Source organism: Punica granatum, chromosome 7 (genome assembly GCF_007655135.1).
Source record: "Punica granatum isolate Tunisia-2019 chromosome 7, ASM765513v2, whole genome shotgun sequence".
Taxonomy (NCBI): Eukaryota; Viridiplantae; Streptophyta; class Magnoliopsida; order Myrtales; family Lythraceae; genus Punica; species Punica granatum.
The window spans coordinates 8,869,447-9,002,360 of NC_045133.1; the positions used below are offsets into that span (position 1 = coordinate 8,869,447).

Genomic DNA, 132,914 nt, shown 5'->3' on the forward strand with positions numbered 1-132,914 from the left:
TGAACTTCAAGGATTGGCCTGTGAAAAGAAAAAAAGTTAAACAAAACAATAAGAATAAGAGAAGAGAAGACAAGAGTGGCCCAACTTACGTTGGAACTCTTCTTTAGCTAGAAATAAATTAATTTACCCGTACCATGCACGTGTTTAAAGACTTAAGAGAATAACTTTTGGATTATTGTTTTTGTTAGTGTTACTTTTTCAAAAATTACATTAACTTGCAATCTTAAAATAATTGTAACAAAAATTTATTTAATAAGAATATAAATGCATATTAACACATCCACTTTAGTAAGTATATATGATAAAGTAAAAAATAATTCTATATAAAATATATTTCTAGAAATAGAAAAATTAACGTTAACGTCTATTTTTTATAAGCAATATTTGACCATTTTAAAAATCTAAATAAAAATAATATATCGTTCTTTGAAAAAGTTTTTTTTAGGAAAAAGTACAAAATTCTTGGAGTGTATTCAATTGTATTTATTGTTGATAGTATAATAAATATATTGATATAAGTATAAATATCAATATACACATCAATATATAAAAGAATAAAAACACGTAAAAATTCTACATTTTTATATTTTGATATCTGTAAATCTAATCTACAATTTTTATTTTATACACTCATCATTTAACCACTTGATTTTTTTTTGGTTTATACCCTAGAATTCAAAAGCCCAATAGGCTATGATTAATTCAGTTCGAGCCGAGTCGGCCTACTAAGAGATAAAACTCTCCCAATAAATGATTTTCTCAATTCACAAGATTCGAACCTGAGACCTTACTTAAGAGGAACAAATATCGAACCGCTGAACCAATCCTTATTAATAACTACTTGAATTTTTATATTGTGAAAAAAGAAGGCAGCACGGGTTGATAATATCTTATGTAAAAATCTTATTAGAGGACACGAGGCTAAATGAGAGTTTCCCATTGGAACTCACCTTTGGCTTAATGTATAGATAGATAGATAGATAGATAGATAGACATATGTCTATATATAATGGTATATATATAATTGCAAGACAAAGGAGAGGATTAATGTAGTCGATCGAAATTGTTAAATTAGCAAATCCTCGGCTCCTCATCGCTCGAATTTTCACGTACTCCTTATTATTAACTATATGAAAGGCCTCTGCATATGCGCGGGCTAGAGGTACTGAGATTAAGAAAACGATTGTTGACTGGTATTAGAAATGATCAATAGTCAACAATGAATATATACGGGCCAAAATAGAAAATAAAAGGGAAAGTACATGAAGTAATAAATCATTATCCTCATGAATTATTACTCTCAAATGAAACTTACACGACAATTATGTCCATAAGTAAATCAACATTTGTTCGACTAATATAAATCCTATGTATGTGTTCACAAGGCATTTCATAATATTTATATAACATATGAACTTCCATATTTTATTCGAGTTCTTTGCATTATTGGTGTAGGGTTTATCTTCAAAGAACAATAAAACTATTACGAGATTGTCAAATACGTAGAAACTTTATGGTGTTGTAATAACTTCCATATTATTAGTTTTGATACCCCTACAAGAAATGTGCGAAATAGGGACGGCAAAATCTATCTCCATTATGTCTCTATACTGCTCATAGAGACGAAATAAAGACGAATTTTGCATTGTTCGTAAATTTAGCGTTGCCAATGAATTGACACGAACAATTCCATCTCAATACATCGAGACAGAATTTTTAGTCTCTATTCCGTCTCTATTTCCATAGAGAGAGAATATGGATGAAATTTTCTGTCTCTTAAAGATGGAGAATTTTGTCTACATGTCCATCTCAAAACGGCTATAAAGACTCAATTTCCATCCATATTATCGTCTCTAAAATATAGACGGAAATCCCTCGGAACCTCCTTTTCTTTTTAAATTTTTTTAATATTTCCAATACTTGCATAATGAGAAGTACTGACACGACTCTAATGTCTGAATTTTATAGTTCTCCCTGTAATAATGATGAACTCTTTCTACTCAAAAGTTGGAATTCTAGTACATTTTCGTTGTGCATGCAGACATTGAAACCACTTCCTTACATGTACCTTCATCAACAACCACCAAATATGAAAGCTTGAAAGCATCCTCCACAACCTCGCTCTAGGCAAAGATAGCACCCCAACAATGAAGAAAATTGGTTCGCATCTTGTGCTCGCCCACACCAAAGCTTGACCCAACGTCCTACCCCTCTCTCACAATACTACATTACTTTCCTTTTATGAGAATTTTTTATTTTCTCATAATAATCACATTTAATTGAGTATGAATTTAAGTATTAATATGAGATTGATGGTCTTCCATCCTTTCGGTTTCTATAGCGATGTGTTAGTATGATATTGCACCATTTGTCCCATCCATATTGGCAATGACACGAAAAACCATGCAAAGAAAGCCCTCTCATGTGTTACATGGCATTTTCCTACGCGTTATTCATGCTTTTATGTATTATATATATAGATTAAACATCATTTTATTTACATTATTAACTTTAATTAACCAACACTATTTATTAATCCATGAAAAATCCTAAATATAAATTAATGTTAGTTAACCCATAATACTTATTTAATCTATGTGCAACTTAATATTAATATTACTAAGTACTCTATAGCTGAAGTATTCTCTAGAATATGCCAACTTGCTTAAGAATTAAATATCGACTTTTCACTAGGGGTGGACATGGGAAGGTTAGAGACGGTTTTTAGCGTAAACCATAACCGTCACAAATTTTTAGTTTAGGACTTTTAGTACCGTATTAGAATGAAAAACTGTCCCAAAATAAAACAGGTTTTTTTGTTTGATTAACCGAGTCGAACCGATATTGAGACAAAAAAATTACGAAATCAAGAACTTAACAGACTCCAATCCATTCATCAAAGATTCAGCACATTACAATGACAAAAATTGGGATTAGCCATTTAAGGGTTTAGATTATACTAGGTGATCGACCCGCGCGTAAGTGCGGACTAGAGATATGGTTTAAATCAATTTATTTTTATACCTTTTTATGCCATATTTTTCATATGGTTTAAATTTGTACATATAAAACATAACAATTAATATATAAATGGACATATATGGAAAATAATATGTTATGTCATAAGTAGACTTGTGTATGAAAATGGGGGTGTCCACAAGTAAAGGATAGACTTGGAATCGATGAGAACCTACCCGTTAAAAAAGATTAGGATCAAATAAACTACTTTAGCGAAACACTTGCCACAATTACTTGATACGCATTATATAAATTTCAAATATGAAAACATAATGACAAAATCAAAATTATCCCAATCTTCATATGCTAACGCGTAGATTAAAAAAAATTTCTAATTTGATAAATCAAATCAACGTAAATTTTTTGCAATTTCGATGCAAGGAACATCAAAAGGTTTTGAACTAATATTATAAGGGAATAATGTATCAATAATAACTCAAACTAAATCCGATAGTGTTTTATTATTATACAATTTATGATATTCATAACCACGTGAAAAGTATAGAACTAATAAAATCAAGAGATCAAACATTGTCAGCATATGTAATTATAGCAATTTTTATATACTCTAGGAATGGTTAGGAGCTTTAATCCATCATGTGTAAGTGTCAGCACCCAATTTCGGTCCATCGGCTCCAGGGGGTAAAATCGTCATTTTTCCAATTTATTACCTATTTTTTTAAAAAAAAATTTAATTTTTTTAAATTAAATTATATATATATATATTTTAAAAAAAGAAAAAGAAAAGATTCATGCAGGGCTGGGCAGGCCGGGCAGCGCTCGCCTGCTGCCCGCGACCCTGCCGGCCCAAGATCCCCCAAAATCGCAATTTTCGCGATTTCCGCCAAATCGGCCGAAATCTCAACGGAAAAGGGGAAGAGTTTGCAATTAATTAAACAGAAATACAATTCGAAGGCACATGAACACGACCCAGTGAGAGAAATCGAACAATTAGCTCTCGTTTCGGGGAATTCGGAGATCGGAGAACTCGGAGACTTCGCCAGAAAACCGCAAAAACTCCCGTGAGGCCCAGAACAACCACGGCGGAGTACCGGCGGCGTCCAGAGCCATCTCCCGCGTCCATTCCGGCCTTCATCGCGGCGTTCAGGGGCGAGAACCGCCGCCCGCAGTGCCGTCGCCGCCGCTGCCCCCCGATCCCGACCGCCTTCGGTTAACGGGCCTCGGCCCAGTTCGTTTTTTTTTCGCAGGTCCAACCCAGAAGTTCGGCCCATTTCGACCCAACATCCCCAGCCCGCCCCAACGCTCTTCCGGCAGTTTCTCCTTTGGGCGGACGATCCGATCCGACCCGATTCATCTAGCGATTTTTATTTTTATTTTTACAGAGAAGCCCCTCAACTTTCCGAAGTAGGTAAATTCTCGACTTAGTGGCATGATTAGGGTTCCTTTCCTGAATATTAATGCTTGCTTGATGGATATAATGTGAAATGAGTGTTTTTGGGTCGCGTGGGTGATCGGATTTGTCCCGAACTCGATTTTACGAACTTTTCGTTTTGTCACATTTCAGTCCAGAGGGCGCATTTTATTTTTTCCAGATCTGCCCCAAACTCTAAAAATTATTTTCAATCAAGTCCCGATCATTTTACTATTTTCCAATCAGCCCTGGAATTCCCAGAATTTTTAAAGCATCCCAAAGAACTTTCCAAGTTGTTTCAGTTTAGTCCTGGGGCCATTTTTTTGTTTCCAGATCAATCCAGATTTTCAAATTCGTTTCAAACAAGTCCTGGGATATTTTCAATAATTTTTACATAGTCCCCAATTTCTTCAGAATTTACAAATCGATCCCCGAGAGTTCATCCGAATTTTCAAATCAGTCCCTGCTCTTTTAAAATCGTTCAATTCAATCCCCTGGACATTTTCTAAAATATCCGACCCTTTTCTACTTGGATCACCCACCGACGATGTATGTGCCCCATTTAAATATTTTATTTTTGTAATTATAAGTATACAACGTGACCATGTCGGAAATTATAGTTTATCGGACGGTCAACTAATGGCTATCTCGACGACTCGAAATCTGTAGAACAAAGAATTCGGCAAATTTCTAATTAATCTAAAATTCTACATACGGGGTAATCGGGACGTTAAATTTGGCTAAATTAAATCATTGGACTCTTTTAAATAAATTGTATGAACTGATTAATAATCTGTAATCGTATCGACAATTCAAGAACTGTTAGTCATGCCCTTTTCAAAATTCACAATTTCAAAAGCACAGAGATACGTACAACGTAATCTTGATTTTCATGCACACACATATTTGCCGATTCAATGGCATGATTACCGGTTCTTGTCCTGCCGTCACTCTAGTGTAGGTTTGTGTTTAGAACGGGTTAAAACATGAGAAAACGGATTAATCACAAACTCGACATAATCAACATGGCAAATAGTCAAATAGAGGGTTAGGTTTTGGGTTTTAGGTGAAAACACTCTTAATCTGTAAAAGCCATATTGCCACGATACAAAATAATCTAAAAATAACCCACTCATTCGAGACTTGACTATGGACATCATGTCTGTCGGGTCCGTTAAATAATGTTGAATGCTACATACCCTATCCATCACCCCTTTTGTTTGTTTTAGGGTAGGACTTGTATGCCAAGATACCCCGGATAATAATTGATTAACTCACGTAAATTCGGCAATAACAAAATCTCACTGTTCGTTTATTTGCGCTTACTTGTTACATTTTTGCACTTATTTGTTATTCGGGTCGAGCCCGATCCTTTAGGATACGATTCACATGGGGTCCAACGCCCTAATTGTAGATTACGGGATCTAATCCCCTAAACACCAAGTGCGCACCTTAATTTCAATTTCAGTCTTTTCAAACCACACGGTGAGCACGAGTGGAATAATGACCGAACGCGAGCCGACCGGGATTCAGTTGTTGTAATTTGTATTTTATTTATTTGAGAGGACAATGTAAGGATTTATGTTGTACGTTTATTCATGTAAGAATCCCGGTCGGAGAGCGGACGGTCGGAGTGTTTCTTCGAATTTACGGTGTCAAAACGCGTAAGATGAGCGGAACTTAATTAAGCGGTAATTAAATAAAAAATGGCAAGCCTAGACAAGCTAGAGTACCGATAGGGCATGCGAGATATAGGCTCGCATGTAACAGAACCCCCGAATTTGGAACCTCGGGTTTCGCAGACCATATGCCTTAGCAATTAGGTGTACCCTGTACCCCTAGACCCGGGCGACTCACCGGCCCTCGACCTTCGGGTCGTAAACAGGTAGTGGCGACTCCTTCTCACGTGCGTCCGTCGCGCGTCCCCGGGAAGGTGGACACTCCCAAGCCGCGTTGCATTGAGGCGCGCGCATGCGGGCCTCGAGGAGACGAAATTCGGGTGTGCACAGCTTGGCGACTCCACTGAGGACACTTAGAGGGTTCAGGCTCGTTCTCGCTTGCTTTGTTTGCTTGTTTATTTATCGTTTTCAGGAAATTTTTTTCGCTTATCTACTTTACGCACTTTTATTTCTCGCACACGCATTGCATATTATACTAGCTTCTAGGTACCTATGGGTCGTGTCCCACGACCGGTAATAGGAGCATAGGTTAGATAGGGGTTCGAAGTAGGGGTACGGCGCGCAGTTCGACTGTCGCTTAGGCCTTGAAAAGAATCCCGCTCGATTTCAAGGAATTGACACTCTTGAGTCGGGGGCTCCCATCCCTAGGTAGCACAGTCATTGTAGTGCCGAAACCATGCATACTGCAGGAGCTCCATGCCATCTTCCAACCCGACTTCAGTAATAGTCCATCGAGTCGGCTTGCGCGCCATTTGAGTTCTTTTCTGTTTTTGAGAGAGATGTACGTTGTATACATTAAGCCGTGAGCATTTATTTTCTGTACCCATGCATCATCTAATTTCAAAATTAGGCGTCATTTGTATTAACTAGTCTTAAATCGGTTTTCCTTTCATCTTGGTATGAGATGGCGCGCTCGGTCTCCTTTTCACACCTCGACAGGGTCACGCCACCACTCGAGGAAATCAGTCATATCTGGGCTTATCTACGCCAAGTCGAACGCGATTACATCGAGACTTTTGTTGGGGATATACCAATGCTAGCCATCTGTCGAGTGGATTGGAACTTCTTGGGAGCAGCGGTGACATTTTGGGACCCAGTCCACGCCGTCTTCAACATCCAAGGTACCGAGCTCACGCCTACCATCGAGGAATATCGCACTCTCGTCGGAAGAATTGCAGCCACCCGCGGCATTGTGGAACCTAACTTCTACACCACCCGACTTGTTTTGGTATCGCGCCTACTTGGGGTGCATAGGTCTCAGCTATAAGCTGAACTTGCATATTCCGGTGGTACAGAGATAGTCACCGCGAAACTCCTCCGTTTTATTGAAATGCAAACGCGCGAGGTTCAAGGGGATCTTTTACAAAAGAATTTATGTCATGCAATCTTATTCTTAATTTTCGGGACTCTATTATTCCCTCGCTCGGTCGGTCACATTGACGCAGCCTTAGCTAGCGTTGTCCTCCAAGTGGTTGGAGGCCGCGAGTACGAGGTGGCCTTGTTGGCCGAGACCATACGGTCCCTTGATCGCGTTACGAGAAAGACCGATCGAAGGTTGAGAGGGACCCCAATCCTTTTGCAAATTTGGCTCCAAAGCCATGCAAACCCCTTCGGCCTTGTGCGTCCGGTTATGTTTTTTATACGTCCGGAGTCTATCATTTCGCGGTTACTACCTCTGTTGCGTGTGGAGGAACGCAAGGTCTCCGAGTGGATCAAAATTTTTTGTGAAATAGCGCTTAGGGGCTTCAAGTGGCGTGCCGCGTGGATGCCACCCGAACCCATGGCTTTTAGGTGTCCTGATTTTTATGGAGTCCCACTCATGAGTCATGCGGGGTCCACCACTTATTTTCCGGTGCAAGTAGTGAGGCAGCTCAGTGGCTTACAGATGGTCCCAGAGGATACGACGCGAACTAAATTTGAACATACTTGGCGGAAGGATCAAACACCCATATCGCCAAAGTAACGTCGAACAGGTCCTGGATGCGTGGCAAACTGTGATTACCGAGCGTCCATACTTCCTCGAGCACCCGATCCAAGATGAACGGGACTTTTAAGCCACGGAGGAATATATCATCCGCTTTTATCGATGGGGTCCATCAGAGAATGATGATTTCATAGACTCTCCTCCAGTCGATAGTAGCACATCATCCGGGGTACCGGTACCGGACATGACCATCCAAGCCGAGCTCGCCAATCTCAGGGCTGAAAGGGACCGCCTCCGCCGAGAGGTAGCCGAGAAGAATGAGCAGCTTTGCGATGAGCACCAACTACAGAAGGAGCTTGCCCAGGCCCGCTCCCAACTGCAGAGGCGTGATCAGGAGTTGGCACAAGCCAACGCTGCCTTGGAGAGGTCCAGGAAGAGGGCCCGTGGAGGTCCAAACACACCCTAGGATAGACACTTCCACCAGGCCCTCACCTGGAACCGGTGCTTTCCATGGCGACGGTCGTTTGCACCTCGGGCACGTTGGAAGACCGACTTAGGACTATCTTTTCAAAATTTGTATTGCACTTTGAACCATTCGGAGTTAATACGAATGACGGCATTAGTTTTGGAAAACTCACGCATCGCATGCATCCTACTCATTTACTGTTTTGCATACTAGCTAACATCTCACCATACAAGTGAGTGAATATCTCCTTTGTAGAGAGTATCATCGTGTGATCAGATGCACATCTCTCCGCAAAACCCTGCGCATCTACTAGCGACTAAGTGCGCCTCACACATGTCCAAGCATGTTCACACCAACTCATACACGCATGCTCAACGTATCAATGCATGTCTCTTGGTGTACTCGCATGACACCTACCAGGCCAGTTCGCTTCCCTACACTCTTGCATTGAAATCTTGAACAGTTTATGCTCTTTCATTCTTTTCTTTTCCCATTGAAGGAAATTCTCAACAAGAAAACAGCCTGAATACTGAGCGACCACAATTGAGATAACAAACGTATCTCATCCAGCTCCTTGGGATTTCAACACTAAGTCCCCATCCTTGCTCCACAAAGCAAGACCGCAAGAAAAATCAGTCACCGCTTTGCAGTGTCCTGCACTGTTCCTCAGCATTGACCTTTGCTTTTGCATCTCTTGCACTTTCTTATCGAGCACGCATTTACTGTATTAGGCTCCGGCCCCACATCGGGCTTTGGCCCTGCATTGGGCTCCGGTCCCACATCGGGCTTTGGCCCTGCATCGGGCTCCGACCCCACATTTACTGCATCGGGTTTCGGCCCCGCATCGGGCTCCGACCCCGCATTTACTGCATCGGGTTTCGGCCCCGCATCCGGCTCCGACCCCGCATTTACTGCATCGGGTTTCAGCCCCGCATCCGGCTCCGGCCCCGCATTTACTGCATCGGGCTTCAGGCCCGCTTTTGGGTTTTGGCCCCGTATCGGGCTTCGACCCCACTTTTAGGCTTCGACCCCACTTTTGAGATTCGGCCCCATATCGGGCCTCGGTCCTGCATTTACTGCTTTCGGGCCCCGGCCCAGCATTTACTGCTTTTGGGCTCCGGCCCAGCATTTACTACATCCAGATTTTTGACACATCTCATTTACTGCTTTCAGGCTCATTTGAAATCCAAAATCGACTTGGATTCAAATTCACCCAAGCGATACTCCGAGAAGCAAGTCTAATCCTTCCGCTGCAAAGACCGGAAGTGACAGCTCCATAAGCAGAGCATGACCTAACTCTCGATCGCAGGAGATACCAGCAAGATCATGCCTCTGATCAAAGAATGGATCTCATCCACCTCTGTTGTGGACGCCGATTGAACACGAAGGCAATATGCGCAGTCTTCTTTAAACTCTCTTTTGCTTTAATTTAAATGCATTCCCCCAAATGGGCTCTCGACATGAACAAATCCTTCAATGGAGCATTATGACAGTCTTTGTGACGCCCTATTAGTTCTGTTGGACCTGTTCGACTCGCCTATCCTCATGGGACCCGACTCCTCGAGCCTTCCCTAGGACGACCGCGCATGCTTACTTGCAACTAGGGAAAATATGCTTGTGTGACTTTAGTCACGGTCTAACCACTCCAGAGTAGTGATGACTAGATTCCCAAAAACAAATGCCACCTACACGTGGCACCCCATGGGTCGCGCGCGGGACAAAAAAGGATTTTCCTATGGGACCACCTCATATTTCTTACCACATATTCCCCGCATAATCGTCTAATGCATTGTCTTCTTTGTTTTCTTTCACAGGGGCACATTGACCACAGGCGAAGAGCGATGCACGAGTTCACGCGTCCTTGAGAACTTGTCTCGGACCCTTTCCTTATACTTTGACAAGGGAGGTGTCCGACGATGAGGTACCCCCCTATGAAGTCGAGAAAAAGGACAATCGAGTGAATCACTCAGCATTGATGCAACCGTCTTCCTCGAACATCCAGTGACTTCAACAGCGTGCACCCTTCAAGAGGCACGCGCTGTAAAGAGCAACAAGAGATGATCGGAGACATCACACCAGGCGCCTACCACGGGCCACTTCAACAAATGAAGACCGGGGCATCCCCGTTCAACACTCGCGCCGAAACAACCTCGGTTCCCTATTACACATGGGGCAATTTGACATTTTCTTTTCCTAGACAACAGGGGAAATTCACATGTAATGCTTGCAAGGGCAAATGACATGAAGTTCGACTTCCGAGTGCGCGAGAGTCAAACTTCCAATAAAGCCGGTCCTCACAAAATAGGGCTAGTAACACACAACTAGTCTCCACGAGGCGAAGCACACCAAAGCGGCCTCGGCGATGCAAAATTGTGGAGTTTCAAACAAAAACATAGGGCACAAAACAAACCCCAGCTGCAAGGAAAAAAAACAGAGCAAAAGAAGCGGGAAAAACCCGCCAATGAACAAAACAAGGCACCCCCGAGATTTAAAACTCCGGCACCGCCAATTCGAAGAAGAAATCAACAAAGCCCGACAAAAGGGGAGCAGCAGATGCAACTCCTCGATAGAGACAGAACGCAACGCATTCGGAGGTCGAATCCTTCGAACCCTTCGCCCTTGCAAACTCGAGAGACAAAAGAATCGAGCCCGCTAGGTCGAAAACCCATCGGGGCGACCTAGGCAAAAGTTAGGGCAAGAGAGAGGCACGACTGAAAATCCCGAGGCGAGACAGTCGTGGCAGAAGGAGAGCTAATCCCCTTTAGGTTGAGAGGTACGGCCTCGTGGTGGGTAGCCATAGCAAAAGGAGAGTAAAACGAGAGATAAACAAAACAGTCACCCTAGGCTCCCCACACTGCGCGGACCAGGGATCCCCAAAAAAAATGGCCAGATTAGCTATTCCAACATGATCCTTGATCAGCCCTCCAACACAGCTCAACCGTCCAGCGTGGATTCCTCCTCAAGCATAGTGGGTAAACCGAGCATGCTATCCAAGCAGTTTGATACAGCCTACACAACAGAAGGACATAGGAAAAAGGGTACATCTCGCTACAGGCGTGAACTCGTGTATCCTTTTAGTCTGGGGCAACGCGTTCCCCCAAGCTTTCTCTTTTCTATTTGTCTTTGTATAACTCCAGAATGGGTCAGAGCCACCCTTCAACAGGCTACCACAAAGCCGAAATCACAGACATTCCTTTCTGAGGTCTAGTCATAGTATTATGGAAATGGTCAGACCGAGTCTGATAAAATCTGGGCAAAAAAAAAAATCCCTTGCGGGTTACAAACGCAGTTGCCTTATGGCACCCTGACGAGAAGGGTCCTAAGCCGACGGGCGCGTCGAATAATCGACAGAGCCGCTATAGCATCATCGAAAATGTCTCGATATGCTCGTGCATGGCCAACAGGAGCCTTGGATCCCTCGCATTGAGGCCTTCGAAAATGGGATCTCATTCGCATCGCCAAAGCAAAAACTCTTCACGGGTCGCCTCGGTGACCTGAAACTGAAGAACATGCGTCACGAACACATCATTCTACCTATACTTATACATTGTTAGTAACCCCATGACTTACTGATAATGCCAGGATCACAGGTACAGCAAATGCAAGAACTACGGCAGACTCTGATCCTCGGTCCAAGAGGGTACGTAGGCGCTCTCAGAGCTCGAGTCCCGCATCGCAAGGCGCCGGTCCCTAGCAAATGAACAACCGCCCAATCGGCGAACGAGCAACTGCCCCAAGCGGGGCAACGAGCAACCACCTCATAAGCAAAAGTCCCAGTGGCGAGACCGGGGCATTCCTAGCAAGCAATCTCTTCAGCGGCGAGACTAGCTGCCAACAAGAGCAACAAATAATCAATCCAGCAGCAGGGTCAGCTCCTAACGGATCAAACACACAACCGCCACAGGGGCAAAGCATCGACGAAGCAACTTCATTGCGGCAACAACGCCAATCGACAGCAGATCAACACCTTTGGGACAGCATCAGCCCTGTACACTCAGTGCGCACCACTGTCCACATGACTAACGAAGAGTTATGCTCTTCTCTACAGTACCGCCTCTCGACGATAATATTCGCAAGCTACTGGGGCATCCTCGGTGAAAATAGCGACCGGACCATTCTAGCCAAGGACAAATTGCAATTTAGTGGTCTCACGCGACTGACATCTACTGTTAGCTATTGTTCTCTCCTACGTGCAGATGCGCATGGAACCCTAAGGGGCATCTCCTCCTTAACAGACTCACGATTGCCTCACACGGCCGGTCACAATCTCAAATCGAGTAGAGGGTCCTCTTGGGTCACCTGATGTCATTCCCCCGCGACTTTCCCACCACATAACAGTCGGCATCCCACGTCACCCACACATGACTCTAGTTCAACGTCAAGCGCTATCGTCTAACATGGACTCCTGCCTCAATATTCGCTATCCCCTTCCTACCAAATTTGCATTTATTTATCTGTTGCTTTTCGGACTCCGCGTCCAGGACTTCGTGTCCATCTTTACGCCTTTCCGAACTTCGCGTCCAGGACTTCGTGTCCATCTTTACTGCTTTTCGGACTTCGTGTCCATCTTTACTGCTTTTCGGACTTCGTGTCCATCTTTACTGCTTTTCGGACTTCGCGTCCCGGACTTCCTGTCCTGGACTTCGTGTCCATCTTTACTACTTTTCGGACTTTGTGTCCAGGACCCCATGTCCATCTTTATTGCATTTTGGACTTCGTGTCCACATTCATTGCATTTCGGACTTCGTGTCTTCATTTACTGCTTTCCGGACTTCGTGTCCGCATTCACTGCATTTTGGACTTCGCGTCCGCATCCATTGCATTTTGGACTTCGTGTCCACATTCATTGCATTCCGGACTTCGTGTTCGTGTCTACTGCATTCTGGACTTCGTGTCCTCATTTACTGCTTTTCGGACTTCGTGTCCGCATTCACTGCATTTTGGACTTCGCGTCCGCATTTATTGTATTTTGGACTTCGTGTCCACATTCATTGCAATCCGGACTTCGTGTCCTCATTTAGTGCTTTCCGGACTTCGTGTCCACATTCACTGCATTTTGGACTTCGCGTCCGCATCCATTGCATTTTGGACTTCGTGTCCACATTCATTGCATTCCGGACTTCGTGTTCGTGTCTATTGCATTCTGGATTTCGTGTCCTCATTTACTGTTTTTCGGACTTTGTGTCCGCATTCACTGCATTTTGGATTTCGTGTCCACATTCATTGCATTCCGGACATCGTGTCCTCATTTACTGCTTTCTGGACTTCGTGTCCGCATTCACTGCATTTTGGACTTCGCATCCGCATCCATTGTATTTTGGACTTCGCATCCGCATCCATTGCATTCCGGACTTCGTGTCTGTGTCTACTGCATTCTGGACTTCGTGTCCTCATTTACTGCTTTCCGGACTTCGTGTTCGCATTCACTGCATTTTGGACTTCACGTTCGCATCTATTGCATTTTGGACTTCGTGTCCACATTAATTGCATTCCGGACTACGTGTCATCATTTACTGCTTTCCGGACTTCGTGTCCGCATTCACTGCATTTTGGACTTCGCGTCCGCATCCATTGCATTTTGGACTTCATGTCCACATTCATTGCATTCCGGACTTCGTGTCCGTGTCTACTGCATTCTGGACTTCGTGTCCTCATTTACTGCTTTCCGGACTTCGTGTCCTCATTCACTGCATTTTGGACTTCACGTCCGCATCTATTGCATTTTGGACTTTGTGTCCACATTCATTGCATTCCGGACTCCGTGTCCTCATTTACTGCTTTCCGGACTTTGTGTCCGCATTCACTGCATTTTAGACTTCGCGTCCGCATCCATTGCATTTTGGACTTCGTGTCCACATTCATTGCATTCCGAACTTCGTGTTCGTGTCTACTGCATTCGGGACTTCGTGTCCTCATTTACTGTTTTCCGGATTTCGTGTCCGCATTCACTGAATTTTGGACTTCGCGTCCGCATCTATTGCATTTTGGACTTCGTGTCCACATTCATTGCATTCCGGACTTCGTGTCCGTGTCTACTGCATTCCGAACTTCGTGTCCTCATTTACTGCTTTCTGGACTTCCTGTCCGCATTCACTGCATTTTGGACTTCGCATCTGCATCTATTGCATTTTTGGACTTCGTATCCACATTCATTGCATTCCAGACTTCGTGTCCGTATCTACTGCATTCTGGACTTCGTGTCCTCATTTACTGCTTTTCGGACTTCGTGTCCGTATTCACTGCATTCCGGACTTCGTGTCCACATTCACTGCATTCCGGACTACGTGTCCGCATCTTCTGCATTCCGGACTACGTGTCCGCATCTTCTGCCTTTTGAACTTCGTGTCCGTACTTGCTGCATTTCGGACTTCGTGTCCGCATTCATTATTTTTCGGACTTTGTGTCCGCACTTACTGTTTTTCGGACTTCGTGTCCGTACTAATTGCATTCTGGACTTTGTGTCCGCATTTACTACTTTTTAGACTTCGTGTCCTCACTTAATATCTTTCAAATATGCGTCCACATTTACTAAATTATGGTTTTTACTATTTTGCAACAGGCTCACATATTAGCACAAACGAGGAGAATGGCCAGAAGATCGCCGGGACCAAACAATATGCTTCTCATAGTCTTTAGCTGCATCCTCTATCCGAACACGTAACCAAAGAGGGGCAAGCTGTCAGCACCCAATTTCGGTCCATCGGCTCCAGTGGGCAAAATCGTCATTTTTTCAATTTATTACCTATTTTTTTTAAAAAAAATAAATAAATAAAATTTTAATTTTTTTAAATTAAATTATTTATATATGTATTTTTAAAAAAAAGAAAAGAAAAGATTCGGGCAGGGCCGGGCAGCGCTCGCCAGCTGCCCGTGACCCCGCCGGCCCAGGATCCCCCAAAATCGCGATTTTCGCAATTTCCGCCAAATCGGCCGAAATCTCAACGGAAAAGGGGAAGAGTATGCAATTAATTAAACAGAAATACAATTCGGAGGCACACGAACACGACCCAGTGAGAGAAATCGAACAATTAGCTCTCGTTTTGGGGAATTTGGAGATCGGAGAACTAGGAGACTTTCGCCGGAAAACCGCAAAAACTCCCCCGATTCCGACCGCTTAAACTCCGGTGAGGCCCAGAACGACCACGGCGGAATGTCGGTGGCGTCCAGAGCCATCTCTCGCGTCCATTCCGGCCTTCATCGCAGCGTCCAGGGGCGAGAACCGCCGCCCGCAGCGCCGTCGCCGCCGCTGCCCCCCGATCCCGACCGCCTTCGATTAACGGGCCTCGGCCCAGTTCGTTTTTTTTTCGCAAGTCCAACCTAGAAGTTCGGCCCATTTCGGCCCAACATCCCCAGTCCGGCCCAGTGCTCTTCCGGGCGGTTTCTCCTTCGGGCGGGCGATCCGATCCTACCCGATTCATCCGGTGATTTTTATATTTATTTTTACAGAGAAGCCCCTCAACTTTCCGAACAAGGTAAATTCTCGCCTTAGTGGCATGATTATGGTTCCTTTCCTGAATATTAATGCTTGCTTGATTGATATAATGTGAAATGAGTGTTCTTGGGTCGCGGGGGTGATCGGATTTGTCCCGAACTCGATTTTACAAACTTTCCATTTTGTCACATTTAAGTCCAGAGGGTGCATTTTATTTTTTTCAGATCTGCCTCAAACTCTAAAAATTATTTTCAATAAAGTCCCGGTCATTTTACTATTTTCCAATCAGCCCTGAAATTCCCAGAATTTTTAAAGCATCCCAAATAACTTTCCAAGTTGTTTCAGTTTAGTCCTGGGGTCTTTTTCACCTCTTTCAGATCTGCCCCGAATTTCAAAATTTCTTTTCAATCAAGTCCCAGTCATTTTACTATTTTCCAATCAGTCCTGGAATTCCCAGAATTTTTCAAGCATCCCAAAGAACTTTCCAAGTTGTTTCAGTTTAGTCTTGGGGCCATTTTTTTGTTTCCAGATCAGTCCAGATTTTCAAATTCGTTTCAAACAAGTCCTGGGATATTTTTAGTAATTTTTACATAGTCCCCAATTTCTTCATAATTTACAAATCGGTCCCCGAGATTTCATCCGAATTTTCAAATCAGTCCCTGCTCTTTTAAAATCGTTCAATTCAATCCCCTGGACATTTTCTAAAATATCCGACCCTTTCCTACTTGGATCACCCACCGACGATGTATGTGCCCCATTTAAATATTTTATTTTTGTAATTATATGTATACAATATGACCATGTCGGAAATTAGAGTTTATCGGACGGTCAACTAATGGCTATCTCGACGACTCGAAATCTGTAGAACAAAGAATTCGGCAAATTTCTAATTAATCTAAAATTCTACATACGGGGTAATCGGGACGTTAAATTTGGCTAAATTAAATCACTGGACTCTTTTAAATAAATTATACGAACTGATTAATAATCTGTAATCGTATCGACAGTTCAAGAACTGTTAGTCATGCCCTTTTCAAAATTCACAATTTCAAAAGCACCGAGATACGTACAACGTAATCTTGATTTTCATGCACACACATATTTGCCGATTCAAGGGCATGATTACCGGTTCTTGTCCTACCGTCACTCTAGTGTAGGTTTGTGTTTAGAACGGGTTAAAACATGGGAAAACGGATTAATCACAAACTCGACATAATCAACATGGGCAAATAGTCAAATAGAGGGTTAGGTTTTGGGTTTTAGGTGAAAACACTCTTAATCTGTAAAAGCCATATTGCCACGATACAGAATAATCTAAAAATAACTATAGACATCATGTCTGTCGGGTCTGTTAAATAATGCCGAATGCTACATACTCTATCCATCACCCCTTTTGTTTGTTTTAGAGTAGGACTTGTATGCCAAGATACCCCGGATAATAATTGATTAACTCACGTAAATTCGGCAATAACAAAATCTCATTGTTCGTTTATTTGCGCTTGCTTGTTACATTTTTGCACATTTTTGTTATTCAGGTCGAGCCCGATCCTTTAGGATACGATTCACATGGGGTCCAACGCCCTAATCGTAGATTACGGGATCTAATCCCCTAAACACCGAGTGCGCACCTTAATTTCAATTTCAGTCTTTTCAAACCACACGGTGAGCACGAGTGGAATAATGACCGAACGCGAACCGACCGGGATTCAGTTGTTGTAATTTGTATTTTATTTATTTGAGAGGACAATGTAAGGATTTATGTTGTACGTTTATTCATGTAAGAATCCCGGTCGGAGTGTTTTTTCGAATTTACGGTGTCAAAACGCGTAAGATGAGAAGAACTTAATTAAGCGGTAATTAAATAAAAAATGGCAAGCCTAAAAAAGTTAGAGTACCGATAGGGCATGCGAGATATAGGCTCGCATGTAACAGAACCCCCGAATTCGGAACCTCGGGTTTCGCAGACCATATGTCTTAGCAATTAGGTGTACCCTGTACCCCTAGACCCGGGCGACTCACCGGCCCTCGACCTTTGGGTCGTAAACAGGTAGTGGCGACTCCTTCTCACGTGCGTCCGTCGCGCGTCCCCGGGAAGGTGGACACTCCTAAGCCGCGTTGCATTGAGGCGCGCGCATGCGTGCCCCGACGAGACGAAATTCAGGTGCGAACAGTAAGTATAGTAACTTTATATATTTTAAATATAGTATTCTTATAATTGTGGGGCCTAAAATTTTGGGGGCCTAAGGCGATAATTTTACCGATGTTACCCTAGGGTCGGCCCCGCGAGGACCTCCCGAAGAGTTTGATCATCACGCAACAGAATAACTTCGTTGATATGTTTGTTAGGGCACAAAAATTTATGGTCGTCAAGAAGTCTTGTTCGATGTGAAAGAAAGATGGAGCTTGTGGGTGAGGAAAGAAAGATTCCTCCAAATGACAAGCGAAACGAGTTGTGACTGCCTCCAAAATTCAAAAAATTCACTCTACTTAATGCACTAAAAGCATCTGTTCGCCATGAGATTGAGCGGCCTAGCCCAATGAGGCCCCCACCGGTAAAAAAGGATAAGGCAATTAGGTAAGAATTGGAATCAATATTGTAGATTTTACAAGGAGTGAGGTCATGACTCGCAACCTTATCATGCACTCACTTTTGAAATTGTGAAGCAGATCCAAAAGGGCATCTGATCCAAAATTGCGGAGCCCATTCATGACCGCAAATCGGGCGACTTGCACTAGGAAACTCTGGATGGGGGCAAAACTGACTTTTTCTTTTGAAATTTGTCATTAGAACTTAGAACATTGTTATGTTAATTATGGAAATACATATGAGAAATATGGAATGTGTTTGCGGATTTTAACAGACTAAAGAAGACAGTTTTCAATTTTTAGTTTTATCGAAAACTCATTTCCGGTCAGAATCCTATGGATTCTTTTAGATAATGCCTTGGTATAAGGATTTCGTAACAATAGAGAGAAATACGCAATTGCAAAGCAATAAAATGAGAATGAATTGTGATTTTCAATAACAATACGGGTATTACAATTGAAATATTAAAAGATAACAGACTCGAAACAAAGTTACAAAGGATGGCCTACTCCGCTTTTCATCAATAGAGGTAGTTTAGGCTCTGAAAACCCTTACTGGAGCTCGCCCAAGTTCAAAGATTTGGAATAATTGTGACCACGTTGAGATACTTGAAAGCAAATACCGTGGGATAGTGACAACCTTCTTGAACAAGGACTGATGGAGTTGTGATCATGTCATTGAGGAACACTCCTACCGCCACAGATTTTGAACCCGAATCTATAGTTGTGTGTTGAGTTGTTGTGATCCCAAGAAATTATTTTATATTTATAGGCCTTCAAGCTCCCCAGATTGTTATACTGGTTTCTCTGAGTTGGAGATCGTGGGCAAAGTGGCTGAGATGAACTTCCTCTTTGATTAAGGAACGTCTTTGTATGCTCCCTACTCCTAGTAAATTCGTTAGTAATCGTCTCGATCGTGTCTTCCACTCACATTTTCTATGTGATCTTATCCTTGAGGCTCATGCCTTCATTTTTATCCACGCGAAATTCTTGTCAAATCGTTCTTCTCCCACTCAAAACGATTCTTTCACCCTTAGATGGTTCGACCGAGCGTATCATTCGGTCTATCTTCAAAACGTAGCGTGTCATCTCCCTACGCTAGACGACACGGGGAATTCAAGTCATGAATTTATTGATTATTGCAAATAAGTCACTAATCTTTATCTATTTACGCTAATGACCTCGAATGTATTGACCTATTAGATTCATGCGACGTGGCATGAGTTGGAAAACTAATTTTGTGCTGGCAATAGAGTGGAAAAAATAGGAAAAAGTAAATAGTTAGAGATCGAAGAATGGTAGAAAATTACGTAGTTGTTGAATACTCTCTCTTCCACTGCAGTCTCACCTTAGCCTTTGTCGATTCTGGTAGCTTAACCTCAAGTTCATGGGTACGGTCATAGCTTACAGCTACATTTTTGTTTGGTGGGCACAAGTATCGGATCTAGGCGAAACATTATTTTTATTCTTAAGATTATTCTATAAATTCACGTGAAGCGATTATTTTTTATCACAAATTTTGGCTTAAAGACTAACATTTAAAGGAAAAATAATATTTTTTTTCTTGATTATAAATACTTAATTGAATGATGAAAAATCAAGGAAGAAGAAGATCAAAATCAAATTATTTTTCTATTTATGCTCAATAGAAAAAAAAGACGCAAAGGGCAGCACTCAACATGCCAAGAATACATGAATATGTGTACAGTCGTGTTCATGGATGATCTCATCCTTTCTTACGTCTATAAATGGCGATTATATTCCCAACTCGACACAACAATCAAATTAGTATGTTAATGTTAAGCATATCCTTCCAAATTTTAGTATCCAACGAAGAGATGAAAACTATAGCAAAGAAATTCTCTAATAAGAAGTACATGTTGGGCCGGTTTCTCTCCTATATGGAGAATGGTGAGTGCGGGTGTTGGAAGTAATCCCACATGGAAAAGTTGAGAGGAAATCCATAGGTTTATAAGAGATAATGGTCTAGTAACCCATTGGCTTAAGCTTTTGGGTTGCGGATGGGCCCAAGTCCAAAGTAGACCTGTGGATTTTTCCTAACAAGTGGTATCAAAGCCCAAGGTAATGATCCTGGGGAAGTGCACACGCTATGCGTGGAAACCCACACCACGCCAAGGCCCGAGTGTGGAACTCGTGGCTAGTGATGGGCCTAACAATTGGTATCCGAGTCCGGAAGTGGAAGCCCGGCTCGAAGTCCTCCATATAGTCGAGAAGGGGGGGAATTGTTGGGTCGGTTTCTCTCCTATATGGAGAATGGTGAGTGCGGGTGTTGGAAGTAATCCCACATGGAAAAGTTGAGAGGAAATCCATAGGTTTATAAGAGATAATGGTCTAGTAACCCATTGGCTTAAGTTTTTGGGTTGCGGATGTGCCCAAGTCCAAAGTAGACCTGTGGATTTTTCCTAACAGTACAAGCATCCAAATCGATGCAAAATCTCCCTCCACATTATACATATAGAACATTTAAAATTGGTTAGTCAGATAGGGGTAGCGAGTGGGTATCCCTCCTACAGCCACAACCTTCCTTTAAAAAAAAAATGGTAAATTACATTCCCTTCTCTTGAGGTATTGCTAAATGACACTTCACCCAATTTTTGACAACAAAAGAATGACACTCCACCTAATTCTTGACAAGAAATTTACACTCCACCATATTTGCTATATAGAATTAATATGAAAAAACATTCTTTTGGCCCACATACTTTAAGGCTTGTTTGGTTTATAAATGTGATTTTAAAATCACAACTTTAACCTAATTCTACTCACAACAAAATAAAATAACTCATACAAAGTAAAAAAGTGGACCGTATTTATATCACTTTTTTTCACAACAAAATAAAATAACTCATACAAAGTCAAAAAGTGGACCCTATTTATATCACTTTTTTTCACAACAAAATAAAATAACTCATACAAAATTCAATGATTGGCCACATTTATACCATTCTTTTTCAAAATCAAAATCTGATTTTAAAATCCTACTTTGAAATCAAACGTAACATTAATATTTTTTACAATTTTATCCTATTTCATTCTTTTGCTCAATATTGTCTTCAACATGTCACGGTTAGTCTACTTTAACTATACTGTTTGACTTTCCATTAAATCCATTGACTTGAAAATTATTCCCAAATGAAAAATAATTTTAAATTAAAGAAAATTAAAAATATGAAAACAACTTTAGGTGTTTTAATGAGGTCTATGATGACTATTAATCCCTTTAATTATTTGGGGTGAGGTATAATTTATAGAGGTCCCCTCCCTTAACATCGATATCCAAAAGTGGGACTTCTGAAATATTAAATCCTCTCAAGGTTATTATTGCTAAAGTATTGCATACAACTTTCACAAGGTGATGGTGGCTTCTTGGAACCACAAGTTTTCTATATAATTTGCTAATATGGATTTTTTTTTCCACAATAATATAAGTTTCAAAAATTAGTAAATAAAAAAAATGAATGACAACAAGGAGCAAAGGAGGAGATGGTGCGGGCCACCACTATGACAAAATAGCAGGAAAACATAGCTGGCAATGATCACTTGGAACGGAAGTGCCAAGGGGTACGAGCATTCGCCACTTATATAGCCTCCCATCTAAACCGTCGAGGGTCTCTGTGAATAGTTTTGTCGTCAACTTTGGACAAACTCTTTACATCTATTGTAGTTTTTCTTTGTTACAAAAGTATTCTATTCACAAAAATATTGCATGGTTATAAGCATTTCTCGAGATCAAGATATCAAAAGTAACAGTTTAAGATATCTTAGAAAGCATCAATTATTGTTGAGGGTTACCTTTTAAAATTTTTGAAAAAGATATTATTCTTAAAAATATTGTAAATCAATATATCAATTGAAATTTAAAAATAAATCAAAGTGGACAAACCATTTAATATCAAGAATAAGATCAAAAAAATAAAAATTAGGATGAAATTGAAAAGCACTCAAAAGTTGAGAGCGAAAACAAATCTTTTTATTGAGTAAAGATGGTCAATGGGGTGGAGAATTAATTTTTTCCAAGAATGGGGTTGAGTATCATTGAGTAAAACCTTAAGGAAGGAGAGTGCATTTTACCCTAAAAAAATTAATATGATTTTCTTAATTTCTTCATGTGGAAAGATTGTCGCTTTTCAAAATCAGATGTGGCATCTCTTATAAAAGATTTTCTCCGTAAATGCAATGTGTCTTTTCTTCTGCAAACGTTTGAAACAAAAAAACGACCCATGTCACGCAACAACCGAACCTATTTAAAGAAAAAAGCTCAATACATTCGATAAAATGTTTAGTAACCCAATTGCAAGCGATAAACCCTCTAACTATTTGCCATTGTTTCAGGACAATTTGGTCTTCCAGAAACAATGAGCGTGGCCATTCTCAGTGCAGAAACCATAACCGAATTCATCGGCGACGCCGAATCGTTCGATCACAGCGCAGACGAACGGTTCCGGTTGCTCGATACGGATGGAGATGGCATCCTCTCCAGCGTCGAGCTACATCGAGGGCTCGACGAGAGCCTGGGGTTGGAGTACGAGATACGAATGGAAGACAAGGTGAACGATCTCTACGACACGTTCTTTGCACGTTTTGACGAGGATAACGACCGGGCGATCAATCCCGAGGGGTTTAAGTTGCTCTTCAGGGAAATAATGGTTGCACTAGCCCGCGGAATCGGCGGCACGCCAGTCCTAATGGCTCTTCAGCCTGATAGTTTGTTCAACAAGGCCGTGGAACATGAATTGGCACGAAGGTAATCTCCCTATTTTATTTTTATTTTTAATTTTTATAATAAATGGTCAATAATTTAATTCGTAAGATTCTAAAAATTGAGATTGGATTCTCATTGTCGCCTACATTTTCTTGGTGGTATGAACATAAATTATTCATTTACATATGTGTGTTTGTATATCTGCTATTGATTAGCTATATATCTCCAATTCAATTGATAGGCTCTTGTTCTTCATCTTTTCTTTTTTCTCGGTTATATCTTGTTCATCTTATGTCGTAGGAAGAAGAACCAAATATCAAAAGTATCTGAATCAGCGACCCCTAAAAGCCTTATTAGTCCGAGGGCTAGAGTGCGGAAACCACGTTCGCCTGGGGGAGGCCTCCTCGTTTGCTTCTTCTGTGGTGCAGATTCGACCAAGAAGGACGATCCCTGATCGATTGTTGTACATACACTGCGAGAATCAAGTCTGCCATGGGGTTCTCTGTTAAACCGAAACCATCGGTTTCTAGTCCGAATCGAGATTGCGAACTCGTTTGCCCAGAGCGTGCAGTAAAATAAGATTTCGGCTGTTGGCAGTATATTATCGGTTCATGTATTATAGGCTTTATGTACTCTGAAACCCATCGGGCTGCCATTCTCTGTTCTCAATGGAAGGGTAAATTGGCATTTGCGTGTCTACTATCACTGAACAGGGATTGCTCATCTCGGATTAAAGGCGCTTACTGTTTCCCATCGATAGAATATCCTTCTGAGACTGACTTCGTCCGATATCTGTGATTGATGCGGTCAACAGATCGTTTTATGGATCGACCTGGGGAAGAATATGCGGTACAAGAATCCATCAGATTATATGAGTCATCTATGTAGCATCATTAACCAGATGTCAGGATGCCATTGAATTAAACAAGAGAAGAACAAAGGCATTTATAGAGGATGGCGATGTCCAGTGCCTGCCGATAAATCTATTACATGCTCGATGCTGATAATTCGGTTTCCAATATAGTGCAGACTCTGTTTTATACTGATTAAGGTGATCAGATAGAGAGAGGATACGAGCACTATTGAACAATAGGATTGGCAACACGAAGACCAGGAAGCAAAATATATGGTTGAACATTAGGAGTCGGGTAAATGGATGCAGGTGGCAAACCAGACGATAGTCATTCTACCAATTCGAGTGACTTGAAGATATCAAATGAATTCACGTGCATATACCAACAAATATATATGCACTTACAACTTCACCGGTAGGATCAGCCACCCTTTGCATGCAATCGCCCTGAAAGTAAGCATGCCAATCATAAGTAGAGAAACCAATCACAAGATGGTATCCTTCTAATCTATCAATGTGTCGAGTAGAAAATAACAAGTATCTGGTGAAATGCTATCCTATCGATAATTTTTGGATAGGGTGTACCTCTTCAAAACTCTCATTAGTGAGACGTTGCAATGATTGTTGATCGATGTTATCCATGAATAATGAAGCGTCGACTATTGCTTAATGGCGTTTAAATTGAGTTTTATGACTATAGGATTTTGTCTGAGAAATATGCTATAGAAAATACTTGGATTGACTACGTTGGGGTTTTATGATTTTGGCATATACTCATTTTCATGTAAAACATTGAAAACTACGAACAAACTTGCAAAATATATAGTTGCTTAAACATCAAGTGAATTATAGAAAATTCCTACCTTAGTAGATAGACAATCCCTAGAGTGAACATTTGTAAATATATAATATAAACATACAACTGGAAAAGACGGAGCAATCAATGAGAAATTATGTCTATATAGTCAAATAATTAAGGTAAATAAAGATTGCTCAAGTGCACATTGAGGAGAGGGGGTGACCAAATGAAAAGGCTCGGCATGGCTTCTCATGAGAAAATTGCAATTGCCGTGACCATTGCTCTCTTATGCATTCACTCCACAGCTGTTATTGCTCTCTTATACCCTGGCGGGCCTGATACGACTTTATTATCGAGGGAATGTAGTAACGAAAAATGTCGAGAAAATTGCGGAGATTTCTCAATTGCTCTGGGCAGTTTGTTCTTAGATTTGATCAACACTGCGATCAGAGGTTTCAATTATTACTCAACAGCCCAATGTTTTCGTACTATAGTATATGGACACGGAGTATGTAATGGAAAGCTTTCAGAACAAAGCTGCGTGGATTGCCTAAATTCAGCTGAAGACGCATTACCCTGTGGGGGGAGTATTGGAGGTCAAGTTCAGCTTCAAGATTGCAGCATTAGGTACGAGAATCATCCTTTCATAGAGTGAGACTTGGATCTTCTACACTCGTCTTTTGGAATCCTCACAAATTGCATCCCGAATAAGCTTACGCTAAAAGGTTGTACGCTGTTTGTTTTTTCTTCTTTCATGATATCACTAAAAGCTTGATCTCTTGGGATCAATTGTATCATTTTTTACAAGTAATAAATCATTTGATTGCTTTCCGGAGCTGACAGTGCTTTCGTATGGTTTCTCAATTGGACCATATAGATTACCACTGTATCTCATTCCTTAGTCCATTAGGCGCACGCGGCGTTGTCTTGTGAATAGGATAGTTTTCTAGCTTAGTTCTTATGTGGCAATTCGGGTTGAAGCAGTTTGATTCATTGTCCGCGAGAATCGGGAAGTTCGTGCCATGATAATTCTTCAATGACCACAGAGGCTATTGGTTTTTCTGTTTGTAACTTCATTTTGGTACAGGGATGGCTTTGCAATAACGTCATGCCAATTGCGATTGTTATGCTGCAAAGCTGGTCCTGTCTTTCGGTGGAGCTAGGCTTTTCGTTACACGGCACGGTGCAAGTATTCGTTAAATGGATACGTTTCATATCTTATTCTGCAATCCTTTAACGCAACTTGCTTCAATAGCTTTTACTATGAAAGGATCGTTATTACAACGAAAAATGATCATGATATATCCTAGGTTTCCTCTCCTATAGATATGATATTTGCTTTTGTTGCTTTTACACTGTTTTAACTAAAATAAATTACATATTAAATAACAATTATCAATCACTTCCTCAAAATAAACAATTGCCATTTGCAAAGACGTCCTAAGAAATAAAGAGTTGTCATTGCATATGTAAGCAATGTATTAATTACCATATCAAATGATACAAAATTAATGAAGAATATCGCTTTTTTCAAGAAGAAATAAAGTTGCGCACAATGTGCAGCACCTTCCCGAATGAAACTTCATTGGACCATACTGCGCGGTTCAACCCGAACCAAACTGTGCCTGGACCAAATTTTTGGAGTCTTATTTTATTTTTATTTTTATTTTTATTTTTATTTTTATTTTTATAAACTGAGCAAGCCAAACTCAAATAAGTATCAAACCAAATCAAACCAGAAACATTTCAATTTGGTTTGGGTGCCATTTGACGTACTCATGAACTAATTCCATCATCACTGAATTATTTAAAATTATCAAAACAATATTATTTTAAGCGATTCCAATATTAAAATATATATTAAAAAAAAGAGAGAATAAGGAACTAGGGGGCCCGAGTGGGAGGCTCCCCCACCAGCAGCCTCCCCGCCTGGCAAGGTCGCCGGAGTCCCTTGAAGCCTCTGGCAACCTCACCGGTGGGGAGGTCAGCGGGGGAGCCCACACCCCAGACCATCCCTTGTTCCCTCCCTACCCCTTTGGAACGGAGGGGGAGCTCCATCGTGGCTCCCCGGTTGTCGACCTTGCCCTGACAAGGTTGTCAAATCAGATTAGTAGGTTGTCTAAATAAGGAAATAATGTCGCTTTCCAAATCAGACGTGGTGTCTCTCGTACATACAAGATTTTCTCCTTAAATGCAATGAGTCTTTTCTCCTGCTAACGATCGAAACAAAAAACAACCAATGTCACGCAACAACCGGACCTATTTAAAGGAAAAAGGTCAATACATTTGAAAAAATGTTTGGTAACCCAATTGCAAGCGATAAACCCTACAACCATTTGCCATTTTTCAGGACAATTTGGTCTTCCAGAAACAATGAGCGTGGCCATTCTCAATGCAGAAACCATAACCGAATTCATCGACGATGCCGAATCGTTCCATCACAGCACAGACGAACGGTTTCGGTTGCTCGATACGGATGGAGATGGCATCCTCTCCAGCGTCGAGCTCCATCGAGGGCTTGACAAGAGCCTGGGGTTGGAGTATGAGATACGAATGGAAGACGAGGTGAACGATTTCTACGACATGTTCTTTGCGCAATTTGATGAGGATAACCACGGGGCGATCAATCCCGAGGGGTTTAAGTTGCTCTTCAGGAAAATAATGGTTGCACTAGCCCACGGAATCGGCGGCACGCCAGTCCTAATGGCTCTTCAGCCTGATAGTTTGTTCAACAAGGCCGTGGAACATGAATTGGCACGAAGGTAATCTCCCTATTTTATTTTTATTTTTTATTTTTTATAATAAATGGTCAATAATTTAATTCGTAAGATGCTAAAAATTGAGGTTGGATTCTCATTGTCGCCTACATTTTCTTGTTGGTATGAACTTATATGATTCATTTACATATGTGTGCATGTATATCTGTTTTTGATTAGCTATATATCTCCAAAGTAATTGATAGGCTCTTGTTCTTCATCTTTATGTCGTAGGAAGAAGAACCAAATATCGAAAGCATCTGAATCGGCGACCCCTAAAAGCCTTATTAGTCCGAGGGCTAGAGTGCGGAAACCACGTACACCTGGGGGAGGCCTCCTCGTTTGCTTCTTCTGTGGTGCAGATTCGACCAAGAAGGATGATCCCTGATCGATTGTTGTACATACACAGCGAGAATCAAGTCTGCCATGGGGTTTTTTTTGTTAAACTGAAACCATCGGTTTCTAATCCGTATCGAGATTGCGAACTCGTTTGCCCAGTGCGTGCAGTGTATTAAGATTGCTTCTCGGAGCTATCACGATGGGCCAACTAGAATTCTCGCACTTCGGCTGTTGGCAGTATATTCTCGGTTCATGTATTATAAGCGTTATGTACTCTGAAACCCATCGGGCTGGCATTCTCTGTTCTCAATGGTCCTTAATTGGAAGAGTAAATTGGCATTTGCGTGTCTACTATTACCGAACAGGGATTGCTAATATCGGATTTAAGGCGCTTACTGGTTCCCATCGATAGAATATCCTTCTGGAACTGACTTCGTCCGATATCTGTGATTAATGTGGTCAACAAATCGTTTTATGGATCAACCTGGGGAAGAATATGCGGTGCGAGAATCCATCAGATTATATGAGTCACGGGTGTAGCATCATTAACCAGATGTCAGGATGCCAGCGAATTAAACAAGAGAAGAACAAATGCATTTAAAGAGGATGGTGATGTCCAGTGCCTGCCGTTAAATCTATTACATGCATGATGCCTGATAATTCGGTTTCCAATATAGTGCAGACTCTGTTTTATACTGATTAAGGTGATCAGAGAGAGAGAGAATTGGCAACACGAAAACCAGGAAGCAAACTATACGGTTGACCATTAGGAGTCGGGTAAATGGATGCGGGTGGCAAACCAGATGACAGTCATTCTACCAATTCGAGTGACTTGAAGGTATCAAATGAATTCACGTGCATATAACGACAAATATATATACACTTACAATTTCACCGGTAGGATCAGCCACCCTTTGCATGCAATTGCCCTGAACGTAACCATACCAATCATAGGTAGAGAAACCAATCACAAGATGGTATCCTCCCAATCTATCAATGTTTCGAGTAGAATAATGGTAAAATGCTATCCTATCGATAAATTGTAAGATTCACGAATTACCTTCAATCATGATTAGACCTCCCAAAATTCGGAGTAAATATCTGCCCGATGGCTTGGAGTGATGATACGTTCCAGCTCTCCGCATGTCTAACAATCTGTGGACCAGATTAGAAGCCCACGTTCCCACTATCCAGATAAAAACAGAAGACGTTTTACCAAAAGAATATTGCATACTTCGAAGTTGTTATCGAGCTCATAGACTGTTCTCCCGTCAATGGAAATGAGAGGCCTCCAGGGAAGTCTTAAGTAACTCCTGCAAATTTTCAACCATTGGAGTAGTGTAAATAACTGGCAAATAAAACTGGTCTGGATACCAACACAGAAGTCGGTGATATAAAAACTGTATCCGAAGTAATTATATCCCATTGGTCCAAGAAATAAATGCTCATAACACTTGACAGCCCAACAGCAAAGAAAAAGAAGAAAACTGAAAAAATTGCAACATATACAGTTTCCAAAAACGGCTTATACGACTCTTTCCTTCAGTCTGCACATTGTTTTGTTACAAGAGACCAGTGATATAGAGATTAAGTGAAGCACCTTAACTTCCAAGTAGCGAGAATAAACTTCTCTTCAGCATCTTCACCCTGTGGATGAGGTTATGGAAACTAAGCATCAAAGACTCTGGCTTCTGATAGACCAAAACTTTAACAATGCAAGTGAGACTTCAAAAGATTGCTGCTGGTTTCACAAAATTAATGCCAGTCCACTAAGAACTGTTTTATTGGATCAAAGGTGTGGTCAGATTCAGTTTCCTGATGGACATCAAGACTCTAAAATTGAAAAATGTTCCCTCCATTGCTTCACAAGCAATTTGCAGTTTTCTTACCAGTACATGTACAACTACTGGTTAGACAAATTGAGCAAGGTTTGGGCCAAGTGATGTGCTTAGCCATCAGAAACTAGACACTCTAAAAGTAACAGGTTAGGAAGGCACACGGATAAAATTACTGATCGTACATTGCCCTAATGAATAGGTTTGCAGGTGCTTCCTAGCAAGATCTGGATATATTCCTTTCCAGAAACTGGGAAAGTGATGAATATTAGCTTTCATTCTTGGTCCATCTCCCTAGGTAGCCAGAAACGGAAGTAAGTTTCTTAGTTAAACCTTAGAATTCTGAATACCTATAATTTTATGTGTTCACGTAATTTTCTGTTTAATTTGGAAGTTAGAAAAAGAACGTTAACAAACTCCAGGCAGGTACATATAACTTGCAGTATGGTACAACTGCCAGGTTGGATTTAGTTGTTTCACTTGACAGGGCAAGCTCTAGCTAGAGGCCAAATCACTTTGCTGCTAAGCAAGTCATGTCGCCCCCTATCCATTTTACTATAACGACCACCTACAATATTCTCCTTATCAATTGGAGGCAATGATAACAATATCCCCCTTTAAAGCAATATTGCAACGAACATAACAAAACAGAACTGACAAAAAGGACCCCTGCCATAATTTTGCAGACACCTTAGAATCAATTAACTAAGACAGATATAGAGATGTACGACCTTCTCGATATTTTTCAGTTCAATTGATGGTTGGTCAAAGAAAGGAACGAGCAATTTCAAGTTGCGCTGGTACAGATCCCTACCTGAACAACAGAGGGCCAGTAGCATTAATCGCTGAAGAAATAGAGACAAAATGCGTTGAGTCATCAAACTTTAGATATCTGTCTGTTGTTCTTCAGGCTATATTGAGTTTAGAAGATGAAATTAAGGATATACAAACAAAATCCAAAAGCACATTGATCGCGTAATGATTGAGATGTAAAATTTTAAAGACTTCAAGATTTTCATCTCCATACCATGTCCTAAAATTTTAAATTATTTTCCCAGGTTAATATCAATATCGGAATCCTTACTGCAGGGGAGGGGCATTGATGAAAAAGCAGTCAAAGCACAAGACTGGAGGACTACGTGCAGGGAAAAGAATGAGAAGAATTGCAAGTACTCATCCCCATTTAAAGAGTTGTTGACATTTTTTTTTTTTGGGGATCACCAAAACTTCACCAGAACCTCCATATATAACTCCTAGAAGAAACTTCCGTATGAAGCAAAAGAAAAGCTGGGAAAAAGACTCAGAGGACCTTCTCTAAGACAATGTAATTACCATTACCTCGAAATCTAATAGTCGGATCTTCAAATACACAGTCTTCAGCATAAATTCCAGAAGAGAAGATCCCTGTTTCCAATTCAATGAATACAGTGTTAGTCCCACGTCTCTTCAAACTATCAGGAGCTTCAAGAAAGTACTCCTGTGACTCCTGTGACTTATTGGCCAACGTTGTGCCAGAACGTTAATTGTTCATGTTACCATGACGTTTTCTACAAGGCTCCAATGTGTAGGCTTGTGGGCTAGAAACATGCAATAGCTACTCCTAATCACATGTTGAGAAGCTTAAAATTCGAGATTAGAACAGTCGAATGACCAAACTATCAAATGAGCCAAAACGATATCAACATGAAAATAGGATCTAGTGATGAAAACTACTATCAAGCTCGATTCATGCCATGATGGTGATAAGCTACGAGCAACAAGTCGAATCGCCTGTCATTGAGAAGCAGTGACAGGGCATCAATTGTGTAATTACCAGTAACAAAATAAGCCTTTTCATAGTCCGATTCGAGGATCGACACGACGTCATCGATGCCAGAAACTGAGATTTCATCGATCTGCTCGAAGCTCTCTTGGCCCGACCTGCAAACACAATGGAATCAATCCCTAATAGAGACCAATTGACTAGACACTGCAGGCGCAATATCGACACACGAGATCATACAAACAGAAACCAGAGCACCTGCGCTTACTGAGGGGAGAGAGAATCCTGAGGAGCTCAGTGACTCCGCTGACTGCGATTTTAAGAAGCTGCGGCGTTTCTCCGCCGGCGGTGCCGTGCTTGTTAGCGCCGGCATGGTCTGGCGGGATTCTCGAGCAGCAGCATCGCATGCCATGGAAAATCTGTAGAGAAATGAACTGCTGAGACGAGTGCGGCAGATCATCAAAAACTGGGTTAGAGCTTAATTGAGCAGAGGAATGCGTTGCTACTCACCGACACCGTGGCGGGGCTGGAGGTTAGAGAGGAAGGCCGGATGCTGAAACTGAGTCCCGCCATTTTTGCTCACAGCAGGGAGAGATAGAAGCCGGCGGAATAACGAATCAATTATTAATAAATTTGTCCCAAGTTTTGTAATTAGACTAAAAATTTATTTATTTTTCCTTTTTCTATCAATGTGCATCATATATTTATGTTTTATCTTTTATTTTATTTATGAGCTTAATTTCAGAGCGCTTTTTCTTTGATAAGAACATCATTTTGTTCCTTTTTAGTGTAAGTTCTTCTTATGATCAATTAGATTTTTTTTAGCTTACATCTTTTGTATCGTATATGTTCATTTCAACATGTTTATATATTATTTCTTATAGCAACTATTATAATTTTTTGAGCACATATTTTCAATGATTTTATTTTAGGTGTTATACAATATAAATTATTAAAACTAAACTAATTTTAAGATTAGTCTAATTATAAAATTTTATAACGATCTCAATTAGTATGCATTATATATATTTATTTAATCGCTTGTATTGGACAGATTTATATTATATTCATATTTTAAGTATTTAATTTTTATTTTTATAATTATTATTAGTTTATACATTATAATAACAATCCCATAATATAAATTATATTAACGATCAATCGTTATTGTACTTTTTTTTTGTCACTTATTCTTTGAAATTGGGCTTTTCCTAATAAGTCGAGAATATATTAACTTTAATAAGCCTCTCCGGTCAGCTTCAGCTCTCGAGTCGGAGCTTACCATAACAAGCCTAGTCGTAGAAATGAAGTTCAACTCAATGTCTTACGGCATGATTTTGCTGGTTTTACACTTCTTCCTTCTGGTTATTGCAGGGGGAAGTTGACATTACATTTTTAGATCTCTAACAACTTTGGGAACTCTTAAGTGAGTGATGATGTCTCAGACTTTAAGTGTGATTGAGAAAGTGCCATGGTGTGTAAGCTGTAGCTGTAGGTACTTCAGGGACATGACAGCTCCAACCGTTTGATGAAATGCCTCAGTGGTGATTGGTTTCTGTTTGCTAGTTTGATCTGATAGGATTGTTCAATCTTTAAAATGGTTGCCGCCAATGAAGAGGAGTCTAGGGACGCCCAACATTCAGCTTGCAATGTTAGTATGTCCTCTTATCCTTTGAGTTTTACTTGCACTCCTTTCTATTGACTGGATTAACTCTTCACGGCTTTTACTGGCACTACCCCTTCCCAATGAGGGACCTTTTATTAATTTATGATGCTTTTGTCCATTCTAGTCTGCAGTCGTAAGATAGATAGCTTGACTGAGAGCAGAATGATGATTACTTGTCCACAAGGGCTTTTCTTTTCCATTTTCTTTTTTTTTTTAATCCATGTATGAGTCCATGAGTTTTTTAACCTCTTTTACGTTTTGTCTCCACACTTTTCTTTGCAGATGTATCTTACTGGTTCTTCAATGAAATGGACTCTGGTTTTTCTTTTTCATGTTTAATATGCTAATTTTGATTAAAATTCTATAACGAAGCTGACTCTTTTTTTTTCTTTTTTTCCTTTTTTCTGATACAGGATTTTGGGAAATGTGATGCCGAAGGGTGCACAGAACGCAAACTTTCAGGATTTGGCCTATTGAAAGAAAGTATCCTCTTTTCATTTCCGTTGAAATGATTGCATTTTTGCTCATTCTCCTTTTCTCGAACTAAAAAGGAAGAGATGTTTCTTCTTCCTTCTTGCCTATAAAAACTTTTAGTTATTCAAGAAGCAAGCCAAAAAACAAACTATGCATTTTCTTTTAGTGAAGTTTATAGTGATTCAATGTTGTTAGTATAGCTGTTGCATCCTCACAACTTATATTTGAAAACCCAGTGAGAATATTGACCAGATTCTCAACTTTGAGTTGCCCCCATAGTTCCTTACTCCCAGCATTAAATTTGACCAGTGCTTGTTATGATTCTGTGTTTTGCTTATCTGATTATTTGACATCTTATCTTGTAATGGATAGAGTTGTTAAATACTTGTCTCACGGCCATTAGTGGTTTATAATGATTAGCATCTCTCCTTGGCATTGGAGAAGAGGAAACTGCACTCCTGTTGTTGGGAAAGTTCAAGTGTGTTCATGCTTTTCTTTCACTAAGCGTGTATTCTATTTCCTATTTTTGCTGAGTTTCAAGCATGAAAATTTTCCTATGAAGCGAGTTTTAAGAGTTGAGCCAAAAGTTCGGGTCCTCTGACGACTTTCATCTGGAAGTTCCAGTGATAATCACATTCTTCAAGCCTCGTTGAGGAATTCTGACTCGGCCAATAGTGCTCTTCCAATGCAGGAAGCCTTATTACTATTGTTATCACATGTTGATGAATCTAAGGAAGGTGTCACTAGTAGACTCTTTAAATTGCTTTATATGTCTTGTACGAATTCGATCAGTGAGACATTGACTGGTACAGGGAACTTTTGAAGCCATATTCTGAATGTAACGATGGTGCTGATATTATAGCGGTTTAAAAGACTTTGCTCTCTCAGCAGGCTCAGCTTCCCAAGGCTCCATCGGACAATCAAGGTACTTTCCGGTACATGTTCAGGAAATAATCTCCTTAGATATGACGATTACTTCTCGTTGCTGACTAAGTAGTGTTTCTACTCCTATTTTGAAAATGATTGCCCGATTAGTCCAATCTTACTCCAGTTTTATGGGCCATGTTCAATCTCATTCTGCTGGTGATGTGGTGGTGTCTCTTAGCGACGAGGAAGGTTCTAATCCAATTCTGATTACAGGAATATGAATCGCTTGACTTTACAGGAAAGAGAGGAAGAGAGTTAATCGCTTGAATCTGTGGGTACTAGAAAGTGGAAAAGTTTTGCATTTGCGAAGTATAAATACAAGCTTCTTCTTTTCTCTTTTCTCTATCTCTCTTTTTTTTTTTTTTTTTTTTTGCATGATACGGTTCATGCTCCTTGCTAGAAAGAACACTTTCTGGAGAAGTATTATCTTTATAAAGATCGTGCAAATGTCTGTCGCATTAAATTGACAGAACATATCATGTAACAGACAACTCAGGGTCTTTGAATACAAGCCAATAGTCCAGGTGCTGACATAGCATACAACAGAACAGATGAACAGGATAGGAGCATCTCAAGCATATAGCAAATACAAGCCCATAAACCAGTTTCGAGCACATATGGTAGCTCATACAAGTTTTCTTAATAAGGCAGACATAGAACAGGTTACGAGAGTTTAAAATGATAAAAGAATCACGTACATATGGTGACGAAGCTACTACTTCCACTTTCGTCACCGACAATATGGAAGAGTATTATCACGAGCGAAACTGAGAACCAACGGATGTTGCTTGGAGGAGACTGTGAAATGAGCGAAATCCAAATCCTGAGATTATTCCAAGCAAGTTTTTTGAGTTAAAATACATGTAGAGAGAATTCATCTTCTTAGGAGGGAAAAAAAAAAAAAAAAGAACAACATTCATGTAATTGTCCTCGAGACTTGGTATATAATACACTTTTATCATCCCACGCGCAATCTAATAAGAAATTGTTAATTACCGCTTAAGAGGGTTGATATATGAGAAAGAGGATGCCGATATTGACGTACCTTCGAATGCGATTCAACTAATATCGAACGATCTTTTCATCATTAATTTCGATATCCGGAACGTGAGCTATCTTGTGCCAATCTGGCCCATCCGGTCGACATCTGCCACCCAGCTCACCACAAAAAGAAATCCTTAGACATTTGAGGGCAGTGAGATCTTGAACTTTTTCTGGTAGGGTTGATATGACATGACATCCACCAATTACAAGTGTTTCCAAGCACGAGAGCTCATGTAGCCACTCGGGCAGTTCCTCCAGCTGTCGACAGTTGCGGATTTCTAGGTACTGTAAGCTGTTAGCAGCTCCTTGGACCCATTTGGGAAACGTCAACATCATTGGTAAACCATCAAAAATCAATGTCCGTAGGCATAAGGAGAATATCTCCTCCTCCATGGACAAATCGAGCTTTTCACAATCCTCAAAAGCTAGAACCTCCAAAGAAGTGAGAAATTTTAAGCTGCTCATGGGAATGGATGTTAGATTATCGCACTCACCGATCATCAACACGCGAAGGGAAGCATAGCTTTCCATATTCATCCCTTCAAACAATGTTTTTAGATTCTCGCTCCCCACAATGAAGAAAGATTGTAGAGACTTCAAGTATTCCATGCCGCTGCTCTTTAAGCTTTCTTGTTTCGTGGTTACGGACAGTGCCTGGAGATTGATAAGCTTCCACATATCTCTTGGCAATTCTTCAAGGCTCTCACATTCAAGAAGATGTAAAAATTGCAAGCTCTGCAGGTTGCAAATAGATTTGGGAAGTCGCTTGATTTTGATATTTCCCGAAAGGTTTATGAGTCTGAGATGTCTCAAGGAATCAATATTATCTGGCAGCACCTCAAACGTGGAATTACTCAAGTCTAGTACTCGCAGATACTTACAGTTAGAGATGCATGCTTTCAAAACCTCCCCTGATATCCCCAAACCACTTGACGTGCAAAGGAGGGTTTGCAAATTTTTTGCTTGGCTCAAGAAGAATGGTGGGACGCATTCCGTTCCGTTGTCGGAGTTGTAAGAGAGCGCCACATGTCGCGCTCTATCCGAAATGCTTGCAGTGTCAAATTTTGCGACTGAATACTCCTTCGGGTCGATGGACGATGCAAGATCATGTACTAGATCATGCATTTTAAATTTGTACACTGCACCGATGCTCTCCACATCTTGGAAGAAGGATCTTGCCAAAAACTCTTTCACGAGATGATTATTATTTATGATAAGTCCACTTGCTATCCAATAATTGCTTAGCAGAAAGTCCAAAAACTCACAATCCTTGGGAAAAAGTGAGCAGAAGGCAAAACATCTCTTCATATCAACTGTCAAATTATCATAACTCAGTCTGAGAATTGCTAAGACATCACCCTCCTTTTGTAGCTCAGCCAAGATATCTTTATCTTGGATAGTTCTCCTGCGTGTTCTATCGGTGTTAGAACGGAGCAAGCCTCCAAGAGCTTTTACCACGAGCGGCACACCTCCACTTTTGTCGACAAGTTTCCTCGCACTCTCCAGGAACTCAGGATTCGTTACTCTGCCATGCTCAGATTCTGAAACCTTCTTGAGTATGGTGATACTGTCATCTTTCGAAAGCCCTTTTAACTTGTGCTCATAATGAGAACCCGCAGCAGATGCAACTTCCGAGCTGCGAGTTGTCACGATGACACTGCTACCTGTAGTGCCACATGTAAGAAGATGCGTCAAGTCATTCCATTGATCCCGATTATCGCTCCATACATCATCCAGTACAAGCAAAAATTTCTTGTATTTCAAGAGCTCTTGCAATTTTTGCTGCAGTTGCTCCAGGTCTGAAAGATGAATGGTCGTTGACTCCCCAGTTGCTGACTTGATAATCTTTTGCAGTGTAATCTTCAGATCGAACTCTTCAGATACACACACCCAGATTCTCGAATCAAAGTGTGGTTTTACCATGTCATCGTTGTACACCAACTTGGCCAGTGCCGTCTTCCCCATCCCTCCGTTTCCAACAATCGAGACAATGAAGGGATTATTGTCGGCAGGAGGGCTCAATAGTTTCTTGATGATCTCATCCCTATCAATGTCTCTTCCAATGATTTTCGACACATTCACATGTGAATGAGTTTCACGCCATCCGCTACGAGAACTGCTGCCGGAGCTAGTCTGCGTATTAAGATTGAAGGCATCCTTCTCTTTGTTAATCTCATCCAATCTTGTTCTTATCTCCTTGATCTTAAGGCCCATCTTAAGCCGGAAGACGAGTGGATTGGAGCAGGAAAAGAATGGACGTCTCTTCCCGAGCACTTTCCCTTGCTTAATGACTTGCTTTCGCTGTTCTTCACACTCAAATTCATCCAGAACATTTTCGGAGTCATACAGGACATCTTTAAGATCCTCTAGCCAGACTTGAATTCTCTGCTCGCTGGACTGCCGCTTCTCAGCATCTGCAATGACTGCTCTGATCTTGGCAAGAGTCCTTTCAAGTTTACGGAGCTCATCCTTGACGCCCCAAGCCAAGGAAGCTCTACTGACAACCAGGGAGATTACCTTTTCCAGTAAATCCTGTGCGACGCCTCCAAGTATTGCTTCTGCCATGCTCTCTATGAAGGAAGGATGAAGAAAATGCAGCTTACCAGAGTTGCACGTATGGTTGGAGAGTGTCAACGAGGACTGAATAATCTCGATCGGCAGGGGAGAACCCACTAGCTCTTGATCATCAGCTCAGTTGGGTTCAGATCAAATGAAGCACATTGCTGCAGTCGAAGTGAATGCCTACAAATACGTATCAAAGATTTATTTATATGAAAAAAAAAAACGAAAACAAAAAACGAAAAGGAAGAAAGGAGGAAGTCCATATGTACCTTGTCCTCTATATTGTCCCAGCGAAAGACGGGAGCGTGGATCGCAAAAGCGTATGCTGTTTATAATCCGGCGGGACGAAATTGAACTCTGAGAAATCAAAAGGAAAAAAAAAAATGGAACTGAGGATTAAGCAAAAATGCAGGCATCTTCCATTAGCAAGCGATACCTTTTCTTCTCTGGAAGTCTTGTACTACTCGAAGTCATTCTGTAACTCTTTCCGTTGCTTGCATTCCCCAAAAGTGGTGCTTGGAATTTTTACACTTTTTTTTTTAAAAAAAAAATTTAGTTACGATACGAGGAACTTGCTTCAAGCCAAGACAAGGAATAAATGGAATGAAAATATATGGACACGTAAAAATTCACCTACAAGAATCAAACTCGAAGACAGTAGCATGACACGAGCCATCATCTCGTCTCGTCGAAGACGCAGAGCCAATTAGTGGCACGCGGGATATATCTATCGGGAAAAACAGACGCAAACAAGCCGCACCGATCAGCTTTCACAGGCCGGGCCCAGTTCCTCCCATCCATATCCATTACCATTACTCATGGGCCGAGCGAGCCCAATACTCTCTCCAAGTTACCCATGTATGTCGGCTTCCTTTCCATCTCTCTCTCTCTCTCTCTCTCTCTCTCTACTTCTATATGTGTATATTTATACATACATCTCCACCGCCCTGGTGTCCCTTGGTCGACTCACTGCAATGCATGGACGATTTTAATCTGTCATGGGTCGCACCGCTGTTGTCATTCATTTGGACAACTGAGCCAAACTGTGGGGAGATCTAATGTATACTTCCCTCCGCTACCCCCCTTTCTTTTTAACAACACACTGAATCGGTATATTTATACACAACACAAGCATATATATATATATATATATATATATATATATAGTTATATGTATGTATGATACAAGATTAGTTCGGGTCCTTTCGAGGATTCCTGTGGAAAAGGGTTGGTGATGTCCCGACTCTTGCTTTTTGGTGATACCCGTGGACAGTGCCGATAGACGGTTGTCCCGAACAGAGCATGCATTTGATTGAATTTGGTGATACCCACGGGCAGTGTCGATGATAACCAGGACAAAGTATTTTTATAATTGATTTTGTTAATACTCGCAGTCAGTGTCGGAGATCAAGGGCTTCCACGTCTCGAAAGGAATATGAATCGCTCGACTCTATGGGAAAGTAAGGAAGAGAGTGAATAGGGATGCAGTCCGAGTTTGCTGTTTATTCTGAATTCAGAGTCTTTTCTTAGTCAGCTATAGATCCATGGGGATTATAAAGTGAAAACGTGTTATGAGTTTGCGGATATATGGAAACCAGTTGTATTTATTGCAAATACTGTTCGAACTTTCGGTTAGAAAGAACTCTTTTGAGTTCTTTCAGAGCGTATTTTACAGTAGATATGAGGAAAATGCGAGTTAATAATGATTAGTACGTTGGTTCCAATAATGACCTAAAGCATCCATGCTATGCAATATCTCGAGTTTGAAGCATTGCTGGGATACGTTAGACTATGAACCTGCGGATGCAACCCCCGAGACTTGTTATCTTAATGCAGATCATGCAAGGGCTTGTCACATTATATCTCAGGGTCTTTCGATACGAGCAAATAATTCAAGTACATACTGACATAGCAACGACACAATAGACATACAAACTAACTGCATTGCAGATATAAACTACTACAAGCTGATATCCAAGTAAAAGCACACATATAGTTCGCACCAGTTCTCTTAATAAGGCAAATTAAACTGGAGTAGGTAACGAGAGTTTCGATTGATAAAATCACATTCATATGATGACAATGAAACTGCTTCTGCGATCCAACGACAATATGGAAGAGCGTTATCGGAGCAAGATCAAAAACCATTGATGTAACTCACTTGAAGGAGAAGGGGTGATATGAACGGAACCATACCCTGATCAGATTCCAAGAAGGTTTCGAGTTACCAAAAAGAAAGCATGGACATGAGAAAACACATGGGGTCGATATCGGCTTACCTTCGATTCAATTGGCAATGATCCGTTTCCCATCAATTTCGATCTTCGGTGAGTAATCTAGGCCTAGTCTGGCCCATCCGGTTGACACCGTCCACTCAACTCACAACAATCATCAATTGTCAGATTTGAGGACAGTAAGGTCTTGGAATCCATCTGGTACGGTCAATACCTCACTACATTTAACAATTCTAAGGTCTTCCAGATGCGAGGGCTTAAACTGCCTACCGGAATGGATGTTAGGCTCTCACAGTCACTAATAACCAACGTGCCTAGGGAATGAAGGCCTTCCATGTTCATCCTTTAATCAGCCTAAAGTATTTAATTTTGTTGATTGATTCCCTAATGCTGCAGCATTTTCACGTCAAGAAGAACACCTCATTTTTCGGATCAAGCGCTCGTTTCTCTATTCATTTCGCGATCTCTCAAAAACTTTTCTGCTGCTATGTCAATTGTGTTTCATTTTGTCTGTCATTTGATGTTTTGAATTTGGATTCTTTGATGGTTTGTGAACCATAAATTCACTCGAACAAGTGCTTATGATAGATCTTGTTTTCTCTAAATAAATATACTATCTAATGATTCGTTTGGATAGTATGTAGGGTTTCCAATATAGTGCAGACTCTGTTTTATACTGATTAAGGTGATCACATACTAGCACTATTGAACAAGAGAATTGGCAACACGAAAACCAGGAAGCAAACTATATGGTCGAACATTAGGAGTCGGGTAAATGGATGCGGGTGGCAAACCGGATGACAGTCATTCTACCAAATCAAGTGACTTGAAGGTATCAAATGAATTCACGTGCATATAATGACAAATATATATACACTTACAACTTCACCGGTAGGATAAGCCACCCTTTGCATGCAATCACCCTGAAAGTAAGCATGCCAGTCATAAGTAGAGAAACCAATCACCAGATGGTATCCTTCTCATCTATCAATGTTTCGAGTAGAAAATAACACGTATAATGGTGAAATGCTATCCCGTTGATAAATTGCAAGATTCATGAATTACCTTCAATCATAATTAGACCTTCCAAAATTAGGAGTAAATATCTGCCCGATGGCTTGGAGTGACGATACGTTCCAGCTCTCCGCATGTCTAACAATCTGTGGACCAGATTAGAAGCCCACGTTCCCCCTATCCAGATAAAAACAGAAGATGTTTTACCAAAAGAATATTGCATACTTCGAAGTTGTTATCGAGCTCATAGACTGTTCTCCCATCAATTGAAATGAGAGGCCTCCAGGGAAGTCTTAAGTAACTCCTGCAAATTTTCAACCAATGGAGTAGTGTCAATACCTGGCAAACAAAAATGGTCTGGATACCGACACAGAAGTCTGTGATATAAAAACTGTATCCGAAGTAATTATATCCCATTGGTCCAAGAAATAAATGCTCATAACACTTGACAGCCCAACAGCAAAGAAAAAGAAGAGACTGGACAAATTATGACATATACACGTCTCAAAAACAGCTTATAAAACTCTTTCCCATGGTCTGCACATTTATTGTTACAAGAGACCAGCGATATAGAGACTAAGGGAAGCACCTTAATTTCCAAGTAGCAAGAATAAATTTCTCTTCAGCATCTTCTCCCTGTGGATCAGGTTATGGAAACTCAGCATCAAAGACTGTGGCTTCTGATAGACCAAAACTTTAACAATGCAAGTGAGACTTCAAAAGATTGCTGCTGGTTTCACAAAATTAATGCCGGTCCTCTAAGAAGTGTTTTATTGGATCAAAGGTGTGGTCAGATTAAAATTGAAAAATGATCCCTCCATTGCTTCACGAGCAATTTGCAGTTTTCGTACCAGTAAATGTACAAATATTGGTTAAACAAATTGAGCAAGGTTTGGGCCAAGTGATGTGCTTAGCCATCAGAAACCAGACACTCTAAAAGTAACAGGTTAACAAGGCAAACAGATAAAGTTACTGATCGTACACTGCCCTAATGAATAGGTTTGCAGATGCTTCTTAGCGAGACCTGGATATGTTCCTTTCCAAAAACTGGGGAAGTGATGAATATTAGCTTCCATTCATGGTCCATCTCCCAAGGTAGCCAGAAATGAAGTAAGTTTCCTAGTTAAGCCTCAGAATTCTAAATACCCATAACTTTGATGTGTCCACGTAATTTTGTGTCACTTCATTTTTTTATCTTAATTTGGAAGTTATATGAAGAAAGTTAACAAGTTCCAGACTGGTACATATAACTTGTGGTATGGTACAAATGCCAGGTAGGATTTTGTTGTTTCACTTGACAGGGCAAGCTCTAGCTGGAGGCCAAATCACGTTGCTGCTAAGCAGGTCGTGTCGCTCCCTATCCATTTAACTATAACGACCACCTACAATATTCTCCTTATGAATTGGAGGCCATGATAACAATATCCCCCTTTACAGCAATATTGCAACGAACATAACAAAACAGAACTGACAAAAAGGATCCCTGCCATAATTTTGCAGACACCTTAGAATCAATGAACTAATACAGATATAGAAATGTACAACCTTCTCAATATTTGTTAGTTCAATTGATGGTTGGTCAAAGAAAGGAACGAGCAATTTCAAGTTGCGCTGGTACAGATCCCTACCTGAACAGCAGAGGGCCAGTAGCATTAATCATTGAAGAAACAGAGACAAAAGTGCGTTGAGTCATCAACTTTAAGATATCTTTCTGTGGTTCTTCATGCTATATCGAGTTTAGAAGATGAAATTAAGGATATACAAACAAAATCCAAAAGCACATTGATCATGTAATGATTGAGATGTACCATGTCCTAAAATTTTAAATTATTTTCCCAGGTGTTAGTATTAATATCGGAATCCCTACTGCAGGGGAGGGACATTGATGAAAAAGCAGTCAAAGCACAAGGCTGGAGGACTAGGTGCAGGGAAAAGAATGTGCAGAATTGCAAGTATTCTTCCCCATTTAAACAGTTGTAGACATTTTTGTTTTTTTTTTTTTTGGGGATCAATGGTGAGGGAAATCAAAAGAATTTTTAGACAACTTTACCAGAACCTCCATATGTAACTCCTAGAAGAAACTTCCGAATGAAGCAAAAGAAAAGCTGGGAAAAAGATTCAGAGGACCTTCTCTAAGACAATGTAATTACCTCGGAATCTAATAGTCGGATCTTCAAATACACAGTCTTCAGCATAAATTCCAGAAGTGAAGATCCCTGTTTCCAATTCAATGAATACAGTGTTAGTCCCACGTCTCTTCAAACTATCAGGAGCTTCAAGAAAGTACCCCTGGGACTGCTGTGACTTGTTGGCCAATGTTGTACCAGAACGTTAATTGTTCATGTTACCATGTCGTTTTTTACGAGGCTCCAATGTGTAGGCATGTGGACTAGAAACATGCAATAGCTAGTACTAATTACATGTTGAGAAGCTTAAAATTCGAGATTAGAACAGTCGAATGACCAAACTATCAAATGAGCCAAGACGATATCAACATGAAAAGAGGATCTAGTGATCAGTTGCGAAAAACTACTATCAAACTCGATTCACGCCACCATGGTGATAAGCTACAAGCAACAAGTCGGATTCCCTGTCATTGAGAAGCAGTGACGAGGCATCAATTGCGTAATTACCGGTAACAAAATAAGCCTTTTCATAGTCCGATTCAAGGATCGACACGATGTCATCGATGCCAGAAACTGAGATTTCATCTATCTGCTCGAAGCTCTCTTGACCCAAACTGCAAACGCAATGGAATCAATCCCTAATAGAGACCAATTGACTAGACACTGCAGGCGCAATATCGACACGCGAGATCATACAAACAGAAACCAGAGCACCTGCGCTTACTGAAGGGAGAGAGAATCCTGAGGAGTTCAGTGACTCCGCTGACTGCGATTTTAAGAAGCTGCGGCGTTTCTCCGCCGGCGGTGCCGTGCTTGTTAGCGCCGGCATCGTCTGGCGGGATTCTTGAGCAGCAGCATCGCATGCCATGGAAAATCTGTAGAGAAATGAACTTCTAAGACGAGTGTGGCCGAGCATCAAAAACTGGGTTAGAGCTGAATTGAGCAGAGGAATGCGTTGGTACTCACCGACGCTGTCGTGGGGCTGGAGGTTAGAGAAAAAGGCCGGATGCTGAAACTGAGTCCCGCCATTTTTGCTCACAGCAGGAAGGGATAGAATCCTGCGGAATAACAAACAACAAGTCTTCGAACCATCAATCTCACTTTTCTTTTCCGCTTCTTCTTTTTTCTTTTTAAATTGACACATTTTATAGAATGACTTCCGACACTTAGGGGCGTTTCGTTTCAGAGTTAAATTAATTTTGATTTTGATTTTGATTTTGATTGTGAAAAAAGATAAATGAGATGGTATTATAAATTTAACTTGAAAAACGTGTATTTTTATTGCGTAGTGGGTAGAGTTAAAATCAAAATCATAATTTTAAAATCTGATCATGAAACCAAACAGATCCTTACTTTCTTAATAAGGTCTTGAATTCTTTGCCGATTAAAAAGGTCTGGGATTTAAGAAAAGCTGTGATTGTGAAAGTTTTTACCCAGTGAATCGACTACATTTATCGAGGCATGTTGTTTTTTTAAGAAACACTAGTCGTGTGTCCCAAGTTCTTTTCATAAATCTTTATATCATTTTTATTGTGATTAGTTACATTTTAAAAACACTAATTTTCTTACAGAAATAATAATATTTTCGAGTAATAATTTTAATTTTTAATTAACAATGGTCCGTTATTTATTACAAATTGGAGTAAGTTAATTATTATAATAATATTTTGAAACTAATTGTTTCAATTAATACGCATCATATATTTGAGTCAATTATTAATAAATTTGTCCCATATATTAAGTTTTGTAATTAGACTAAATATTTTTTTTCCTTTTTCTATCAATGTGCATCATATATTTATGTTTTATCTTTTATTTTATTTATGAGCTTAATTTCATAGTGCGTTTTCTTTGACAGGATCATCATTTTGTTCCTTTGTAGTGTAAGTTCTTCTTATGATCAATTAGATTTTTTAGTAGCTAATGTAATGTATAAGTTCATTTCAACATGTTTATATATTATTTCTTATAGCAACTATTATAATTTTTTGAGCACATATTTTCAATGATTTTATTTTAGGTGTTATACAATATAAATTATTAAAACTAGACTAATTTTAAGATTGGTCTAATTTTAAAATTACGGTAATTATAAAATTGTATAGCAATCTCAGTTAGTATGCATTATATTATATTCATATTTTAAGTATTTTAAGTATTTTATTTTTATAATTATTATTATTTTATACATTATAATAACAATCCCATAATATAACTTATATTGACGTTCAAATAAATAATTATCGTTATTGTACTTTTTTGTCACTTGTTCTTTGAAATTGGACTTTTTCTAATAAGTCGATAATATATTAACTTATAATAAAATGGTTTTAACAGGATTAAATCAATTACATTAACAATTTTAAATATTTTATTTCATGAATGATAGGTCGTTATTTCTACATGAATCAATTTTACTTGTATATATGAATGGCCATATTAACTAAAAAAGAAAAGGAAAATTTGTACTTTTGATCCTATAACTTTAGTTACTTTCTATTTTCATCCTTTATCTCAACTTTATTCTATTTTCGTCTATTACTTTCACTAATTTTCTATTTCAATCCTTTAGTAACTTTTTTTTTTAATTGTGCTGAGTTGTTAATATTAAATCAGGAAAAAATTCACACGAGGTGCACTCTTCCTTTTCTCTCCGGCCTCCCCCGGTGCAGCCTCTCCGGTCAGTTTCCGCTCTCGAGTCGGAGCTTATGGCATGGGCCATAACAAGCCTAGCCTAGGCGTTTTAAGACCCATCACAGCGGCCAATCTAGTAGAACCCATCACGCTCCCAGTCCCAGACCCCTTGTATTTCACTCTGTGTACGTAGAAATGAAGTTCAACTCAACGTCTTGCTCGTCGCCACGGTTTGTTTCTTCTTCAACTTTTTTCAGGGAGAACGACCCTCTCCCAGCTGACCCAGGTATTGATTTTGCTGGTTTTACGCTTCTTCGTTCGGGTTATTGCAGGGGGAAGTTGACATTACATTTTTAGAAAATCTCTAACAACTTTAGGAACTCTTTAGTGAGTGATGATGTCTTAGACTTTAAGTGTGATTGAGAAAGTGCCATAGTGTGTATGCTGTAGCTGTAGGTGCTTCAGGGACATGACGGCTCCAACTGTTTGATGAAATGCCTCAGTGGTGATTGGTTTCTGTTTGCTAGTTTGATCTGATATGATTTACTTTTCGTGATTAGATTTCATCATGGAAATGGCCCCTCTATTGAAAGCATGAAAAACAATATTATCATGGATCAATAAACTGTACTCTTGTTGTTGGGAAAGTTCAAGTGGGGTCATGCTTTTCTTTCGCTAAGCCTGTATTCTATTTCCCATTTTTGCTGAGTTTCAAGCGCGAAAATTTTCCTATGAAGCAAGTTTTAAGAGTTGAGCCAAAAGTTCGGGTCCTCTGACGAATTTAATCTGGAAGTGCCTGTGATAATCACATTGCTCAAGCCTCGTTGAGGAATTCTGACTCAGCCAATGGTGCTCTTCCAATACAGGAAGCCTTAGAACTATCGTTGTTGATGAATCTAAGGAACGTGTCGCTAGTAGACTCTGTAAATTGCTGTATATGTCTTGTACGAATTCGATCATTGAGACATCGACTGATACGGGGAACTTTTGAAGGCATATTCTGAATGTAGCAATGATACTGATATTATAGCAGTTTAAAAGACTTGGCTCTCTCAGCAGGCTCAGGTTCCCAAGGCTCCATCGGACAATCAAGGTACTATCCGGTACATGTTCGGGAAATATTCTCTTCTTAGTTATGAGAATTACTTCTCGTTGCTGACTAAGCAGTGTTTCTACTCCTATTGTGAAAATGATTGCCCCAGTTAGTCCAATCTTACTACAGTTTTAAGGACCATGTTCTGCAGGTGATGCTGTGGTGTCTCTTAGCGATGAGGAGGGTTCTAATTCAATTCTGATCGAGGGCTTCCATCTCTTGAGAGGAATATGAATTGCTTGACTTTACGGGAAAGCAAGGAAGAGAGTTAATAGAGATGCAGTCCAAGTTTGCCGCTTATTCGGTAGTCAGCCATGAATCTGTGGATACTAGAAAGTGAAAAAGTTTTGCATTTGCGAAGTATAAATACAGCATTTTTAATCATATGTGTTAGAAAGAACACTTTTTGGAGGGGTGAACACTCATTGCTCGAGTTTGAAGCATCATTAATCATATGTGTTAGACTATGAACCCCTCAATGCAACTTGGCGAAGTATTATCTTTATAAAGATCGTGCAAATGTCTGTCGCATTAAATTGACAGAACATATCATGTAACAAACAACTCAGGGTCTTTGAATACAAGCCAATAGTCTAGGTGCCAACATAGCATATAACAGAACAGATGGACAGGATAGGAGCATCTCAAGCATATAGCAAATACAAGCCGATAAACCAGTTCCCAGCACATATGGTAGTTCATGCAAGTTTTCTTAATAAGGCAGGCATAGAGTAGGATACGAGAGTTCACGTACATATGATGATGAAGCTACTACTTCCACGTTCGTCACCGACAATATGGAAGGGCGTTATCACGAGCGAGTCTAAGAACCATCAACGGAAGTTGCTTGGAGGAGACGGTGAAATGAGCGAAATACAAACCCTGAGATTATTCCGAGCAAGTTTTTGAGTTAAAATACATGTAGAGATAATTCATGTACGTAGGAGGGAAAAAAAGAACATTCATGTAATTCTCCTCAAGACGTAGTATATAATACACTTTTATCATCTCAGGCGCAATCTAATAAGAAATTGTAAATTGCCACTTAATAGGCTTGATATATGAGAAAGAGGATGTCGATATTGGCGTACCTGCGAATGCTATTCAACTAGGAACGAACAATCTTTTCACCATCAATTTCGATATCCGGAACGTGAGCAATCTTGTGCCAATCTGGCCCATCCGGTCGACATTTGTCACCCAACTCACCACAAAAAGAAATCCTTAGACATTTGAGGGCAGTAAGATCTTGAACTCCATCTGGTAGGGTTGATATGCCATTACATCCAGCAATTATAAGTGTTTCCAGGCACGAGAGCTTATGTAGCCATTCGGGCAGTTCCTCCAGCAGCAGACAGTTGCCGATATGGAGGCGCTGTAATGTGTTAGCAGCTCCTTGGACCCATTTGGGAAAGGTCAACATCATTGGTAACCCATAAAAAGTCAATGTCCGTAGGCATGAGGAGAATATCTCCTCCTCCATGGATAAAGCAAGCTTCCCACAATTCCAAAAAGATAGAACCTCCAGAGAAGTGAGAAATTTTATGCTGCTCATGGGAATGGATGTTAGATTATCGCAGTCCTTGATTAGAAACGTGCGAAGGGAAGCATGGCTTTCTATATTCATCCCTTCGAACAATGTTTCAAGATTCCTGCACACCTCAATCCGGAAAAATTGTAGAGACTTCAAGTACTCTATGTCGCTGCCCTTCAAGCTTTTTTGTTTCGTGGCTACGGACAATGCTTGAAGATTGATAAGCTTCCACATATCTCTTGGCAATTCTTCAAGGCTCTCACATCCATGAAGATATAAAAATTGCAAGCTCTGCAGGTTGCAAATAGATTTGGGAAGTCGCTTGATCTTGAGATTTTTAGATAGGTCGACAAGTCTGAGATGTCTCAAGGAATCAATATTATCGGGCAGCACCTCAAATGTGGAATTAGTCAAGTCTAGCACTCGCAGATACTTACAGTTAGAGATGCATGCTTTCAAAACCTCCCCTGATATCCCCAAATCACTTGACATGCAAAGGAGGGTTTGCAACTTTTTTGCTTGGCTCAAGAATGGTGGGACACATTCCGTTTCGTTGTTGGAGCTATAAGAGAGCTCCACATGTCGCACTCTATCCGAAATGCTTGCAGTGTCAAATTTTGCGACTGAATACTCATTCTGGGCGATGGATGATGCAAGATCATGTACCAGATCATGCATTTTAAAAAAGTACACTGCACCGCAGTCCTCCACGTCTTGGAAGAAGGATCTTGCCAAGAACTCTTTCATGCAATGATCACATGGCTCCTCTAGCCTCTGATTATTATTTAATATGACAAGTCCACTTGCTATCCAGTATTGGTTTAGCTCAATGTTGAGAAACCGATAATCCTTGGGAAAAAGTGAGCAGAAGGCAAAACATCTCTTCAAATCGGCCGTCAAATGATCGTAACTCAGTTTGATAATTGGTAAGATGTCATCCTCCTTTTGGAGCACAGCCAACATACCCTTATCTCGGATATATCTCCAGTATCTTATATCGGTGTTAGAGCGGAGCAAGCCTCCAAGAGCTTTTACCACGAGCGGCACACCTCCACTTTTGTCGACAAGTTGCCTCGCAATCTCCAGGAGCTCAGGATTCGTTACACTGCCTTGCCCATAGTCTGAAACCTTCTTGAGTATGGTGATACTGTCACCTTGTGAAAGCCCTTTTAACTTGTGCTCATAACGAGAGCCCGCAGCAGATGCAACTTCCGAGCTGCGAGTTGTCACGATTACACTGCTACCTGTAGTGCCACCCGTAAGAAGATCCCTCAACTCATTCCATTGACCCCGATTATTGCTCCATACATCATCCAGTACAAGCAAAAATTTATTGTCTTGCAAGAGCTCTTGCAATTTTGCCTGCAGTTGCTCCAGGTCTAAAAGATGAATGTTCTGAATGGTTGTTGACTCCTCTGTTGCTGACTTGATAATCTTTTGTAGTGTAATCTTCAGATCGAACTCTTCAGATACACACACCCAGATTCTCGAATCAAAGTGAAGTTTTACCCTATCATTGTTGTACAACAACTTGGTCAGAGCAGTCTTCCCCATCCCCCCAATTCCAACAATTGAAACAATAAAGGGATTCTTGTCAGCAGGAGGGCTCAGTAGTTTCTTGATGATCTCATCCCTATCACTGTCTCTTCCAATGATTTCCGACACATTCACATGTGAATGAGTTTCACGCCATCTGCTACGAGAACCGCCGTTGAAGCTGGTCTGCGGAATAAGATTGAAGGCATCCTTCTCTTTGTTAATCTCATCCAATCTCGTCCTTATCTCCTTGATCTTAAGGCCCATCTTAAGACGGAAGGCAAGTGGATTGGAGCAGGAAAAGAATCGACGTCTCTTTCCGAGCACTTTCCCTTGCTTAATGACTTGCTTTCGCTGTTCTTCACACTCAAATTCATCCAGAACATTTTCGGAGTCATACAAGATATCTTTAAGATCCTCTAGCCAGACTTGAATTCTCTGCTCGCGGGACTGCCGCTTCTCAGCATCTGCAATGACTGCTCTGATCTTGGTGAGAGTTCTTTCAAGTTTGCGGAGCTCATCCTTGACGCCCCAAGCCAAGGAGGCTCTACTGACAACCAGGGAGATTACCTTTTTCAGTAAATCTTGTGCGAAGCCTTCAAGTATTGATTCTGCCATGCCCTATGCAGGAAGGATGAAGAAAATGCAGCTACCAGAGTTGCACTTGTGGTTGGAGAGTGTCAACGAGGACTGAATAATCTCGATCGGCAGGGGAGAACCCGCTAGCTCTTGATGATCAGCTCAGTTGGGTTCAGATCAAATGAAGCATATTGCTGCAGTTGAAGTGAATGCCTACAAATACGTATCGAAGATCTTAACTCTAATTCAAACCACTTATTTATATGAAAAAAAACAAAAAAAGGAGGAAGTCCATATATACCTTGTCCACTATATTGTCCCAAAGAAAGAAGGGAGCGTGGATCGCAAAAGGGTATACTGTTTGTATGCCGGCAGGATGGAATTGAACTCTGAGAAATCAAAAGGAAAAAAAAATGGAACTGAGGATTAAGCAAAACTGCTGGCAACTTCCATTAGCAAGCGATACCTTTTCTTCTCTGGAAGTCTTTGTACTGTTCGAAGACATTCTGCAACTCTTTCCCCTGCTTGCATTCCCCAAAAGTGGTGCTTGGAATTTTTACACTTTTTTTTTTTAATGTTTTTCAGATACGAGGATGGTGTGCAAACCAAGACAAGGAATAAATGGAATGAAAATATATGGAAACGTAAAAGCCCACCCGCAAGAATTAAACTTGAAACCTATTCCGTGCAAAGGCCCGTGTCATGCATTACACCCCTTTCTCATTTGGAACAAGGACTATTTTAATCTGTCATGAGTCGCACCACTGTTGCTCTAGTTTTGGACAACTGATCCAATCTGTAGGGAGATCTAATGTATAATTCCCTCCGGTACCCCCCTTTCTTTTTAACAACACACTGACTCGGTAAATTCATACACAAGCATATTTATATCTGTGTGTGTATGTGTGATACAAGATTAGGTCGGGTCCTTTCGAGGATTCCTGTGGAAAGGGTTGGTGATGCCCCGACTCTTGCTTTTTAGTGATACCCGTGGACAGTACCGATAGAAGGTTGTCCGAGACAGAGCATGCATTTGATTGAATTTGGTGATACCCACGGACAGTGTCGATGATAACCAGGATAGAGTATTCTATAGTTGATTTTGTTACTACTCGCAGTCCGTGCCAGAGATTAAGGGCTTCCACCTCTCGAAAGGAATATGAATCGCTCGACTTCTGAATTCAGAGTCTTTTCTTAGTCAGCTATAAATCCATGGGGATTATGAAGTGAAAACGTGTTAGGAGTTTGCGGATATACGGAAACCAGTTGTATTTATTGCGAATACGATTCGAACTCTCTGTTAGAAAGAACTCTTTTGGTTCTTTCGAGCATATTTTACGGTAGATATGAGGAAAATGCGAGTTGATAATGATCAGTACGTTGGTTCCACTAATGACCTAAAACATCCATGCTATGCAGTATCTCGAGTTTGAAGCATTGCTGGGATATGTCAGACTATGAACCTGCGGACGCAACCCCGAGACTTGTTATCTTAATGCAGATCATGCTAATGCTTGTCACATTACATCGACAGAATGTATTAAGTAGCAAGAAACTCAGGGTCTTTCGATACAAGCAAATGATTCAAGTACATACAGACATAGCAACGACACAACTTACATACAAACTAATTGCTTATGATCGATCCTGCTTTTTGTAAATATATACTATTTAATGATTAATAAATATTATCAGCCATCCAAGGGTTCAATTTATTTTAGATATTCTCAGTTTTTGCTCTGTTTTTCAATTTGAGGCATTACGAAATTTAGGAGCTAAGAACAACGATGCTGGTGGTGTTCACATCAGAAATTTTTCATTTTGGTTCAAATAAGATGCAATAATTCATGTGACAAATTATATTATATATAAGTAAAATTGACTGCTAAAAGCAATTAATAGGGTTATATTTAATGGGGCTAGAATCGTAAATTTGCTTTATTGATAAATAATTATTGTTAAACTTTCTCATGTTATATAATTATCGAATAATTCAAAATAGTTTATATTTTTCTATTACTTTAAGCATTATATTCGATATAATAGACGTCCAAGATACGATATATATTTTTAAGTTACTTATATAACTACAAAATTATATTATTAATTATCGTATGCACATTTTCACACTCTATATATAGTAAAATAAACTATTTAATTTATGCAAGACCAAACTCTTTCGAACTAATATAATTTAAAAAATTATTACTAAGTGACAATAAATGTTGAAATCAATTCCAGATAGAATATTATATTTAGATATATATAGAGCTAAAAATTATTTTATATAAATGACAATGCATAATCTCATAAATATAACAAATTTTAATTAATATTGTTCAAATTATCAATAGATTAAGTAATTAAATAAATGACTTAAAAGAAAATTTATTTTTCAAAAATCTAAATAAATTATATAATTTTGTGATAACGATAGGGTTTTCAATAGATAGCACGCTAAAAGAAACAATTAATTCATTATTATTGTAGTCTTAAAGAAATATTATCATGGGCAAGCTAATTTACTGATACTGTGAGGGCCTCGAAAATTGGCCCGACTTGCCGGCCGAACTTATTATTCTAGGCCCATCTCGATGCACCAAATCGATTACAATATCCCAATACAGTCTTTATAAATACTCATCCAGGTACCTCTAAAGTCTAGATTCAATTCTTTTTACTCTTTCTGAGCAGTCTCTCATTTAAGTATCAGAGAGGAAAATCAGGATTCTTTCTCGTTCTTCCCTTTTTTGCAAGTTGCTCGTGGACACTTGAGACTCGTGGCCTATGATCATGATCGGATTTTTCCGACCTCAATAGATACTAAGGTCATTTGAAAATAAAATTATTAATTTCGTTTTATTCATAAATTTAAAATACACAACTAACATTTGGAAATTAAAAGTCTGCAAAATAATAATTTTAGAGCAAAAATAAAATTGAAAATTAGTAAATGCATGAACGAATCCATGATAAATCGTTGTAATATATTAATGATTAAATAGAAATATAATTCATATCGAATAAGACAATCAGTTTCTATATTATTATCGTATTATTTATATTTATTCTAAAATTATTGAAAGTTATTGTTTTAAATTCAAATTAATCATTGTTTTTATTAATAAGAAATATTTTGTTAAAAATGTGAGTAATTTCCATAAAAATGATATGAGGTATGCAATAATAAACCTATGCAACACACGGGATAGAAGACTAGTTAATTGTAATGTGGACCCATATTTTTTTGACAGCTCAGCCAAAATGAAGGAAGAAGTTTCGAAATGACGGAAACAAATAAATACTAAACCGTATAGGACTAAAATAGAAAAATTATTGAAGGAGTGGATGAAAACAAAAGAAAAAAAAGTAGCTAAAGGTACCGGATAAAAAGTAAAGTTTTCCAAAAGGGAAAAAAAAAAGTATTGGTTCAAACGATTCAGCGTTCGTTCTCTTTAGTATTAGAGAAAATCCCTAGTTGTAAGGGCTATATCCTTTAATAGGCTTACCCGGCTCGAGTTGGATTAGTCGGTATCCGTTAGACTTTTGGATATAAAGGTAGACATCGAAAAAAAGAACAGAAAAAGGGGGGCAAATGTTTGGCGCAAAGAGGAAAAGTACAAATATAATGACCTAATTTGGCAATTTATCATTCCATCGGCTTAGTCCCTCTAGAAGACTAGAAGTACGTACAACCACAGTGATTAACTGAGACTGTCTAATACAGCTATACAAGAAGGAAAAAGAAAATTAAAAAACCTGAAATAATACCCCAAAAAAAAAATGAATGCCCATAATGCAAAATGATTTAGAGGAGCTGCAGGAGGTTCTGCAGACGGGGATGGTGATGGATAAGGCTTTCGGCTAGAGATGGGGGAATAATGCAGCTACCCTCCTTATACAGCTTCTCTTGAACTGAGGCGACCACCCCGAGCACATTAGCCGGCCGTCCTAGCTTCTCCTTGTCCACTTCCTCAACAGGATCATTTTCCTGCACCTAGCAGTAATGAAAAGAGATCAAACAGATGAGAGAAGCCGATCAGATTGGAATTAGCTTCGGATCGGAAATGACACTGAATACGCGAATTGGTTGTGATAGCTACCTGGCAGGGGTCAAAAGAAGCCAAGAGTTGGAGAATGTGGACTTGAGACTGCAGGAATTTGACATAGTTGAAAGCAGACTGGAGCATCCCAGCGGTGTTCATCTTAGTCCCACCGGGAATGAGCTTCCCTAGCTCGTGCGTCTTGTCCGCTATTCTTTTCTGCCTCTCCCGGGCTGCCAGGCTCTGTGCCGACACCCTCCTCAGCCTAGGCTTGCTTCGCTCCACATCTGGCTCTACAATGGTAACTGGCTTACACGATACCCCATTAGAATGCAGCACAGGAGGTTGGACTGCTGGGTACATATTACCCTGGGGGAACAACAGATCAGGAAGATCAAAGCAGCACGGCTTATCGCGGTTTGGAGGCTGATCAGGTGGTACTCGACAATGGTAGAACTGATCGGCATTGACCGTATCATTGTCATAAAGGCTGAGACGTCCAGGTCCAGATAACAGTTGCTGCTGCTGAACCTGAATATGATGATAATTAACTTGAGAGTAGCTGCCTGATGTTGGACCGAGCAGATCACCGTGGCCGTGGGTGTTATAGTGATTGCAATTCTCGGGTAAGAGAGGCCACAGTGATCATCGGCCAGCTCAACCATATCATCATTAATATAATTATAACAGTAGCCCTTGTTGAAAAACAATGGATCAGCCTTCACAACCACCTCATTGCACCAGTTATTGTTAAGACCACAGTACGGACAGAAGGCTGTGGCCTTGTCGACATTGCCGTAACAGGGGAAGGCGGTGGACATAAGAAGCTGAGGAGGGGCTTCTACAACTGGCTGTGAACTCGTGACGATCCCATGGTACTGGTCGGGCACTGCTGGCCAGTTCAACATCGAGTACGAACTTATTGACATAAAATTAGCTAGTTATAGCTTTATGCTGACTGTACAAATGCACGGAAAGTATTTAAGCAACGTATAACATACTAAGAAGGAAAAGTAAATGAAGTTGTGGATGGCGCTTGCGTACGTCCAGTAATGGAGGCGGGTATCGCTTCGGTAGCAAGAGATGGAAGGAGCTACGAGCTGATCAGAAGTCAGCTTAGGGAAGGGCGGCAGCTGAAGCTGAGGGTGAGAGAGCAGACTGAGATAGAAGACAATTGACAGTAACTGTCTATGTATGTGTGTGTTTTCAGTTGGCAGGTAAGTGGGTGTTAATAAACGGAAGGAAACCGCCGCCCCCACCATTTCCGGCAACTGAATGACTGATATCATCAGTTAACTGCAGAGGAAAAAAATTTGGGGAAAATTGGCCGGTTTTCTAGTGGAGTGGACCCTCGTATTTGATCTCTCCCTCCTTTAGGATTTTCCCTTTTTTTTTTTTTGGAAAAGTTCGCTTTCGGTCCTCAACGTTTAGCCTTTCAATTATTTTCATCCTAAACTTTTTTTTTGGATTGTATCTCATTCTCAACCTTCTCGTATGGTGTTAATTTTTAATCATTCTGTTAATTTTCAATCAAAACCATTACTTTTTCCATCCAAAAATAATAATAATAACGCTGGTGCAAGCCTACAGAGAGCTGGACAAAGGCGAGAGGGCCTTGCTGCCAGCCGCCCCCATGTGGTGGGGTCGCCGACAACTAATGAGGTTGTAGGCGACCCCGACGAGAGGGGTGGTGGCCGCTAGCGGGGCCCCACCCCTTAATGGTTATTAACTAATTTTATTATTTTTTTGGGTATATAATTGGGAGAAAGAAAGTCAGATAAACCAACGTCCTTCTCACGTATAATAATAATAGATTCTTTTATTGAAATCATGGTGAATCATCACATTACACAGCCCCAAAATTTTCTTCTTACTTTTTTTATTTTTATTTTTATTTCATTTTTATATTATTTTTATTTTTTTAGTTTCTTAATTATTCAGTCAGTTACTTAACTATAATTATCAAAGTGGTTTAATAATTAATGGCGAACTAACGGAAATTAGTCAACAAAGGTCAAATGAGCTAAGTGTCAGTTTTTCACAAAAATAAGGGTGAGCGTCATTTAGACCAACCTCCAGATAAGTGTAATTCACCCAAAACATAAAAGTGTAAGTAACGAAAAATTTTACCAAATGGTGGCCGTGGCACCGGATAAATAAATTGGGCATCGAAATAAAATATCATGTTTTCTGAAGATACAAAGTGAAAAGTCGGAAATAATTGAAAACCTGCTTTTTCTTTTTATATACACAAGTAGTGTACCCGTGCTATGCATGATTTGTCATATCTTTTTGTGTCCTGTCCAGGCAATTCCTTAACTCATGTCAGCTCAGCCCCGCCCCATCCTAAGAAATATAATTTTTTTTTTAGAGATTTTAAAATGTGTATGAGTTATTTGTGATGATTAATAAATGAAATTAATTGAAAAGTAAAGAAATGGTGAGATGCGAGAGAAAAGGAAGAGTAGAGAATAACTGTGAGAGGAGATGAGAGAGAGGGGAGTATAGAAAGTGGGAGTGGTTAAAAGACAATCGAAATCACTTATTTACTCTCAACTTCCCCATGGTCATAATCAATAGTTGTTAATTAATATAGTTATTTCATTATGGACAATATTAGAAAGGGAGTATTACTCCATCTTCTTTCTTTTCTCTTTTTGGATTATAAGGAAAATGCATGGAATTAGTATAATGGCTGGTATATCCATGATGGTAATCGAACATGTAACCTACATCTTGTACTATATACTATGTACTATGTACTCTCTCTCATTCTTCTCTCATATAGACTAGAGCATGACCCGTGCAAGCTATTTGTGGAATCAGAAATAATTCTATATTGAAATCGTGTACACCTAGATGAGATGTTACATAAATTATTTTTGTTTCATGAGTAACTGAATTGCACATGCACTACGTGTGAATATTTATAACCATAATCATTGCAAATAATACCACAAATCTGGAAAAATAAGAAAAGTAATTTTACGGGTGTATTTAAGTTATGAGAGAGAGGGTACAGGGAAAAAAATTTACATGAGAGAGATGTGAAAGAGACATTGAATGAGAGAATTGTGGAAAGAATGAGTAAAATGTGGAGAAAATGAGAGAGTACTTTTTTAATGACTAACCCTTGTTAGAGATTCCGGATTCGATTCCCATCAGTGAAAATATCTGTGCCCCTTTATTTAAATTTTATTTCTATTTTCTTGTACTAAACTATGAGCATTCTATTGTAATAAAAAAAATGACTAACCCTTGTTGTGGTTTTAGGGGGGAAAGAACGTATTTTTTAAGGAAAATAGAAGTCGTAATGAATGGGTGGCAAATATTTATCCTTATTAATAAATAAATATTTTCTAAGGAAAAAACAAAGGTCCTAATTTAAAGTGAGATGGAAAATTACCAATGGAGAAATATATTATGCCCAAAGATAATCTGCCTCACTTCTCATGGGGAAAATCTTAAACGGTCCTTCGTATCAATCTTTCCATTATGAATAAGCAAATTTTAACAATTAATGGTTTACGACTGTTCTAATCATTAAATCTTTTTTGTTTTAACGGTGCATGATACTCTAATTTGGTCAATCTTTCGTTTGTGGGCGTGTCTTCTCGATGATTAAGTTGCAGCATAGTCCAGCCTATTGAGAGAGGAATAGGATCATTGTGGGAAATTTGATAACCATGGTACGCGTTATACATGACTAAAGCCAATCAAAATTATTTAACCTTTAGGAGATAGAAAACTAGGAAGAATTGGTTTATGGATGAAATACAAGGTATATTACTTATCTCATGATTTTGGGGAGAAAAAAAATAGAATAACCAAAAATCAGGCTTTGATTTGATGAGTAGTTTTGGTTAAATCAATACATTTTAATTGTAACATTTAATGTTCTATCACCCAGAGTTGCGAGAGTAATGTCTTTCACAATTTTCGACCGGACTCGACTGGATTCATCGTGGTCCATCGGAGTACCGAATATCATGGTTGACACAGAAAATACATTTTAATTGTAATCTTTATTTTGTACAATTTCCTGCACGGAGGGAAAATCCACCTCCATCGGGGGAGCTGCCGTGACGATGAACGATCCAAGCTAACCCCAGCCTAGCGCCTCCGTACAGGGATGAGATGAAATCTATTGAATCACGTGTGGCTGGGATCGTTTTTGGGCCTATCTCATTAAATATGATGGGTTGGGCTTTAAATGGGTCGGTGTATGATGTATGAGCTTCTTTGGTAAATAAAGCAAATTTATTTATTAAAAATAAATAAATAAATAAAAAAGAGCGGGAAGAGAAGCCTTTCTCTCTGATTATCAGAGCCAGGTTTCGATCCTGGGACCTGTGGGTTATGGGCCCACCACGCTTCCGCTGCGCCACTCTGATTTGGTGATTCCAGTTTGCAAATTATTATATTTATTAATTAAGTAAATCCGTTCGGCCCATTAGCTTGCTAATTGCTATGGATGAAATCTTATACCGAGTTCTTCGTTACTCGCCAGGAAAATTGTATAGAGAAGATAGAAGATCGTGCACCATACATCAATACAATGTTAGCCCTGTATGTCTTGATCGAGACATCCATCACTCTACTCGGTTAGCTTTCATTCCCATAAAGCGTAATGTAACAAATTGCGAAGGACATTGATTGCCTAATTATAGTGTTTTATAATCGTCACTTGAATGTAATTGTTGCATTTAGATCCGTAGGATACAATTTGATGTTCGTTTCTGTGCAAGATTTCGTTTATATTGCATTAGAAAATTATTGCCAAGATTAAGCTCGATACATGTATTACACTAACACTTGCAGCTTGTAGATGAACCAGGGCTCATCATCGACACAGCATTCAATCCGCAAGTACTTTTGGAAGAAACTTTTTGAAAAGAAAAAAAAAGTACTTAATTAAAAATTCAATAATATGAATATGATATGTTATGCATTAACGAGCTAGGCTTCGATTTGAGCAGAGGCCTCTAAATCCTCCGTCCACTCGGAGCTCGGCTCGTCCCAGGACCGCGGCTGCAGCCCGAACTTGAAGAATAGCACCATCTCCAATGCCTGGAATACCTTCATCTCGTCCAGGAACGTGTTCCAAACTCCGCTCACGATGCAGTAATTGTTATTATAGGGAGGCCGGTGATGTGCGGCATGTTGTGCCCGAGACACGAGGATCCCGGCGTCCTGCAATGCAACAACGAGCTGGGGGAGCCTGCTCTTGGTTCCATGGGCCCATGCGTGGAACTGTTGGCTAAACATAATGCAACCTGAGAAGAAGGCCACGAACCCGAGCATTGTGGGGTCGTTGCATAGAAGGTCAATGGGAAGGACCGAGAAGGCCACTGCCCGAGCCAAAGCGTGGAGGTTGTTGGCGAACTCCCGGCGAGTTATCGTCCACGGCCACTTATGATGGCCCTGGAAAGCCTCTATCTGGCTTCCGAAGAAAGGGGTCGAGGCATCCCCGTAGTTGTCGATCCCCCAGTGGTAGACCCCCGAACCGAGGTCCGCGAGCACATACCCGACCGATCCTGCCAAGATGGGCCCGGCCCAAGAATGGGACTCCGCAGCCAGTAACACTGACTTTGCCAGGGAGACAAACACCGTCGTACACCCGCATGCAACCCAAGCGCGGTGGGACCAGGTCGACTTGAGTGACGATGGGTCATCAGTCGCCAGCCGGACAGGAGATGGAGATGGAGATGTCACCACCCGTGGCGGGTCAGGAGGTGGTGTAGAAGTGGAAGTAGGGACGGGCACAATGACTAGCTTTCCCGACTCCAGCTTCTGCCCAGTGGGGCCTGTCGTGGTGGTGGCAGCAAGGCAACGAACACGGCCATTCCGGACGACTAGGCACGGGACGACGGGTCTCGGGTTGTTTACGGAGGAGAACAGCTTGTGCTGGGGCAGGACAGACATTGAGTCGAAGGGAATGGACCAAATGAGGTCTGATATTGGGAGATCAGAAGGTGATACCATATAATGTCGAAATAGTGGCTGTGGGTAGAGTTTCCCATTTGTTTTAGGTTTCTGTGGAGGCAAATTGAGGGAGGAATTGTGTGTGGACAGCTCTATAGAATGCTTACGTGGGGCTCTAATAATCTCTAGCTGGTGCTATAAAGTTATGCATGACTTTTTGGTGTCGTTGAGGTTGCTCATTCGTAAAGAACAATAACTCTGCAAATTGCATGTCGAAAGTGACTTCTATGCTGCTTAGGTTCAACGTGTTCAAGTTTACCACGAGTCGAATAATATGAAGCATTATGTGATACTGGTTGAAACTCATAAAATGATTATCGCTAAAATTAGTTAGATCCCACTCCTTTTTTCGGATTAATAACCAAAACAAAAAAAAAAACAAAACAAAAATTTCACATTTTAATAATTGTAGTACGAATTTTTTTCTTAACCTAAAATATATAAATTTTTTAATTTAATAACAATTCTAATATGGCATCAACTTCTGTTAATTTGGATGGAATCGAGGTTACAGAGGATACCGCAACTCCAATCGGGGGGTGATGGCCGAATTGAGGATCTCACCTTCTGGAATCGAGAGAACTCTCAAATTGGAAATTCTCTCGATTCCGGCGGGTGGCGTCACGACCCTAATCATTACTCCCATTTGGGGTTACCGGCGCCCTCTGTGATCTCGATTGATTTCATCCAATTAACGAAAATTTTGTACTAGAATTGCTATTAAATAAAAAATTTGTGCATTTTTAGGTTATAAAAAAAAGTTTCGTACCAAAATTATTAAAATTTTATATATTTTTTGTTATGTAACTTTTTTTTTTATCGTATAGATCCTACTCAATTGAGTATCGGGTTTTTTGTATTGTGTATGGTACTGAGGTCCAAAGTGAGAAACTTTGGCCCCATATATTTCTCATATCATAGGACAGATTAATCCCAAATACAGACATCGAACCGTAAGGAATAATGGAGACGTTGGAGGTTATGACTGCAAAGGGATATTCCCCAGTGTCTTGAAGCATCCTTAGATTCCCCTAAGAACGTACTCAGCAAAAGATCCTTACTAGCAAAAAAATGGCAAGACTCATAATCAGGACCGAGTCGACGTCCAAACGTGATTGGTTTCATTGATCTGTTGGCCTCACCCAATAAAAGATAGATGAACTAAGGAGGAGTTTATGTGCTTATTTAGCAAATAAGAACGGCATTTTTTTTTTCATATAATCCCAATTATTATTCAACAACAACAAAAAAAAAAGAATGGCATTTTTTTTCCATATAATACCAATTATTATTCAACAAAAAAGAATGGCATTTTTCTTTAAAACCTCTTATTAGGGGTCGGGTTGATCGGACTCCGGTCAACACAGAGGGAGACGGAGACAGACAGGTAAAGAAAGAGTTGTTTTCAGCACATTTTCCATTCTCTTCCTTCCTCTGCTGTCTCGAGGAGTTGTCCTCCGATTTTCATGGCGGTGTCCTCTCCCTTCCTCTTCTTCCTCTGCTTTACCGTCCTCTCTTTCTCCACCCCACCTGCCCACTCACAGTCCATACAACTACCATTCCACCCGGAGGACGTCCTTCCCCTGCTGCCGAGACAGCTCGCGTGGCCCATCCTCAACTCCCTTCGCAGCCCCGCGGATCTCCTCCCAACCTTCGTCGGCGCCGCCTCCGCCTCCTCCTCCTCCTCCAATGGGACCTTGCAGTGGAAAGGCGCGTGCTTCTACGAGAACGCCGCCTGGCTGGAGTTCCACAACAAGAGCGGCAGTGAATTCGGCGGAGGAACTCTCCACGTCAAGGTATATGATTCATACTTGCAACACACACACCCCCAAACCCCCCCCCCCCCCCCCCCCCCCCCCCCCCCCCCCCCCCCTCAATTCCTGGTTTGGTTGAGTTATGGAGCAATCTTTGATTCAGTATCGATGAAATTTTGGTCAAAATCTTTGAGTACCCAGTTGCTTTTCAATTGCAATCAAGATATGAATCAGTAGCTAGGGGAAGTTGGCTACATGAATTACGATTTCGGCCTCAGAAATCTATGTGTACTCGGAGTTGCAAATGATGGAAGTTCGTTCTGTTCACTTCCTTTCTTCAGTTATCCAGCTACTTTGACGAAAATAAAAGTTTTCTACTATCGCCAAGAATGGTTGAACTTAACTATAGATAGATAATATACATTGCCTAATGGTAAACTAGGTTCAGTCGTACTTTTACCCTCGAGCTTCATCCCTTGGTCGTTCCGTATTATAGGTGCACTATTCTGTTGAAAGTGTCTGTAAATATCATGCTTATAACTATCGAAATGGGTTCATTTGCTTATCCAGGTCAGCAAAGCCCATAGTTGGACATGTTTGGACCTCTATGTATTTGCAACGCCGTATCGTGTGACGTGGGATTACTATTTTAGATCCCGGGAGCACACATTCGAGTTCAAGGAGTGGGAAGGAAAAGCTGAATATGAATATGTAAGTTGCATCAATTTAGGATCTTGTCAGTGTAGCTTTATGATATCTATTGCTCCTTGCTTAAAATTGGTAGTCACATGATTTCAGGTTAAGAGCAGAGGAGTCTCAATATTTCTCATGCAAGCCGGAATGATTGGAACTCTTCAGGCCCTCTGGGATGTCTTCCCATTATTTACAAATACAGGGTGGGGAGAGAAATCTAACATCGCCTTCTTGAAGAAGCACATGGGAGCTTCCTTTGAGGTCCGCCCCCAGCCTTGGGTTACAAATATCAGCGTCGACGACATTCATTCGGGAGATTTTCTTGCAATATCGAAGATCCGAGGGAGGTGGGGTGGCTTTGAAACTCTAGAGAAATGGGTCAGCGGAACTTATGCTGGTCACTCAGCCATTTGCCTAAGGGATTCGGAAGGAAAGCTGTGGGTTGGCGAATCTGGACATGAGAATGAAGAGGTAAATCTGACTGAGTAGTAATATTGCATTAGAGCATGCGAACTAAAAGATAGTATTATGAAGCAAGTACATGTTCAATCATGATTCATGCCTTGAACATCTTTTCTGCAATGAAATATCCTCCTTGTTCGTGGAATGCTTGTTTCCTCAGCACCACATTTTAAGAACTTCATTCATTTCTTAATTTAGTGAAAACGATAGGGTGACTTTATCGTATGATAGATTTCCCTGTGATGTCAGCAACTGAAATGTGTGTGAAATATTTCAATCTTACCTGGAGAGATGCCTAACTATATCTCTCCAGTAATATCAGGATGCGATATAACTTGATACCTTTTAAGGGTATTGCTTATTGATAGATGTGACAGTCAATGCTTCTTCGTGCTGATATGCTCACGTAGATTCTCGAACTATATCTTCTGTTCCTTGCCCCATGAATTAGTATATAATAATTAAAAGATTCAGAGCAATGTAGTTGAAAATGTTAATTTTAACATCTACAGGGAGAGGATATTGTTGCCATGGTACCTTGGGACGAATGGTGGGAATTTGAGCTCACTAAAGATGATGCCAATCCCCACATTGCATTGCTTCCCCTGCATCCTGATATGCGGGCCAAGTTCAATGAGACTGCTGCATGGGAGTATGCACAAAGCATGGATGGACAGCCTTATGGTTACCATAACATGATATTCAGTTGGATTGACACTATCGATGGAAATTATCCACCTCCCTTGGATGCTCATCTGGTATTAATTCGATCCACACACTCATCTGTTTTCGGTCATTGCAATTTCCTCCCTTCTTGATTCAGTTCCACTTGTTGGCCTTCAGTTTTCTCATTCTCATTTGTGGCAAATTTCATGTATGTTAGTCACTTGTTTTGACTGAAGAGCTCTGTGGCAATTCAGGTCGCTTCAGTTATGACTGTGTGGAATCAAATTCAGCCTGCATATGCTGCTAACTTGTGGAATGAAGCCCTGAACAAACGACTTGGGACTCAGGTATTACAATGGCAGTTCCAATCAGTCCTCGACTCTATACAGATTTATTGTGCTAGCTTGTGAAAATACAATGCAGTTGTAAGAACTGATTTGCAGATATATGATGATAAGATGTTTAAGACAGCTAGTTGTAGTAGTTGATAGAGATCTTTGGACATCTTCATTTAGTGTTAGTTGAAATGATTACAGGGTCTAGATCTTCCCGATATCTTGGTTGAAGTCGAGAGGAAGGGATCGTCTTTTGCTGAGTTGCTTACAGTTCCGGAGCAGGATGATTGGCTCTACAGCGATGGGATGTCGACCTCATGCATTGCCTTCGTCCTCGAGATGTACAAAGCCGCCGGGCTTTTTGATCCTATTGCTAGCTCCGTTCAGGTCACGGAATTCACGGTAAGCTACAGAAAGGCAATCATAAGAAGGATGTCCATACATACTCAAAATATAACTAATCCATTCTGTTTGTCATGAAATATTCAGATCAAAGATGCATATTCTCTGAGGTTCTTCGAGAGCAACTCGAGCAGATTGCCTGGGTGGTGCAACAGAGAGGATGATGCGGAGCTTCCGTTTTGTCAGATTAAAGGGAAGTACCGGATGGAACTCCCAGGATACAATACCCTGGACCCATACCCACATATGGACGAGCGGTGTCCCTCCCTGCCACCCAAATACTCGAGGCCAGCAAATTGCTAGCATCTCGCCTCAGCCAGTTCGAAATTTTTACTACAGAAGCTGATGATACTGCCAGATTTTGGGTTGGGTAGTGTTTAGTGGTGCAACTGTGTTTGTAGATAAGGGATTGGGTTTATATTGGTATGAGAAAAAGTGGGTTGTCCTAACATATGCAGTTCTCCTGCCTTCTAAGTTCCCAAGTCCAATACAAATCTGTTGGGCTGCAATTGCTTTTCCATTTGGGATGGCTGGACGTGCCCAGATTCCTCCTGCCTTCATCCATCATGGCTGATATTTTGGGAGCTGTTTGCTTTGCTGTCTTACCTCGCCCCTCACGCATTGCTTTTTTTATCATACTATACTAGCTAGCTAGTCGAGATACACGTACGTTGCATGTGCACTTATTAATTCTAAAATTCATTATAAATTCATATATAGTTAGTAAAATCATATGTGAACAAAGAAATCTAAATAATTCATTTTATTTATGGATAATAAGAATTCATTGATGGATGAAGAATAAAATACACAGGGGTATACGAAGCCCCTCATCATAAATGATCTTAAAGAAAGAAAACGAAGAACAAAAGAAAAAGGGGACCTAATTAAGTACACAAATCGGATAAAGAAGAAGAAACTTCATGAATAACAAAAGTTCAACTGAGACCATGTTGAAATCTAAATAATGTAAACTCTATAATAAAGAAATAAAAATACATATATTCATATGTAAAAAATAATAATAATGAATTTGTAGATCTATTAAATGTTGTCTGCTCTTGAAAGATTTTGAAAGAATCGAACTTTAGAATTTCGAAACGTTTAGATATAAATTTAGGGAGAGCAAAAAATATGAGTGTCTAAAATTCCGGAACGGAAGAGTCAAAAATTACTTTCCCAAATCAAGAGAATAAATATCAATAGAGAATAAAAAGCAAAATACAAATTAATAACTAAAAATAAAAAGATGGTAATGAAACTCTATTTTCTTTCAATATGGATTATATCATTTTAAAAATCTTTTTTAAAGAAATTTTTATGAAGCATGTAAGAGACATTCTTCTATTTTTTTTTTCTAGTCTCTTAATATTCTCATAGTTCCCGTCGCTCGTCAAAAAGGAATGGTAATTGTGGATCAACCATACACTAAAACAACCAAAAAGAAGATTATCATATAAATATGAAGTAAAATGAAGGAAAATACTTATATAAAGATAATAAATAAAATGGATTTTTGCAAAAAAAAAAAGTATTTCTTGGAAAATATGTGCCAAGCAGCGATTAGATGAATCAATAAATATATATAAATGAAGATCAATAACTGAAATAGATCAATTAATAGTAGTAATAAAAAAATCGAGAAAACGAGAAAAAAAATGCCGATTCATCTCCCCCTTATATATAATTCCAGATGACACCTGCATATGCACGGAAGGCGTACATCAAAATTTAGAAAAAAAATATTAATGATAAAATTCAGACAAGAAAAAAAAATGGCGTAATAGCACATGAGATTGAGAGGTTAAGAGGAGAAAACAATATTATATGGACAATAAAAGGCTATGACTATTCCAACTAAGGGAATCTGATCGCCACGAAATGTTATTTTTGACTTTCAACCATCTTATACATGAGGAGATTGTTACAAAATCAAACTCTTGTTTAACTAATTAACTGACTGAAATTTTAGTAGATATGTCATAAACTAAAATTCGTTATTCGAGTTCATGGCATATTGTTTATAACATAAATTTCCATGTACTTGCACGAATTGACATATTTTACTTAATTTTATTAATATTACGTTATTTTTAAGTACATAAAATTTTTAAGATATGCATTCCCCCTCCCTCCCCTTTCCTCTCCTCTCCCTTCCTCTCTTCTCCCTCCCCTGTAAACTCCCAAACACGGCGTAAGAGATTGGGTTGTCCAAAAAGGGTGGAATACGGGCCATTGAATTATTATAGGATGTATGCATATATATTGATATGAGAAAATGTGGGTGGTCCTAACATATGCAGTTCTGACTTCTTAAGTTCCAAGTCCAATACAAATCCAAAGGGGGCCAGAGCAAAGAACATGGACGTGTAAAATCAATTTCTTTTAGACGGGATCTAACGCCTCGATGAGGAACCAAGAGAATGATAAATTCCCCATGGAGTAATAAATTTGATTCTACAAGGGAAAGGAAAAGGGACTGAATCGCATAATCACAGCACACAAAACTATATATATATTCATAGGAATGAACTGGAGTCGATGATCACAGTTGAAACAAGAAGACCACCTTTTCCATTCTAAAGAACTGATTAAGCACCTTCATGGCCAGAGAAAGCCAATGTGCGAGTGGCATGGTCTCACTGAAGAAAAAAACCATACCAAATTATGTAGACAAAGCCGAAGCTTGTAGAAGCTTTTCATTCTTTCTCATTTGCTCTTGTTTCTAATTAAGCGAATAATAGGCCAGCATAGGGCGATGGTCAGTACTAAGGAGCCATGAGAATTTTTCTGAATCCATGTTTCTTTTGGACAAGGCAACCTGAGCTGGCCAAGGAGGATATCCAAACCTCATCAGATTTAATGGGCTCGTCATCATCATTCCTATGCCAGCTCCAGAATGCATGAGATGCGTTCACAAATTTGAGCTCTCCATGACCAAAGCTCGCCTCGCGAAAGACTGACCACTCGGGTTGAGGATCCTTATACCTGTCCAGGAAAGATGAAGGAATTGATTCATGAATTTCTTTCCAGTGAGAAAGTTCCTTGAGGGAATATGCAAGAACAAAAGAGAGAAGCAATTGAAAAGAGTCCAGATTTCAGAGACGGGGGACACACTTCTGAGCCAACCCTTCCCTATTGCCACCATCTCCAATTGTGATGTGGACGGCGCCACAAGAATCAGGTCTTCCATTATAGACTCGTTTCTGTTCAATTGTCATCAACATCAGATACATCAGTTATAATACACAACCACATAAGAGAATAGCAAGAAGGGGTTCAAGAATGGAGATGTACCGAGCGCTCATATGCATGTACATGTCCGGCCAATACTATATCCACTCCGGCAGTATACAGCAAGGGCTCCATTGCCTCCATCATCCTTTGTCCTTCCCCTTGGTGAGCATGATTACTATTATACCATGGCACGTGAAACAGAACTATGAGCCACGGGGTTCTGCTCCGATCCACCTTCAATAAGTCCGCCTGTGCACGAAAAGGGTGAGGAAGAGATATGTGAAGTCATCAAGTCTAAGGCAAAAAAGATTCTGAAATTTACTCCTCCTCTTAACCGGGTCTTAAGAACCAAGTTTCCACCAGTCTTGAAACCTCACAGGCTACCAGTGTTTAGTTTTTCATTCTCGTGTTTTACTGCTAATCAGTTCTATTTCTTGAAAGAAGCAGAGAAAGGCAGATAATGCCAGTGGTAGCCTATGACATCGCCTGTTATTCTGAAATTACTAACAAATTACAAGGTTCAAGTATTAACTATTCTAATCAATGCTAAATAATTCAACATTTTTTCATTCAAAAATGTCAGAAAACAACTAACCTTCAGCCAATCATATTGCTCAGAGTACTCATCATAGTCCGCATACGATCCAAGCATGATCACGTGGACCCCTGCCACCTCAAATGAATAATAGAGATTTGAGCTCGATCCACTCTCCTCAAATGGCATCTTCCATCGAGCATTATAGGATTGAAACCCCTCTTCAAACAGCGGGATTCTCTCCTTTTCGTGGTTTCCTTCGGTCACCATCCAAGGCCTCGAGCTTGCAAGTGGCTCCACAAACTCACCAAAAGTGTCCCACCGATGCTGCAAGAAATCAGCATAGGACAGGTCCCCAGGAAGGAGATGAACATCGTACTGACACTGGGCAATGTGATCCAGGGTCGACTTAGTCCAACCAGTTTGGCCCAAGTCCCCAGCCACAGCAAAGTTAACCGGAAGCTGTGCCGGAGGAGTTTTAAGCTGGAATTCGGGACCGCCTCCTCCACATCGATAATAGTAAACCGTGCCATCTTCAAGAGGCCCAATAACCACATGGTGTATCTTGCCCGAGCTATAGAGTAGATAGCTGTAAGAAGTGCTCTCTCCTTGCGTCGTATGCTCGTATTTACCCGGCGACATCCCATATTCAACATAGGACGGAGAGTCCTTATCATCCGTGACCCACGAAACTCGCACGTGCTTGTCTCCAGCCAAAGATATGTGAACCTGCAATACGATAATTTACATTCATCAAAGAGTGAATTCGGTGGAGACGACCAGACAAAGAGTGTCATACTAAAAGCAAAATCAAATCCCAACAGAAAATTTAAGCAAAAAAATGAAACTTTAATCCATTGGAATCAAACTATGATCAGCTTCACCGCAAGAACTGTCACCTACCAGCCATCAACCCATTCACCGAATACTAGGACATCAGAACACCAAGCCAAATTACTGTTTTGCCCTAATTCCTTCAGAGAGGAACCTCGGAAGGCTGAAGAAGGGATAAATCAGACGACGAGGCTACCTGCTGGGGGAAAGAAGGGGAGAGTTTCGGCTTCCTTGAGAAGTCGAGAGTCTTCCGAGGCTGGGGCCTCACGTACTCGGCCGCTCCGGTCGAAGCCGAGAGGATCGAGAGAGCCACTGCCAGATTCACCAGCAGCTTCAGCTTCTTCTCCTGCTCCCGCTCCATCTTTGACTCCCGTCCGCTGTTCTGACGAACAGAAAGAAACAGCTCTGGTTCTTTCCGAAGCGACGCGGTAAAGTAAAGAAATGTCTGTGGCCAAATTATCGTTTTGCCCCCGACCGTCGTTTTTCTTTCACTTTTGGACCCAATCATTATTGCCTTGGGCTTTTTGCCACACAATAATAATTACTACTAAGATGAATTATTTTAATTTGGTTGTTTATGCTTTGATAATTGACCACCAATTGACATAAATAAGTTCGTGCATAGGCATTCATGAAGGAGTACACACGTCCGATCTACTAATCTTCGGTAACCCAATCATTATTGCCTTTGGCTTTTTTCCTCACAATAATAATTACTACTATGATGAATTATTTTAATTTATGCTTTGATAATTGACCACCAATTGACATAAATAAGTTCGTGCATTAGGCATTCGTGAAGGAGTACGCACGTCCGATCTACTATCATCATCGGTAACCTGATGGTTCGTACTGCCATGATTTTCCGATGCAAGCATTATTATGGATGTTGACTGACATTGATGTTCGATGGGTTCAACATGTTTTAAAACAAAACTACTATGTATCTCATATCATATGTATCCACCTGAGTAATAATTTTAGAAAAAAAAAATTCTGGATTACGACGGAAAGAGCTGATGATGACACACCAGCTTCTATGACTATGAGTGCAGTTCAGTAGCTTAAGAGACAGATCCTCCTCCTGCTTCTTGATTCGAGCAGCTCCCGGTGAAGACGATTGCCGTCCTTGTCGACTTTCTTCATCTCCTCCCTCATCCTTCTGTAGTATTCATCCTTTTTCTCTGCAACACAAAAGGGCAACGTACACATCAATATTGAAACCTTTGGTTGAAAGAAAGTATATGCAAAACACTGGTTGAAGTAGCGCGAGCTGAAAGTTGGATGCCTTGATGAAAGGAAAGTATTTACCTCGGTCCATTAGAATCGAACCATCAGAATCCGGCGGCTGTGCTACTCGAGCAAGCGGTCAACAGGAGATTCTTATCATCTTCAACAGATTCCCCGATCTCCAGCTTCTTCCTTGATACGTCCACAACTCCATCCTCGACTGAACTCTCAGGTTCAGGTGGAGCATATACCTCTGGTGTCTTTAGACTTCAACTGGTTCTTCAAGAACCGGACTTTGGCGGCATTGCTAGACCCGGCGATATGGAATACTCGTCGATTGATGGCTTTGTCACGTCAAAGATTTCTTTGTCTTTCTGAATATGGATGGACCGCAAATAGGTGATAAAAGGCCCTTTGAGCGAGTTGATTAATGTTTGGATGCTGGGCAAGCAACTCACCAGATATAGGTTGAATTCTCCTTGAGTTTGCCTGGAAGATCACAACACTAAGGTCGAAAACATCCCGACTCAACACGGGGAGAGCAGAGCTCTAAAAGATGGCTGCAAAGATAAATTCTGTGCCAAGGCACATATAAAGAAAAATGGGCATATTTCACGGGAACAGGTTACCTTGATAACATTTAAAGGTATTTTCGCAGCTTTTCATTTCTCGAGCATTTTCATTTCAGATGGCATGGAGGAACAAAACAGACCTCCCTCCAGAGTGATAACGAGCAGTACGACCGACTCTATGTATGTAAGTAAGATGCAACAGCTTATGGACAATCCACCTACAATAAGTATGAAAAGAAACAATATGAGGCTTCACAAAGGGAATAAAAACTCCCGCTTTTTTACTTTCCATTCTCTTGTAAAGAAGTGGCTGCTGCTCACAAAATTGTGAATAAATATTCCCATCCTCTTCTCTTGCTTCATCCTTCCATGAAGACATTTCAAGGGCATTCCAGGATGTAATTTTTTGAATGCTTCAAAGACGAACTTAACCTAAAGTTTGTGAGTCATCATCAATGTTACTATGGATTAGAAGTGAAAAGTTATAATAAGGAACGGGATCGAGCTTGAAATAGGTAGAAGGCAAAAGAATAATAGCCTAACATTGTAAGAGTAATGGCATAATCATCACATAGGCCAACAGAGAGCAATCAGGAAAACTATCTTCCTTAAACCATGACCACTTTAAAATTCAACATGTTGCCATACAAACAAGACAGAGAACTGGAAGTCATGATCTTCCTCAAATTTATAAAAAGCAGGAACCATTGCTTTATCAAGATCAGCTCCTGCTCAGGCAATTATATTGACTGGCACAGACTTAACTGCTTACAGCCGGAGAGAAACACGCGAATCCTCGAGCGAAGATGTGCCTCTATGAAGCTCCACAACATGTCCTTTTGTTCAAGAGGCACAATCATCGCAGTTTGCTGCAACCGATTGGGAGTAGCTGTCACGGACTACTCGTGAACGCTCAAATACTCTGGGTCCTTCAAACTGAGGCGTGCAAGGTCCTGCAACGACTTTGTTTGAGTCGCCGAAAGGAGCAAAGTTTGCCTCTGTTTAGGGGGCCGCGAAATGATTGCATTACCCGACATCGAGTATACGGTCAGCCTCAACAAGCACCAAAACCTGTTCTCAGGCGAGAAATCTTAAACCAAATCTACATCTAAATGGACGCAACATAAACCTGTGACCAAGAAGCATTATGTTGGCCTGAAGCTGTGAACAATCGAAATTCGGAGAGCTGCTAGAGTCCATCAATATCCGAAGTATCCCAGGCCAAAATGGTAGCAGCCCCATCAATATCTAACGTATCCAAGGCCAAAATGGTAATTTTCTTACTCTTGGTCACGGTTTGGGAGAGCACCTAACTGACGTCCATCAATATTCCTCCTCACCTAGTTTCCAGAAATTGAAAGATTGAGAAAATTCTCCAAGGCCAAAATGGTAAATGTACGATGATAACAGTAAAAGACTCGAGGCAGGAAGAGAAAATATCCAAAATCAATTTCTTCCTTATTATTTTTCTTATGGGTGATTGAATAATTTTATGATATACTTTTTGCATTTTCATAAGTTGCGGTTTACAAAGCACAATTCTCCCTTAAATAAATGGAAAATGCTGCTTCCCGTGAAATCAATCCTACGAAATATGCCGAAATAGGAGGTGCAGAATTATTGCCCATAAAGTTGCTAATAATTACATCACCTGCCACTGTTTCTATTCGGAGGATGAATTCGGTAGATTTTGTCGCATGATATAGCATATCTCTAAACAAACGCACATGAGCTATGCAAAAAAAAAAAAAAGAGAGAGAAATGATTAGAAGTTAAAAAAAATTATTAAATTGTTCAAAATATAGTTGTTGTAATTAATTAGAGAAAATATATCATGACATTTTGAGAAATAACAAGTGGTACTAAAATGGAAGGTTTTGAGTTTATTTATATAATAGTATAGAAGTATAGATATAGTATAATATATAGATATATATCGATAATTACCTGAAAGATAAGGCTGGGCTATTTTCACCTCATAATTGGCTAATACACTCAATTTGTTATTGGTTGTATCAAATTACCCTCAATTGCATCTTTTTGACTTTAATAAATAAACTCAAATCATTCTCCCAAATCCATCATTTCCTTTCCCAATTTGTTGCCATTAGTAATTTACTGTGCATGATCGTATGTATATAGACCTTAATACCCCGATTTATTTTAATTTCTTTACAATATGATCTGAAAATACAAAAAAATTATAAAATAACAAATTTTGTATATTAAGTTAAACTTATTTTAGATGCAATAATACAAAATTTGACTAATTTACTGTGCAGTCATTATACATCCATAAATTAAAAGATTATGAAACCAAATAAAAAATAAAAGTTTGAATTGGAAGCATGATCAAATGGCGCGAATATTTTAGTCTATTATTAGAATAAAGGCAACCCATATCTAATATAGAATTATTAAAAAGCTTCACCATAGAAATTTTTTATGAACATAGATATTAATCTTAAAATGAATAAAAAAATTATAAAAAGTAGAAAAAACTAAATAAATAAAAGTGCACGTCCTAAACTTCATATCCCGCCCCACGAGTTTTCGTAATCCTATCATAAGTTTCAAAATATTTCGTAATTCTATGACTAATAAATTTCATAAAAAACAAACCTATGCAAGGATTAGTTGTTTAATCTTAAAAAGACCTTATGATGAATGAGATTAGTTGATTGATAATACATATGATATTGTCTACTCCATGTACGTCTAAGATGTTTGGCTCCTTTTATTTTGGCGTCACTTAGGAGATTTGCACTTCATTTGGTTTCGCAATCGAATTGTAACATTTTAACTCTAACTTTAACTCTATTCACTACACAACAAAAATCAACTCTTCAAAATAAAAAAAGTGGGTTCCATACATAAACCCACATACAATTCTATTATACTAAATTCAATTTTTAATACTAAATTCTCTCAACTATTTATTACTTTTTCACACTTTTTTTCATAATTCAGCAATATAATCATTATAACCCAATTAAAATCAAAACTCAACTCCAAAATCAAACACACAACAATGAAATCTTTAAGATTTTTTTTATCTTTTATACAACGATTTAAGATACAATAATATTAGTAATTTAGCAATTTTGTATCAACAAAATATAGGAGTTTACAAATGGTAAAATCTGTGCCCAAATTAAGAAAGAAAAAGATGATTGAGAAAGTGATTAGGGGGTATAATCATATTTATTAGAGCCATAAATATGGTATTAGGGGTAATTTTGTACAAAAAATAGTGTACTAATCAAATAAGGGTGGAAATAGCCTCAGCCGAAAAGTAATCTCTCTCCCCATGTACTGGCAGCAGAGCTAAGCCGGCTGTTCCGGAACACTCCTCTCTTCTTCGCTGGCCCACTTCCGATCAACCACCTCGCCTCCGACAATGGCCGAGACCGCAGCCGCGTCTCCTCCGCTCCAGATCATCGCCGGGGCCGACCCCTTCGGTACACCCCTGAAGGATGCCCTCGTGGCCCACCTCCGCTCCCTCAACATCGAGGTCGAAGACCTTGGCACCGGCCCCTACTACTCCATCGCCGCCGAAGTCGGGCAGCGCGTCTCATCCGCCGCTGATACCACGCGCGGCCTCCTGGCGTGCGGCACCGGCTGTGGCGTCTCGATGTTCGCTAACAAGTTCCCCGGAGTCTTCGCCGCCACGTGCCTCACCACCGGAGACGCCGTCAACGCCCGGTCAATCAGCAACTGCAACGTCCTCTCCGTGTCGGGTAAGTGCACTCCGGCCGAGTCCGCCGTCGAGATCGTCGACGCGTGGCTGAAGACTCCGTACAAGTCCCCTTGCCCCGCCAACGACAACCAGCCCTGGTCGGAAGAGATCCAGAACTTTCTAGACACTTCCCTGACCGAAATGTCGAAAGTTGGAGTCGAATCCGGCGGCCAATTGGCTGCGGATACTTGCGCGGTCTGCTGCCTGGTGAAGAACAGGGAGCTGAATCCGATGGACATAATGCCGGGTGGCTCGATGAAGATCCTCCGGGAGAGCCTGACGTCGGCGATAGTGAGGTTTAAGGCTGGGAGCGTAGAGCCAGCGCACCACCACACGTTTGGGCACGATCTGGTGGTGATGGAAGGGAAGAAGAAGGTCTGGAATTTGACCAAGAATGAAGAGTATGACTTGGGGGTCGGAGACTATCTCTTCACTCCGGCCAGGGATGTTCACCGGGTTAGGTACTTCGAGGACACGGAGTTCTTCATCAAGTGGGATGGGCACTGGGACATGTTCTTTGACGAGGATCTCGAGACTGCAAAGAAGGCTATAGAGAAGGCATTGGCTTGAGCAATTAACTATCGGATAATTTTCGTCGAAATGTGGGATCGGTGAGCAGCCAGATTCTCGAATCTTGAATGATGAGAGAGTTAAGACAATGAACAACTGCGTGTTCTATTTGCTTGCTTGCTATTAAAGTCGAGTCGTCCTGTTCTCTGTGCTTGTTACTTGCTGTAATGTAACATGGTTTGATAAATCTTGAATGCTCGCTTCGAGTGAAGTCGAGTCGTCCTGTTCCCCTGTGCTTGTTAGTTGCTGTAATGTAACATGGTTTGATGTATTGAGAATCCAACTTGTGGCTAAATAATGTTTATCGAATTGGATCTGTTTCTGCTGTCTATTGATCTGCTAATGAAGGGGTTACGACTTACGATAAATGAAGATGGGATCGATGGCATTAGTGTTGATATGGTCGAACTCGTGTGTGTTCTATGATTGGTTTCTTGGGTCTGGAATACTAATGTCCGCCAAATCTGAAACCGGTGGTGGACGATTACTCGCGTGTTTGAGGTATGAATATCACTTCCAGCTTCCAACTATACCTTCCTGAAATTTATGATGCGAAGGAATGACCTAGGTAATGAGAAATCGCGTGTTTTGGGATTTTGGATGTCACCATATTATCGAAGAAGAGGATGGCTTGTGTATTGCTGGATTAACGGGTGAGTTAAGTTTTCTTACTCTATCGGTGGTATGACAGTCAATTTTTTTCCCAGCTTCTCATTCACAGTGACCTTATACCTATTCTGAGCATGCGTTGCTTTGTTTCCGTGACTTATTTGTGTGTTTGTGAATAATAGAATGAAAAGTCATATTCGAGTTTTAATGACGGAACATACTCCGGAGTAAAGTTCTATATACCAGTAGTACAGTTAAATCCGTATTTGCTTCCGGTAAAAGTAGTGCGGTTGCACTTGTGTCAATTGCAAGACAACTACAAGAGGGGCCCGAATACACAAGTTCTTCATGGCGGACAACCTAACCAAAGATTGCATCATCGACACACATCTCTAGTCACACTCATCTTTTCTCCCCATCCTTTTCGATCCCATTTTAATCATACTTCTTGAACTTCCTATAATTTACACTAAAGTCTCAATTCTACATGAATTGTATGTAAGAAAAAAGAATGGACATTTCCACTATAATAACCATCCCGATTCTTAGCATAACCGAGGAGGTTTCCTATTTTCTTGGGTGGTAAAAGGGCAGTGGAATAACTACACAAAACTTAGCTCATCAGCGACACTTGAAGTACTTGTAGCCGCTAGCAAATCACTGATACCGAGTTCCTTTCGCAGAGCCAGCAACTCCTCCCCAGCATCGCATATATAAGCAGCAGCCTGCCTGCCCGATAGAGTGGCCCCTTCCATACTGTCTATGTAATCCTGCACACAACGAAATTGTCGAAATCAGGGTGAATGTGTGTTGTTATCTATTTATTATTGTCAGTCCTAGTGATCGTTAATGGTAAGATGGTTACCTGCTTTGTGTAAGAGCCTGCAAGGAAAAAGTTCTTGATAGGTGTCTTCTGGTCAGGCCTGAAAGGATCTTTCCCAGGCCCTTCGCGATATAGAGATTGTCCAATTTTGACTACAGACGACCAGGTTACTTCTAAACCTTGTGATGATGGGAACAAAGTCAACACCTGATCACGAAAAACAATTGGTAAGGAAAATATATAAGTAATAGTTTCCTCAAAACAGATGCAAAGGAATCATACGATCATCATCGGTATCTGGACATCAGTAGATGCAACAGTTCTTTCTAATGGATCTGTAAATGACATTACTCATAGAAAATGCCTTCAGAGGCTTAACCTGCTTGGTTACTCGTTTTATAATCTCATCATTCGTCAAAGGCATGTAAGGATCGCCTGGTGTAAGCACACATCTGCAATGAACGTACCAAGATCAATCAATAAATACCTTAGTCAATGCTGCAGAATTACCATAGTACTCTAAAGCTCCAGCCATTATTTCTTTGACAATTTATCAAATACCAGATAATGAAACAGACTTGTATCGTCTCAAAAGTAGATGAAGTCGACAGGAGTTCTTACTGGAGCAAAGAACCTTGTCCTTCAATATAGTAATCTTCTGGTGAAGCGAGTGCTAAGTCAGCAAAGCAAGAGAAATCTGCATCCGGTGTGTAAAGCAGGTTGTCTAATCCAGCAGCTTGCCTCAGTTGCCTAACCATCACAAAGGATTGCATTTCTTCAGATAACAAGAATTTGCACCATTTGTTTCACCCTCAACAAGTAAATATAGTATATTAGTTCCATTCACAAAGAAGATAATACAACTTTAGGACACACCTAGAGCGTTCGAGATCCTGCAACTCGGTGACCCAACCGTTATACCGAAGCTGCACAGTGACGACAGGCACACCAACAAGCTTATAGATGTTATCAAAGAACTCCCAGTCCCTCCACTGTGCTGGAAGCAGTCTTTTGATACCGGGAACATCACATGCTGACATTTGAAAATCGATCATTTGCAAATAAAATGGAAGGACAATGGGAAAAGACTGAAAGATTTAATCACAAACCTGCCACATATGCATCCGCTTTCACCACTTTTTTGTCAGTAGCCTGAGAAAGAAAATAATGAAGAGTTCAAGCACAAGGAGTAATGCCAAATGCAATATATAGTTCCAGGCCAATCACATCAACAGTAAAATCCTTGTTCAAAGGTGCAGCCAAAAGCAAAAATGATTAATGAAGATCCTATTTCAAAATTTCTTAGCAATATCGAGCTCAAAAAATCTATTAATCTGACATCAAAGTACTATTCAAGACTATTAATATACTCATACAATCAAAATTTGGCATATTAACATTAATATATATATTTATAAGCTCAGTTAAAAAGCAAAGTATATATAACAAAAATATGATCCAGTCCTTACTGCATCTGTTGAGCAATTGAAGCTCCCATTTCCAATTCTTATTCGAATAATGATATCTGCTCATTTTAAGAGCTAGATATCCTTGAATAATTTGTCAACCAGATTTCATGTCTTTGAGCTGCTATATATAATTTTCTATAATGCAGAGAAACCTTGATATGTCTAAATCCCTTAAGGTGCAAGCAAACTGCCCTCTACATGCACTGGGCACGTGGGGCCAATGCGCCGCAAGTGTGACAGAAAGAAAGTTATGACATTACACGGGAGCCAAGCCTCAACCTATGAGCAAGCTGTATATAGGAAGGTAAATCAAAGGTGTGATAAAACTGGCTCAACAATATACACCAAGGAAAGCTTAAACTATATCAAAGCAAAGGACACTTGAAAGAAGAAGGATTGAAAGTGAATTACTTTAGACACAGCTAGTCCAGTGATATACGTGTCTCCACTAGCAGATTTAGCATAGAGTACCTCCCTGCATCCCCACCTCAGATGAAACCTGTCCCAGTTAAGACAAGACAGACTATGTTACCATGTTTCCTTCTTTGGTGAAAGATAACAGACAGATTTATCCGACAAAAGACGCAGAGTATATTTCTTTCAGAATCACCTTCCCCCTTTGTCCATGATATACTTTCTGATGGGACCACTCAAATAAACATCTGGAGAACCCTTGAGCATACGTAGCAGAGAAGCTTCAGTCTTTGTAGCAAACAATGCAAATATGGTCAACATGCAACGGGCACTAATGTTATCACAGTCAATGAAGCCAAGAGCATATGCAACAGGATCCCACATTCTCTGGATACTCATCCGTGTACCGCCCTTGGACATAAACCATTCCGAGAAACTTATCTGCAGGAAGGGGCAATGAAATTTAAGTGAAGTCAAGCTGTAGCCAAAAACAAAAAAAGTAAAGTCAAGCACATAAGGGGTAAAAGAAATTGAAGGCATATCTCAACGAGAACAAAGGTCCAGCGAGAATTCAAGACGATTGAATGGGAAAGATTTAGAGTAGCATTCTTACACTATCCAAGTTCCGTATGTCTTGCAGTGCTCCATCTGGATCAACAAGAGCCTTTACAACAGGACTTAGAGCAAGCGCCACAGCATTTCTGGCTTTATCATAAGTCTGTAATCAGACGGAGTTTTTATTAATAGCACATAAGACAAAAAACCCAGGTACCAATTTCATTTAAAGTGAAAAAGAAACTTTGCGCTTCTTTTTTTATTTTGGAATAATGAACTACCTGCAACTGACTTGTAGACAAAAATGCACGAATACCGTGCAATGGAGCTCCCATTGGAAAGCGAAAATCTAGCTCTGCAAAAGAAAAGAGTTGGCAGATTGTTAGATACATACCCCACTGTTTCTATCAAATTCGAGGAAGGAATCCCATGAGCTACGAGTAAGATATACATTGCAGTCTAGAATCAGAACATACCGCCAATTTGGCCTCCTTTATTTACGAAGGTGTGAGTATGTTCTTTCACAAGCAAATTCTTATCTGCACCAACCTAGATAACACAAAACATCAAGGAAAAGCATCATAACAATTTTTAGTATTGGCATATCCTTTCCCAAAGGAATGTTCTACTGAAATTTCATCTGTATCAGCAAATTAAAAAGAAAAAAAGAGGCAGGTCCTAATTGGACAAAAATTTTGCCATATATAAAGCAGGCTCCCTCACCTTTTTCATCAGGCGGAAGAGATTGCTGTAGCACCCAAAGAAAACATGAAGACCCATTTCAATGTGGTTTCCACGTTTATCTATGAAAGAACCCACTTTACCACCAATAAATTTTCTCGACTCGTATATATCAACCTGGAAAAACAGAAGGCATTCGATAGATTGCTTCAGGACGGAAGGTTAATAAAAGCACATCAAGGAGTAGCCATCACAGTGCACTTCTACTTAAAAGTTCAACATCGCTGCGGAGGACTGCTTGAAAATTGAAATATAAAGTAGATGACTGGAGAATGCACATAATTGCCATCGAGAACTTGAGGTAAGATGCCAAACCTCGTGGCCTTGATCCAAAAGCTCGACTGCAGTTGACATGCCCGCAAGCCCTGCTCCAACGATCGCCACTTTCAACTTTGGCCCCCGATAATGTTCAGGCTCCGGCGGAAACAAACCATTTGGCGCTGACAAGTTAATCATCAGAGAAGGTAGGGCGACGTTCAAGAACAAAACAATTCAATAATAATATCTCAGGTAAAGTCGTACTGCAATAACCAACTTCGATTAGAAATTGCAGAAACCACGGCTCTATCAACAGATTAAGACACAGTTCTGGATATGAATAATCAATCATTCGCTACCAAAGCATAGACTTAGCAACCAACTTCACTTTCAGTTCATAGACATTACAGTGATGCTTGAAAATGAGGAAATTGCAACTTCACATTGTTCGAACTGCCCACATACATAATTTCCGTTCATATCTTTCTGTAGCGCCGCCAATCATGAATTATCAAAATGAAAATCCATGACCGAGTCAAAGCAACCGCTCCAGTTGCGCTGAGCAAAAGTCAAAGCAAGTCCAAAGAAGACGAACCACTACGACATGAAAGAAATGGTGAGGCCCTTATCCAGAGAACTTGACAATTACATAGACAGCGAGCGAAATCCAATCAGAAGCGTCCCAGGAATCAATACAGTAGAACAAACGGTACTCGTACTACTACTTGGGAAGATGGCAAATCCAATGGAGAAAGGAAGTACCATTGACGCTCATGTCGGACACGTTAGCATCCAGCGAAGAGCGTACAAAAAGGCAACGGCGGGAAGCCCTCATGGCGGGGCATCGGCCTCCGGGGGAGAGCAGAACCGCCCTGCTGTCCTTAACGGTCGTCGCCGGAAAGAGGATGGAAGAAGCCATGGCGGCGACGAATCCTGGATACTAAGCTGTCAAGAGAGTTGAGCACAGCATGGACACTCTTCTCTCTAGGCGGAGAGCTAGAGGAAGAGAGAGAGAGAGAGACGGGGGTATCTGAAAGGGAGGAGATGCGATGAATGAGGATTTTGTCAGCTAATTGAAGCTCTTCTGGCAGAAGAAGTTCCTGAAGGATAACGAAGACGAACCCAAAAAAAAAAAACAAGAAGATTCAATAGAAAAATGGATAAATTTGGAGAAATTGGAGGTGGCACTAACGATAATGCGCCAACAACAACAACAACATCATCGGCGGAGGGGAGAGAGAGTGCTGAAAAAGGGACAGGGGAGGCTGAGAAAACTGTTATTCTATTTGGACTCGATATGTGCCAATTGGGTGAGTTGGTTTGGAGGTAATCTGGATTGGGCAATAGCCAAACCTATGTCTTGTTTCTATCAATCGTTCCTCACGCAGTTTACATGTGTATGTCGGCTAACAATTTACAGTCAGTCCGCTAACAAATTCACAAAAAGTGGTTCGTGGCAGGGATATTATATTATGAAGGCGCGAACGCCGGGTTCTCTCTCTCGCGATGAGCTTAAAAATGGTCAGAGCAAGTGTAGTGCTTTGCAATTTTGATTTTCTAGAGAACCGGATTGGACAAGGTGTCGGTTTTCGGTCGAATCGATCCGATCGATCGGTCCGGTCCGATTCTGATAACAGAGATGTATAGACACTGGCATCCCATTCACAAATTTGCTCCAATATTGGCACTCAAGACCCACACAACTATTTAATCTTTTAAAACTAATTAAAATTTAAAATACATGAAAAAAATTAATACAGTAAATTCATTACGTTGAATAAAAATTATTTAATTAATTAATTAAAACTTAGTAATAATAAATATTGCCACAATTACATAATTACCACGATTACATAATTAGCACGACTACATAATTAGCATGATTAGCTCTACTTAGCCATAAATTTTTTTAGTAATATTATCCATTGCAGCAAGTTCATTCATATTTGATGTGTTTGTAGTAAGCATGTCCCTCTCCCATTTTTTAATTTCCAACTCGAGCTCCTTGTCCTTGAGGGCCTTTAATTCATTTAAGAAATCTTTTCTAACTTGCTTGTTCAAATTTTAATGCTTCCACCTCTTCCTTGAAAGCAAGTCCAATGGCTGCCTATGCTTTTCCCTTATTCTTCCTCATCGCTGCTTTGTAGCCTTGAGGATGACACAACGAAGACTCCACAACTACTTCCTTGGTCGTTACTGTTTCGAGGTTTGACGAAGTCGAGTATGCCCCGAAGGCACTTGTCTTAGCTCGCTTTGAACTTCCACTATCGATGTCAGGAACTTTCCATTGTTCGTGGTGTTTGAGGATATTACAGTGCCTCTCAAAAGTGAAGTCCTTCATATGCTTTACTGACCAAAGCGTACGAGCCAAATCCATTACATTGTCTTCATTCCCGCTTTGACGTTGACTTTTTGCTTCTTAGTAGAATCCCACTAAACCTTTAACAGCCGAGCTGATGACGCCCCATCGTTTCTTCATCGCCATTATTTGTTTGGTCCACAGGATATTGTTGTTTTGCTTGTAATAGTTGTACGCTTGATCTCAGTACGCACCGATCTTTTGGTCGGTGCCCTTAATAGGATCTTGCGAAGTATTCAACCATGTGCTGATCATCATGTCATCCTCTTCCCATGACCATAGAAGATTCTGGTGACTAGGTTGTTGAACTTCTTGCACGCTATCGTCAAGGTCGATAGCATGACCGAATTGTCACAAAATTGATAGAAATCTTATGTGGTGGTGAAATTGGGAGATTGATCAAATGACTCCCTAACACTTGCCGATCCTGAAGCCGACCCCCCCCTTCCCAAAACAAATAAATTGTGAAGCTAGAGGGAAAAATTGAATTTAGGGTTGATAATAAGGGAATTGATAATTTGAATTCCGGAAGTTTGGATTTGGATTTTCATTGGGGTTCATTCTTTTCTAGCAGGCGTGCCGATGCCGCCAGTGCCCACCTATTTTTTGGCCCACTGGACATGCTCTTAATTTGTTTCTTTAATTTTTTGTACATTTTGTAAAATAAAAAATAGGGCAATTCTTTTTTAAAAAAATCATATGTTTTGCCTCATTTTCTATTTTCAATCAAAAATGAAAGTTCATTAAATTTAAGCACCTGTATTTTCAAATTTATATTGTTTAGGGTCAATTTTGTATTTTCCATTAAGTTTTTCAATATTTTTATTTGGTTTCCGTTAATTTTCTTACTTTATTAATTAACTGGAAACTTACTTGAGTGTAGCACGACGTAATTTGCGTACCATACTTCAGCTATAATGATTCTTTTTCAATATACTCATGGATGAATTAATTTTAAAGAGGAAGAAAAAAAATTAAGGGTAAGAAAAATAATGTGATAAAACGTTGGAATTTGGAATAGAAGGGTGCGAGGAGAGAGAAAATAAGAAGAGATTGACACGTGAAATGAAAGAGAGGAGGAATAATAATGTCAAGCGAATAATATTGTTTATAAGCTCCTTCCTTTTATTTTAGATGGCATTATCATATTAAATTAAGAATAAGCGGTATTTTCGACTTTTTAACCATATCATGTAAATAAAGTGGTAGTTACAAAAGCATTTGTTTAAAAGATAGTATAAGATAAAATAAGATAAGATATAAATTTCAAGAAAATAACGATAATTTATTAAAAAGAACAAAGAAATTTAAAGAGGGAATTAAGAGAGAGGGGAGGGAGCCAAGGGTGGAGAGTGGAGACCTACTGTTGTCGACAATCACCATCGACAATCACCCAACAGTAGTCAGGTTGTCAAGGCCCTAAGAGGCTGCAAACGACCTCGCCGACTGCCATGAGCGTTGGTGGCCAATGTTGAGCCCCAGTAGCCCATATGTTTCTCCCCCTCTCATCATGTAGTACATAGTCGACAACCATCTCATATTTATTTTTAGAGTCTTGATGACCTAGCCATAGGTGGTGGTGGCTTAGGTTGGCCCACCATGCTCCTCTATCTCCTCCTCTCTCTTTTACACAAAGAGGGGGGAGATAAACGAGGGCGATCGGAGCACACCTCTGGCATCAAGTGCCCTCAGTGATATCACTGGGGATTTCAAGGGACACTGACGACCTTGTATGGAGGCAATGATTGTCAAAGTTGGCCATGCCGCCCCTCTTCTTCTCCATTGATATGGCATTTTTTTTAAAAAAAATCAATTCTTTTTAGTTTCTAAAATTTATAAATATATTTTAAGAAAAGGTATATATAATTATCTAAGAGGTTAACAACAAGTACTTTGGACATAAATAATAATACAAGTAAATAAAAGCACATGCCTAAATTTGAAATAACTTCAGCTTTTGGCCATAAACCAAAAAAGGGCAAGTTACATGCTCTTTTTTGTCAAAGACTTACTGCAAAATGGGCTCATAAATTTTCCTAGGAGGGCAGTGTCCGGCGAAAGAGCCCAACCGCCGAGACTGCCCCCTTTCTCCTTCTAATAAGATTGGATTACTAGAGAGTTTCCTTATATTATGAGATATTAATGCATTTCAGTGAAAAACTCTTTATGTATATTTATTTAATAAAAATAAACCATAAAGTTACATCAAGTTGTTGCCGATATTTATGATACAATGAGAATATCTTTAACATCGGTTCACGTTTTATGCTATTTGTATAAGTACTTTTTTTTTTTATGCTAACTAGGTTTGTGCTTTATTTTTTCAGTGGACAAATGAAATTTTTTTATTCAAACACTCATAGTGTACACGTCGGAGCGATCGACGATAGACTGCCAACGGGGAATCGGCCATACACCCACTGCCAACCACGAAGCTAGCCAAGAAACGACCAATGAAGACACTACTGACCACGAGGCCAGCCAACATACCAACCAGACTGTCGACCATGAGGCCGGGTAACACAACGGCCGACCAAGGGGCCATCAGAAGTACTACTGTCACAACGTCGATGAGTATACCATCCCTTATTACATAAACCAACAGAACAAACCTAAGATCAAACCTCGACAATACACACCTACGTAACTCCAAGCCGTTAAGAATTGACACAGCACAATCAAGGACGAGCCAACCACGCTCTAACCAAGTCAATAAGAACACATTACAGACCTCAAGAAGGACAATAGAACATCCACGTGAGTGTCGTCGGGCAACGTCGGTAAATCGTCGACACTTAAAGCCCTCGCAACCAAGGTTTTTTTAATTGGGAACAATGAGGTGACCCAAACAGGTTCCATATCGAGGCTCGATCAAGGCAAGGTAGTGATCCAAGGTCTTGGACTGCATCAAGGCTGGTCCACAAGGAGAGCAGTGGGCGCACAGGCAAGGCAAATGTTGTATAATTCATAAAAAAAAAAAGGCAAATGTTGTTTAATATAGTGAAAAAAAAGTAGACATTGTTTAATATAGTGAAAAAAAGTTTCAAAATTTTCGTCCTATTTGCTAACATTGAAGAAAAATGTGCTATCCCGTGAAAAAAGTTAGAATCTTGTATCATATAGTGTAATTTATTCAATCTAATATGATAAAATAATAGAAACTTAGAATTTTCATCAAAAGAGGAAAAAGTACAGTGACGCGCATTCGCTTGATAACCAAGAGTTTTCGAGTTCGCTACTACAATTACTGATATATATTAGCAATAAATATCAAAATTTATTTTAAGAAATTCCTTTTTCAGTGGCAAGTTTTTGACTTCCTACTAGTAGTATAGCCAAAGCCAAAATCAGAAAAGGATTTATTGCCTTATTGATTGGTAGAACCTTTGCTCTGCTAGCTGGTTTTGTGACTTGTGGCTTTGGCTTCTCCCCTTTGCATGTGGCCATTTGCCAGTTAAACTAAATGGTATATTACACCGGTGGTCCAAAAAGTTTTATAAATATTATAATATGGTACAAAATTTTTTTTTGCTACTTATTGGTATACGCAGTTTCAAAATCGTTTTAGTATAGTGTATTTCGTCATCTCACGCTTGACGTGTGCCTTGTCCAGAACCTTCAAACTTTCATGCCACCTCTCATGATTCAAAACATGAATCAAAATCAAAGGAGACAATCGAATTCAATCTTCCCACGATTCAAAACATGAACAAAAACGCAGAGAAAATTTTTTACTGAACTGATTCCCATTTTTTTAATTAATATTTCAACTGAATCGGGGGTAAGGGCCCCCTCACTGACAACCTCACCCTCAACCCAGGTCACCGGCGGGGTTTGAGCCCACTGTCGTCCTTGGTCGAGGGGTAAAGTCGCGGGCAAGGGAGCTCCCACCCCCAATTCGAGACCTTTCGAGCGGGGGGGAGGGGGCTCCCCTGCCCACAACCCTACCGTCGGCTGAGCTAGCCGGCTAATTCAAACCCTACCGTCGAGCTTGGATGTGGAGTGAGGTCACCGACGGGGCCGCCCCCCACCATCAACTCAATTTCCCTTAATTTAAAAAAAAAATAGTGGAAGAAAGAGGAGAGGGGTCTTGGTAGATGAGGTGAAAGGGAAAAGGATTGAGACATATCATCTTTTCGATCTCAACCAGCCTCTCCCCGAACCTCTTGAACGCCTCCCTTGGCTCATCATCTTTGGTCTAGTCCTCAGAGTCCTCTCTCTGCCCTAGGTAGATCTCGTCGCTCGAATGCCTGGATATGATCTCTATCAGGGATACCCCCAGGAGTGTGGAGTTGGGCTGTGAATATCTTCAGGAACACCTTTTTCTGGCTCATGCTCAAGCTCTGTGTACTCGGGCATGCTTGGTTCAGGCATGAATTGGCGGCTCATTATTGGGCGGTTTGGGAGGTACCCTGTATAAAGGTACTGACCAAAGTTGATGGCAGCATGAAAGGCGGAGGCCGCCCATATGATTGTAGTGCAGGACTGGATGAGTTCTTCTCGGGTCTTCACCTCAGGCTACCATAGCTCGTACTTCTTGTCACGATGGCCTTCATCTCGAATCTCGACCCACCATGATTGCAGCTCAGAGTCCCCTAGGAGAAGAGAGATAGAGGAGAGAGGAGAGAGGCGGCAGAGAGAGAAGAGAGATAAAGGAAAGAGAAGAAATTTTTATTTAAATTAAAATTGTATTTTTTATTTTAAAATTTGAGCCACATCAGATAATTATTGATACGTAATATGTCACGTAAACGTCGGGATGACGACGTCAAGTGTGAGATGACGAAATATACTACATTGAAACGATTTTGAAACTGCGTGTACCAACAAGTGGTATAAAATTTTTTTTATACTATATCGTAACATTTGTAAAAATTTTGGACATCAGTGCAATTTATCCTAAACTAAAAAGAGAGTGAGAGAGAAGATAAATGGGGTTTTCCTTTTTTCTTTTTAAATATAAATTTCTTTTTCTTTATCAGTGAATAGTAATAACAAATAACAAATATTTTAAAAAAAGAAAGGCTTTCCAGCAATACACAGTTGCCATATATCCTTAACAATTCCATTACTTTGCCTGTCCCGTCCGTTGGATTATTGAAGCTGTCACTTTCTCTAATGTTTACTTTTATACGAAATAAATATAATAATAGATCCATAATCCATTAAATAAATATATATACTAATAGATACATTTCTACATACGTACGTATGTATCCTCTTTCACTTATGCTTTCTCTCTCTTAAGATATTTTACGTAATATTATATATTATGATTATGGTACATTCATTTCTCTATTAGCGCTAAAGTAGCAAGTCCCACTATTAGTTATTTTGATTTCTCCATAATTTTAATTTTCATCTGATTGAAAAAATATAGTTGCTCTTTTCCACACTATTTCCTTTTTGTAAAATTGAAATATTAGATGATTATGATTCATCCATCATATCATGCCCTCTTTGACGAGAGTAATTTTCGACGGAGCTACTCCTTATCAGATCAAAAGTAAGTTGTTTCTAACATTTCGATGAGTCACAACACAACCTCTTAATATTTTTTAGCAAAATATTTAATAATTCTTTTTATAATAATAGTAATATCTCTTTCTTATTTTAAACCCTCTTTGGGTTTTTCCTTTTTTATTAACATTTTATTTATTTACTTAAGGGAAAAATATATGTTATAACACAACCTTTTGCTGTAGTTTCAATTCTATTACAACTTTTAAAATTGCACTGTATAACACAAAGTTTAGAGTGTCAATTATAGTCTGACATTAAATTTTCTGTGAAAATTAAATGGAAAGCTGACATGGGGAACACGTGAATAAATAGTAGGCTCAGACACTTGTCACATGTAGAATGACCTACTGAGTGCTCTTTTACTCATCCGACACCCTCACCATCAATACCTGAATCACATTCCCGCTTTTTCACATACAAAATTGCTCTTTCTGAAAACAACCACACCATCAATAAAATAAAATAAAAATCACATATTGACTTGTTGCAGTTCATGTAGTGAGTAATGTGAGAAAAATTGTTAGAAAGAAAATGGAAGCTCATGTCAAATGAAATATAAATTTTAATTTGTCTTCTTCTATGGGAACAAAAAAGAGAGAAGTGTAAAGAGAGAGACTGACAAGTTTGTCGGTGAAGATGGGGAAAAATGGCAAAGTGCTGAACTGAAAAAAATTTTGGGGTTACAATAAAGTGAGAGATGCGTGAAGAGGGGCATGAATGAGTTTCAAGTATTGATGGTGAGAAAATCGGTGGGTAAAAGGGAACACCAGACAGGTCAGAATATAAAGTATTTCGCATGTGATAAGAGTCTAAGCTCACTATTCATCAACGAGTGTGTCACATTAGCCTTTCATTTAATTTTTATAGAAAATTTGACGTAATGACATAATTGACATTGCACCCTAAACGATATGTTATATAGTGTAATTTTAAAAGGTTGTGATAAAAATAATATAAAAGTAAAATATTACACTATGATTGATACTACACCTTAAAAGATATATTATATAGTGTAATTTTAATTACGGTAAAATTGACAAAAAAAAATTTGCTGTGACATATGCTTTTCCTTCCATTTAATTATAAGACAGGGATGGATTTGTTTTGGGCAAGGTTATTGACAGTGAAACAAGTCCACTTTTTGTCTGCTCCTCTCCTCAAAACTCAATTTTCACTCTTCCTTTCCACTGCAAACATTCCCCAATTTTGTCCTCAATTTAGATGTGGCCTCTCACTGGCCCTCCTCTGAAGCTCGTCCCATTGATGGGTTCTTCCTCTTAACCGGCAGGCTTCCTCGGATGCTGTTCCCGGCAGATCAAAATCACAGCTTGATCGAGATTTCTCATCCTCATAGCTTCCCCGAGATGGGTTTCCAAGATTAGCTCTCAAATTCCCCGGTCGAGTTGAAGTAAGTAGCATTTCCCCTTCTGTCTCATCGCAAAATCTTGCTTTGCCCGGGTTTGTGTCTGATTTGTTGTTCTCCGCCGTTTTAGTTGCAAAAGAAGTCCCTGTTTAGCGTTCGTTCAAAATGAGGGATTTCCCGTCCTGTTTTGGCGAGAATGGAGTTCAGGTTGCTGATTCTTCCTCATCAAATTCCTCGAAAAATGCCCAGAATTTAGCCACCCGTGTGTATCAAGCGAAATTGAGGGGCCGTTCTTGCTTGATTACCATTACGTGGAGCAAGAACATGATGGGTCAAGGCCTCAGCGTCGGGATCGATGACTACTCGTCGAACCAGTCCCTGTGTAAGGTTGATATAAAGCCGTGGCTTTTCTCCAAGAGAAAAGGGTCCAAGACCTTGGAGGCATACTCTACTCTGATAGATGTGTACTGGGACCTCTCTTCTGCGAAATTTGGGTCCGGGCCTGAACCCTCGGAGGGGTTCTATGTGGCTGTTGTTGTCGACCGGCAGATGATTCTTCTCCTTGGAGATTTGAGGAGAGAGGCCTTTAAGAAAACTGGCGCTTCGGTAGCCCCTTCAAGTGCTGTCTTTATAGCCAAGAAAGAGCATGTTTTCGGGAAGAAAGTCTTTGCCACAAAGGCCCAATTCTGCGATAACGGGCAAGTCCACGACTTGGTAATCGAGTGTGACTCGAGCAGCAGCGCTCACGACTTGTGCCTTGTGATTCGAGTCAACAGCAAACCCGTGATGCAGGTCAAGAGGCTCCAGTGGAAGTTCCGGGGGAACCACACGATCCTGGTTGATGGGCTTGCAATCGAGGTCTTTTGGGATGTTCATAATTGGCTTTTTGGTGGCAGCGCTGCCCCTGGGAATGCGGTCTTCATGTTCAGTGTCTCAGCGGAAAAGTCATGGGTCACCCACAGCCAAACCAGGGGGGACCCTTGGCCGTTTTCCCAGAGGTTCCTCGACTCAAAATCTTCTCACAGCCTCGGCTTCTCGTTGATTTTGCATGCATGGAAGAGCGAGTAGATAGATAGGTTTGGTTTGGGGGAATTCCTCTTTGAGTACTACTACCGCTGACGAAAAGAACATACTCTTGATGAGTTGTGAATTTTTTTTTTTAACTCTTTGTGATTGGATTATACTTAATTTGATTGAGATGAGTCTATTTGTTATTTTTCTTGATCAGTAAGTTTCCCTTGAGTAGGTAGCAGCTTGAGGAATTGAGTTTCGATTTAGATCGGAGAGTTTTGTTGGTGTCAGTTCAGTTCTCTGTATATCCCTTAATAGCATGTTAGCTTCTTATTGGTTAGGTTTCTCAATTTGGAATACTATATGGAATCTATTCACTGTATTAAAGGTTATTCTGTTGCCCTGAGTCTCTTTGCAGCCAGCAGGACTGGAGTGTGCTCAGTTGTGTCACTCAAAATCTTCAAAAAATTGCATGAATATGCAAATAATGTCTGTAAGTATTTTCTCTCGCGTTGAAGTTGCCGGAAACGTGAAGTACTTCTGGGTAAACTATGTTCTTCTTTACTGTATGAATGGTGATTAGAATATTCATTTGGGTAATGCAGCTGCATGAGCTGGAGTAGCAATTGTGGAGAGTGACCAGTTGTTTTCAGTAGTCTAAAGTTTGAATTTTGTGGATAGTTGGTATGCAATGACTAGATTTTTGCCTTTTTCTGTTTATGTAAGTTATATGGGTGCTCGCTGACTTAGTTTAATCAATTACAAACCACACAGTGCCCACCTTTTCCCGATCCTAACTCTGGACAAAATTGCCTCTTATTCTGGTCCTCCACATTGTTATTTTTGAACTGTGTCAAGGTCGTGACTTTCATATGTAATGCAGAGAGGAGGCAGAAAAGAGAAGTTGAAGCGGTTGATGTCAAACATGGGCCTCTCTCTGTGAGAGGAATCATAAGCAGATTTCTGTAGAAGTCAACAATTTCTTCAAATTGGTTTGATTATGACGGTCCACGGGAAGCTACGAGGTTAATCATCGAAATACCTATTTGGTCAAACTAAGTCGCAGATCTCAAACAGTAGGCATCTATAGTAGGTGCTTGGAGTTGGAGGTCCATGTAGAGTTTGTCTACGGACTTTCTGAACTGATTCTATGGTTCCAGGATGCCTTGTTACTTAATTTGCTACAATGAAATGCTACAGCTTCAAATTAATATATGCATTGGGTGTCAGATGGGTTATATTGCACAACATGTGGACAATCCTCTGTCTGTAATCGAGTAATAGTAGGTTGTGAGGTTATTATTATTTGATTTGATGTGTCATTTGTTTGTGTTGGGACGTGCCTTGTTGAAAGTCAAGACACCGAGGTTGCCCAGTTTAACTAGAAAAGTTCATGTAGTTGGTAACTTTCACAATATAGGATTTGATAGGCAAAGTTCTTTTTGCCCACTTTTCATGGCATGGCCTTCAAGGAGCTCTTGACGTTCATCATTGATTTGATTTAGATCATACTTAGCTTGATTCCCATTTCTGCATAATTTTTTTGTGAAACAGGCCCTATAATGCAAATCTTTTACTAAAGACCCCATTTGAGTATTGACATGTTCATTTAGATGGTTCTGGTTATCTCAAATTTCTGCTGATCCTTACCATATTTGGTCTCTCATTAAAGCAGAATATTTATTATGAATTTTTTTGTTCTTTGAATAAGTTCTCTTTCGTCTAAAAGGTTTCCCTCTCTTTTTTTTATGTTTGTTTGTTCACTACTTTTTGGCACTTTTACTCGTTAAATACCAAAAAACATTTATGGAAACCTTTGAGAAACTGAGACAAAGGAAAGTTATTCTCAAGGGTTGCGATCATTGTCGAATGTCTTTAGATGGTGCCTTGTGATTCAAAATTTCTTCTATTTTGCGGGACATATGATTCCTCAAAAACTAGCTGCAATCTTCTTATGAAGATTGAGCAACTGACTATTAATATTATATGGATTGAGCCAGCAGCAGAAACCTGCCGTCAAAGTGACTGTTATTCTGACTGCACAACTGACTGTTATGCTGAGTCTTCTTTAGGTAAAAGGTGTACTTGTGTGCATGGTTAGCTTAGCAGATAGCATTCAAGTTCGATCAGGTTTGATACTCCTCGTGTTTATTATTCTGTCCCTTTCACGGAGCTGGTCTATAATCATTTTTGTAGATTCACAGTTTGTGAGATTATATTCCACTAGAATGTAATGACTGAATGAATGAACTATTCGGTGATGGCTGGCACTCTTCTGCTGCCAATGTCTTCTATCTACTGGTAATGCAATATTTGGTTCCGTCGGACTCGGAAGCACCTGCTGTGAAGTGCCTGTGCTCAATTTCTATCCCACCTCAAGATTGTGGTAAGATGTTCTTTATCTTATATGCAGCACGTGAACAACCAAAGATATTCTACGTTACAAAAAGCTCATGAGCCGGACATTTTCGGAGAGCAGAGATTCGAACCGTTTTGGCGGGTCGTTTTTGTACCTTCTTTTGTCAGAAGATTTGCAGAGAATCAATAGCACCATGCAAACTAGTTTCTCGGTGAAAATTGTATATATATGGTACATTAAATGATACGATATTAAGCGTTGAGGTTCTAAATGCATACGCATGCTCGCACATATAAAATGTTTTTAAGAATTGAACAAGCTCAATCACTGAGTCACTGTCGGTGTCCGGGAGCTAAGACTTGGATCATTTTGAAGCGTCGGCTTCGGCCCTCCCTTCAGAGATAGTACATACAGCCGATAGCACTGTTCCATGTTTGGAAGTTATAAGGGTTTAAGCACACTAAACATTTAATGAGATTTTCGAATAAAATCCGTCCCAAACACGTTAATAAGAGGAAATATAATAAAATATTTTGTGTATTTAACAAAAAATATAAAATCATTTTATTATTTTCTAACACTATTTTCCAGCAAAGAGACGTAGCCCACAGCCTCATTCACAGCCACACAGAATACTACAAGAAAGCAGAAAGCTTGCTGTCCTGAATACAGCAGGGGTGCTCCTCGGAACGCCGCTTTATGGGACCGCTCCAGCCTCACGTCGTTGTCGGATCAAATGTGACCACTCCAGCCTCACATCGTTGTCGGATCAAACTTTTGTAGTGCGGATGCCATGATAAAAATGTCCGAAAGTTGGTCCCCGTGCAGCCAGTTACTACAATTGTCTATTATAATGTCTTGGATTGGAATAAATTTATATGCTTAGCATGGTGTCGATGTTTTTCAACCTAACTTATCATCAAAGATAATTTCAGATGAGAAAACCTGTATCTGTATGTGTAGTATACGTAACTCCTTGTCTTCCATTTGACATTATCGTCAAACTCCAATGACGCACGGGGAATGAGTTAGCATGTATCGATGTATCGGGATTAAGAAGTGACGACTACTTAACGGGTGTGGGGTAGGAGGGAAAAGCACCATTTCAAAAATATATATTCGTCCGAATAGTCAGGGCCAGAGAGAAAGGAAGAGCATCAGGGCAGGCGCAATGAGACATGCAATGATACGAGACACGACCACAAGCAAACACCACTCCCATGTTTTGCAGTGCAAACTAAAGCTTAGTAGCTTCACCACACCACGACACGGCTTTGCTGCTTTGGTAGAATTTCGGAGTTCGAATTTATCGTACCGCGCGAAAGATTCTAATTTCGATTATGGCTTCAACGGCTCGTTTGGTTTTGCTTCGTGGGAATTGAAACTCCGGCCCAATTTTAGTTTAGTATTTACAGTTGATAAATTAAGAATAACAATTAGTTCCAACGACATATACAGCCTTTCGGGCCTTCTTTGCAGTCCTCTCTATGAGGTTTTTGTAGATTAATTATTTGCTAGAATTTGTTGCATCGAGTGATAGCTCGATTCAACTTATTCCGATGCTCAAGTAAGATGATACTTGATTCCAAGTAATTAAGGTGTAAAATTAATGAGAATACTTGGCAGTATCGGACTAATTATTGAAACTAATTCTATCAAAAGCATCAACTTATTTTGATTGCGAAGTGTTTTTGTAGATTTCGCTCTAAACCGATCCCTCTCTGCTCAAATCTTATATACATACGACAGAAGTCAACTATTGTCAAGCCGACCAAAGTGTTCTTTTTCTCATATCCTAGTCGTTTGTTTGTTCGTGTTAACCGGCAACTTTTATCTTTAGCCATAGATTTATGCATGTGTGATTGAGTTAACTAGGAATTGAATACTCAGTCTTTTTTTTTTTTTGTGTACACTTGATATCCAAAAATCTAATGAGTAATCCAGTCGAGTCGGATTGCCCCACTAAAAAGAAAAATCTTCTCAGCGTGGATTTTTTAAATTATCAAAACTCAAACCCAAAATCTTACATAAGAGGAGTACGTGCCGAACTGTTTGATAATGAAATTTGCTAGCATGCAATTTTCTAATAGGTGTATTTGCCCTGCAAAACATTTATAAAAGTGCAATTTTAAAGATACCCGCTTTAAAATATGGTCCAAAAAATAATAAATCTTTTATCATTTAATAATGGATTTGCTATTTAATAAGAATTTTATTGTATCTAAAATAATAAATTTCTTATTATAAATAAAGATCCATTTTGTAAAATAATAGATTTTTCACTATTCAGTAGGTGACTTATTATTTTTACAAATAATAAATTTTTTATTAAATAATAAAACTCTTATTATTTGACAAGTAATTTCAATCGACAATTATCCAACACACACTGACGTGGCGCTCCCGATTTTATCTCTACTTATCCTTTTAAGAAGCCCCCAGCGGAATTTTCATCCTTTCAGAGTAACTTCTTGAAGACTAACTGGCCTGCAAGAGCTGTTGACCTCACCGGGATGATAGTGGCTAGAAATAATGCTTGAACTGTCATAATTTCTGTAGAAGACACATGAGAGAGAGAGAGAGAGAGAGAGAGAGAGAGAGAGAGAGAGAGAGAGAGAGAGAGAGAGAGAGAGTGAAGAAGAGAGTGAAATTCAAGCCAATTTTTAAGAATAAGATGAAGGGTCCTTTTTAAAGTTTAGTAGAGGGAGTGAAGACTGAGAAAGAGTGAAATATGGGCCAATTCCCAAAAAGTGAAAAAAAAGGGTCGATTTCTAAGTTCAAAAAAATCAGAAGGGATAAATTTTAAAATTTTAGTTGACATTTGACTGAGGCGTTTGGTTTCAGAGTTAAAGTAACTTTGATTTTGATTGTGGAAAAGGACAAATGTTGTATAGTGTATTGAGTTAAAGTTAAAGTTGACTTGGGAAATGTGTATTTTTGTTGTGTAGTGGGTTGAGTTAAAGTTAAAGTTAAAATTTTTGTGATTGTAACCCTGAAAACAAACGGGACCGACATATCCCGTCGCATAAGGTTTAAACACCGAAGGCAAAAAAAAAAAAAAAGGGAGAAGAAAACGCACTTTCGGTCTTCTACTTTTGGCCCTTTTACCTCTTTAGTCTTACACTTTTTCTTTGCCATTCATATCCTCAACCTTCCATGTCTTTTGCCATTTTGGTCCTACCATCACATTTTTCCATTAATGGATGCTAATGTGGATTTTAATTTTTAATTTTAATATTTTCTTGTGTTAAAATACTTTTCAATTAAAAAGAAGAAGAAGAAAGGATCAACTCCGTTGAGGGGAACTATTGGAAAGGAGGGAAGGGCTAGGGGCATTCACTGACGACCCTAACCCTACCTTCAAGGTCGCGAGCGCTCCCAAAGGACATTATCAACCTCAGAGTTGGGGTAGGGTTGCTGTCTTATGCCCCTAGCCCTCAAATCGACCTGATCTGCGTCGATTCGAATATTGGATGGGTGGGATAGCAATCCCAACCCCACCTTCGAGGTCGTCAGCGTTCTCTGGAAGCGGCAAGATCTCAAATGTGAGTAAAGACTATTGTTCGACGCCCTAAACCCTCCCTCCTCCGACGGTTCTCTTGCTCAAGATTTACTCACCTTAAAAAAAAAAAGTAGTGTCGAGGTTCGCTCGGGAACTTAGCATGTGTTTGGTTGGACTTAAGATTAAGTACTTAAATTTAAGTGATGAGAATTTATTTACTTAATAAAATGAGTAAATTTCGACGACACTCCTTACAATTTAGTAAATAGCCAATGGTACCCCTCTCTTTTACAATTAGCCACACACCACCCCTTTTTTCGTAAATGTGGCACCAAAATTACTTAATCATCACCACGTGGATATAGTGTCACTGTGCACCCTAAAATTGGATATATCGGATCAGTTTATGGAGCACAGTGACACAACATCCACTTGGCGATAATTAATCACTCTTGGTACGACATTTATGGAAGGAGGGATGGTTTGTCGCTAATTTTGAATGGAGAAGGTTTTGTTATCTATTTACCGAATTATAGGGTATTTCGTCGAAATTTACCCTAACAGAATAAGTGCTTAATTGGTTGAGTCAAAATTGTTGAGAAAATAAGTAGCTAAAAATTAAAGTTCTTTGGTAGTATATATTTAGGAGCCCAATAATTTTCTTATTTGTACTTTGACCCCCTTTCATATATTTTTCAAAAAATGAAAATTTAAAAAAAGAAGAAGAAGATTAGATCTTCAATTTGATCTGAGTGCGAGGGGTGGTAGTGGCTCATCAACTGGCTGCCATGGCCTATAATGAACCCATTAGCGTCCTCGCTGGAGGAGGTGATGGCCAGCTAACGAGCCACCATAACTCGTATTTCCTCCATCTCTCTCCTCAAGAGAGAGGAAGGAGAATTGGAATAGTAGATCTCGACGAGCGTGGTTAGAGACGAGCCACCACCGCCGAGATCTCGCCCTCGCTGTCTCTCAAAGAAAGAGTGAAGGAGGAGATTGGCGATAGGGCCACTAACGACCGAGATCAACGATGGTAGCAGAAGGGTTGAGTCGCCTCTTCTTTGTCTCTCTCTACTAGATGTGGGAAGGATGGACTGATTTGTAAATATGAAAAAACTTTGAGTGCACTGATGCAATAAGTCAAGAAAGGCCATCGGCTGAGCAAATTAGCAAAATTGACTGAATGGATTGTGTTTGATTACTCCAATTAAGTGATTAATTGGGTTAAACTTGTTTGATAAACACAAAATAAAAGTGACTTGACTTAATGAGTGGGTCAAAAAAGTGCTGAATGAGTAAGTAAAAAGAAACTTACTTAATTGTTCAGTAGATTTACCTTATTCGCTCAACTGGGGAGGCTTTCTTTGTGTATTGCACCAGTGTCCTCAAAGCTTTTTCTTTTTTTCAAATCAGTCCATATCCCAGCCCCCTCTGATAAAGAAGGTGGGGGAGAAGAGACCACGCCACAGAGGAGATCACCGACAAGCAAGGAGCCCACCAATGACCTCGTCCGGGGCGATGGTGGCTGGCAATGGGCCATTACCATGAAGATTTGCTTTACAAATCCATTCCTAGACGACATATGATTAGTAGTGGTTTGTTGAGCAGCCACTGTCGCCCCTTCGCCTCAAAGATCAAATTTATCTTTCTTTTTTAAATTTTTAATTTTTAGATATTAGAAAAAATAATATAAAAAGGTCAAAATACAAATAAGCAAAATACTGGGGTCTCAAATAAATATACTATAAAAGAACTTTAACCTTTGGGCTACTTATTTTACCAAATAGTTTTGACTTAATTAATTAAACACTTATTACATTTAGCGATTAAATTTCAACACTTGATTTTATGTCCAAGCAAATATAAGTAATTCTCCACTTACTTAATGAATAAGTGCTCTTTTGACTTTAGTCTATAGTCAATTTTTCATGTGTTTATCAAATAAGTTGAAACCCATTAAATGTTGAAAATTTAATTTTAGCCAAACACCACCTTAGTCAAGTACTAAATTCTACATATTCAAGTTGTGGTTTCACTTATATAATATATAAAAAAAAAAACTATAATTAGAAAATTGAGCATATAGGAACAAACGAGAGTGGTGAGAATTAAATTGACTAAAAGCCATTAGAAAGAAAATAAAAAGAATGTGATTTTAGTAATAATTCACCAGTTATATGTGTGCGCGCGCGCGCTCGCGCATGTCTTGCACATCTTGAATATGAGCATTCATTGAGCTGAGTCTGTGTAGCTCACTTCATATATACTCCTAGAAAAGAAGAACATGAAAATATTATTGAAGAAGTCGGACAACTGTACTTTTAGAGAATGAACTTTACTTACGATGTACGGTTAAAGCAATTCATGATCACGACAAGGAGGCAATGAGCTGATCTCGCGCAAACGTGAAATTTATGTGAGAGGTGGAAGGGGAGTTTGGCAACCTCAGAATTCTCGTGGACCGTTTCCAAAGCTCATGAGTAGAATAGAATAATAATAATAATATAAAACATAGTTCTTCCATTTCCCGCCTTGTCTTCCAATCAAAATCCCCATATTACACACAGACAGAGACACAGAGAGAGACACAGAGAGACAGAGAGAAAGAGAGAGAGAGCGAGAGAGAGAGAGAGAGAGAGAAGAGAAGCTTGTTGTTGTGTTGGTGGTGGCGGTGGGGTGTGAGGAGAGGACAATGGATACACCGGGGAAGAGCCATGATGCCCTAATAAGCTCTGCTTCTGCTTCCGCTTCCGCTTCCAATTTTGAGGTTCTCTCTTTTAACCCTTTTGTCTATCCATGGCAACTTGGGCTTCATCAGTAGATATAGGGCAGGGCTGAGCTGAGCTGAGCTAAGTTTAGCTGAGCCGATCCCTAATTTCCTTCTCCTCCTCATCATCTTCTTCTTCTTCACGTAAATTTTCATGGAATGAACGGATGTCTGAACAAGTGTGTTCGAGTAAGCACTCCTAAATTGGAAGCTCTATAATGGTTCTCTTCAATGTTTCCCAGATATGCCCTTTTGTATCTTTCGAATTTCAGCTGCCACACGTCGCCATTATTTCTTATTTCTCAGGGATTGGTATTGGAAATTTTCCCATAATCTGATAAAGATGTTTTTCGGGCGCTATGTGTTGTTCCTTCACTTACACATATGAATGTGATGTCAGGCCATGAACTTGTATGCGGTGTTTCACTGATTGCGGCCTTTTTTCCCTGGCTCGTTCTTGTTTTCACAATTTTCAGTCTGCCCATTACCTGTGCTCAACTCCTCAACTATCGAATGAACGCAACATCCCAGGGATTCATATGTGGGAATGTGTTGTAAGATGAGGACATGGACATGCGATCTCTGCACATTAATTTCCATTTACAAAGTAGGAGTTCTTTTTCGATTTGGAGGACATGAACTACCCTTTTAGTTTCATGATCTTTTTCTTAGCTGCATGTAACGAATGGGAATTAGGAAGTTAGCAAATCGTTCGTGGGAGTCTGCACTTCGCCGATAAGTTCCAGTTGGCTTTTGTCTTTGCACTTTAAATTTGTGAAGCAGCAGTCTTTGCTTTGTCAATTTGCAGGATTCTCCAGTATTTCATTACATCAGCAGTCTTTCCCCCCTCGAATTAGTCAAGACTTATGGCACCAACCAGTCATTCAGCTTGCTAAGTTCTGCATCTCCCTTAGCTGTGTTTACTTCACCTCGAATAGACACCCACAAGGAACATCCTAAATTTCAGAGTGGAAGGTATTGTTTCTGTTCTAACTATTTTCTTCATTGAAAAACATAGCATTTATATTATTAATCTGATCGGTTCCTTTTTGAGTTGCTTACTGTTTCAGGCATCACTTGTCAGGCTCATTAATACACAGCTTCTCTGAGACTGATAATAATCCTAGCGTCAGAGTTCTGAAACCAGTCGAGAAGCTTGATGCTGCTGGTGGGAAATCAGGGACCCAAGCTGTGATTTCAGCTGGACGGCATGACATTGTGCTGACAGATCACGATGTTGCAAATCAAGTTGCTATTCATTCAACTGCCGCGCAGGGGCAGGAAGATGCTCGTAGAATAGTGTCCTCCAATCCATTCGTTGAGGGCATCGATGTATGTGAGAGGAACCTCCGTAAGATATGTCATGCTAAGCAGAGCCAGGAGGATCTGATGACATTGGTTCCCGCTGCGGATTCTGATGTTATGACCTTCGAATCATCCATATTTATCGGGGATGAAATAGTTTCCACTACAGACATTATCCATAATCCCGATATTAGTGCTCACGAGGAACCTGGACTAGTCTCTGCTGGTCTTGCGGATCCCTATGTGGAATCTAAATTGGAGCAAGAACTGGCTCTATCTGCTCTTGTCCCATCTCATGCAGTGGTGCACGAGCTGGCAGTGAGTGATTCAAGTGCGGAACTGGATGAAAGAAATGAAATTGTTGCCAGATCTTATTCCAAGGTAAAAATTTAATCTCGATTCCCAAGCTTTATTCCGACTGTGCTCCACGTCTTATTACACTATTCTTGTGCAGTGGTAGGTGGTAGGCTAAGGAGCATGCTGTTATCTTATGCCTGAAATTTTTCCCAGTTTTGATAGATTTCCTACATAAACTATAGTCTGTGCCACAATTATTGCTGAAGCTCATAAAGCAACTTTACAAACTTATTCCTAACAGTAAGAATGACTGTTTGATGCATGTCTGCATGTAGCAAAGTGCTTTACTAAGGCGCTGCCTATTCTCTGAGATGGCCACAACTAATAGAAACTCGACGGGTAGTTCCATGTGTAAGTCTTTTAACGCAAGTAGCATTCTTATTATCAGTCATGAAAACGCAATTGGTTTCAATTGAAGCATCCAGCATTTTCATATTGCAAATCCCACATTGAATGTTGACTGGCATCTTCATGCGTTCTCAGCTATTTCGGATATCGGTAATGTTGTCAGATGGGACTCTGAGACATCTGATTTGCCGTTGCCGTTGACAAGTTCGTGCGGTGCTGCATCTGCCTCCGGTTATTTGATGTCTGGAGATGTATCTATCGTGGGCTACTCAGACGTGGATAAGATATTCTCCCAAGGGAATGATCTGGTTCCATGTGATGATGAAGCTCTACAAACTGAGGACGATCGTCGTATATCTGGTCTAGTTTGCAAAGACTTGGACCAATGTTGTCCTCTAATGAAAAGGTACTCTACATGTCCCTGATGTTTCTTCGGCCCGAATGCAACTGCTTCAACCTATTATTTTGAATGCAATGCTCGATCACTGCAGGAGCAAATTCGAAGATGACATGGAAATTGCCTCCTGCAAGCGCTGTAACTGCAGAAGGTCAAAATGCTTGAAGCTGTAAGTGTACTCTTACTTATTTTCAGGTTTCTAGAATTCATAATTAGGGAAGTTGACGTGCAAATACAGCTTCGTTTATTCAGCCTTGATTGTAATTAAAGGAACTCTTTAAAATGTTTCATAATTTAGGAACTCTAAATACTAGATCCTGTTTTTTGTGTCTGATGCAGTTACTGTGACTGCTTTGCTGCTGGTCTCTACTGTATCGAGCCTTGTTCATGTCAAGATTGCTTCAACAGACCTATTTACAAAGATAAAGTTCTGGAGACCCGCAGACATATAGAGTCCCGCAATCCACTTGCATTTGCTCCAAGAGTTGTCAGAGACACAGATTCTTACATGGAGGGCGAGGTTAGAACAACTATCCTTAGATTTCCATTAAAAAAGTTGGAAGCCGAGAATGGACACAGCTCAGTAATATTACCTGATTCCTTGAGACATTACCTTGTTTCCTCTTCTTCTTCTTCTTTTTAAGGAGCAAGGAACCAAAACTCCTGTTTCTGCAAGGCATAAGCAGGGCTGTAGATGTAAAAGATCAAGTTGCCTGAAGAAATACTGTGAATGCTTTCAGGTTACTTCACTCGGTGCCCGTTCTGTTGGAAACTCATTGATTATCATTATTGTGCTTATTTTGTTCTGCTCATAACAATTGATTTCTCTGGACAAAAAAGGCTGGAGTTGGCTGCTCTTTCAACTGCAGATGTGAAGGATGCAAAAATGCATACGGCCATAAGGATGGTTAGTCTCTCTTGCACCTTCACTTTGCCCTCCAGGGGAACCCCGTAGTGTTGTTGGCATTGTTTGCTGAAACTATCTTTGGAAGTATCACTGGTGTATTTTTTTCAACGTACATCCAACTTGGCATACTTGACTTTGTTAAGAGCTGATTGTCCTTGGTCCACACAATGCAAATTCTGTTTTCTAATTTTATGTTATGTATGTTGAATTCTCTCGCTGATCCTGGATGTTCTGTCTCTTTGAATCAAGAAGAACTGCGAGTACTGCAACAAAGAGATATAGAAGCTCATGAGAAGGTCAGATCTGATATGGTCTCAAAATACGATGACAGCGAGGAAGAGCAGCATGCAGATCTCCTTAAAAGACCCACCACACGAGACAGGTTTTTGAATTTACGTTATTCGGTCTTTATCCTACAAGAGAAGAAGCTCAGTCTGCAAATTAAAGGGATTGTTTCGTTTTTCAGAGTTTGGGTTACCTTCCTGAAGAGCCAGATTGGAACTTCCTTATTAAATGATGGAGCTCCTAGAACATGTTCAACTAGGAACCTCGAAACCTTATGCACCTTCCCTGATAAGCACAAGTTCGAGAAGCAAGAAAAGATGACTGCAGATGCTGAAAATCGAGATATTAATCGAGGGTCTCCATCAGGTGATTACCCACCTCCAGCAACTCTGAAACACTCCTCGCCGATTGGAAGTGGGGTTTCCCATTCAACTCCTCGGAGTCGGTATGCATCGTCGACTGCTATGCGGAGCAGTAGAAGAAGGGTGATCCTGAAATCAATCACATCCTTTGAATCCCCGGATTCCTAAAGATGAAAACTGAGTTTGTAAGAAGGTAGTTCTACAAATCCCAAGGACACATGATTGTAAATCATATATGATCAGCACCCTGTACGTATCTTAGCAGTCTTCAGTATAAGTGTATTCAGTTTTGAATTGACTCTTGATCGTGTAATTCGTCTTGGTGAATGAAACCATAACATATTATTCACCCTGCAATGAGAAATCATGATTCATGACCAATAATCATTATCAGGCAATGCTGCCCCAGTCCAATATGCACATATGAAACATTTGTGATCTTTTTTGGGCGACTCGGGTGTTCTCGGGGCTAAATCTTAAATTTTGCCTGTTTTACTAGATCATATTTGTACATGATGGCTAACGAGTTTGGCATTGTTGAATCAGATGATGAAAATGCTTCTGAGGAAGATAATATCAAATAAGTGTCGTAAATCCTGCTATTCCAACATACTAAACGAGCCATAATTAATACTTAATTACGGCAATCTTAAAATCCATACATTTCCTCAAAGAATACATCGTATACTCCCATTCCCTTATGTAATAATAAATTCTCATTTATCAGGTAAGCGCTGAAATAATTTAAATCCCGAGGCATTTTCAGATTGGTGTAAACAACTGATCAGGAAGTCGAAGCCGAAATCTCTGGATCCAGGCAAATTAACCTTCAGAGGCCGTCACAAATGTAACTAAGAAGATACTCGCAGGCTCTTTAATGCAGAAGTCAGAAGCTGAAGCTTATCAGGAGCTCTCTGCTTGTAGTCTTTCTCCAATGCTGTTGCCGCAAGAGACTGCAACTCGGTCCCATTATCCTCCTTGTTACGTCCTTTCGAGAGCTGAGAAATCGCAGAGGTGCACTGGGATAATAATAACAAAAGATTACATTTTAGTTTCTTGTGCCAAGTAACCAATCTTACTAGAACAGCAACACAAGAAAAAAGAGATGTCGAAAGAAAAAAAAAGCTCACCAAGCAAACACCAAAAAGTGCTCTCCGGTTCTTCCCTCCAGTCAACTGTATAGTGGATGCATAGTATTTCTTTGCCGTCTGAAGGTTTTCTTGCCCACCAATTGTGTAAAGCACCTGTCCACCCGAGAAAAGCAATCGGAATGATTCTCTAGATCTCTGGATACATGTCCCCACACACCAACTCTTCTAAGAAATCCTTTACTAGCACCAGAATCGGCAATTTATCTTCAAATCTCATCTGTTGAAATAATTTGTCCAATATTGCAAAGACAACAGAAAAGGAGGAATGTTGCTTACGTCAGCATAAGTGAGGTGATACAAAGGGTTCGTGGGCTGAGATAATATTAGCTCCTCATAACAGAATGCTGCTTGCTTGTACCTAAATATGTGCAGCATAGACATATTAAAAAATTAATTGTAATAATGGATAAGAAAAAATATGAGAGAATTTGAAAAACAAAACAAAGATAAAAAAGTAATTATTGTGTTGCTGAATTGAGGAAAAAATAAAGTGAAGTGAAGTTAAATTAATTTGATTTCATTACCAAACAGGGGTATACAATACGAAAGTCGGATTCTTAATTTTCCTTTAGAATGAATATGAAATGTGATACAATCTTACATTTGCAAGGAGACATATATCTCAGCAAGTTCTCTCCAAGCATCATGATCTGCCATAAATCTGTCAAAGAGAAAACAGATAAAAAGGAAAAAAAAAAATCAATTCAATGGTGCCAAAAATTTCATATGGAAGTACTTAAGGAAAGGGTTGAATAACTGGGCGTATTTCCCTTACGTCTCAAGATATTTATTGAGCAATTCAATGGCAACAGTAATGTTGCCTTGGGCCTTTGCCATTGCGATCTTCCGCTTGTGCACCACCTTTTAAAATCAGAACAGAGTTGAGTCAAGTTCTCCATTTCACGGGGAAAAGAAGAGCAAAGAAAAGCACTGACAATATCCTGATGACTATAAAAGAACATTATTTGATCTATAGAAAGGGATGTCTGAATTCAGAGGACACGTGCTGCAGGAATTTACTTGATCAAAAGGATTCTCCTCCAGCAAACTTGAGTAAGCCTTCTCAGCCTCAGACCACGATCCCTTTGCTTCAAGCAACATGCCCTCCAGTCTCCCTGTAATCATTTTCACACAATGAACCTCTATGGCAGCATACATGAAATGAATCAACAAACTTTTGGCCCTTAATTTTAATTTGCTTGATCTAGCTCTAACTGGGGCATTTAAGGTTCTCTCCTTTATTCCCCACATATATATTCAATTTCTTTTAATTTGTACATTTGAATTTCAATATTTTATTATTAATGTGGCGACATGGCTCCTGGTGCTCGGTGCCACATCAAGAACTCGCGGAGAACTGACAGTAGAACAAACTAAGAATGATGCTTGGGATACAGGTTTCTAAAGAAACATGCGTTGATCCTAGTTTCACTTGAAAATCCAGAGGTCTGACAATTCACTCAAGGCTTTCATCTAGAAACCATTTGTCATCAGTCTCATGCTAGAAATGGTAACAACTAGATATCACTTCTAAGATTACATTCACCAAGTGGGACAGAGATAAAACAGCATCAACTAACACAGTATGGAGCAAACCTTTGACTTGCTAATCAGGGCCAATATATGCAGTTTGAATGATATAATATGGATCAATCCATTCAGCCACGATCAGTTCGACTTACCAACTCTTTTGCTTTCAGGAAACCTCTTCTGTAACGCCTTTATGCAGTCCTACAAGAGATGTGGAGCGAAAAGTCCACGATATTAGTTCTTTTGCAGGAATCAGCACTCGTGACTATATTGCTATTTTTTTCTTTTTGTTTTCCATACAAATGACAAGTTACCTGGCATTTTTAGAAGCTCTAGAAAGAAGTGACCGTGCAGTCAAGTAGAAATTTAGAGAGTAAGCCCCAACAACAGAATAATTTACCTTTGCAACTTCAAGGGAATGACAGTCAATTGCTGCAATTGCTACCTGCTCATACAGAGTCCACTCTACACCACCAGAAGGGTAAAAAGAGATCAGACCAACTGACCACAAAATATAGGTAAGGAAAGCAAGAGAGGGGCTTCAGGAAAAGCTTTTATGAGGGCTGCAAGTATTAGTCAGTAAAGTATCATTTTTAACTTGTCAGCTGGATTCGCCCTTTTATAACAATGAAGTCTATAACCCTTTCCAATGGCATTACCAATTGGCGAAAGATAGCAGCAATATGGAAACATAGGTGGATTTCCTATGCCTCTCCAAGGGGTCTCTCTTTCTTGCTAATTTTGGGACCAGTTTTATTTCAATTTGACTCTATGTTTAAGAACAGAGTAAAAGAAATTGAAAAAATAAAAAAATAAAACATAAATGTGCCACGATATGAAAGCCTGATTGTTGCTGTAATCCCAGGGTTAGAAGAGAGGATCAAGCATAGGAAATTTTAGTAACTCAAAAGATATTGGAAAACAAAGCACCTAAATATCTCATCGATAGAGAAAAGACTCATGATATCTCTTTGCAAAAGAATAACAAGTAGAGTTATAGTCCATAACAGGTCATATCCTCAATAACAATCCAAACAAGCAGCCGAACTATACCACGACTCTCCTTTCCAATGTGTTTTTTAGAAGTAGAAAACTACCTATTTAGGGTGTTCACACCTTAGCTCCAAAATGCATGAGTTTAAGAGCGCAAGCAAAGTACTCCAATCCATATGCACCGGGTAAAAACTAAGCCTCATGGGTCACAAGCGCCGCACCTCCAACAAAGGTTTAACACAATCAGGGAGGCAAATTCTACAGCTACTGCAGAATCCCTGTCTTCCTTCATGCCTTAGCTAGAACCGGCATGATCGTAGATGCCAAATGTTCTTCTATACTATAAACTTTCAAACAGCTTTTCCCGAGCAGTCAAAAGGAAAGGCATACATAAATGTAGGAGGAGTCGATCATCAGTAGCTTCAACATAAACACTTTACACTGCCAAACAGATCGAAACACTCCTCGAACTGCATATAATTGATATTGATCCTATCAAGGCAGGACCCTTTCTCTGCCTTACACCGACTCCAATCCGAACCCAGACGAAATCAATTAGCAGCAGCGAAAAAGAAAAGATTTTGAAGAATTTGATCGCCAGTGAACTACGTCCAATGAATTGCCCGAACCCGCAAAATTTTCAATCTCCCCCAGAAACCCAGATCGAACCGAGCAGTCAAACAAGATTCGATGGCAAAAAAAAAAAAAAATCACGTACCGTCAGGACCGAGGGCCGATCGCTTCCTGGGGTCTTTGAGGAGGGAGAGGCCGTGCTTCAAGACCTTGTCGGAGCGGCGGACCTTGAGCTTCCTGACGAGGCAGAGGAAATCCCAGGCCCCGCCTCCGCCATTATCGACCTGGCTCTCGAGCCTGCTCAGCTGCGCCTCCTCTGTTTTCGTCACCATCTCGGGAGGCCCACGATTCCTCAAGATCCAATCCAACTCTCTCTCTCTCTGTGTCTCTCTCTCTCGTGAGGTTCGCCACTGCAGGGTGGGCGCCGGCGGCTCTCTGGGCAATTGGGAACTTCGCTTCTCTGTCCTCTTTAGGAGGTCTGCTGTGCTGCCCTTCTCCGCTCTGGATCTGTCCGTAGTGCAGTAGGTAGGGAGGAAAGCAACGTAGGAGGAGATGATCCAATCGATCGACTCCACTGACTTCGGAGGGCATATATGTAATTTAGTTTTGTCTTTCTTTGGTGAAAGTTGAAACTCGATATCAGAACCGAACCAAATGTTGAACCGATTAAGGCTTGGGGCAGGGTTTTTTGGATCGAATTTGAGTTTGATAGGTCGGACCGTAAATTCAATTATAAATTACATTATTTTATATTATAAAGAAATTCAATGCTAAACAAATGATAACTCTAAGAAATACAAGAAAATACATTGTTGCAACACCTCTTCCTCTAAATAATTATTAGATACCTGATACAAGCTTAAAAGTTGAGAAAATAGATCAAGTAGTAAGCTTAGCTTAGTCGGTTGAGGAGTAAGTTGTTATGTTAGTGGGTAGTAGGAGGTCCTATAATCAAATCCTTCCTCCAACATATTTATTTTATACCTCATTAAAAAATAAAAGCAAATCCATAAACCCATTAACAGACTAGTTCAAAAGGATTTAATAACATACCAGTTCAAAAGGATTTTGATTAAAGACTGGACGATTTCGTGAGTTCAACGGCTCAACCTTACATATTGGGTCTTTACATAGATCGAATTGGTGAGGGTACAGTTCCCGATCGAACTAGTTGAACCAGTTGATTCGGTCCGGTTCTGATAACAGTGTTTGAAACCGAAACAACATTCTCATATTATTCTTAATTGTTGATACTCATGGGTTGTGCGATAGTATTTTATCAGTATCAATATTTATATAACAAAATACTAATAATCAATACATATCACTAATAAATATAAGTAGAAAAAGTAAATGTACTTAGTTGATGTATCAATATAAATTTTGTGTGAGATTTAAAGAAAGTGAATTTCACGACAACAACCAAATACTTTCTCTAATCCTATAAAAATGCGAATAACATATATATATATATATATATATATTGAGAGAATATTTTAACTTGTAATGTAATATGTCTAGAGAAATATCATCTATGACTAAAAAGAATAGCAAAATTAAAACAAATAGAAAGGTTATGCGCAAAATGAATTTTTATGTTATCTATTTATAGGATATTCAGTGCATTAAATTTGAAAAGATATTTCATATCTCAAGGAGTTTTCGTACATTATCGAAAAAAACGTTTTGATTTTCAAGAAAGATCATAACTATATAAAAATACATATAATATGGACAAATATAAAAATGACAGTCAAATATAGTCCAAATAAAATATTATAAAAATTAATTTAACCTAAAATGAAAGGGCTGTGATCGTGGAGTTGGGGATTCTAGGTTTTGATTTATCAATCACATTCTCCGCCCCGACTTTTAGATATTATAATTGATTTAATTATAAAATCGGTAAGTTACCTTGAAAAATACGTGAATTTTGAAAATTTTCAGTTTTGTCAAGTGGTTTTTAAAATGCCTCAAAAAACGTGTGGTTTGATTTTTGTGCCAAAATTATCATGGCCATTAACGACTGTTAATGACAACCATTGGATCTTTCAACTTTGGATCATGACAGTATATAATTTACATATGTTGTCCCTTATAGTTTTGCCCTTAAAAATTTTCCTTTTGCGTATTCCCCTCGCAAAACTATCGAGCTCTTCGCAATCAGCCATGCCACAAGTACCAATCACATTGCGTCACATCAACCACCACTAAACCAACCTAGTTAACTAGTTTATTTGGGAAATTGAGTAACCCGTTTATTAATCCAATTTACTAAACCAGAACTTTTAGAAAATTAAAAATTTATGTGGATAAAAATGATTTTTTTCGTATTCAAAGGACTTAAAAAATTTTTGCTCCACCATGGAGCATAATTTGCCATTTCATTGTAAAATTTGCCAAAATCAAATGACATGTCTTTAGAAAGCGCGTGATAAAACTAGGAATTTTTGAAAATCATATATTTTAATACAATTCACCTATTTTTATTTAGTGAAAATTTCATCATGCATCATCAAATTTGAGCCTTTTTCTCATATATATATATATATATATGTATATATCATATACTTTCAAGATTAGATGAGAATGCTTATGATTTTATTTTTATTCCAATTCTATCACATCATCAACTTTTTAGTCGAAAATGATGGAAGATTTGCATGGCACGTATGTGATGCAAAAATTAGGTGGCATCGCTACCGACAGTTACCACTATCATTGAAAAGTAACCACTACAGGCAAAGGGTGTGGAGGGTGGATTTTTTTTTATTCTAATTTTTTAAAAATTTCTAACTATATATACACACACTAGGCTAACACATCCCCTATGGTTATGACCATCTCTTTTATGGTAAATGGACAAAGTTACCCTTAAAAAGTGGGTCCTATAAGATTAGATTTTATAGAGAGATAAATTGTAACATTGTTCGTTTACCATAAAAGATGTGACCCTGGTCATATGAGGTGTGTATTTAGTCCCAACTATATGTATATATGTTAATTAGGTCCCATGTACTTGCAATGTCATAAGCACTCCTTGATAATTTTGAGCTATATATATGTATGTTAATTTGGGCCCCATATACATGTAACGTCATAAGCGATCCCTAATAATTTTGAAAGGATGTGCTAAATTTGAGAAAAAAGTTAAAAAGTCATGTAGAGCTAACAATACTTCACATAGTGTTTGCACGGTTCCTTTGGCAATCAATTAATAATTTTAGACTTTTTTTTTCTACATGGAATTTTGAGTTTGTTGCTTGTAATAGGAATTTTGTTATTTGGTATTGGAGATAATATCTTGTTATTAGGAAATATCTTATTTAATAACGAATGGTAATGGGAATTTAGATTTAGGGTATTAAATTTGATTTTATTATTTGAATAACATTTAAGAGTATTTGTTAGATTTTATATTTTATTATTTTTATCTTATCGATTAACCCAAAAATGTCTAAGTGGTCTATTGGAATTTGGAATCATTTTACATAGCCATTATCTTCTACTCCCACACGTTCAACCAAGGGCCGCCACACATAATTTTAGCTCTTGCATCCTTCTACAATATATAAAATTTGTATGTCGTGAGACCATAAGGAGTTTTCAGCCTATAACTGCAACAAATCCTTATTCGAGCATTGATCTTATAGTAGGAATTACTTGAAATTAAATTTTAGCTTCTTATTACTGGAAAAGATAGAGCAAAGAAAACACAAAATATATTTACTAAAACAAGCATTTATTAGTTGAATTCAAATTTTATGACAAATCTTGACATTTATCATAACTCCCTTTAAAATCCTATAGAACTTTTATAAAATCATATGATAGCTAAATATTTTACAAGGAAATTATTGAAAAGAAGCATATCGCACTGGAAAGAGATAAGAAATCAACACTCGAAGAACACAAGGCTAGCTCGTGAATGATTTAATATTTATGAGCAAGATGACTTCGTTAAAGGAATAAGCATGCTAACACTTTAGTCCTCAAATTCGTAGCGAGCCAACACGTAAGTTCCTGAAAAAGATTTGCCACCAATTTATTCCATGAACTTTCAAAAACCATAACAAAAAGGCCCTTTTTAGGGTTTTTTTTGGACCAAAATATTGGCCAAAAAAGGCCATTTCGTTAGAGTTTGTGAAACTTCAGGGATTAAATTCATGCAGAATTTTTTCGAGGACTTACATATTGGCTTACTACAAATTTGAGAACCAAATTGTTAGTGGACTTTAAAGGAGTCTTAGTCTTTATTTATTCCTCTTTATTTTTCCCTGCATCAACTATCCAGGGCTCCTTATGGACCCGCTACACATCGCTAAAATACTTTAATGAAAATTAAATATAAATTTTCTAATTCAAAATTATAGGAACACAAGAGGGTATATAGATATCATGGTATACTTGCTTATAGATTTGTAAAATAATTGACGGTAGCATTACATCTCTAATAAGAGTTTCAATCCCATGATACATTCAGCCCGAGATATCCTTCCACCCTTATGTCAAAAAATGAATTTATTGTTATCATAATAATATAGGGAGAAAATGCAAATTAGAATTGACTATTAGTAATGGCAGTTATACAAATGCTTACCTCATAATCTTCGAGGAGAATATGCACAAGACCCATAGTCATTGGAGAGACTCTTGTTGAAAGGGAACCCGGAATGTTGGTCGCCTCTCATTCTCGGCATGATCACTACGGGCTTGGTTGGAATCATGATAGAACTTCAATTGTTGACTTGATGGAAGGAAGTAATGGCCCGTTTGATCAATCCAATCTATGGGCTTCATAGTGCTTGTCTCAACATCATATACTACAAATCTGGCAAAGTCTAGAATCATATTTCTAAATGCAACGTTTAGTTTGACTAAGGCAAACTTTGATCCATGGGTGGTTGTAGTCACAGAAAAGTACCCTTGTAGGGTTGGTAGTTCTCAAGAAATTTCCGTACATGGCAACCTATTTGGACGAATGGCTCCGACTTACAAAGTTTTGGAGAGTGATAATAACATCATTAGAGGAGTTTGAACAAAACTTCTAGCTTTGTCGCACTCCATCTCAATAAAAAGGGTTGAATGCCACAAATTAGATGCCATAAGCGGCAAGGACCAGTGATTGATACTTTAAAAGAGAATGGATCAATTTCTCTTATTGGTAATATAAATAGAATAAATTATATTTTAGCACTTCTTCAAATAAAACTGTTTGATGAGAAAAATAATTAAATTATCTTCATCATCACCGTAAATCAAATTCTTTATGCATCAAAATACTAATAAGACAAAAATGAAAAAAAGAAGAAGAGATTCTCGCAAATTCAACATTTGCTTTTTAAAATTTGCATCAAAAGTTTTGAAAATTGAAGAACACAATTAGAAATTTGTCTTAATAGAGATAGCTTACCACAAGAAACCCTAGGAAGGATTTGCAACCACAAGAGAGCTGAAAAATGCTTTCAAAGAGTAAAAATTGCCTTGATTGCTTATAAAGTTGAAATGCTCGAGATGGAGGGAGAGGATGATGGAGGCCCACATTTATAATCTCGAGATTATGATATTTCGATGAGAAACTTTCTAATATGACTCCTTTCCATACATAATTCTACATGTGATAAGGGCATATTATACTCATATTTTATTGTGCAATTCATGTTAAATTATTATTAATTTTATATAAATTATAAGAAGTTTGTGCTTAATTATGTGTAGTTTGATATTGTAGGTCTTTGAGGACTTGGATGGCACTACGAGCAATATTGAGGAGTTTTGCGTAATTTGGAGCCAGCCTATATCTTTCGGAAATCTTTCTTTATTTTGGATATAAAATATTCCTAGACAAGTTTTGGAGGACCATTATTTTTAGCTATCTTTTACCATTCTTTTAACCTAGAGAGTCCATGAGAGAGTCTTGTTCTTGAACCGTCACCTTGATCAATTGATTGGAAGCAAATCATTGTGGAAGAGACTACTCCTTGAAGGAATTGTTGGGTTTTTGTTTTAGGATTCAATATCTTGAGTTTATTGTTGAATATGAATTTTATTGCAATGACTCATTTGAATTATAATTGTGTTTTCAATTCTATGATGTTCTAAGCTTCTCTTATGGGAATATGATGAAACCCTAGGTAGTTAATATGATGATTGTAGCCATGTTATAGGATTAATAGATGTGTGGATGATTCATGATTGCAATTTCTATAATTTCAATTTTAATTCTTAATTGGTTATAATTGTTAGAAACACTATTGATACGAGAGTTAATATAGGGTTTGTTAGGAATTCTTGATTAGACTAATTAGTTAAATGCGGAAGCTGCGTTAATTAGTTAATTAGAGATTATCTAGGGATTAATGAAATGTTTCTAGTTAGTTATCCGCTAAGACATTAGGGATAATTAATTTAGGGCATTAGGCAATCATAGCACTGGAAGGTGTATGATTGTAATTTAGAGTCTACTATTAATTAGAGATGCGAGGGTTGATTGATTAATTAGGGGTTTAAAACTTTAATTTTAAAGGCTTGATAAACTTATTTGAATGACCACATAGCTATTAATCTATATAACATGATGACAATCTGATTAGTGAAACTAGGGTGGATTCTGTTTTTCCCACTTTCAATTGATATATTTTCATACAATTTTCTTTCTGCTCTTTATGACGATTTAGGTTAATTAGTAGTTAATTAGTTAATTCTCTCAATTTCATTGCCTAGATAATAATAGAATCTAATATAGGTTTAATACTTAATTAATCCTCGTGGGATCGATACTCTATTCATCACTATATTACTTGATCTGACTCAGTGCACTTGCTGGTAGAATTCGCGCTTATCTTTATATATATTTGCAGCGGATCAACATGCCATATATTCCTCCGACGAATGTCTCTTGTATAATGATAGGTTCCAAGCGTCTAAAACTCTCTCACATATTGTTGTAATCATGATTGTTAGAATCGCGATTTAGATCCTAGAATCGTACGATTAAGGGGGGCACCGATTCCGATTTCATGCCATAGATCAGAAAGACAAGATCGTTGTTGAATTGGGCTTCAAATCGCAAAATCGGGCCGATTCTATGTTTCTGGTTTAGCTCAAAGCCAGGCTGGTTTCAAGCCAATTTAGGCTGAAGCCTAGCCCAAAGCAGCCCAACCTTTATTTTTTTCCCGTCTTCTTCTTCACTTCAGTCGATTGTCTTTGACCTTTTTTTCCCTCTTCCTCTTCACTTCAGTTGACTGGCTTTCGATTGTCTGTCACTTTTTGTCCTAACCTTCGATTTCTTCGATTGTTTGCTTCTTCGTGCTTTATTCTGGCTTCTTCAAGCTTCCTCGAGCTTCTTCTGCTTCCTCGAGCTTCTTCAAGCTCTGCCTGTTGAGTTGGCTTTTTGGAGCAACGACCCTGATCATTTGTTTGGAAAAATTTAGTATGGGCATAGTTTAAGTCCCGACTCTCGGTCTTTTGGAGAGAAGTCACCATAGGTCCGAAGGAAGTTGTTGAAGTTGGTGGTAACTAAAGATCACTTCTCGTTATGCTTTTGAGAGTGAGAGAAGGTAAGTAAGTAGACTTCTTTCTTTTTTGGTCATGTCTCGATGTTTTCATTGAGTCACGAACGATCTAAGTACAAAAGCAGTTCTGGGAAGGTAGCGAAGTCACCCATTGAAGTGAGCCGAGAGAATTGCTCTTTCTTTGTTCAATCAGTTGACTTTGCTGCTATCATATATAAATAGTTGTATCAGATCGCTACACCCCTTAGGCGAGTTTCGTCACCGAGGGGAGAGAACAAGTAGTATGTCATCGATTAACTCATACTTTGATCCTGGCAAGGGCAATAGAAAAAGTCCATTCTTGTAGCTTAACAGTAGGATTAGCTTGGTTAGTAGTAGTGGACAAGCCAGTGGAAGAGCCGGTAGCTTCGATTATCAGATTGCTAAGAATAATACCAAAATAATTCCCCTGTATTCGGGTGAACTTGTTTGTGATTGTCCTTTACCCTATCACATCCTGACAACAATACATATACCCCAATGTTTTCCTTAGTGTCTCGGCTACAACATGCATTTACTACCAAGATCGAGGGACCATCCGCTTAGAAAGGCTCACAGTTTTTGAGCTTGGTCTCAACGTTCTGAATTTTCTTTTAGAGCTTGCTATTTATGTTAGTTTTATGGCATTTGATGGGGATTGCTATTTCTATTACTTTTATGGTAGGGTTTAAGTAGTTTTCATAGGGGTTCTTCGTCTCAGTCTCAAGTCTCTTATCTCTCTCCTTCTGCTATTACTGCTACTATTGAGACACCAAGGGACAGACTACAAAGGTATTTGCTTAGTTTATCTACTCTTTCTCGTTTGTCGTTGCCTATTGGTTGCCTATGTCTTCTTTGTTTGCTACTGAATGCTTGTCTGAAGTCTGAACTGCTAAATGATTGTGTTGTGCGCTGCTGAATGTTTGTGCTACTACTGAGTTGATCAATTGAGTTGAGTTTGTATTAATTCGTTGAATGAGTGACTACTGAGTTTGGATTGAATAGAAATGGCTTCTACAAGTGGATCTGGGAGTACATCGGCTAGTATACCGAAGTAGTGGCCAAATCTAGAAAAAAAATGCGAGTGGAGTTAGAGATGATTCGACATGGGCACACTGTTATGAAGCTTTAAGAGAGAGTCTAAAGATTAAATGTAAATACTGTGACAAGATAGTTTCTAGAGGTCTCTATAGATTAAAGCATCACTTGGGGATATACCAAGATTAACGTGACACCTTGTCCTGCTGTTCCTGATGATGTGAAGAATAATATGCTCACGATTTGTATGTGTTTAGAGGATCTTGCAATTAAGAAAAAACAAGGTAGTAGTTATGGGTTAGAAGATGATGTTGTAGACCTTGATAATGACGATGAATATACAGGGACTGGGGTAAAAAGGAAGAGAAAGAAAACAACTGAAATTTCTAATTTGTTTAAGAAGAGAAGTTTGAATATTCAAAGCCAGAAAAAACAGTCAACAATTAATTAGATGATGATGAAAAATTTGAGAGAGGATGTGTGCATGCATATTGCCCTTTTTTCTATACAAGTGCAATTCCATTTAATTGTATGAAGAATCTTGAGTTTGAGAAGATGTGCCATTTGATTGGGAAGTATGACATTGGATTAAAACCTCTATCTTATAAGGAGATTAGAGATAAATATTTGAGAAAAGAGGTTGATATGTCATTGCTTAAGGAGCGTAAAGTTGTGTAGAGAAAGTTGAGGTGTTCCATAATATCAGATAATTGAACTAATATGAAGAGAAGATCCATATGCAATTTCCTAGTGAATAGTCCTAAGGGAACAATTTTTTTGACTTCCATTGACACATCATATATCTCTAAGATTGCAGATAAAGTATTTGAGATGATAGATGATATAGTGCTGCAAGTTGGGGAAGAGAATGTAGTTCAAATTGTCACGGATAATGCTGCCAATTACAAGGCGGCATATGAGATATTAATCGTCAACTTATGTACCTTAATCTTCTTCTCCAAATCCTCTAATATAAGATCACAACCTTCATTTACTCGAGAACGCTCCTCATCACGATGCTGAAGCATTTCACCAAGGGCAAATATTTGATTAGATCGGCTGTGACTCGCTTTCTTACTGCTTATTTGACTTTTAGATGATTTTTCGAGAATAAAAATGCTCTAAGGACTATGTTTGCTTTCAAACAATGGAAAATGAGTCGATTAGTGAAGTTAGAAGGTGAAAAATATGCGGAACGTGCTGTTATGAATAACATATTTTGGAATAATGTTAATACATATTTGAAGGTTGCATATCCTCATTAAGGTGATCCGCATGGTGGATTCAGATAAAAAAGCCCGCGATGGGCTTTATTAATAATGAGATGGAGAAAGCTAAGCAAAAAATCAAAGCAAACTTTAAGGATGATCGGAAGAGGTAAAATTATTTATAAGATACTATATACTTAGTCTTTAATTATATTTGAAATTTGGAAGCATCTAATGATGGCTTGTTTAATACTTTTAACTATGATCCTATTTGGAAGGTCATTGATGAGAGATGGGAGGTTTAACTTCATAGGCCTCTGCATGCTGCTGCTTATTACCTGAATCCCCAGTTGCATTTCTCTTCTGAATTTAGATAAGGAAGTCATGCGTGAATTATATAAGGTTATGGATATGATGGTAGATGATGAAGAGAGGGATAAGGTTAATTTGCAGTTAGAGGAATTCAAACATGAAAGATGGCTCTTTGGATTCTCATAGGCAAAGTCTATGAGGTTCAAGAAGACACCGACAGATTGGTGGGAGTCATATGGTGCTGATACCCTAGAGTTACAAAGATTCAGTATAAAGATATTGGGTTTGACTTGTAACTCTTAGGGATGTGAGCGTAATTGGAGTGCTTTTGAAATGGTATTCTATGGATTCGTTTTTTTGCCATGTGTTGCCTTACCAGAATTCATTTTAATATATCCACAAACTGTTTTGTTTTGCTTAGGTACACAAAAAGAGAAGAAATTGGTTCCATCAAAAGAAAGATGAATTATTTAGGCTTTGTTTGGGAATGAAATGGAGTTAAACTCCACTTCGTTCCAACTATCAATAATTATATTTATTTGGAGTTATAATGATTGTGTTGTTGAATTACGAGAAAAATTGAAAAAAATTAATGAATAGTTGAGAGAAAGTAATAATTGTATTGTTGAATTGTGAAAAAGTAATAAGTAGTTGAGATAATTTAATATATTAAAAATTGAATTGAATGGTAGTTAAGAATAAAAAATTAAAGAAAAAGGAAAAATTAATAATTGTATTGTTGAATTGAAGATAAGTGGAGTTAAAGTGGAGTAGAGTTAAAAAAATTCTCATTTGCTAAACAAGACCTTAGTATTTGTGATGTATAATTTCAAATTAAAAGATAACAAGATCAAGAAGTAAGTTGATCTTCGAGTAGAAGACATTTCTTCCAATGATAAATGGATTACTGAAGAAGAGATAGAGAATACCACAACCTCAAGACATAATTTTAACCTGCATGCTCTTGGTTGTGGGATGATGGTGATGAAAAAGGTGGAGTTATTCAAATTGGCGATGAAGATGCAAAGAAAATGTGCACTCAAGAACATACCGTGATTGATGCCTTGGAGCTTCCTAAAGAAGATGAGTCTGATGCTTTGTATAATGATGATGTTGGAGTTTACGATAAAGATTTGGATGAGATTTGATATGTTTGTTCATCCTCTGCTATGACTTATGTTGTTAACTTCTTATTTTTATTTCAGGAGTTTGAATTTAAGTTATGAACTGTGATTTGGATCTTGATTTTCGATAATTTGTAACGATGTCTCGCGCTTTTATGACTTATTGTTGTCTTGTCGGTTTGTGATCTCTATTTGAATGAACAATGATTGATCTTTTCTGCTCAGGACCGCTCAGGAAAGTATAATACTTATATATATATATATTTTAATTATATGTAGAATCTTAAGTAGAATCGCGATTCTAACCGACTTGTTTCTAATTGATCAATTTTGTTGCCATGAAAAAATGCCCATATTATTTACTTTAATAGGCACTTTACAAATAAAAAATTAAATGAACCATAATACGATCTTGCCTCTTCCTTTTTTTTTGCTAACTCGGGGTGTCCCGACTTTGCTCGACTTATCCCCGGGGCTCCGTGAACCCCCGGCGGTGCACGGAGCGGGTAATTAAGCCAAAAGCACTCCGGTGGCCCCAAGGGGATTCGAACTCGGGTCTCGGTGCAAACTTAGGTGCACATTAACCACTAGGCCGAACCCATTGGGGTTGATCTTGCTTCTTCCTTTATTTCAATAATTACATTGATTATATTATATATACGAAGGAATGAAAATTCGCGCTTTGCGGTGAGATAACAACTCTAGTTAAATATTATTTGAATCAATTTTAATATGTTTAACTATATGGATAGGCTTATTTATATATTTAATATTAGGAATCAATGTTATTGTGACACTTTTACTGTGATTACATATCATTTTTATGTTATTGAACTTTCTTGTCGAATAATTGACCACGACTTCGTTTGAGAGTACGGTGGCAGTTGAATAAGTTCTTATTTTGTTGATTTTTAAACAGAAGCAGTGTTTGGTGAATTTTTTTAAAACCGTGGTTTGGCTAATCTCTGTGGTTGAAAACTTTATTTTCTCCAACAATTTGATAGGTGCTTATAAAAATTATTTATGTTTCAAATTATTGTCTCCCAAATGCTTTTATTTGTTCTAAAATCAACACTTATTTTTCAACAATTATGCTTTAACACTTTTATTTCAATAACAACACTCTCAAATCAAGCCTACTCATATATTAGATGTGAATAAGCTATGAAATCCAACCATTTAAAATATAAGAAAAAACTTATTAATTTTTTAGGAGTTACAATTTAATTAGATACTTAAGTGTATTGAACAACACCTTGGAATTGATAGATTATTTTTTTATAAAGTTTTCAATAACTGGGTTACCTATGGAATATTAATGAGAAGAAATTGAAGAAGATTTGATTTGAAAATAAGAAATGAAAGTTACACATATATTTTTGTTTTATGATAGGGTGGTAAATACTTATCGAGAATGATATACAAAATATGAGTATTCGTCATAAAGATGAAAATGTTAATTACCTAAAAAAGTATGACTTTTGTATTTTTTTTCCTAAATATAACACGATCTTTGGAAAATAGTACAAAAAGGAACGACCTTTGTGTTTTTTCCCCTAAATATGGCACAATCTTTGGACAGTAGCATAACAAGGCATGACCCTTGCACTTTTTCCTAATTATAACATGACATTTAAAAAATAACACAGAAATACATGGCCTTCACCTTCAGGTTTAGTTGTGATTCTAGCACATTAAAAAAGAATATTGTACCTAAAGGTCATGCATTTCGGTGTTATTTTTTAAAGGGCGTGCTATATTTAGAAAAAAGTGTAAAAGTTGTTCATTTATGTACTCCTCTCCAAATGTTGTGCTATATTTAGGAAAGAAATGCAAAAGTCGTGCCTTTCTGTACTATTTTTCAAAGATCGTGTTATATTTAGGAAAAAAGTACAAAGATCGTGCTTTTTCAAGTGATTAACCCAAGATGAAATTATGATTATACTCATCGTACATCAAAACTCTTTGATAAAAATGAGAGAATAATCATATGTGATAATAATTAAAAGATAACTGTCTATTTTTCTATGATCGAATCTCCTTCTCCTCTCTCATCACTCTTTCTCTTCTCTATCTCCTCTGATGCTCTCTCTCCTCTCTCTCATCTTTACGTGCTTTCTTTCTCTCTCGTTTCACCCCCTCTTCTGTCTCTCCTTTCTCTCATCTCTCTCCCCTTCCTCTGATCTTTCTCTCCTCTTTCTCGTCTCTCGCTCGTTCCTCTCTCATCTCTCGTCTCCCCTTCCTCTGCTCTGTCCCCCCCCATGTTCCATATTTCCCTTCGACTTTCCATTTCTTTCTCTCTCTACGGCTACTTTCTCTCCCTCGAGTCTTATATCTTATAGCCAGGATTAGGACAGTTGCCTTAAACGTCTTAAGTTCGAGTTTCCTCCCTCCTCATGCAAGATTTTGTACCTAGCCAAGATGCTTGTAGGGGGTGTACACAAACCGAGAGAACTCATGTAAGTTGTCTCCCCAATAAGCGCCTCGATGGGGGGTTGTGCGCTATGAGGATTATTATATCGAATAAAATCTTCGAGCTCTGGAGAGGGTGTGATTGCCCACTAAAATAAACTCCTTATTTTTTTCAACTAAAAAAAAGTCATATCTTTTTCTTTTTTCTTATTTTTTTTAAATTTTACCTACTTATAAATTTACTCAAGCAATATCTATTTACAAAATTTTTATTTAATACCAATTAAAAGTTAAACATTCCAAGACATGTAGCCATGATGCAGATTGACCATGTCACGAGAGAAGAATGAAAATTTTATAAAATTCACCGCCCGGTGAAAATTCTTAGTAAATAAGAAAAAGTAGGTAAAGTACAAGTTCCCCCCACCACCCATAAAACCGAAGAAAAGAATCTTCATTTTTCCTCTCTAATAAAAAGTTTCGTCTCAGCTGTCGTCAAACGCATTCTTCTACACTGAATCCTCGCGAATCTCCCTTCATCTCCAAATTCGATCAGCCATGTCCGCCGAATCGGCCTCCGGAATTCAGAAGAACCAAGTAAGCCTTCTCTTTCCCCAATCCAATACCTCTTCCTCTCCGCTCTTTGGCCGGAAATTGGGACCCGGCCGTTGATTTCTTAGTGGTTCCCGCCCCATTTCTCCGGCGATCAACATTTTCCTCTAGGGTTTCTACCTGTTGATTCATCATCGTCTTCTTGGTGATTCTTTTGTCAGGTTGACCTAGTGGACTTCATAGACTGGTCCGGTGTCGAATGCCTCAATCAGAGCACCGTTCACTCGTTTCCTAACGCTCTCAAACAGGTACTATTGCATTTCAACTTCATTGCCTTGTTTAAGATTCAATCTTGTTGAAATCGTGTCAATTGCATTAAAGGAGTTGATTTAGAGTTGAATTGGGTGCACTGACTCAATCTTGATTCTCTTTCTTTTCTCTGTTTTGTTTCTCTATCTTCGTTGAAATTGTGTCTTGTGACTGCATGAAACAGCATAACTGCACTGTTCTTGGATTTATTGCGCTTGTAGTAACTGATTTTTCGATCTTCTACTGGCAGTTTGCTTGCTTGCTCTTGATAATGCCCAGCATACTGGCTCCTTGGGTTGGTTCAGGATATTTTGCCTGTTCTCCATGTTTGTTGCTTGGTTTTTGGCCCAGAAAATTTTGGCCAAGCCAAAAAGAAACCGAAATGGAAACGAGATAGCAGTTTTTATGGGCTTTGATAGCATTTCAAAACTTCATAAATCCATAGGTCTTTTACCTTGATAATTTATGACTTGCCTTTGGACGGTCCAGACTGACTTGTGTATTAGTCGTATGCTCCCTGGCATAATTAAGTGCAGGTGTGTTCATCTACATTTTTGGGTTGTTTCTTGAGAGACTTGCACACTAAACTTGAAGTCTGCCTGAAGTTAATTGCCTCTCTCCTGTTGGTTTTATGCATCCCTAGTTTAGTTGGAACTTGGATGCTGGCCTGCACTCACTTTCGAACTTATAAAACATTGCAGTCAGTTTCATATCGTGCAATTCTGGAAAATATATCTTTGGCTCTTATAATTTTTGCCTATTTTTGTTATAGGGTTACAGAGAGGATGATGGTTTGGTGCTGGAGAGTCATGCAGATGAGCAGCTTCTGATCTACATTCCTTTTATTCAAGTTGTTAAATTGCACTCTATTGTAGTCACTGGACCTGAAGAGGAAGGTTTAAATCCGACTTTTTAGACCTTAAAAATTGCCCCTGTTTTGAAATTTGATTACGCTTCTTAATATCAAGACATTCGTTAGCCTGCAGTTCTTGTCAAAGTAGGAAAATCTTAAATGATCTTGTGCTTTTTTGGGATAATAATTGCTTCTATGGTCAATTTTGTTCTAGTTTATCCTTCTCTTACACTGAATTTGTTGCATAGTTAGTAGTTGCTGTTCATATTACTTGACTTGGCCCTTGCATTAATTAGTACTTGCTGACTGCATATTTAATTTATATATGTTTTCTACTTTGTTTTATTATTGTATTTGTGTATGTACTATATGCGCATTCTTATGCAAACGTTGTTATACAGGTCCTAAGACGGTGAAACTTTTCGCAAATAGAGAGCACATGGGCTTTAGGTATTGCTGCAATCTTTTGCTTACATCATTGAATTTGAAAGAAAGCATCTAACTCTTCATTTTGTGTATTATGATCTTTTGGGCAGCAATGTTAATGACTTTCCTCCTAGTGACACAATTATCTTATCAGAAGATAATATCAAGGTATATATCTTAGATCTATATGTCTGTCTTATCATACATTACTTTGTTCCTTTGGGTACTTGACCTATAAAATGCTCCTGCTATTATTGTTGTCTTCGTAGTTGACAACTGGTCAATAAAATCTTCTTAGTTTATGCATAAGGAAAATATGCAATTGGCTTTGCTTTCATATTGTAATTATGCCTATATATCACTTTGTAGGGAAAACCATCGATCTTAAAGTACGTCAAGTTTCAAAATGTTCGCAGGTATGTCAATGTTCTTGCACTCATTGCTCTCATGGCATAGTTTAGACTGATCAAAAGAGTAACCTTTTCAGCCATGTCTTACGTTGCAGTTTTTTCCTTTCTAAGTGGAAGGACAACTAATCATAGTGTCTGTTTTTATAGCTTAACAATCTTCATTGAAGACAATCAGTCTGGTTCTGAAATCACGAAAGCACAAAAGATTGCCTTGCATGGGACAACGTAAGTTTTAACTGGCTCCATAATATTGATGTTGAACTACTGCTATTCCTCAATTCCTTGCTTTTGTCTTCCCCCCCGGCAATAATTTGAGGGGAAGTTAGAGGCAGTGTGGTAATTACCTAATGCTCCAGTTAACTTCAAACAAAAAGGATGCAAGCTGTCTTGTGCTGCTCTTTAGTTGGAGTATTGGGATTACACTGGTGTTAGTAGAAACATACAAAGTGCAAAGGGAGTGCAAATTGAGGCACTTATAGACAAGTGATCTGAAGCAAAAGGCCGGGAAATGTTTAAGATGATTACAAGTTTTGTTTCATTCGTTGGCCATGTTTGGTTTGGAGAAAAGAAACAGAATTGGATGAATCTCCAGATATAATGATCCTACATTAGGCAGCAATTCCACTCTGAGACTTATTGATTCACTTGACTAAACCGGGTCCAGAAACGCTTTCTGATGACTGCCTTTTTTGCTGCAGCTCTACTTCTAGCATTCTCATTTTGCTTTTATGGTACCATCTCTCGTGTGAAGGTAGAATATATGGGAAGAAAGAAATAGGCCTATCAGTATGACAGCCACACACTTTATGTGCTGTGGAGCAGTATTTGAATGAGCCTTCTACATGTCAAATGATGTGAGAAATTCAACGGGTCTAATTTATTCTGTCCATAGTAATGATCTTGGGTGCATCTTCTGTTCACATGATTTGCATGTGTGGTTATGGATATGTTTTGTTGATTCATTCTTGTTCTTTTTGTTATGAGGTTTGACATGTGTTGCTGCTTCTATTGAAGCATAATTTGCCAGTTGAATGTTTTCCTGTCCATGCAGAATCTAATTTTGGTTCATTTGTAACATGTTATGTTCAGGATGGAAACGACAGATATGAAGGGCCTTAAGAAGATTGAGGATCATTGACTAGATATACGAATAAGGAGGCATGAACAAATTGTATCCATTCCGAACAATTGTTTACTTGGTGCGCATTGTCTCCAGTTCGCTTCACTTCCGTGTCTCGCACACTTGAGAATATTTGTGATCGAAAATCAGTTACTAGGATGAGCCGTTGTCCTCTCTTTCGTTGCTGCCATAGAATCTGATAACTGATCCTTTGGTTTATTTGGTAGTTGAGAAAAAGAACTGTTGGACTTCCGCTAAGTTCCAGTTCGCCTGAGGTATTGAGATGTAAGTGGCCAAGTGTTTTGCATTTGAAAAGGAGAAGCCTGTAGTTTTGCATGTGGACATGATTCAACTTGATCTAAGGCAGGTTTGCATGGTTGAGTTGTCTCCTGCTATTAACTTCCATGTTGGTTACTTCTGTTATGATTTGTCGAGCACCCGTCGGTGAAGTGAAATTGCAGCCTGTGATCTGATTAAGTGAAATTGCAGCCTGTGATCTGATTACCTAATACACATTCCCAAGCGGAATGTAAGGCATGAATTTGTATCTTGATACCCAATCACGTATCGAATCAAAGAAATGCCAGTGAGGACCGATCATCACATTGGATGCGTTTGGCGTGCATCCTACCTTCTCAATGTGCGTGCACAAACTCATGATCTTAAAGATACATTTACATAGTGCTTATGGTGCGACTTGATGCTTTCAAGCTTAGTTAGAAATAGAATTTCCATGTTAATTGAGCGGGCTTGCAAAGTCACCGCGTGGGACACATTCGAATCAAGATGTAGGACCTCGCGTAGGTTAAGACTGACTCACCATCTTGGGGCCCCATTACCGAGGGGCAACTTCGACATCCTCCATCAAGATATTGCATCTTATGGGATTGATGATATACCGAATCAACGCTCATTCAGAGAGATGTAATGTGATCAATTTATCCAAAATACTCAGACTCCAGTGTCTAGCCTTAACTAAGCTTGGAGAGATCATATTTGAACTTCTTTTCATTATACGTGTATACTATTTGTGCCGCTATTTTGTTGATCGACTACCCATTTTGACTGTTAAATGAAACAATTTCTTGATAAAATCTTGAAAAGAACCACACTTTGTACACGCGGGCGACTTGCGAACTTGTACCTATCTTAAATAATAATGTTAAAATATTTCTGGATAGATTAATTATCTTTGTTTTTCTTGGAAAAAAAAAAGAAGAAGAGAAAAAGTCAAATTTCTGTGCAGACCCTCGTTTTCTGTATTTGTGGTACGAGTCTTCAAAGCTGTATTTGTCCTCAACATTCATTGATTTTTGGGCGGCGGAGCAGTCGCATCTTCCACCCGCCATGCATCCCATATTCCCATTCATGAGACTCAACAAGTATTAGTTTCCTTTTCGTTTTTTCTTTTTAAATTACGAAAGAGGCCACAAAAACGATTTGGCATGGAAAATCTCATTTATTACAATCGAATTCAAAGTTTTTTGGTTTTAAATTGAGGACGATGTTACCATACTAAATCCTCTTTCTACAACGATCTCTTTTTAAATTGTAGAATTTCTACGATGCTAGAACACAAAACCGTGCATGTGCCCTCACCATTGTCCATTCTCCCTGTTCAAGAATATAAAGAGAGATCCGACCGCGAGTTCCCTTAGACCGCTAGTATAGATTGAAAACTAAAAAGATCAGAGTCATGGCATATCTCAGTGCAATTTCATATAGTAACTACGTCGGTTGTTTCTTGACCCCTTTTATTCATTAAAAAGATGTACTCGCTCATTACTTTTGTGTTAGCAACAATTGCGAGATCGATGGTCACTATGGAATCCAGCACGTGCAACAACATATTCATCTCTTACCATTACTAATAACGTCGGACAATTCTAAGGTAAAATTGATTGCCCGGAAGAAGTACGCGACATGCAAACATATGACCAGTTGACATTGATGTAACTGTATGGCATGACCTGCACATAAGTTGTTGCTATGGTTCGGGTAAGTCGACCCAAACTCAACATAACCTCATAGGTGGCTTTTAACTACTCATCAAGGGGAATTACACGCCATATACTGATCAAATCTAGAGAAGGGGCATAGACAATTGTTACGAACGGACCTTCCCAACCTCGAAGATGATCGAGAGAGCCCAAAGTTGCTGAGGTTTGCCAGGGAATGCGTACAATGGAGTCTTCTAGAGAGCCTCGATCCCCGAACATTCTAGAAGTCTCCCGAGTCTTCTGTAATTAATGTCGGTAGTTGGGATAATTGCATTTATATCGGTAGATAGTAGAAGTAGTTGGATGTACATTAAATACTAAGTGTCTATATAAGGGCCTCACCTTCTCATTTGTAGATACACTTGGAAAATGAATACAAGTATCCTTCTCCAGAGCTTCTCCTTCTAGTTTCTCTCTCTAGAAGTTCTGTGAAGGGAAAGGCTGCCTAGAATAGCAATTCTAGGGTCGTACGGGTAGGAAACGCTAGATAAAATAGCTAGCCCGTGACAAGTGGTATAAGAGCGAAGGTCTAAGGCGATGGCAACAACCAACCAATCGGAGGTAGTGATCGATGAGGCGAGGGCAAAGTCCAAGATGCAACGGGAAAGCTCGAGGGATTCACTAAGTTCGCTTGAGGGCCGCATGAAAAAAATGGAGTTTGTCATGGCGGACGTCCAAGGCAAGACCGAGGACGCGTCCAAGGGCATGGAGGAGCTCCGCTTGGACTTGGAAGAGCTTCAAGAGGGCATGCAGGGCGCCTTGAACAATACGGTGGACGAGCTGACCAAGTGGGATGAGATGCTGGAAGCCCTTGTCTCGGCCATGCGCTCTGAGATCGGTGAGCTCAAGGCCGAGCTCGTGCAAGTGCGGAGGACTCGTGTCGACGAAGGTGGCATGGGTCAGCTTAGCGCACGTCTAGATGTCCCTAGGCCCAAGGAGTTCAAGGGAACTAGGGTGGCCAAGGATGTGGACAACTTCATATAGAGTATGGAGACTTACTTTCGTGCGACGGGAGTAGAGGAGGATGTTGTCCGTGTGGGCATGGTCTCCATGTACCTTGTGGACGTCGCTTTGTTATGGTGGCGTCGGAGGTGTGACAACTGGAGTGGCAACACGGTCAACACTTGGGAAGAGTTCAAGATTGAATTTCGCCAACAGTTCTACCTTGAGTATGCAGAGGATGAAGCTCGCGCCAAGCTTTGACGCTTGAAGCACAATGGTGAACTTCGGGAGTATGTGCGTCAGTTCACCGAACTCATGCTTTAGATTCCATCGCTGATCGATAAGGAAGCCTTCTTCCAGTTCATGGATGGGCTGAAGCCGTGGGCTAAGCAAATTCGACTCGAAGGAGAAGGGCAAGCCCAAAGGTGGGGGAGATAAAGAGAAGTCCCACTGATCCGATGGCGGCAAGTCGGCAAAGTCAACTTTCAAGGACAAGGCGGGGTCGAGCAAGCCAAAGAGGAAGGATGAGCGGACGCTCAAGTGTTTCTTATGCTATGGTCAGCACATGGCCGGGGAATGCCCTACCAAAGCCAAGCTCGTGGCGTTGGTGAAAGCCGACGAGGAGAAGGAAGAGGAGACGCGGTTGGGTTCGTTACGTATCCTTAGCTCCATTACGACCAGGAAGGCCAATCGGTCTAAGGGGCTCATGTTCGCAGATGTTGAGATTGTTGGGAAGGCATTTAGCGCTCTCGTTGACACATGAGCCTCCGACCTCTTCATCTCCGAAGAAGGCGCGAAGAAGCTGGGACTTCGCATCGAAATGATAAGGGGGCGGCTCAAGATGGTGAATTCCAAGGAAGTCCCGACATGTGGTGTTGCTAAGGACGTGGATATTTGGATTGGGCTTTGGAGCAGAAAGGAAACTATCGAGATAATCCCTCTTGATGACTACGACTTTATTATTGGGATGGATTTCCTCGACAGGACCGATGCACTACTTGTCCCATTTGCGGATTGCATCTGTGTGTTGGATGTTAAGTGCCAATGCGTGGTGTTGGTCAAGCGGTCAATGGGAAACGGGCAAAAGACCTTGTCGGCCATGCAACTGAAGCGAGAGATCTAGAAAGGAGAAGTCACGTACTTTGCGGCCTTGAAGGTAGATGAGGATGTGGCCTCGAGAGACGACGTACCGGCGGAGGTTGCCCAAGTCCTCGATTCCTTCAAGGATGTGATGCCGACGGAACTTCCGAAGAAGCTTCCACCTAATAGGAAGGTAGATCACCGGATCGAGTTGGTGCCCGATGCTAAGCTGCCCACCATGGCTCCGTACCGGATAGCGCCGCCAAAGTTGGTGGAATTGAGGAAGCAGCTCAAGGAGTTGCTTGACGCTGGCTATGTCCGGCCTTTGAAGGCCCCGTTCGGTGCCCTAGTGCTCTTCCAAAAGAAGCACGACGGATCGTTGCGAATGTGTGTAGACTACCGGGCACTGAACAAGTTGACGGTCAAGAACAAGTACCCTATCTTGTTGATTGCGGATCTCTTTGATCAGATTGGTGAAGCTCAGTAGTTCTCTAAGTTGGACCTGCGGTCGGGGTACTACCAAGTGCGGATCGCGGAAAAAGACGAGCCTAAGACTGCATGCGTAACACGATACGGTTCCTCGTCATGCCCTTCGGGCTGACTAATGCACCGACCACATTTTGCACCCTCATGACTAGGGTACTCCACCCGTTCCTTGATCGATTTGTGGTGGTTTATCTTGACGATATCGTTGTGTATAGCCAGCCACTCGAGGACCATATCGAGCACTTGAGACAGGTGTTCGAGGTGCTACGGGAGAACTCCCTGTACGTGAAGAGGGAGAAGTGTGCATTCGCTAAGAGTGGAGTCCATTTCCTTGGCCACATTGTTGATGGAGGTCGAGTTCGAATGGATCCATTGAAGGTGGCCTAGATCATAGAGTGGGAATCGCCAACTATGGTGACGGAGTTGCGTTCGTTCCTTGGTCTCGCCAACTATTATCAAGGGCTACTCAAGCATCATTGTGCCACTCACAGACCTCTTGAAGAAGGCTCGAGCCTGGAAGTGGACGGACGAGTGTCAAGCGGCTTTCGATTGCTTGAAGCGGGTTATCACGGAGGAGCCTGTTCTCGCGTTGCCTTGTTATGGGAAGTCGTTCGAGGTGGAGACGGATGCCTCGGACTTTGCTATCGGTGATGTGCTAATACAAGATGGCTACCCAATCGCGTTTGAGTCTCGAAAGCTTAGTGACATTGAGCGGCGGTATACGGTCTAAGAGAAGGAAATGACGGCGGTGGTGCATTGTCTCCGGACTTGGAGGCACTATTTCTTAGGCTCAAAGTTCGTTGTGAGGACAGACAATATTGCCATGAGTTACTTCTAGATGCAAAAGAAGTTATCCCCGAAGCAAGCTCGTTGGCAAGATTTCCTGGCTGAGTTCAATTTTGTGATGGAGTATAAACTAGGGAAGACCAATGCCGTGGCTGATGCACTGAGTCGACGGGTGGAACTCGCTGTGATTAGCCGACTTGAGAGTCTATTGTTGGGTCGGATTAAGGAAGGGCTACAGCACGATGCTAAAGCCCGCATTCTCTTGGAGCTTGCTTGCAAAGGGAAGTCACGGCAATTTTGGTGCGATGATGACCTTATCTATACCAAGGGTCGTTGATTCTACGTGCCGCTATATGATAACCTCAGGTGGGAGATTCTATGGGAGTGCCATGACTCGAAGCGGGTTGGTCACCCGGGGATTCACCTTACATCGGCACTCATCGAAGAGCGGTACTATTGGCCCCAACTGCGAGATGATGTGGAGACTTTCGTGAAGACTTGTCTTGTGTGCCAACAGGACAAGACAGAGCAGAAGTCGCCCGCAAGACTCCTCGAGCCTCTCCCCATTCCGGACCGTTCTTGGGAGAGTGTTTTGATGGATTTCATAGTCAACTTTCCGAAGTCAGAGGGATGTCAGACGTTGATGGTCGCGGTTGATCGAATTCGCGAAGTATGCGACGTTCATCCCGGCCAAGAAGGACTGCCAAGCGGAGGAGGCAGCCCGACTCTTCATGAACCACATGGTCAAGTACTGGGGCGTGCTGACCACGATAGTGAGTGACCGCGATCCTCGATTCATGGGGCGATTCTGGACCGAGCTCTTCAAGCTTTTGGGCATGAGCTTGAACTTCTCTACGAGTCTCTATCCTCAAACTGACGGCCTGATGGAGAGGGTGAATGCACTCTTGGAATTGTACCTACGGCACTACGTGAGCACAACGCGAAAGGATTGGGCGACGATGATCGACGCAACCCAATTCTCCTATAACTTACAAAGGAGAGAGTCTACCGGCAAAAGTTCCTTCGAGATCTTGATGGGCCAGCAACTATCAACCCCGAGTACGGTGGCATCGGGCTACAAGGGGAATAGCCTAGCGGCGTACAAGCTCGCCAAGAGTTGGCAAGAAGAGGCGGACTTGGCACGATCTTGCCTCAATAGGGCGACAAAGCGAATGAAGAAGTGGTCTGATAAGAAGCGTCGCCACGTCGAGTACAATGTGGGCGACCTTGTGTTGGTGAAGCTACACAACATCCTCTGACACAAGGACATGCACAAGGGCCTTACACGGAGATACAAGGGCCCATTCCAAGTCCTCCAGCGCGTAGGTAGCGTGTGTACAAGGTGGAACTCCCTAAGAAGCTAAAGCTCCACGCGGCATTCCACGTGAGTATGCTGAAGCCGTTTCAGGAGGACAAGGAAGATCCAAATAGGGCCGAGTCCTTGCGTGCACCAATTGGGGCTAAGGCGGCATATGACCGGGATGTCGAGCAAATCTTGGCTGATCGAGTCGTGAGGAAACGTTGGTGCAAGCCGAAGCGTGAGTACTTCATCAAATGGAAGGGGTTGCCCGAGAGTGAGGCAAGTTGGGAACCCGCCGAAGACTTGTGGCAGTTCACAAAGTAGATCTAGGCTTTTTATGCAGAGGATGCGACGAGAGCGTCGTCGGAATAGGTGGGGGAGAATGTTACGAACGGACCTTCCTAACCTCGAAGATAATCGAAAGAGCCCAAAGTTATTGAGGTTTGCCAGGGAATGCATACAATGGAGTCTTTTAGAGAGCCTCAATCGCCGAACCTTCTAGAAGTCTGCCGAGTCTTCTATAATTAATGTCGGTAGTTGGAATAATTACATTTATACCGGTAGAAGGTAAAAGTAGTTGGATGTACATTAAATACTGAGTGCCTATATAAGGGCCTCATATTCTCATTTGTAGATACACTTGAAAAATGAATACAAATATCATTCTCCAGAATTTCTCTCTCTAGTTTCTCTCTCTAGAAGTTCTGTGAAGGGAAAGACTGCCTAGAATAGCAATTCTAGGGCCGCACGGGTAGGAAACGCTAGATAAAATAGCTAGCCCGTGATACAATGGCACATGCCTTCTCATAAAAACCAAGTGGCGTTTGTCACTTTCACGATAATTTACATTCTCATGTTTGGTATCTATATTAAGGTTGTTGGCAATGTTTTTTTTAATATTTAATTTCACAATATATTACCAATTATCAAAGTGGGAATCCACTTTCTTGCCCTGTTGGTGGTAATCTACATTATCACTTAGGGGCGTTTGGTTGGATGTAATGTTCAAATTTTACATAGTTGGAATAATTACATTTAT

The 132,914-nt window shown here is 39.7% G+C and overlaps 16 protein-coding genes, 3 long non-coding RNA genes and 1 other non-coding gene across 36 annotated transcripts; 9 read left to right on the forward strand and 11 right to left on the reverse strand.

Annotated features, from left to right (window-relative positions):
• Positions 1–22,792: 22,792 nt before the first annotated feature.
• On the forward strand, positions 22,793–23,902 carry LOC116215110. Its single transcript, XM_031550690.1, has 2 exons — positions 22,793–23,242; positions 23,501–23,902. Exons 1-2 carry the CDS (start codon positions 22,854–22,856, stop codon positions 23,652–23,654), a joined length of 543 nt encoding a protein of 180 aa, XP_031406550.1. The 5' UTR covers positions 22,793–22,853; the 3' UTR covers positions 23,655–23,902.
• Positions 23,903–27,165: 3,263 nt separating this feature from the next.
• LOC116212914 lies at positions 27,166–28,338 on the forward strand. Its single transcript, XM_031547663.1, has 2 exons — positions 27,166–27,614; positions 27,843–28,338. The coding sequence occupies exons 1-2, from the start codon at positions 27,226–27,228 to the stop codon at positions 27,994–27,996; spliced, it is 543 nt and encodes a 180-aa protein (XP_031403523.1). The 5' UTR covers positions 27,166–27,225; the 3' UTR covers positions 27,997–28,338.
• A 351-nt stretch (positions 28,339–28,689) lies between these two features.
• On the reverse strand, positions 28,690–32,205 carry LOC116212912. Of its 5 annotated transcripts, XM_031547657.1 has the most exons (9): positions 32,055–32,169; positions 31,803–31,978; positions 31,596–31,702; positions 31,121–31,186; positions 30,514–30,596; positions 29,548–29,594; positions 29,182–29,260; positions 29,008–29,102; positions 28,690–28,876 (listed from the first exon to the last, which is right to left on the reverse strand). In XM_031547657.1, the coding sequence occupies exons 1-8, from the start codon at positions 32,115–32,117 to the stop codon at positions 29,010–29,012; spliced, it is 714 nt and encodes a 237-aa protein (XP_031403517.1). In that variant the 5' UTR covers positions 32,118–32,169; the 3' UTR covers positions 28,690–28,876; positions 29,008–29,009. The 5 variants fall into 5 exon arrangements, with proteins under 5 accessions (XP_031403517.1, XP_031403518.1, XP_031403516.1 ...); XM_031547658.1 differs by having other exon boundaries at positions 28,690–29,102; positions 31,803–31,963; positions 32,055–32,205; XM_031547656.1 differs by having other exon boundaries at positions 28,690–29,102.
• Positions 32,206–32,717: 512 nt separating this feature from the next.
• LOC116212915 lies at positions 32,718–34,956 on the forward strand. 2 transcript variants are annotated; one of them, XR_004157967.1, is made up of 3 exons: positions 32,718–33,199; positions 33,624–34,609; positions 34,825–34,956. It is a non-coding gene; the product is annotated as an uncharacterized LOC116212915 (long non-coding RNA). The 2 variants fall into 2 exon arrangements; XR_004157968.1 differs by having other exon boundaries at positions 32,718–33,195.
• Positions 34,957–35,049: 93 nt separating this feature from the next.
• On the reverse strand, positions 35,050–38,924 carry LOC116212910 (putative disease resistance protein RGA4). 3 transcript variants are annotated; one of them, XM_031547654.1, is made up of 5 exons: positions 38,855–38,924; positions 38,487–38,747; positions 36,150–38,397; positions 35,657–35,758; positions 35,050–35,434 (listed from the first exon to the last, which is right to left on the reverse strand). In XM_031547654.1, the coding sequence occupies exons 3-4, from the start codon at positions 38,218–38,220 to the stop codon at positions 35,724–35,726; spliced, it is 2,106 nt and encodes a 701-aa protein (XP_031403514.1). In that variant the 5' UTR covers positions 38,221–38,397; positions 38,487–38,747; positions 38,855–38,924; the 3' UTR covers positions 35,050–35,434; positions 35,657–35,723. The 3 variants fall into 3 exon arrangements, with proteins under 3 accessions (XP_031403514.1, XP_031403513.1, XP_031403515.1); XM_031547653.1 differs by having other exon boundaries at positions 35,657–38,397; positions 38,487–38,574; positions 38,654–38,747; positions 38,855–38,916; XM_031547655.1 differs by lacking the exons at positions 35,050–35,434; positions 35,657–35,758 and having other exon boundaries at positions 36,254–36,390; positions 36,537–38,397.
• Positions 38,925–40,126: 1,202 nt separating this feature from the next.
• On the reverse strand, positions 40,127–44,710 carry LOC116212913. 3 transcript variants are annotated; one of them, XR_004157965.1, is made up of 10 exons: positions 44,558–44,710; positions 44,306–44,466; positions 44,099–44,205; positions 43,616–43,681; positions 43,011–43,093; positions 42,055–42,101; positions 41,691–41,769; positions 41,517–41,611; positions 40,497–41,374; positions 40,127–40,414 (listed from the first exon to the last, which is right to left on the reverse strand). XR_004157965.1 is itself a non-coding variant. In XM_031547662.1 (9 exons), the coding sequence occupies exons 1-8, from the start codon at positions 44,618–44,620 to the stop codon at positions 41,519–41,521; spliced, it is 699 nt and encodes a 232-aa protein (XP_031403522.1). In that variant the 5' UTR covers positions 44,621–44,710; the 3' UTR covers positions 40,127–41,374; positions 41,517–41,518. The 3 variants fall into 3 exon arrangements, 1 of the variants encoding a protein (XP_031403522.1); XR_004157966.1 differs by lacking the exon at positions 44,099–44,205 and having other exon boundaries at positions 44,316–44,466; XM_031547662.1 differs by having other exon boundaries at positions 40,127–41,374.
• Positions 44,711–46,192: 1,482 nt separating this feature from the next.
• Positions 46,193–47,785, forward strand: LOC116215035. 2 transcript variants are annotated; one of them, XR_004158397.1, is made up of 2 exons: positions 46,193–47,318; positions 47,470–47,785. It is a non-coding gene; the product is annotated as an uncharacterized LOC116215035 (long non-coding RNA). The 2 variants fall into 2 exon arrangements; XR_004158398.1 differs by having other exon boundaries at positions 47,428–47,729.
• A 47-nt stretch (positions 47,786–47,832) lies between these two features.
• On the reverse strand, positions 47,833–51,628 carry LOC116215034 (putative disease resistance protein RGA4). 2 transcript variants are annotated; one of them, XM_031550592.1, is made up of 5 exons: positions 51,434–51,625; positions 51,269–51,356; positions 50,959–51,180; positions 48,410–50,864; positions 47,833–48,200 (listed from the first exon to the last, which is right to left on the reverse strand). In XM_031550592.1, the coding sequence occupies exon 4, from the start codon at positions 50,653–50,655 to the stop codon at positions 48,427–48,429; it is 2,229 nt and encodes a 742-aa protein (XP_031406452.1). In that variant the 5' UTR covers positions 50,656–50,864; positions 50,959–51,180; positions 51,269–51,356; positions 51,434–51,625; the 3' UTR covers positions 47,833–48,200; positions 48,410–48,426. The 2 variants fall into 2 exon arrangements, with proteins under 2 accessions (XP_031406452.1, XP_031406451.1); XM_031550591.1 differs by having other exon boundaries at positions 48,410–51,180; positions 51,434–51,628.
• Positions 51,629–54,378: 2,750 nt separating this feature from the next.
• Positions 54,379–56,256, reverse strand: LOC116215244 (transcription factor bHLH52-like). Its single transcript, XM_031550881.1, has 2 exons — positions 55,071–56,256; positions 54,379–54,964 (listed from the first exon to the last, which is right to left on the reverse strand). Exons 1-2 carry the CDS (start codon positions 55,371–55,373, stop codon positions 54,776–54,778), a joined length of 492 nt encoding a protein of 163 aa, XP_031406741.1. The 5' UTR covers positions 55,374–56,256; the 3' UTR covers positions 54,379–54,775.
• A 3,076-nt stretch (positions 56,257–59,332) lies between these two features.
• Positions 59,333–59,404, reverse strand: TRNAM-CAU. Its single transcript has one exon. It is a non-coding gene; the product is annotated as a tRNA-Met (tRNA).
• Positions 59,405–59,752: 348 nt separating this feature from the next.
• LOC116213960 (fatty acid desaturase 4, chloroplastic) lies at positions 59,753–61,027 on the reverse strand. Its single transcript, XM_031549128.1, has one exon. It carries the CDS (start codon positions 60,993–60,995, stop codon positions 59,970–59,972), a length of 1,026 nt encoding a protein of 341 aa, XP_031404988.1. The 5' UTR covers positions 60,996–61,027; the 3' UTR covers positions 59,753–59,969.
• A 1,312-nt stretch (positions 61,028–62,339) lies between these two features.
• Positions 62,340–65,903, forward strand: LOC116213962. The gene is made up of 7 exons (XM_031549131.1): positions 62,340–62,791; positions 63,320–63,460; positions 63,548–63,913; positions 64,417–64,662; positions 64,825–64,917; positions 65,107–65,307; positions 65,395–65,903. The coding sequence occupies exons 1-7, from the start codon at positions 62,462–62,464 to the stop codon at positions 65,608–65,610; spliced, it is 1,593 nt and encodes a 530-aa protein (XP_031404991.1). The 5' UTR covers positions 62,340–62,461; the 3' UTR covers positions 65,611–65,903.
• A 1,891-nt stretch (positions 65,904–67,794) lies between these two features.
• LOC116213963 (purple acid phosphatase 18) lies at positions 67,795–70,333 on the reverse strand. Its single transcript, XM_031549132.1, has 5 exons — positions 70,110–70,333; positions 69,140–69,808; positions 68,605–68,793; positions 68,425–68,513; positions 67,795–68,295 (listed from the first exon to the last, which is right to left on the reverse strand). The coding sequence occupies exons 1-5, from the start codon at positions 70,272–70,274 to the stop codon at positions 68,076–68,078; spliced, it is 1,332 nt and encodes a 443-aa protein (XP_031404992.1). The 5' UTR covers positions 70,275–70,333; the 3' UTR covers positions 67,795–68,075.
• Positions 70,334–74,986: 4,653 nt separating this feature from the next.
• LOC116213964 (DNA damage-repair/toleration protein DRT102) lies at positions 74,987–76,353 on the forward strand. Its single transcript, XM_031549133.1, has one exon. It carries the CDS (start codon positions 75,116–75,118, stop codon positions 76,022–76,024), a length of 909 nt encoding a protein of 302 aa, XP_031404993.1. The 5' UTR covers positions 74,987–75,115; the 3' UTR covers positions 76,025–76,353.
• A 529-nt stretch (positions 76,354–76,882) lies between these two features.
• Positions 76,883–82,182, reverse strand: LOC116213961 (zeta-carotene desaturase, chloroplastic/chromoplastic). The gene is made up of 14 exons (XM_031549130.1): positions 81,656–82,182; positions 80,951–81,075; positions 80,618–80,752; positions 80,371–80,443; positions 80,176–80,249; positions 79,953–80,057; positions 79,536–79,780; positions 79,337–79,424; positions 78,566–78,608; positions 78,333–78,489; positions 78,078–78,206; positions 77,836–77,908; positions 77,499–77,663; positions 76,883–77,403 (listed from the first exon to the last, which is right to left on the reverse strand). The coding sequence occupies exons 1-14, from the start codon at positions 81,810–81,812 to the stop codon at positions 77,236–77,238; spliced, it is 1,737 nt and encodes a 578-aa protein (XP_031404990.1). The 5' UTR covers positions 81,813–82,182; the 3' UTR covers positions 76,883–77,235.
• A 7,717-nt stretch (positions 82,183–89,899) lies between these two features.
• On the forward strand, positions 89,900–92,394 carry LOC116215153. 2 transcript variants are annotated; one of them, XR_004158421.1, is made up of 3 exons: positions 89,900–90,183; positions 90,269–91,642; positions 92,033–92,394. XR_004158421.1 is itself a non-coding variant. In XM_031550754.1 (2 exons), exon 2 carries the CDS (start codon positions 90,304–90,306, stop codon positions 91,204–91,206), a length of 903 nt encoding a protein of 300 aa, XP_031406614.1. In that variant the 5' UTR covers positions 89,900–90,183; positions 90,269–90,303; the 3' UTR covers positions 91,207–92,394. The 2 variants fall into 2 exon arrangements, 1 of the variants encoding a protein (XP_031406614.1); XM_031550754.1 differs by having other exon boundaries at positions 90,269–92,394.
• Positions 92,395–99,551: 7,157 nt separating this feature from the next.
• LOC116214661 (CRC domain-containing protein TSO1-like) lies at positions 99,552–104,085 on the forward strand. 3 transcript variants are annotated; one of them, XM_031550069.1, is made up of 11 exons: positions 99,552–99,777; positions 100,586–100,752; positions 100,848–101,463; positions 101,715–101,790; positions 101,923–102,193; positions 102,279–102,353; positions 102,524–102,704; positions 102,829–102,924; positions 103,025–103,091; positions 103,341–103,473; positions 103,558–104,085. In XM_031550069.1, exons 1-11 carry the CDS (start codon positions 99,703–99,705, stop codon positions 103,904–103,906), a joined length of 2,106 nt encoding a protein of 701 aa, XP_031405929.1. In that variant the 5' UTR covers positions 99,552–99,702; the 3' UTR covers positions 103,907–104,085. The 3 variants fall into 3 exon arrangements, with proteins under 3 accessions (XP_031405929.1, XP_031405930.1, XP_031405931.1); XM_031550070.1 differs by having other exon boundaries at positions 99,553–99,777; positions 103,344–103,473; XM_031550071.1 differs by lacking the exon at positions 99,552–99,777 and adding an exon at positions 99,784–99,966.
• On the reverse strand, positions 101,792–103,885 carry LOC116214664. Of its 3 annotated transcripts, none has more exons than XR_004158300.1 (4): positions 103,755–103,885; positions 103,570–103,661; positions 102,798–103,354; positions 101,792–102,326 (listed from the first exon to the last, which is right to left on the reverse strand). It is a non-coding gene; the product is annotated as an uncharacterized LOC116214664 (long non-coding RNA). The 3 variants fall into 3 exon arrangements; XR_004158301.1 differs by having other exon boundaries at positions 101,792–102,320; positions 102,778–103,354; XR_004158299.1 differs by having other exon boundaries at positions 102,778–103,354.
• A 212-nt stretch (positions 104,086–104,297) lies between the features above and the next one.
• LOC116214662 (ER membrane protein complex subunit 2) lies at positions 104,298–108,527 on the reverse strand. Its single transcript, XM_031550072.1, has 9 exons — positions 108,131–108,527; positions 106,820–106,884; positions 106,572–106,620; positions 105,910–106,004; positions 105,665–105,750; positions 105,491–105,550; positions 105,166–105,247; positions 104,869–104,982; positions 104,298–104,757 (listed from the first exon to the last, which is right to left on the reverse strand). The coding sequence occupies exons 1-9, from the start codon at positions 108,315–108,317 to the stop codon at positions 104,590–104,592; spliced, it is 906 nt and encodes a 301-aa protein (XP_031405932.1). The 5' UTR covers positions 108,318–108,527; the 3' UTR covers positions 104,298–104,589.
• A 13,520-nt stretch (positions 108,528–122,047) lies between these two features.
• On the forward strand, positions 122,048–125,684 carry LOC116215625 (PITH domain-containing protein At3g04780). Its single transcript, XM_031551407.1, has 8 exons — positions 122,048–122,208; positions 122,385–122,471; positions 123,245–123,368; positions 123,727–123,775; positions 123,862–123,919; positions 124,121–124,167; positions 124,309–124,386; positions 125,251–125,684. The coding sequence occupies exons 1-8, from the start codon at positions 122,170–122,172 to the stop codon at positions 125,297–125,299; spliced, it is 531 nt and encodes a 176-aa protein (XP_031407267.1). The 5' UTR covers positions 122,048–122,169; the 3' UTR covers positions 125,300–125,684.
• The last annotated feature ends 7,230 nt before the right edge of the window (positions 125,685–132,914 follow it).

Bases quoted from the DNA above. Each gene is read 5' to 3' on its own strand.
- LOC116215110 (XM_031550690.1), top strand. From the start codon at position 22,854: ATGAGCGTGGCCATTCTCAGTGCAGAAACCATAACCGAATTCATCGGC. The intron at 23,243-23,500 runs GTAATCTCCCTA...CTTATGTCGTAG, and splicing joins GAACATGAATTGGCACGAAG to GAAGAAGAACCAAATATCAA.
- LOC116212914 (XM_031547663.1), top strand. From the start codon at position 27,226: ATGAGCGTGGCCATTCTCAATGCAGAAACCATAACCGAATTCATCGAC. The intron at 27,615-27,842 runs GTAATCTCCCTA...TTTATGTCGTAG, and splicing joins GAACATGAATTGGCACGAAG to GAAGAAGAACCAAATATCGA.
- LOC116212912 (XM_031547657.1), bottom strand. From the start codon at position 32,117: ATGGCGGGACTCAGTTTCAGCATCCGGCCTTCCTCTCTAACCTCCAGC. The intron at 31,703-31,802 runs GTGCTCTGGTTT...TTGTGTTTGCAG, and splicing joins TCTCCCCTCAGTAAGCGCAG to GTCGGGCCAAGAGAGCTTCG. The intron at 30,597-31,120 runs GTAATGGTAATT...TCTGTTGTTCAG, and splicing joins TCCGACTATTAGATTTCGAG to GTAGGGATCTGTACCAGCGC.
- LOC116212910 (XM_031547653.1), bottom strand. From the start codon at position 38,220: ATGGCAGAAGCAATACTTGGAGGCGTCGCACAGGATTTACTGGAAAAG.
- LOC116212913 (XM_031547662.1), bottom strand. From the start codon at position 44,620: ATGGCGGGACTCAGTTTCAGCATCCGGCCTTTTTCTCTAACCTCCAGC. The intron at 42,102-43,010 runs GTTGTACATTTC...CCTGATCCACAG, and splicing joins AACTAACAAATATTGAGAAG to GGAGAAGATGCTGAAGAGAA. The intron at 41,612-41,690 runs GTATGCAATATT...TCTGGTCCACAG, and splicing joins AGCTCGATAACAACTTCGAA to ATTGTTAGACATGCGGAGAG.
- LOC116215034 (XM_031550591.1), bottom strand. From the start codon at position 51,006: ATGGCAGAATCAATACTTGAAGGCTTCGCACAAGATTTACTGAAAAAG.
- LOC116215244 (XM_031550881.1), bottom strand. From the start codon at position 55,373: ATGTACCCAGCAGTCCAACCTCCTGTGCTGCATTCTAATGGGGTATCG. The intron at 54,965-55,070 runs GTAGCTATCACA...CATTACTGCTAG, and splicing joins CTTCTTTTGACCCCTGCCAG to GTGCAGGAAAATGATCCTGT.
- LOC116213960 (XM_031549128.1), bottom strand. From the start codon at position 60,995: ATGGTATCACCTTCTGATCTCCCAATATCAGACCTCATTTGGTCCATT.
- LOC116213962 (XM_031549131.1), top strand. From the start codon at position 62,462: ATGGCGGTGTCCTCTCCCTTCCTCTTCTTCCTCTGCTTTACCGTCCTC. The intron at 62,792-63,319 runs GTATATGATTCA...TTGCTTATCCAG, and splicing joins GAGGAACTCTCCACGTCAAG to GTCAGCAAAGCCCATAGTTG. The intron at 64,918-65,106 runs GTATTACAATGG...AAATGATTACAG, and splicing joins ACAAACGACTTGGGACTCAG to GGTCTAGATCTTCCCGATAT.
- LOC116213963 (XM_031549132.1), bottom strand. From the start codon at position 70,274: ATGGAGCGGGAGCAGGAGAAGAAGCTGAAGCTGCTGGTGAATCTGGCA. The intron at 68,794-69,139 runs GTTAGTTGTTTT...TTTCGTGCACAG, and splicing joins AGCAATATGATTGGCTGAAG to GCGGACTTATTGAAGGTGGA. The intron at 68,514-68,604 runs GTACATCTCCAT...ACAATTGAACAG, and splicing joins TACATGCATATGAGCGCTCG to AAACGAGTCTATAATGGAAG.
- LOC116213964 (XM_031549133.1), top strand. From the start codon at position 75,116: ATGGCCGAGACCGCAGCCGCGTCTCCTCCGCTCCAGATCATCGCCGGG.
- LOC116213961 (XM_031549130.1), bottom strand. From the start codon at position 81,812: ATGGCTTCTTCCATCCTCTTTCCGGCGACGACCGTTAAGGACAGCAGG. The intron at 80,058-80,175 runs GTAGTTCATTAT...GTCTGATTACAG, and splicing joins TGTCTACAAGTCAGTTGCAG to ACTTATGATAAAGCCAGAAA. The intron at 79,425-79,535 runs GTGATTCTGAAA...TAACTGGGACAG, and splicing joins ATCATGGACAAAGGGGGAAG to GTTTCATCTGAGGTGGGGAT.
- LOC116215153 (XM_031550754.1), top strand. From the start codon at position 90,304: ATGAGGGATTTCCCGTCCTGTTTTGGCGAGAATGGAGTTCAGGTTGCT.
- LOC116214661 (XM_031550069.1), top strand. From the start codon at position 99,703: ATGGATACACCGGGGAAGAGCCATGATGCCCTAATAAGCTCTGCTTCT. The intron at 100,753-100,847 runs GTATTGTTTCTG...TTACTGTTTCAG, and splicing joins CCTAAATTTCAGAGTGGAAG to GCATCACTTGTCAGGCTCAT. The intron at 103,092-103,340 runs GTTAGTCTCTCT...CTTTGAATCAAG, and splicing joins TGCATACGGCCATAAGGATG to AAGAACTGCGAGTACTGCAA.
- LOC116214662 (XM_031550072.1), bottom strand. From the start codon at position 108,317: ATGGTGACGAAAACAGAGGAGGCGCAGCTGAGCAGGCTCGAGAGCCAG. The intron at 106,885-108,130 runs GTACGTGATTTT...CTGGTGGTGTAG, and splicing joins ATCGGCCCTCGGTCCTGACG to AGTGGACTCTGTATGAGCAG. The intron at 105,751-105,909 runs GTAAATTCCTGC...TGATTTTAAAAG, and splicing joins AGGAGAATCCTTTTGATCAA to GTGGTGCACAAGCGGAAGAT.
- LOC116215625 (XM_031551407.1), top strand. From the start codon at position 122,170: ATGTCCGCCGAATCGGCCTCCGGAATTCAGAAGAACCAA. The intron at 123,369-123,726 runs GTTTAAATCCGA...GTTGTTATACAG, and splicing joins CACTGGACCTGAAGAGGAAG to GTCCTAAGACGGTGAAACTT. The intron at 124,168-124,308 runs GTATGTCAATGT...CTGTTTTTATAG, and splicing joins AAGTTTCAAAATGTTCGCAG to CTTAACAATCTTCATTGAAG.